The sequence below is a fragment of the Electrophorus electricus genome, chromosome 6 (genome assembly GCF_013358815.1).
Source record: "Electrophorus electricus isolate fEleEle1 chromosome 6, fEleEle1.pri, whole genome shotgun sequence".
Taxonomy (NCBI): domain Eukaryota; kingdom Metazoa; phylum Chordata; class Actinopteri; order Gymnotiformes; family Gymnotidae; genus Electrophorus; species Electrophorus electricus.
In genome coordinates, this window is record NC_049540.1 from 23,744,672 (window position 1) to 23,885,638 (window position 140,967).

General features: G+C 39.1%; 15 protein-coding genes and 1 long non-coding RNA gene across 28 annotated transcripts in view; 6 read left to right on the forward strand and 10 right to left on the reverse strand.

Annotated features, from left to right (window-relative positions):
• Positions 1–3,262: 3,262 nt before the first annotated feature.
• Positions 3,263–4,219, forward strand: LOC118241547 (putative olfactory receptor 52P1). Its single transcript, XM_035527132.1, has one exon. The coding sequence runs from the start codon at positions 3,263–3,265 to the stop codon at positions 4,217–4,219; it is 957 nt and encodes a 318-aa protein (XP_035383025.1).
• Positions 4,220–11,915: 7,696 nt separating this feature from the next.
• On the forward strand, positions 11,916–14,473 carry cbr1l (carbonyl reductase 1-like). The gene is given in 6 exon segments (XM_035527154.1): positions 11,916–12,302; positions 12,304–12,527; positions 13,078–13,147; positions 13,149–13,293; positions 13,379–13,486; positions 13,598–14,473. Coding segments are annotated over 6 exon segments (819 nt in total). The 5' UTR covers positions 11,916–12,258; the 3' UTR covers positions 13,826–14,473.
• Positions 14,275–20,515, reverse strand: tgfb1b (transforming growth factor, beta 1b). Of its 2 annotated transcripts, none has more exons than XM_027004328.2 (7): positions 19,121–20,515; positions 16,296–16,556; positions 16,068–16,145; positions 15,868–15,979; positions 15,495–15,645; positions 15,272–15,382; positions 14,275–15,098 (listed from the first exon to the last, which is right to left on the reverse strand). In XM_027004328.2, exons 1-7 carry the CDS (start codon positions 19,467–19,469, stop codon positions 15,051–15,053), a joined length of 1,110 nt encoding a protein of 369 aa, XP_026860129.1. In that variant the 5' UTR covers positions 19,470–20,515; the 3' UTR covers positions 14,275–15,050. The 2 variants fall into 2 exon arrangements, with proteins under 2 accessions (XP_026860129.1, XP_026860122.1); XM_027004321.2 differs by having other exon boundaries at positions 15,838–15,979.
• A 756-nt stretch (positions 20,516–21,271) lies between these two features.
• Positions 21,272–23,481, reverse strand: b9d2 (B9 domain containing 2). The gene is made up of 4 exons (XM_027004353.2): positions 23,339–23,481; positions 22,341–22,443; positions 22,076–22,201; positions 21,272–21,989 (listed from the first exon to the last, which is right to left on the reverse strand). Exons 2-4 carry the CDS (start codon positions 22,426–22,428, stop codon positions 21,676–21,678), a joined length of 528 nt encoding a protein of 175 aa, XP_026860154.1. The 5' UTR covers positions 22,429–22,443; positions 23,339–23,481; the 3' UTR covers positions 21,272–21,675.
• A 7,049-nt stretch (positions 23,482–30,530) lies between these two features.
• On the forward strand, positions 30,531–33,566 carry diablob (diablo, IAP-binding mitochondrial protein b). 2 transcript variants are annotated; one of them, XM_027003727.2, is made up of 7 exons: positions 30,531–30,614; positions 31,094–31,178; positions 31,537–31,666; positions 31,802–31,921; positions 32,155–32,265; positions 32,386–32,482; positions 32,673–33,566. In XM_027003727.2, the coding sequence occupies exons 2-7, from the start codon at positions 31,141–31,143 to the stop codon at positions 32,870–32,872; spliced, it is 696 nt and encodes a 231-aa protein (XP_026859528.2). In that variant the 5' UTR covers positions 30,531–30,614; positions 31,094–31,140; the 3' UTR covers positions 32,873–33,566. The 2 variants fall into 2 exon arrangements, with proteins under 2 accessions (XP_026859528.2, XP_026859537.2); XM_027003736.2 differs by having other exon boundaries at positions 30,533–30,614; positions 31,097–31,178.
• Positions 33,567–38,663: 5,097 nt separating this feature from the next.
• Positions 38,664–66,025, forward strand: nectin3b (nectin cell adhesion molecule 3b). The gene is made up of 6 exons (XM_027004226.2): positions 38,664–38,826; positions 55,988–56,335; positions 58,133–58,432; positions 59,080–59,197; positions 59,617–59,768; positions 63,210–66,025. The coding sequence occupies exons 1-6, from the start codon at positions 38,733–38,735 to the stop codon at positions 63,932–63,934; spliced, it is 1,737 nt and encodes a 578-aa protein (XP_026860027.1). The 5' UTR covers positions 38,664–38,732; the 3' UTR covers positions 63,935–66,025.
• A 16,152-nt stretch (positions 66,026–82,177) lies between these two features.
• Positions 82,178–84,552, forward strand: LOC113574127. The gene is made up of 2 exons (XR_003410287.2): positions 82,178–82,316; positions 83,127–84,552. It is a non-coding gene; the product is annotated as an uncharacterized LOC113574127 (long non-coding RNA).
• A 1,240-nt stretch (positions 84,553–85,792) lies between these two features.
• rtn2b (reticulon 2b) lies at positions 85,793–89,007 on the reverse strand. Its single transcript, XM_027004819.2, has 7 exons — positions 88,936–89,007; positions 87,729–87,936; positions 87,193–87,331; positions 86,795–86,864; positions 86,564–86,610; positions 86,418–86,476; positions 85,793–86,251 (listed from the first exon to the last, which is right to left on the reverse strand). The coding sequence occupies exons 1-7, from the start codon at positions 88,946–88,948 to the stop codon at positions 86,173–86,175; spliced, it is 615 nt and encodes a 204-aa protein (XP_026860620.2). The 5' UTR covers positions 88,949–89,007; the 3' UTR covers positions 85,793–86,172.
• A 1,084-nt stretch (positions 89,008–90,091) lies between these two features.
• ppm1nb (protein phosphatase, Mg2+/Mn2+ dependent, 1Nb (putative)) lies at positions 90,092–95,306 on the forward strand. The gene is made up of 6 exons (XM_027004805.2): positions 90,092–90,856; positions 91,340–91,911; positions 93,149–93,266; positions 93,491–93,605; positions 94,285–94,348; positions 94,527–95,306. The coding sequence occupies exons 1-6, from the start codon at positions 90,445–90,447 to the stop codon at positions 94,551–94,553; spliced, it is 1,308 nt and encodes a 435-aa protein (XP_026860606.2). The 5' UTR covers positions 90,092–90,444; the 3' UTR covers positions 94,554–95,306.
• A 2,212-nt stretch (positions 95,307–97,518) lies between these two features.
• LOC113574838 (potassium channel subfamily K member 13) lies at positions 97,519–99,635 on the reverse strand. Its single transcript, XM_027006023.2, has 2 exons — positions 99,290–99,635; positions 97,519–98,522 (listed from the first exon to the last, which is right to left on the reverse strand). The coding sequence occupies exons 1-2, from the start codon at positions 99,633–99,635 to the stop codon at positions 97,519–97,521; spliced, it is 1,350 nt and encodes a 449-aa protein (XP_026861824.2).
• Positions 99,636–102,147: 2,512 nt separating this feature from the next.
• LOC113573493 lies at positions 102,148–105,209 on the reverse strand. 2 transcript variants are annotated; one of them, XR_003410214.2, is made up of 5 exons: positions 105,046–105,209; positions 103,513–104,643; positions 103,252–103,319; positions 102,811–102,942; positions 102,148–102,534 (listed from the first exon to the last, which is right to left on the reverse strand). XR_003410214.2 is itself a non-coding variant. In XM_027003793.2 (4 exons), exons 2-4 carry the CDS (start codon positions 103,312–103,314, stop codon positions 102,394–102,396), a joined length of 336 nt encoding a protein of 111 aa, XP_026859594.2. In that variant the 5' UTR covers positions 103,315–103,319; positions 103,513–103,545; the 3' UTR covers positions 102,148–102,393. The 2 variants fall into 2 exon arrangements, 1 of the variants encoding a protein (XP_026859594.2); XM_027003793.2 differs by lacking the exon at positions 105,046–105,209 and having other exon boundaries at positions 103,513–103,545.
• A 561-nt stretch (positions 105,210–105,770) lies between these two features.
• Positions 105,771–111,554, reverse strand: qpctlb (glutaminyl-peptide cyclotransferase-like b). 3 transcript variants are annotated; one of them, XM_035526839.1, is made up of 8 exons: positions 111,330–111,554; positions 110,738–110,908; positions 110,343–110,489; positions 109,889–110,176; positions 108,982–109,143; positions 108,345–108,444; positions 107,934–108,050; positions 105,771–107,786 (listed from the first exon to the last, which is right to left on the reverse strand). In XM_035526839.1, exons 2-8 carry the CDS (start codon positions 110,816–110,818, stop codon positions 107,641–107,643), a joined length of 1,041 nt encoding a protein of 346 aa, XP_035382732.1. In that variant the 5' UTR covers positions 110,819–110,908; positions 111,330–111,554; the 3' UTR covers positions 105,771–107,640. The 3 variants fall into 3 exon arrangements, with proteins under 3 accessions (XP_035382732.1, XP_026859741.1, XP_026859749.1); XM_027003940.2 differs by having other exon boundaries at positions 110,662–110,908; XM_027003948.2 differs by lacking the exon at positions 110,738–110,908.
• A 5,439-nt stretch (positions 111,555–116,993) lies between these two features.
• LOC113574403 lies at positions 116,994–121,810 on the reverse strand. Of its 4 annotated transcripts, none has more exons than XM_027005326.2 (11): positions 121,708–121,810; positions 121,340–121,389; positions 121,124–121,194; positions 120,612–120,931; positions 119,532–120,104; positions 118,761–118,941; positions 118,464–118,617; positions 118,172–118,312; positions 117,951–118,083; positions 117,691–117,790; positions 116,994–117,568 (listed from the first exon to the last, which is right to left on the reverse strand). In XM_027005326.2, exons 2-11 carry the CDS (start codon positions 121,383–121,385, stop codon positions 117,422–117,424), a joined length of 1,866 nt encoding a protein of 621 aa, XP_026861127.2. In that variant the 5' UTR covers positions 121,386–121,389; positions 121,708–121,810; the 3' UTR covers positions 116,994–117,421. The 4 variants fall into 4 exon arrangements, with proteins under 4 accessions (XP_026861127.2, XP_026861118.2, XP_026861109.2 ...); XM_027005317.2 differs by having other exon boundaries at positions 119,532–120,101; positions 121,340–121,404; positions 121,708–121,809; XM_027005308.2 differs by having other exon boundaries at positions 121,340–121,404; positions 121,708–121,808.
• A 3,296-nt stretch (positions 121,811–125,106) lies between these two features.
• itpkca (inositol-trisphosphate 3-kinase Ca) lies at positions 125,107–130,693 on the reverse strand. Of its 2 annotated transcripts, none has more exons than XM_027006561.2 (7): positions 129,898–130,693; positions 127,852–127,951; positions 127,342–127,555; positions 126,782–126,986; positions 126,473–126,574; positions 126,311–126,382; positions 125,107–126,205 (listed from the first exon to the last, which is right to left on the reverse strand). In XM_027006561.2, exons 1-7 carry the CDS (start codon positions 130,357–130,359, stop codon positions 125,999–126,001), a joined length of 1,362 nt encoding a protein of 453 aa, XP_026862362.1. In that variant the 5' UTR covers positions 130,360–130,693; the 3' UTR covers positions 125,107–125,998. The 2 variants fall into 2 exon arrangements, with proteins under 2 accessions (XP_026862362.1, XP_026862370.1); XM_027006569.2 differs by lacking the exon at positions 129,898–130,693 and adding an exon at positions 128,073–128,823.
• Positions 130,694–132,288: 1,595 nt separating this feature from the next.
• Positions 132,289–140,028, reverse strand: ccdc61 (coiled-coil domain containing 61). The gene is made up of 12 exons (XM_027006786.2): positions 138,866–140,028; positions 138,705–138,787; positions 138,404–138,564; positions 138,146–138,295; positions 137,759–137,960; positions 137,551–137,633; positions 137,252–137,475; positions 135,798–135,876; positions 134,325–134,531; positions 133,933–133,966; positions 133,690–133,750; positions 132,289–133,575 (listed from the first exon to the last, which is right to left on the reverse strand). Exons 1-12 carry the CDS (start codon positions 139,011–139,013, stop codon positions 133,481–133,483), a joined length of 1,527 nt encoding a protein of 508 aa, XP_026862587.2. The 5' UTR covers positions 139,014–140,028; the 3' UTR covers positions 132,289–133,480.
• A 221-nt stretch (positions 140,029–140,249) lies between these two features.
• The window catches only part of lifrb (LIF receptor subunit alpha b), an 8,892-nt gene continuing 8,174 nt past the window's right edge, over positions 140,250–140,967 (reverse strand). For all 4 annotated transcript variants that reach the window (XM_027005936.2, XM_027005921.2, XM_027005915.2 and 1 more), the window contains exon 18: positions 140,250–140,952. In XM_027005936.2, coding sequence (XP_026861737.2) covers positions 140,524–140,952 — 429 coding nt within the window. In that variant the 3' untranslated portion in view covers positions 140,250–140,523. The remainder of the gene's footprint in view (positions 140,953–140,967) is intronic.

The following is a 140,967-nucleotide window of genomic DNA, read 5'->3' on the forward strand; positions in this document are numbered from 1 at the left end:
ATGGATTTGACTGTGGTCATATAGCTGACCAGCTTTCTTAGCAAATGTATTACTTCTTACAGTATCCTGCTTGGTGTAAAACTGATCTTCTACTTATGTCATGGCCATGTGCACTGTGCGGTTCACAATAACGTTCACATATTCCTGTCATGTAAGAAACTCTTGGGGTACCTGGACATATAATCTCCAAAACCATAGTTTCCAGCTATGCACCTCAGAATGAAACTATATCCAGTCACAGTTTCCATTGCTTTAATCTCAATTGTACTATGCCCTTGAGGTTCTTGAAAGTTAATTCAAGGGTCTTGTAGTCAATTACAACCTTAAAGTGTAAGTCATATTGTAACGCGGAAGGGGTGTTGAACGAGGGAGAACACACGTGCGAAGTGCCGACGCCTTGCATGTTACGTGAAACGGAACTAACGAGGGAAACCATAACGATCGTGACAAATAGAATAAAGAAACACTTCGTTTTAATAAACAAACAAACATTGAACAAAATCAAAGACAGACAGCAACACCGGGTAAACATTAACGGGAAAGGCAGCGCAGACGGCAAACACAGAGGGAGAGTACAAATGAGATCCAAACAAATAAAATAGGAGCAGGAAGCTAGGTGCAACACAGGTTCTTATCACAAACACAATGAAAGAAAGAAACACACTCTTACCAACACATAGCGAGACTAAGACCGACGAGAACTAACCAAACAACCAAGAGAGACATATTATCAAACACATATCAACAAAGGCGGGAGGGGGAGGGGGACAATAACCGACAAACAAGATACGTAGGAACGGGGTTTTTATCAGACTATAATCAGGGTTAAATTAGAAACAGCTGGAGACAAAGGAGAGGAGACAGGGAACCATAGAGAATGACGAAAACCCGGAAGATACTAGGTTGCCTGGGAAACGGGGAATGCTCCGGTCTGTAGACGTGACATGTATAGATACAGTTTAAAATGCTCCAATCCAATGAGAGCCCAGCTTGCATAGGCAACAATGTGCTGACCTTTCTCTCCACATTAATAATATTGACAGAGAATTGCCCGTGGCCCTACATGGCTGGTATCAACAAAGAGTGCATGTTCAGATGAAAGTATGTATGATTGTGTGTTGGGTTTTCAGTTTATCCATGGAGGCTTGATGCTCTGGTCCCTAAGACCACATCTTGCAACAGTTGGGCTACATTCTAGCAACTCATGGACATAATCCTCCAGTCTCTGTGTACAAATCTACTGTTTGTCTACTGCACACATAGATGACATCACTGTGTTTAGCAGTGATTGCCAGTGACATATGCAGCACTTGAGGGTTGTCTTTGAGTCCTTGAGATGAGTTGGGTTCACTGATAACCTAAAGAAGTGTACCATTGGCTGGGTTGAGTTATGGGAGCTTATCCCTGAAAAGAGCTTAACTCGGAAAAGCTGAAAAGCATCCTACATATTGCTGGAAAACAAAACAAGAACGTGAAGACCCCATTGGCACTGTTTCCTATTCTTTCTTACACTGATTATCAAACACAGCATTGTGTGCTGTACCTGCTTCCTGTGTCCTTTCTCTATTCTCTAATCCAGTGACTATTTTTAATACTGAGTATTACATACTACATTCCATAAACAATTTTTCTCCAGTTGTATTGTCCATTACTCCATTAATATGATGTAAGGATCGCAGTGCATTTGGAAATCTCATCACCAAGTTTGACTGGCCTGGCTACATTCCATCATGCGCACATGAGTCATCTGCTATCTTGTGGACTGAGTGTGAGTAGCTTGACTTTCTGAATTTTTCTACTACTACCAAGAAGCAGAAGATTTTTGTAGATATTACACTGAGCAAGAGTCAGCTTTGAATATCATACAGATTTTGTTCATTGTTCCTTCTCATAGTTTCAGCCTTTAATTTTATCCATCTCTTTAACTTCATCTTCAACTTCAACTATCTATCTATAATTGTCAAAAGCAGTAGCTGATAAAAAACATTTTGTGTCTTGCCTGTAGAAGTTAAATACTTATAAAAGACATCAATGACTGAGGAATGCCACTCTAGCTTTCAGCAATGGTACATTAAAAAGTCATTTTTCTGCTTTGACACTGGTAGATGAATCTGACATGTCAGCCCAAATAATACACTGCTTTAGATCACATAAAAGTAACTGAGAAAGTAGTCTGTGTACTGTCTTTGATATAACATATGGACAGCCTATTGGTGTGCAAATTATTATGTGCATAGCGCCATCTGCTGCCCTTTTCCCACACTATTGCAGAATCTCTCTCTCTCTCTCTCTCTCTCTCTCTCTCTCTCTCTCTCTCTCTCTCTCTCGCTCTCTCTCGCTCTCTCGCTTTTTCTTTCGGCAACAGGTGGCAGCAAAGACACATTAAGATGTCTAGAGTGGATATTTGTTCTGCAAAACCTATAATACATGCAAATAATTTTATAATTCACTAAAAGTATTATGATTTTCAGTTTGATTACAACATTCACAGGGTTCTAATATTTAATTAATGACACATTTTGTATTCATTCAGATGAGTAAATCTTGATTGTCCATTTAAAGCACAGTTTGTTTGCAGCATCAGATGTATGATTCCATAAAAGCTGAAATTTTGAACACAGTAAATAAGTCTATGGGCAAAGCTTAAATAAAAAGACCAAACATATAAGCATCATACAGTAAAACAGGATAAGAACTGTGTTCTGACATGTGCTGAATGCTTCATTACAAGGAATGTTGGTAGATCTAAGTAAGATCTAACTAATAGATCTAACTAAGCCACAGGAGGGCATTCAGGTACTCCAATTAGTAGAACACAACTTTAACTGTCCATTGCCAAACGGATTGCATTTGGGGAGTTGAAAAACTCATTTAAGAGGACTTTGCTGCAGGCCATTGTGATGACACACTGACAAAGACAAACATGCATCCTTAGCACAGTTTATTGTTACTACTGTTTCACCTCTTCACCCAATTCTACTTTTATCATATTATACAATAAGACATCAAAAATTAATCTTCCATGCTATTGACATTAGTAGATTAGTTATCTTTCTAGTGAAAAGGCAACTGGAAGTCTACAGCTGTTTCCTCAAATGCAAAGCACTTTCTTGTGGAGATATTTAATTGTAAGTATATTAGTGGATCATATATTATATAAGTATGAATGAATTAAATTAATTTTAAATAGACAGCAAGTAATTTTGGTGTATTTTTCATGTTTTTCAGGTTGTTTTTCTATCTACACATCTTCTGGATCACAATGGAATTTGGACCATCAAAAAATTTTACTCATGATGAATTCTATTTGATAGGATTTACCTCACTAAAGGAGTACAGGCGACTGCTTTTCCTCCCATTTTGCCTAATGTTCATCTTTGCTGTCAGTACTAACATTGCCCTTGTGTTGATCATTGCAAAACAAAGGACACTTCATTCTCCGATGTATGTGCTGATATGTTTCATAGCTTGTGTGGATATATGTGTTCCATGCTTTGTTGCCCCACGAATGTTATTTAGTTTTGCATCAGGGATCAATGTTTGGCCTAGAATATTATGCCTCATTCAGATGTTTTTTGTTCATTATGCCTGTAGTTTTCAGTCCACCATCTTGTTTGGGATGGCTGTAGATCGTTACTTTGCTATCTGCATGCCACTACGATACAATAATGTAATGAGTTTCAATAATTGTATGATTATTACAGGTGTTATTATAGTGCGCAACACAATAATTATAACAGCAATGATTGCACTAGTTGGAACACTTCAATTCTGTTCTTCCAATGTTCTCTATCATATTCACTGTGAGCATCAGCTAGTGGTCACTTTAGCCATCCCCTGTGAAGACACTACAAAGAACTACATAGCTGGCTTGATCAGCTTTTGTGTGCCCACTATTGATTGTGTTGGAATTGCATTGTCTTATATAATTATATTTTTTGTCATTTCACAGTCTGCAGCAGGAGAATCCCGCAGCAAAGCAATTTCAACTTGTATAACACATTTAATAGTCATCTGCATTACTTACTTCACCTCTATGGTTGCCTTCCTCGCCTACAGAGTGCAATCTGGCCTTACTCCAGACCAGCGTGTCCTAATCAGTCTACTGTATCTACTTGTCCCAGGCATCTGTAACCCAGTAATCTATGGCATCAGGACTAAAGAAATAAGGGACCAGCTTATTAAGATTCTTAACATGAATAAAGTTAATGCTTTTTGAGCACTGTAACAGAGTAATATCAATATATTAATGCATTAAAGTATAATGTTTATTATAAAGTAACTATTAACCAAGACACGGGACTCAGTAAACATGTTAATGATAAGTAATCTAGGCAATTAACCTCAAGATTCTAACATTGGTCTCATAATAAGGAACTGCTGCATGGGACACAAAATGTATGTCAGAAATTTGCTGTACTTATCACCAACATTTGGATGAAGCCTGAAATTCAGTCATAATGTAACCATAAGAAGGTATTTTCTAACTGTACAAAGTTATTAATGAGATGTGTGCTTTACATTAGGATTGATTTTTATAGGTTAAGCATTTATGCATAACATTTTATTTTATTTTAATTATAAATTAATTCTTAAAATCACAGAATCAATTCATTTTGCAGTCAGAGGTGATTGTATGTTACCATTAATGCTCAAAATGGCTTTTATTAAAGGGCTTTAGTGAATTAATAGCTTTATTTAGAACCAGATAAAAAATAAAGTGTCCTTTTGTGAATCTAGAAATAATAAGTTGTACTGATAATTTATGGTTTACAGAAGGTAAATTTTGAATATATATATATATATATATATATATATAATATTATATTATATTATATTTTATTGTGTAGATTTAACTTTTTTCTGCATATCAGTACTCAAGCTGGGTGCAGCACAGCAGTGCTGGGCACCCCATGGTAGGGACATGCCCATTCATGCACACACCACACCTGCCATGGTCCCAATCAGTTAGTTATTGCACACACCTGTTCCTTGTTTGCCCTCTTCTGTTCTCCCTGTTATTTAAGCCCACAGGTACCTTTTGTCAGTGCTGCGCATTGCCAGTTGTCCTGAACCTTTAGCCATTGTGTTTACCTTCTCTCATGCCCCTTTGAGTCCTGCATTAATCTATATGTTGAGCTATTACTGCTTCATCATCAGCTTGATCTTTTTTGAATTTGCTCAAGTAGTTATGGAGAATAAATATTTTCTTGACTTCCACTCGCCTCTTGCTCCCTACTTGCCACCAATATCACACAGTTCCATGAACAACAGTGCATATCTTCCTTCTGGTGGTTCATATCTACCTTCTGGTAGTATCAAGTTTCTGATCACTTGCAAGCCAAAAACATAAAAAGTTATAGTGATACCATTCAGAAATTAAACATCATGCACTGTCATTTTAAATTCATGAAAATAGTTCAGTATTGGCAATATTTTACAGAACATTTCCTGACCCTTTTCTGTTATAGAAATATTATACTTTGAAGCCTAATTTAATTTAAAAACCTTTTATAAACTTAAACATCTTGCAGCTGACATCAAAACAAATATTTGTAATGTGTATTGACTGTTCACCTTTTAAGTTACTAGTGTTACACTAAGAAACATTCTTACAATTGCAAAAAAGACAATGTCATGTAAACTGTTAAATGGTCACATTCACGTTGAATTCTCTGCAAAATACCTGGTTATGTCTATATTATGCACATGAAATTGATTTAGACACAGATGTGTATATGTACGTGTATTCTTTCAGTTTTTGGAACAAGATCCAGTTAATAGTTGGTAGTCCATGCTGAATCTTAGCTCTACTGTATAAGACTTGACTCTTGATCAAACTAGATCATTAAATGAAGAAACCAAACTGATGTGATACAATGCACTGCGAAAACAGGATCCCTAAAGGGATTATCCCTAGAGATTAAAACTGAAAACACATTTATTACTTAGACTAAAACTAATTAAAGTGTTTCAGTGAACAATGAACAAATTTAATTGCGTCCTCAAGGTAACTAAAAGATGCAGTAAGTGAACTTTCTGTAACAGTAGTTTTCCCAGAGGGTAGGTAAATGTACACTGAAGTGTTCTACCTTTTAATGACCCATTATCATAATTTGACTTCACGTGTATGATGATTACAATGTAAGAATAAAAAAATCATGATTCTATTCATCAAGCATCTATCCGTATGCTAAAAAGAAAATGTCACAATGGCCAGAGTCTAGTTAGAGATTTAAAGATACCATAGAATGTAAAGCTGTGTTTACCTTTGCATAGCTTTATAAGAAAAGTTTGGTACAAGGAACTGACAAACCATGAAGCTGAAACTCCACTGTCACCTCCTTCTAATGTAAATCCAGCACAATCTAAATAGAGCAATTCCAAAAATCCTAGACTGTTATATAACAGTGTCAATACAGTGTAAGTACTGACAATAATGACATGTAAATAATGACAACAGAGTAATGGGCATTGTTGATGTTCATATTTAATAAGATCTTGGATAACTTGGCTTGCTTGGTTACACTTTATATGAATGCCATGTCTATAACATTCTATGAACACATTCGTAACACATTGTAATTTATATAAACATGGCTATAAATATTTATAAACATTATACGTTTATAAATATTTATAAACTTATTATATATATTTATATTTATAAATGTATTATAAACATGGCTATAAATATTGATAAAAATTCATAACACCTTATAGCCATGCATATTGTGCATTATGAGTGATCATAATGCATTATAATCTGTGTTTATAATGTTATATACCATCAATACCAAAGAAACTCTGTCCCAGTTTGCATGTGGTATTATGACTAACAAACTTGCTCAATTTTAACACACACTGTGCAGCCTATGATTATTTTTTAACCAATCATTAATTATACTTATATGGAATGTTATAACAGTTTATAGCTTATAGTCATTTATAACGTATAACAAAATGTCTTTGTGGGTTACAAGTAAAGTGACAGAATTTCAGCATGGCAATAGATTATAGATAGAAATGTATTAAATCCACAGCATTTCCAGTGTTCTGAAGTAAAACACGTACTAAAAAGAGAGCATGGAGGCTGGAAGGTAACTTAAATACAAATACCTTCGACAAGTATACAGCATTTATTAAACAGAAAGTCACTTTTAGGTGATGACAATGCTCATAATTAACAAACACACCATACTTTTTTTTTTTACTCCTTGGGATGTTAGTCTTTTCTATGTAACATAAAATACATTCCCATTTCTGTGGCAAAACCTGAAGCATTCAAATGAGGTAAGAAAAAGAAAGCTCTCAATGTTTTGAGATATTAGAAATAGGCAGTTGCTCACCACTGGCTTTCAATTTATTTAATTTCTTCCTAATTCTCACTGGTCACTGCACTGTGACATCTATCAGCTAATGAGGAGAGTTTTTCTGTTTTATCATTACACTGTCCAGTAGCTCTGTATGTATCAGGTGCTGCTAAACTGAGCCCCTTTTATTGATTTTATTTATTTTCCCTGGTTGAAGGCATCTAGAGATGCCTCGTACATTTTTATGATGCTTCTGGAGTTTTTTACTGTAAATAATAATAATAATTTAAGCACACATCCTTTAAAATTTTTATTTTTTTTCTAACACCTTAGATGTTTGTGCAATGTCATTTTCTGAAATAGTTCCAAAAAGTAGCAAATCAACATTTTAATACAATATGTGATTTGACAGCAACAGAAATGTAGCAGGTATGCAAATACAAGAAGACATCTAAACAGACAATCAGTATTGCACAGTGATTTGCAGCCCAGGTACATTTACATTATTTTTAGGTGACACGTTTATGCAAAGCAGCATACAACTATGACAGTACAACTTGAGCAATTGAGGGTTAAGGGCCTTGCTCAGGGGACTAAGAGTGGTAACCTGGCAGTGGTGGGGCTTATATTAGCAATCTTCTGATTACTAGTCAAGTACATTAGCCACTGAACTATTACTGCCCTGCCTAGCCTGCACTTTTTATAGTTCACAGTGGGTCATACCGTGTTACAGAACACGGTATGTCTGTGAGATGAGCTTGGATGCAGTCTGAGCAAAGTTTTGGTGATGTATTTTTACAGAAACAATTTGGACTGTTTTGGACACTAATTTCTTGTTTGTGCAGCTCCAGATCTAAAGAAGCTACATTTAGACTCCAAACATGTCTTGGCTGACCAATTACGGAAAATTGTGTAAATGTGATTTGACAAGCCATTCTTATAAAACCTCACAATGATAAGTAGTACAATGCAAACTAACTGTATAAGTAGTTTACAGTATGTTGAAAATTATTTATGTCAAAGAAGATTTCTAATTAATGTAGTGTGTGCAAGCTTGATAAATCTGTAAAATATAGTCAGGTTGAATTCGTCTGGACTCTGGCCTGGAGTGTCTGTGATCTGGAGACATACTCAGAATTGTTCTTCTCTTCTAGCTACTCTTTGTTTTCTTGCAATCTTCCAGCGATGAGTCTGACGAGCTGAACTGACTAACAAAGAAGGAACCAGCTTCAGTGTCTGACAGTGTTTTCAGGTTACTTATGATCTCGGTGGACTCCCCTGCAACAAAACAGACAGCTGTAAGAAGACAGACTGGTAAGCAGGGTTACATACACTGACAAGCCACTTTCAAATACCTTATTCATTTACCTTATATCTATACTCACTGTTCATTTTATCAGGTGGAGTTTTTAAACACCTCTATGTCACTGTTAGGCTGAGAATATTCTACCAACCAAAAAATATCCAACCAGCAGCATTTGTGAGCAATATTATAATCTAAGTAACTGATAAATCCAACTTGACCAGCTCCCATAAATAAAATATACATTTTGCTTAGTCATGCTGGTTATGTTACCATGCCAAAATGTCCAGCTTTTGCCACTGATTTTGACAGCATAGATCATATTTAAATAGATCATTTTAATCAACAGGGTTACCAATTTGGAGATGGGGATTTTGGGCCCCATGAAATAGTATCATATTAAGCCCAGCCATTTTAGGGCCCCGTCAGTCACAGGCCCTTAGAATAATCCTAACATTTCTCCCACCATACAGCGCCCCTGCTAATCATGCAGTTTTGACAGTGGTGAAAAGCTGTTCAAGACCTCCTGCCAACCATAATGCAACATGTGAGAAGAGGCTCGCAAATCATCACAGCAGACCCTGACAGATGTAGAATTTCAGCATCACACTGTATACCACAAAAGGCATTTTGTTGATCATAATACCTGAGCCTACACACAACACTTGGAATGTGCCTGGTGGAATTAGGGAGGCATTGTGGAGACCGTACCATAAAACTTGAAAGAACATTTGAAGGTGAATGGGTCGGAGTACTGGCTGGGAAGCCACCATCGTCTTAACATAATAGGCCGGCTGTTGCATAATATATGGAAATATGCACTTTATAATTGCTGAGATTGGGATTTAGGTTACCTCTCAGTCTCCACCCTTAGTAAGTAGATGGACGTTTTAGTACTAGTTTTCTAGTAGACTGTTTATTTATCATTCCAAACTGTTAATCTTAGTAGTAAAATTCTTACAATGGCTTATTAATATTGTGAAAATGAAATATTTGTTTAAATAAACTTAATTTTACTTTACTTTAAAACATGACTCAAATTGGGTTAAAATATCACATTTCTTTCTGTGATAATTTATTTCCATGATGAAATTCTGTCACTTGGAACTGACAAAGACATGTTATAATACAGTATAAATGACTATAAGCTACTATAACATTCCAGATAAGTATAATTCATGAGTGATTAAAAAGTAATCATAGTATGGCTCAGTGGGTGTTTAAAGGAAGCAGGTTTGTTAGTATATTACGCATTAAGCAAGATGGGACAGTTTCTTTGATATTGGTGGTATAACATATGAACACAGATTATAATGCATTATGATAACATTTCATAATGCACAATAAACATGGCTATAAGGTTTTATGTATTGTTATAACTATTTATAGCCATGTTTATAATGCCATGGTATTCATAGAAAGTGTCACCGAGTGCTCTTACCGTTATTGTACTCGGAGAAAGGTTAGTTCAGCTGAGTTGCCATTGTGTCAGCAGGGAACAACTGCAGGGTGGAAAATTTGTAGGAATAGGCTCTTGAAAGCTCCGTGAAATAAAACCGTTCTGTCAAAATTAAAGCCAGCACAGGAAACCTGTAAATGCTTGTACAACAAAGAAAGAAAGAAAGAAAGGAAATTAAATCAAATTAAGAGACACTGTGAATTTTAAGCAAGACAACATATTTTAATGTGCTATTTTACCAGTACCGACTAGCTACTTAATTAAAGGTAAACCCTGCATTTTTGTTTTTTTGCTTATAGAACAAATTAATCAATCTAATGATAAATAGGCAGCAGTTATGAGTTGACGATATAATACATTAATAAATAACATATAAAAAGTATGAACTTTGGAAAAATTGAGCCTTTAGTCAAACTAGTCCTTTGGGACATGAGGTTTTGCAGTGCAATGTTATTATCTACACATTTTTTAAATTAAAAATAGAAATGGCTTAAAGATTGTTTGTTTGTTTGTTTGTTTTGCAGAGACACTGAGACATCATTATAGCCAACAGGTATCAAAAAGAAGGTGTATAGCCTGGTGTATATAACTTTAAATAAAATGCCATTTTACAGTCAAATATAGGTATTTGGTGAGCAAACCCAAGGGTAACAGTGGCAAGAAAAAAGTCCCTGTAGTCCATAAAGACAGGAAGAAACCTGGACTCACTGGGCAGCCTTTTTGCATGACCTGAAAATATAACATCAACACAAAAATATTTTTGAATGTATTGCCCTCCATACTCATACTATATTTAAAAATATTAAAATACATTTATATATATATAATCCTATACAGATTTTGCATCTTTTTGCAAAATCTTCCTAAATTAATGCATCGGTATTTAAAAATAGCATTTCACACTGAAACCAGCCTAACCTCACCACTTTCATTGTAAGGTTTGGGTGCCAAACCTTACCTGAGCTTTCATTGTAAGGTTTGGGTGCCAAACCTTACCTGAGCTTTCATTGAAAGGTTTGGGTGCCAAACATAGCAAAACGCTCTCAGTGACATTTTGTGATATCTCATGCTCTGACAAAATAAATACATAAAATTCATTACCCTATTGAAACATGGCATAAAGACTTATTTGAATCCACATTTATAGATAGTATAGATATAGTATAGATATTTGAATTCACTACAATAGCAATTACAATTTTTATCCTTTTTTTTCCTGACTAAATAAGTTATGGCTAATAAAGTGCTCCTTAAAACATTTGTAGTAAACCTTACTCTCTGGTCAGCTAACTGAAGTTTTCTGATGGCTGAGAGGGTAATGTTAATAAAATGAAGTCTCTTGTAATTCTTTATATTATATATATATATATATATATATATATATATATATATATATATATATATATATGGAGAGAGAGAGGGAAAGTGGATCTAGACTTACTAGTTATATATTCCAATGACAATCTACAGTACTGAAACAGACTAAAGCAATGTCACACAACATACAGCTGTAACGGCCCGAGTGCCGCAGGGCGAGGAGCAGGACACACAGGCTCTCTTGATGTATACAGACATTTATTATACATACACGAAGGACGAACATATTGGCACTCACAGAAAACCAGGTAGGTGAACATGGACAACAGGTTACAAACATAACACGCGATACTACTGTGACAACAACAGACAACATACAATATAAAAATGAAATAAGTGGCCTACCCGAAACACCCTGTCTAATAAAACTCCCCTAAGGAACCTGACTAGAAAAACAATAAATAAATACAAGTACAAATACAATAAATACCCCCCACCCCCACCCACCCCAAAAAAGGCCCATTACAAAATTTGACTCTTTGCAGTATGACATCATCCAATAATCACATATTATAACTATTTTAATCATTCATAGACCCAATATAACCAGTATTATAAATATTATAACTATTCATAGTCTCAGCAGACAGACCTGAGCTAGGCAGTTGAGACTCATGAAATCATGAAGACCTGGTTTATATGTGTTAAGAGCAGGAAAACAACTGGAATGTTCAGTGGCAAAGGTTGAGAGGTAGGTGGCCGGGAATAATACGGATCCAAACTTAGAATTTGATTCGACCTTTGAATCACTATTGATTCGCCAAGTGTCTCAATGCTGTTCTTGAGCGGTGGTAAACAGGACAAAAATGTTGAAAAGGGTTTCTGTAGTCACAGGGGCCAATAATGGCATAGGGCTTGTGCCAAGCAGGCTACAACAGAGATGTTTTTTCTTACTGACCGGAATGAAAAACTGGGGAAGCGGTAGAACGCCTGAATTCCAAGGGTTTTGATAATGTAGTTTTTCATCTACTCAATATATGTGACCAAAACTGTTGTTTGGAGCTACGAAGGTTTTTGGAGAAAAACTATAGAGGTCTGGATGTTCTCGTCAACAACGCAGGAATCGCCTTTAAAGGTTAAGGTTGCTTGTTAGCATACTGAATCAACCCATATACCTAAATTAACGCCTTGTAAAGAAAAGTAAATGTAAGTTATATGGAGAGGGGACGTGCACAAATATTTTAAGGGTCTGTTGTTCTAATATGATAGGGCGAAAAACAAATCTATTATTATTTCCTCCAGAGGGCAGCTCAACCAAATATGGCAAATGGGCTGTAGCTTGGGCAACTTTAACTCAGCCTTATATAGAGGTAAAAGTTAAGAGAGAATGACACAACATGCTTATTTACAGGATTTAGCTGAAACTGTATAAAAAGCAACTTACAATCATGGCTGAGTATAACTTGAGGGTTAAGGGCCTTGCTCAAGGGCCCAACAGTGGTAATTTGGCAAAAGTGGGGCTGGCAACCTTCCAACTATAAGCCAATTACCTTAACCACCAAGCTACCACTGCTGAGGTTAATAATAGTTTAATTCAAGTTACTGTGAAATAGGCAACTATTGTCGATCATTTATTTTGCATGCACATTTTATCAGCTGTAAACTGTCGTTTCTGTGTCTCATAGTGAATGCAACAGAGCCATTTGGAGAGCAGGCTGAAGTTACCATGCACACAAATTTTGGGGGAACACTGTGGGTGTCATGCACTCTTCCCCCTGCTGCAGCCCAGTGCTCGAGTAGTCAATGTGTCCAGCTTTGTCAGCAAGCGATCGCTTGATAAATGTAGTCCTGAGCTACAAAGTATGATTTAAGTATACAATTTACATACAAAATTGCCTACTGCCTTCAGTGACTGTGACTTATTTTATGGTCTGATGTGGTGATTGTGTCTCATCTATATATACTCTGTGGTTTCATAGCACAGAGCTCTCAGAGGAGGAGCTGTGCATGCTGATGGCAGAGTTTGTTTCTGCTGCATAGAGAGGAGTGCACGAAGCCCAGGGCTGGGCAAACACTGCTTATGGAACCGGTAAGGTTCAAAGATTTTTTATTATCGCTAGTAATAAGATGTCTCCTGCTCAGATATTACCATTCTACACCAGAACAGTGTAAACAGTGCCTAAACTATTGCAATGATTCCTTTAGATTGGTGTGACAGTGCTGAATGAAACCAAAGCTGGTGATGGCATCCTCCTCAATGCCTGCTGTCCAGGCTGGGTCAGAATGGATATGGCTGGCCCCAATGCCACCAAGAGCCCAGAGGAAGGGGCTGAAACTCCTGTTTACCTGGCTCTGTTGCCAGACAGAGCCAAGGAGCCACATGGACAGTTGGTTTGAGATAAAACTGCAGGAATGGTAAATAAATATGGATGAACAATTCATAAGATCTTGTGTTCTACCCAGAAAATTAAGTAAATAAAGTATAATTTGTTAAAGGAATCCTAAACTTGCATGGGATAAAGTGAATAATCCCAATTATCCAACTAAATTTTAGCTCTGGAGAAGGCTGAGGTATAATTAAGTCCTTTCCATTTTTTTATTCTGGTCATATCATTCAACAGCATCCTCTACCACCCTGTGAGTCTATAATCACCACTGAACATGTTGACAGGATATTTTGTTTCCTGAACACCTGGGACAGATGTAGAGATGGGGATGACAAATATAACAATGTATATTTACACTTTTCTATGTGAGAATAAGCAAAAAAGCATCGTATTTACATCTCATATTCAGAAACTTTGAACACTAAAACAAGGCTGGATAAGGATATGGATGGCAGTAAATGTAATAAAATATGATGAAAATAACCCATTGTAGGATGTTGTTTTAACATTTTAATTATATTCCAAATTTAGACTGCATGTGGTATAGTTTTTAGAAGAAAAGCTTTAGTCAAATGCAAACTTAGAACCATCTGTCTGTGTAACTATGTATTGGCGTTGGGGGATGTACAATATGCATTGCAATGCTCTGTTTACATGCAACAAAGTTAAAAAAAAAAAAAAAAAAAAAAAAAAATAGCCCACTGTATTCTTAAAGATAGAGCTGTCAAGAGTAATAATCTTCAGACCAAACATGTATGGAAAAAAGGATTACCATATCTATAAGTACTAAGGGATGCTTTGGTTTTTGCAGTTTTGTGTTAGAACATTTTACGACACTTTTCAATCACAGTTTTGAGAAAATAAAATAACATTTTAATCTAATTTCTACCATTAATATCTGTTATTGGGTCCAGGATCATAAATTCATGTCCATATAAATGATCCTGTTATTGAGCATATACAGAAAGTCCAACATTCAGAGAAATTTCCACAAATTAAAAGTATTAAATTATACATAAAGGCCCCAGGTTTAAGAATCAATGGTCTACATGGCCACAATTTACCTGTGACAGTAAGAAGGAAATAAAACTTTCACAAATTTAAAAATCACAGACTAAAATCATAGGCCTCCAAAAATGACTCTTTTGAACTTAAATTTTGTTGTCCATCCATTTATGCCCAACTGCTGTACCTACAGTTTGTCTGCCTTCTTACTATGGTGTCGGGGCCTCCCAACTCAGCACTTAGAAGCTGAACACCATGCAGTCTCTTCAGCTACATTTGCAGGCTTTCACAATCATATTTGACAGTTGTTCCACCTGTGGAAATCAGTTTGTGTTTCAGACAAAATTAGGTTTGCATTTCATTCAGTGTAGTCCAAGTGTCAATGAAAATAAATACCTGCTACATTGATTTACATTGCGTTAGCCTAATTACACAACTACAATGAAGAGCCCACCATAGCAGTGTAGGATATTATTGTGACACTGACCTTATGTTGCCTCCCGACATAGTAAAGGATAGGCAATGGATCCAGGACCAGGGGCACGCAGCAAGGCTGGGCCGATGCACCAGGATTGTGATGTTTATACAGGGCCAGTACCTATTAGAATAATATAAACTTATTCCGTCAAACAACATCAAACATGGCTTACGCAATAGAACTGGGGAGTGGGTTAACCATTTGTATTTATCTGTCTGGTTGGTTGTTTTACCTGTGAGTACTTATTTTCTGAATTCCAGAAATAGGCGCAAGAGCCACTACAGTAGTTTGCATAATAGCCAGAAGGTTCATGTATCCATTTCCAGCCCAAGTCCTTACGGAAGTCTATATAAAGTTTTCTAACACAACAATTTTCTGGCTGCCTAGATAAAACAAAACAATGTTACTTGTGAGACAAAATGAGTCCTCTAAAATGCAAAGAGCATATTTTACAAAAGCAATATTAGAAGAGCCTATCTGGCACAAAGCATGAAAAATAACATTTTGATTCTTTGGTTTTATTTTGATATGAAATAAAAGCTTCAGTGTTTATTATAGAAAAAAAAGGCCTCAACTCAGAACAAAATTTATCTGTCACAGCTTGCCGTTTCCTTCGTGAACCATGCAAACTGTGATGTGGAAGTGACATCACCAGAATGTGTGGCTTTATCATCCCGGCCTGTAGGGCTGCTATATCACCTCTAGGAGTGGGCAGGCCTGCATGTCAGTTAGCACTGGTTACTGGAATAGTATTATAAATATGGGACTTAATGGCATTATTTTAAAATGGATATATATTACAAACCTGATATTTTGAATTGAAACCCTTTGTTAGGCTCCCCACAACCACAGTGCGGCTTCACCTGGAATGCTAGTTCCTTTTCTGTGGCAGACAAAACACCAATATTTTCTCAATTTAATCAAGTAACAATTTATGCTTCATTAGACTCTTGTCATTGTAGCCTTTTTTTAAATAAAATTTTGACATTTGAAACTTGCTGACACTGTTGCTTTAAAAGTTAAATAAACTTACCAGGTTTCTGCAGCCAGTCTTTTAGAGTGTGTGTTACATCAAAGGATATCCACTTGCCATTTAACTCATTGGTGATGAAATGTGAATTCAAGTAGCGAGCATTGTCCCCAGCACCCTGATACAGCTCTAACCTTTGATCTGTACCAGGAGCTATTGTAGTTTCCCTGATGAGCAGACGGAGTTCAGCTTGAGAGATATGATTTTTGCCCAAGATGTTGTTCATTTCAGTGATGTTGAACAACATCACTGGGTTACTGTCGGCTGAAAAAGAGAGCAAAACCAAAAGTAGTGCTTCAAATAATGTACTACAGAGCAGCAAATCTCAGACAATGCTAATGAAAAGATTTTTAGTAATAAAGTACTCTTCAAACCAAAGCCATTTTTTTAGCCTACCAAATTTAAAACTGAATATACCATATAGGCCTTCCATTTTCATAGTTTGGGGATATAACCTTACATCCAAACTTTAATCAGTACTCCTTGTTTATGAAACATAATAGCTAAAAGCATAGAAAGCACAAGCCAAGCCGAGATGAATGAAACATATGAGCTTCAGGTTTAGACATGGCATGGTATTATTTTATTGTCTTACATGTTCTTAGTGGCATGGTCTGATAATTTTTTAGGATTTATTATGACGTTCATCTTTCTTTTTACCTGTGTTTGTTAACTCGAGTGCTAGCATATACCAAACACTGCTTCATTAAGTTTTCCGATTGTTTCTTAATTTGAATAGAGCGTATGAAGAAGAGAAGCAAAGGCTGAGGGAAGATTTCAGTACATGTAGGCAGAGTGGAGAGACAGATCTACTAGGGAACTATCTACATCTAAGTTTGTTGTATTTAATTACAGGTCTTGGTTTATATTTCATACTCACTGCTGTGCTGGCTAGAGAGAAAAAGACACAAAAGCATTCATAGCGATGGCACTTTTTGATCCTTCGATGCTGACACTTCCTATCATTGTGAAGAAGAATTCACCAAGTGTTGGATTGTTCAACCACTACCAGCGAACGGGAGCTGTTTTTAGACCATTGCAAGATAGATTCATTTTACCTAAATGACCAAGTGTTGTTGCAATGGTAAAAAAAGATAGGTGTGAGAGAGTGTGTAGGTGGAAAATAAATGTGGAAACCATAGATGGAAAAAGCTGGTCTTTTCATTTTAAGGATGATTCCAAGTTCTCTTGGTTTAAGTGTTAAAAAGAGAAGAAACAAAGAAATATGATATTTAGTGCCAGTTGAGATGTACATTTTTAAATATTAGGATATATAAACAAGAATTATATCATCTTAAGAGAAGTTACAGATTGGTTAGAAATAGGCCAAAGGTGATATGTGAGGTTTAACGTTTAGCAGCATGCCTAGTGCTCACTGTCTTTGCCAGTGTGAGCCAAAATTATCCCTATATCTGACAGTAATTACACATTGGCCAGCCCTCTGAGAAAATTATCCAGCTCATACCATACTGTACCACCGCAGAGCAATGCATTAATTCACCCCCTTCAAATAGTAGGGTTTCTGTGACTCTACAGTATTGCTGTGTGTTAATGCAAGGGCACACATTTTGAGAGGCTCACCATGAAGACATGTAATAACAGGAGAGGCAAAAGAGGACATGAAAGCAGAGGCAGTTATAGGAAGAGGTGGGTGAAAACATGCAAGCATGCAATGCTAACACTGTCAGTGGTTTTCCAGGAGTTGTCAATTCAGAAAACCAACACCAAAATAACCCTATGCATGCCAATCTAACAGTCTAAATTACATACATCCTAAAAAACCTTCTAAACCCACTAAGTCTTAGGTCAGGGCACTAATTTAACTTGATTTATGATATGAGTACTTGTCATTTTCACAGTGATGCTTTAGTATTTGGGCAATTTAAATTAGAGATAGTAAAAGGTACAGAAAACATTTATTTGTTCTGAAGTAGAGAAACTCTAGTAAAAGTTATTCTAATGAAAGTAAAAGACACCATGAGTTCTGCACATACAAAACTTATTGTACATTGTACTGCATATACATCTATGCTTAAAGAGCAATTTAAAAACATTTAAAAGCAATATCACAGAAAATAAAAGCAAACAAATGGTATAATTTAGCAGCAATGTTAAATGTTGATCCTCAGACCAGCTATGATATAATTTATTGTCAGTACAACAATGCCTTTTACACCCCCCCCCCCCCCCCCCCCCCCCCAAATATCAGGGTTAATAAACCACATTAAACAAGTTTATTAATATTGAAAGCAATTATCTGTTCGTGGAATGATGTTTTTGTTCTTCTGGCTGTTCTCTTCCAAAATTATTTTGGTCAAAAAGGGCCTCAAAAAGCAGAAGTTATTGAGTAGAGGCCTCTGATAGTAACTTAAATTCAAATTTGTATAGAATATAAAGTTTTATCTCTGTTGTTTCATAATGTTTGTAGCAGCTATAAATAAAGAACGTATGCCCTTTAGACACTGCATGGCTGTAGGAAATAGAAATGAGGTGAGAGATGTGTGATAAAAGATAAGGAGCTCGAGTTGCCCAGACAACTCTTAATGCAGGATCTGTGTCACATGTCACCACCCCCTAAGCATCCTTTCCTTCCTGTTTGTGGTCTGCCAAACAGCAAACCCACTCATCAAGCCTTAGGCTTTTCTATTGTTCATAGCATTCATCACTTATTTGTCATACAACTACAGATATCTCGCTAAGATTTTGAGAGAATTATTGATTTTTGAGGTTGGATAGTTTCAAATGTGTTGTCTTGTTGGAATATACTTGTATATTTCATATAGGCTTGTGGTAATAGTGATGTAGCCGTGCAACTGGAATATACTCACTATGGTTCTTCTGGGTCATGATAAACTTGTGAACCTCTTTGGCGTAGTATGACTCCTCTGCATCTGGAGAAACCATGTCATCACTTATCTTCTTCAGCTCCTCAGTCAGCTCCACTGTGCTATTGTAGACAGACAGCACGTCCACTGGCACCGCAGTCCCTTTTCCTTTCCCAACCTCCTCAGGCTCCTTATCCAACCGCAGTTTACTGAGGATCTGTCCTCGGATGGCCTCAATGCGCTTTTGCTTCATCAGCTCGAGGTTCATGGGTTTGCAGGTTGACAGGGCTCCGCTGAAGCATGCACATCCCATTAGGCACAGCAGTGCCAGCAACAAACGTTGTGCCTTCATGGCCCACAATGGTGTTGCAGCAGAATGTGTTAAGCCCTAAAGAAAGCTCAAGACGTTTAAGAACGTCAAGAGTGAAAATGCTTTACGGTAGTCTTTAAAACATATGCACACTTAACGTTGGTTTCACTTCAGTATTCCAACAATAATTTCCATCGGCCAGTGGTGCCTTGCCTTGAATTGCAAACTCCAGTCAAAATCAAAGTTATTACACCACCAAGAAAATGCTGCCCATATCGGTCTTTCTGCCAGGCAGCTTTGTTGGATCTAACAAACAGTACTCCCAAATGAAGTCTCAGGGATCCAGCATACTGCCTCCCAGTAAACTAGAGACAACCTCAGAATAATCCTTCCTGTTTCCACACATTATTTAGAGTATACAAAGCACACTTTAATGGTTCCTTGCATCTTATGATTACAAAAAATAAATAAAAAATACATTATTGAACATGATAGCTAATTGGAATCCTTCTTTTTAGTGCTGCCTCCTTACTTCAAAAGTATCATTCACTTGGAAATTCTAGGTATAAAAGTAGAAAAGGAAGCAGCACAGCTTAGAAAAATGACACAACACTTCCTTTTTGGCAAAGCAATTTCCCCATTAACATTAACCCCTTGTGCAACAAATAATGTTGTCTAGTTTGCTGGACAAAGTAGCAACCTTTTTGTGCATACAAGACTCACACTGAATTAGGAATTTTTCAATTAACTGATTTCAGAAAGAACAGCATTCAGAAAAGCTAATCATAGAACCATAATACAGAGTTCGAAGAATTTAAGAACCAAACATAGCCTTATTTTACATACACATAATACCACAGCACAGACTACAAAAGTTATTGTAGACTATTTCATTACAATAAAAACATTAAATATGTTAACTTATCTGTAAATTTGGCTTCCAAAAAACTGTGGTCTATAGATGATAGTCCCCATGGGAGTTACATCTATCTTAATTTCACAATGAGCACAGTATATTCTCTCAAGAAAGCAGAGACTTTCCAGATTGAATTAGTGGAGGCACCTAAACAACTGCAGCTACACACTCACCAGCATAAATCCACTTCTTAGATGAACTCTTTCCGCCCCTCCTTACCCTTCTCGGTTTTTTTTTCTCTCTCATCAGCCATTGGTTCAAAAACAGAGGAAATTAGATGTAAACAGGATATGATAACAATCCACCACAATATGTTTCTAACCAACATCTAAAATTGTTAGTGAAACAATAGTTTCAAAATATTGCCTCCATTTTTAAAATGAATCACTGGAAACAGTAAGAAAACTGATGAAGCAAACGTTCCTCTGTAAACTGTGAATTTTAAGGACAGTGCTCAGCTGAGTGTCAAACACAAACTTCTATTGCTTTACGTAATCTAACACCTACCTTCAGTCAGACACTGTCCACTCTTTATCTCTCATGTACTTCTCATGCTTGCCAAAGCTTGCTGAAAACATAAAAATTTGTAAGAGCATAATATTCCACACAGGACAACTCAGAAACCACAACTGTTTTTCAGCTTTCTTTTGCCCTGTTGTAACAGTGAGATTTTCCATAGAGGAAATAAGAATATTAACATAACTGCAACAGATATAAATTGTGACTTTTCTCTCATCATAAAAACAGTGAAATAACCATGAAATAAACAATTCCAGTTAACCAGAAAAAAATGCATATTTGACTTTTTTTACACTGTTAAAACATTTCAATTCTGTAAACTGACTGATCTGAACTACTATCTTTGAGTGGCCCTTTAACAATTATTAACTTATCTTTTCTGGGGAAAAAAAAAACAGTACACAAAAAATTATAAGCAATTTCAACATTTAATAATGTGAAAGCACCAAAGAAAATAATTTTTAAAACCATGTATAAAATCAGTACAAAATTTTGGAAAGATTGGATCATATTAATCAAAACATTGAAAGGAAAATGTCCATGGGCAATGGGCTGCAATGGTGATGCAGAACTTATCATTGTATCCCTGGAAACAAATTCCACCCAAGACTCTTTTTTTTTTTTACTGTCCCCAGAACTGTGGTTTGGCTATCTTACAAACCTAAAGAAAGATGCCCTATCTTTGGAGAAACCACAAATGCACTGCATATGAAACCCCAGTATTATTCTACTAAAAATATATTTCACATCAAGTATCACTAACTATTCTTCCACTCCTCCATTTTATATACGCTTATTAGTGATGCTTTACAATCAGCTCTCTACACCATATCTGTCAAAATGCCGCAGAATGATACAGAGGTCCATTTCTACTGTGCCCATGGCAACAGTGTGCAGTCTGTATCTGTCTGCTCCACTGTAAATGACATCAGGAGAACGCAGTTGAGGGCCTCCACCAACAAAAATCTGGGCTAGCTGTTCCTGCCAGGTCCCAAGTGGCCTCCATGTCACACACTGCAGATGGTGTTGTCCAGGGCTGGAGGGTACATGGCAATACCCATAACCATACAGCTGACATCTCCCATAAGAGTCTTGATGCCAAACTTGGAGATGAAGCTTTGGCCAACCTAGAAAAGATATATAGGCAGATGGCACAAATGCTTCCTTCCAATGTAACACTCAATTGTATAAAATTGGGACATTACAGCTATACCTTGAAGACCCTTAGTAGTATAATGCAAGTCAATTGGATGACTCCAGTATGCCATGTCACCAAACTGGGGCATGTCCACCTGTGTCTGTCCCTCCCTGAGACCGGAGAGCAGCCTCCATGCTCCTCCTGATATGAACAGAGTGTAAGGATTGTCCACAGATCAAAAAAAGAAAAGATAACTCAACCAGATGAATATTACAAAGCAACAAAAAGAAAAACCTTGTAGGCCAAAATGATGATGAGTAATGAATGTGAGATTAGGCACCTGCATGAACGCCCCACTTGCAGAACAGGCTGCTCTGAGGAAAACCACTGGCCCCAGTTATCTGTCCAATTATATGCACCTCTGCCATAAGATGTGTTTTGATCTGCAAAATTAACAAAGTTGGAGAATTAGAAATATAACTGAAAAGAGATGTCAGATTTCTAATTTTCCACTCTTCTAGTAATAGTACATAGCTTTTTATGCCCATGGTGTAACTGTTGTATTAACATATTGTAGAATATTTAGCCCTTAAAGCCGAGAAAGTGAGTACCAGTGTTCTGTTATGAGTCATATACTCTTGGACATATGGCACGTACTATGTCTAAAGAATGGGAGCCTTAAACCATGTTTCCAGATGCCAAAACTTAAAACTGGCTGCATCCATTCCATATCTAATATTTCCGTGCGTTTGCCAGTTTCTATCATGATCAGTTTATCAGTAAATAATTAAGGATTAAATGAACTAAACGTAAATGAACGAAACATCGCTCTGATAATATGTACTTCAAAACATTCTAAACTACGTAAATTAAATACATCAAAAAGTAGTGCAATGTGCACATATCACTGAAAAGATATATCGGAGGACGGTATATTTGTTGCCTTGGTTATATGGAATACTGAAGCGCGCACGTAACTTATCTCTTAATTCTATGGCAGTTTTTAAATTGGAGTGGGAATTAAACTAGCTAGAGATTCACTCCTTGTTGAAAACAATCGCTAAAAAATTACGACTGTTTAAACCGTATCGCTCGCTAGCTATTCAACTAGCTGGAATAGCTACTCTTAAGATAAGACATTTAGCCAGTTTTTAAAGCTTTTTGCTAACGTAGCTAACGTTAGATATTGAATATTACAAAACAATAAAAAATAAAAATAGTAGATTCGATAGCTAACACGAGCTGACTAGTTACCTAGGTAGCTAATTCTCAGATTGTAATTTCAATGAGTTACGGCATTATCAGAACCACCGTAAGAAAATTACAATGCACACATACCGGAGTCTGCTCATAAGGCGGCGATGTGTTAATGGTGAAACTATGATTTTTCAAATCAGGCGTCTACACTTGCGATTTAACCTACAAGTTCTCTGTACTCTTGTTTACACCTTTGATACTCCAGTTACTCATTTCCTTAGCAACGCTTCTCTCGCTCTATGATACTGAGGCTAATATTACGGTCATCTAGCTCATTGGTACCACCTAGTGCCAACTCACCAATCATAACCAGATTGCCCTTGATTTATGATTAACATATGATTTACTTCTGCTATAAAGGTTGAGGGTGACGGCCATAAGTCTTTAAAAATAAAGTTCATGTTAAAAATAAGTTCATGTTAAATTGTGTGGGAGCAATATTGACCCACTGCTAGTGAAGCAAAACCAGAGGTTCATATAACAATTACATTTACAGCATTTAGCAGACATTCTTGTCTACAGTGACTGACAATAGTGTTTAGTTGTCTCCATGGAATAAATCCATTTGCTAGTATACAAGGCCTGAATCTAAGGATACCAATAAGCTAGAACCATGTTAGAGGGAATACACATGAGGAAAGTACATAGAATAGTAAATATATGGAGAAAACAAGAGAATGCTTGCTGATCATTTTGTTGAACACCCTCAGACCATCAGAATTCAGGATTTGTAGTTTATAATGGCAAAACATTTTAATGTTAATGGATACTACATTAATGACATATCTTTTTGCACTATCAGTTGTTATTATGACAGCAATAAAGTTAGGAAGCTCAAAGAAAAATAACTGATATACTCGCTTGACACCTTACAACCCCATGTTGTATGAATGTTTTGATTTACAAATCTACTTTTTCCAATATATACCTTCTAGAACTTCAGAAGCACATTCCTTGCGCAGATGAAGAAGGAGACCTCTATCCGAACAAAAATCTCTTTTTGACTATCTATACATCTTTTACTAATGTACACTACAGTTACTCACATAGAAACATCTATGGATTCTCTCTCTCTCTCTCTCTCTCTCTCTCTCTCTCTCTGTATATATATATATATATATATATATATATATATATATATATATATATATATACATATAAATATATATATATATATACACACACACACACACACACACACACACACACACACACACACACACACACACACACACATATACACCCACAAACACACACACACACAATCTCACAATGAAGTATATGCAGATGCAGAAGATGTGGGAACTATGGGTGTTTCAAAATACAACATCTAGACTAACACTGAAACACTGAAACAGCTTAGTGTTCCAAAATCTGCAAGTGGCAACCAAAGCTGCTGACCTCATATTGAAGATCACAGCTAAGCTGGGCACCAGTCATAGCAGACTACCAAACCAAGTAGAGAGCTGTTGGAGGATGTGAATGTAGCACTACAAATGATCACTACTGTGACCATCACTGAGACCAACCAGCTGATATATGCCACAGCGTTCAACAAGCTCTCCATACCTGGGACCTTGGAGACTGCCAAGCAAAGATTAACAGCTCTGGTTGCCCACCTGAAGAGGTACACAAGAGAAATATAAGCCACGAGGATATACAGGATGTTCTCTCACAATCCACTCAAAGTATACTCTAAGTGGCAGGGTAACAGCATGGGAACAGAGCCACCAAAGCTGGAGACCGAATAATACTGGAAAAGCATATAGAAGAAGGAAGTATCACACAACAACAATGTCCAGTGGTTATTGAACCTGAGAGCAGACCACAACCTCCCTGAACAGGATCCAGTAACCATCATGCTAGCAAGATGCTAGACATCCAAGAAAGGGTGCTAGACATCTCAAGTATGAAGAGCTGGACAGCTCTAGACCCTGATATGGTCCATGCCTACTGGCTGAAGAAGTTAACTGTACTCCATGAGCACCTGGCAGCACAAATGAACCAGCTGCTAATGGATGGAACTCACCCTGAATGGTTAACTGAAGTCCAGCCAGTCATGATCCTGAAGGACCCCCCCCCCAAAAGGGGCAACTACCGGCCGATAACCTGCCTCTGCACAATATGGAAGTTTCAGTCAGGCATCATTGTGGTTAGGAGGCGTAGGCACATGGCTCATTACATGAGTGGGGCCCAAAGAGGCCCAGAGTTGCCAAGCACCAGCTACTAGTCACTTGAGATGGTAAGACCAGATAGACCAACCTGTGCACTGCCTGGATTGACTACGAGAGAGCCTGTGATTCAATGCCCCACACATGTACCCTGAAATGAGTCTGTATAACATGAACAGGACTCTGAGGGCCTTCATAAAGAAGTCAGTGGGGCTGTAGAAGACAGCCCTAGAGGACAATAGCACAAGTCACAATCAAACACTGAATTTAACAAAGAGATGCCTTGTCCCTGCTGCTGTTCTGAATAGGCCTGAACCCCCTAAGTGAGATCATTACTAAGACAGGCTACAAATACCAGCTACAGAATGGAACATTGAGTCACTAATCCATTTTACCAGGACATACAGTAACAACACTGGAATGTCATTTGGACTGGATAGGTATGGTCAGATGGTCACAAGGAAAGGTAGCCAGAACTGAGGGGATCATATGGAAGGTAACATAACAGATGTTGAGGACAGCTACAAGTACCTTGGAATCCCAGAGGCAAATGGGAATCATGAAGAGGCCACAAGAAAAGCAGCTACAGCCAAATACCCACAAAGCGTGAGGCAAGTCCTGAGAAGTCAGCTGAATGGGAAGAACAAGGTCTGGGCTTTCAACACCTATGCTATACCAGTCATCAGATACCCCACTGCCGTAATAAGATGTCCAAAGGAGGAGACAGAAGCCACTTACATCAAGACAAGGAATCTCTTCGCAATGCATGGAGGATTTCATCCCAAATCCAGCACTCTGAGATTACACTAAATGGAAGAAGGGGGCAGAAGAGCAACAGAGCCATTATCCAGAATGAAACAACCAAGATCCAGGAGTACACCAGGAAGATAGCCCCAAGCAATGAAATGCATAGTGAGTACCTCAGACAGCAGAAATCCAAGGAGGATGGGAATGAGGCGGAACATGAACCATCATGGGAGGATAAACCCCTGCACAGTACGTACTACTGGCAAATACTAGAAGTCGCTGATATGGAAAAATCTTTCCAATGGCTGGAGAAGGCTGGATTGAAAGACAGTATGGAGGCACTAATCATGGCAGCACAGGAATAAGCCCTGAATATAAGACCAATAGAGGCTGGGATCTACCACACCAGGAAGAACCCCACATACTGGCTCTAATAATATATATAGCATCAGTTTTGAGCAGTTTTTAAATAAATTTTTTTAACATTTATTTTTAACATATTCTACTTGTGTTTTAGTTTGTAGTAAATTTTATGCTTCTTTTATGAGCTACTTTTTCTTATGTGTTTCCATACAGTGTATTGTCCATATCTTGCTCTTGTACATTTCCTTGTAACTTTACGTCCTCTTGATGCTGTTGTCTTGACCACATCACTCCTTTAAAAAAGGAATTAAATAAGGAACATTCTCTAAAAGTAGAACCAAATCTTCTGATACATCTTTCAGTTCTATTATTTTATGGCTGAGTGGATGTAAAGACTGCCAACATTCTAGACAACATTACTTTTGACACTTACATTGGTGACCTGCCAAATGCAGGAAGCAGTTGGCTGTTAAAGTTATTTAATTGAAAGCATAAAAGTAATTTCTGCCTCACTTCTTTCAAACAAATCAATCTCTTCTCAGCTGCCAGCAGGTATGAGTACATACTCTCGTGTGTAGGTATCACATACAATATCAAATACTACTTTAGAGCCATGCACTCTGGCCAAGTCTATAGACGAATAAGATTTATGGAACACAGTTGATGTGTGATGAGCAGGGACTCAGAGGGAGAGGATGTTATTATGACAACCAATAAAGTGAACATTTTAATTTCAATCACATCTTTGGTAAATACTGAATTTGTCACTTTGGATGAATCACTGATTTTTATTAGTAAAGTAAAACAGCCTTTACTGTTTACACAGAATAATTTGTAGTTTATAACAATCCTGCATGACATACAAGTTAACAGTATCTTAGCAGTGCAGTAACACAATTTTTTCCCCATGCTCAAACAACCTTCAGACAGGTCTGTTTGTCTAAGTACGCCATTTCCTTTGTGTAAGCCTCTCCATGAACATATTTATACAGAGTACACAAAGCTACATAGTACAGATCTCCCCAAATTGTTAAATCACAACACCACCTTGTGCTAGTGGATCCTGAATGTCATGAACAAAGCTTATTCCCACTGCAGTGCAAAAAGTACCGGCCGAACACTGGCGTGCAGGCCATAGATGAGTGACTGAGGCAGTGTAGCAGGATAAGAATCACCAAGAAGTTAAGGAATGGCAGCTGCATGTAGACGGGCAGGGGCAGGCTGCCAAACAGGAACTTCAGATGCACATAGAGGAAGGACATGAGAAAAAGTCCCAGCTGGAGCATGTGTAGCAACATAGTGCACAGCACCTTCTGGACCGACAAGTGGTCAGCAGAGGCCGCCAGCGCCTGCCACAGAATAGCCACGTAAGTTGAGAACAATATGGCCGCCACTGTGACAGAGAGCAATATGTTGAGGGCTAGACCTTTGCCCTGCTGCCAGGGTTCCACCGGCAGCTGCTCCATGGTGCAAATTGTAGGAGACAAGTAGAAGGATGGCTCTGCAAGGAGGAAGAGAGTAAGGACATCGTTTAACACACTGATCACGCCCAGAGCCCATATCATCACCACAACCGCACGAGTGCGCAAGGGTGTGGACTAATCACCGCAAAGGGAAGCAGATGGCTGTGTATCTCTCCAGGGACATGACGGCCAGGTTGAGTTGTGGGCTGATGAAGGTGGTGGCAGCCAGCAGCACAATGAAGGTACAGGCAGCCCTCACTACCACCAGGCAGAACACACTGAGCACATAGAGGACCAGGTTAATGACCAGGTAAATGGAGTCATTGAGAAACATGAGCAAAGAGGATGTATCGGCTGTCTTACAGAAGGTGAACTTGGTCCTAAGCATGAACAGTATCATGCTGTTGATGTAAATGAAGAGAGCATAGGTAGACAGCACAAGAAACATCTAAAAGATTCTCTCCTTTGTGATGGCCAGTTTGATAGATTGCTTCTCCACCACAGTCAAAGGTCCAGACCTCTAGTCCATTACAAGTCATGTAAAAAGAGAGCAAAAATTCCTTTTAATTAAATAGAAACAGAATAAAGATTCCAGAAAATTAATTACAAATCAAATTAATGCTGGGTATAGCCTCAGTCAATGAAAATCCTACAACTGCATTATACAGCAGATTGTACATGACAGCAATGTACAATATGGATTAATCACACAAATAAAAAGATAGAATAAAACATTTTAAAATAGTCATTGTGCATTTAAAGTTATTCTTTAAGTATTAAGTTGGCCACCAGTCATTACTTTATACCATTATCAGTCATTACCTGGAAAATTAGGAAATCTTTCTCTGGTCAATAAAAGCCTCCTTTTATTGCATCGCCTTCTCAAGTCACTTGAGTCTTGAGACTTTAACCGCTATAAATGTTTACATTTATCAACGCTGTTCCTTGAGTCTTGGAAATTCTAACAAGTTCAAATTTAGTTTGTTAACAATGAGCTAATATAAATTATTTAATATGTAATTAATTAAATATAGTAGTTTTGTATTTCCTTCTTTAAAGTAGAAATGGACATTCTAAATTCTGTATGCTGATATCTTTTTCACTCCTAAGTGTGTTCCTTTCTTAATTATTCCTCAATTTATTCTGAGAGAATATTTGATTTATGGAGTCATACCCATACTGAGTTACAAAACAGAGCCTATACTGAAATTGTAGAGAGATACAGTAAGTATTAATATATTATATATATAGTGCAGACCTGTAAGACAGTAGTTACAGTTAGATATAAGTTATTGAAGTTATGAAGTTATTCTGAATTTATTTTTAATAATCAAAAGCTTAAACATATTTTTAATGATTTCATGTTCCTATGCAAGTCTATCATTTCATGCAAATCAACAGACCTGACTGGTATGACTGTTACAGTATTATGGACGCTGATGGTCTTAATTTGATTCAGGTCACACAGAAAGTGTTTTTGAACTGCCTAAACAATGTGGGTACAATGAGTTGAAAATGGCTTTGTCTTCTATCACATAGTGCATGATGAAATACAAGAGGGAATATTTTTCAGACTGTTTCATTAACTTTGTTTTCTGTTGTTTAACAAAGAGAAGATCTTTTTTGTGACCCATAATCCCTAAGGTAGAATTAAAAAGCAAGCCCATGAGAATTTCCCCTCCTTCCTTGAAATCACTAATCACATTAATTATTTAGGCTTGCCTGTTAGTTTTTGTTTTGTTTTGGTTTGGGTTTTTTTGCCATTGTTATTGGCTTTGTTGTTTTAATCCAGTCATAAAAATTTGCTAATTTGCCAATCAGTACATAATAATTTGCCTAATACGGGCAGTTGCTGAGAGTAAAGGATTGGGTATACTTTGTTTCGGTACTAGGCTAGGATTCTTATTTTCAAGCAATTGTAATTTAAAAGCAGTACTTTTACAGTACTTTATTGACTGTAATTTTAATAATTTACACACACATAAATCATTTCCATTTTCAAACGTTTCTATACATTGAAATACATTCTTCATATTGAAAGCATAATGGACTCCACAGAATCTTAAAGGCCATCCTACAGTTGGCTGTAGTTTGATGGTGAGAAACTGACAGATACGTGTCCATATATACTGGAGAATTCCCTTTAAACCTTTTCTCACCTTGCAGCCCACCTTGCTAAGACTGCGTTTCTGTGGTAGCAGGCTGTAGCAGGCTCTTGGGGGCGATGTAGAGCTAGTGTGTCCCTGCGCACTATGATGAATTACAGTTGTTTTGGTGAAATAATTTCTGCATTTTCTATCTTTCCCCTAGCACTCCGCATATGTGAAATCATGACACCCTCCTCTTATGCTGCGTTGTATCTGGCTATGTTCGAAAGAGCCAACTACATACTGTATACTGCATACTGTACTCAGTATATACTTTACAGTATATAGTGTACTGGTCCACCTATTGTATCTAGTATGCGATAAATGCAAATCATACTAAAGTACTAAAGGTTTGAAGGTTCCACCCACTTGTGAAAGATTTCTCGCCACCGTTGCCTGCCAGGATGTAGTACACCACAAAGACACCTCTGGCCGTGTACTGGAATATTTGGCAGAAGTAGTACAGGTATGTTTCGCGTAGTGCAAAAAATTATTTTGGTCGCATACGGCATACTGATTTGGGACCCAATGCCAGTACTATGTAGTACGCTATCTCGAACAGAACCCGGAACACCTGCGCTATCAGGATCACGCCCCACAGCGCATCTCTGAATATACTGCAAGGCTACTTATCTTAAACTTGTTATTATCTTTCTTATTTTTTGCCATGGCATTCTCAAATTATTGTGGTGACAAAATACAGCGTACATCTGAGAAACCTGAATTATTTAGTAACAAGCTGTATCTATACACAACATGCAGACAGATGCCCACCTTAGATAAAAGTCTGTCTGGAATATTTATTTATTTAGATTACAGGCTTTTTAACCAATTAGTGCGATCGGGTCTAAAGTAACGTTTAATAATGTTTGCAGCAACGAGCTCTAAGGCTGAATAGTCTTCCTAAAATAAACGTTTCCCTATTGGATATTTCTTTATCTGAAGAAGGGCTGAGGTCATACTTCCGGGTTGTCCTAGTTTATCGAACCAATATGGCGCTGTGCAGGAGAAAGGCAATATCCTTGGCTTGGTACGTATCGTATTCATTTGCAAGAGTTAGAAGCTAGCTAGTATGTTGTAGACATTGCACTTTATAAAGTCCCCATATGTAAAACTAGTACAAGCCTCGGAAGTGTGGCTTACTATTAACTTGAAATCTGTATCTTGTACTCCCGTAAACTCTGTTGGACCTTTTATTGGCTATTGTCCATTCTATAATTGTCTTAATTGTTTTAATCCAAGTAATTACGATTTACTTATCACAGTAGTGTTCTTTATCAGTGGTTCTGTATTAAACCATGTCAGTTGAAGCTGTGAACTTTGCTTTTGTATTTATCTTATCTAAGTAACGTACGAACTAGAAATAAAATGTTTTATTCCGTTGACAGCTACGCAGCACGCTTAGTGAATACCACCGCCAGAACGCACAATAAACTTGTAAGGCTGCCGTCATTAATCAGGAAGAACTGGATTTCCTTAAGTGTCTGTGGTGGCCTATGTGCAATTCCTGTCGTGCAGGTTTGATTAACATGAATTTCAGTCTTGATAATAGCCGTCCGCCATTATAATGGGTTTTGTTGCTTGTGGTAGTTGAATGTGTATTTTAAAGAAGATATATCTGAGTTTCATTTTCCCTTATCTTTTCATGAACAGGACAAAGTGTCCCATGAAGTTTTAATCCGTAGAGCATCATCTCTGGTGGCTGACAGTGCCAACACTTACCTGTCTCAAACCGCTTTTGCACTAGTGGACTCTCTCACTCAGTATACCAAGGTGTGTACTCCTTTGCCAACACACTCGTATTACTATGAATTATAAAAATTTGTTTTCAATGGACATTTTCATTAGTGTTCTGAATGAGGCTAAATCACTTTTTGCCTGTAGTCATTGTCTTTCTTTTATGTTTATTCTGTTACCTAAAGGTAATGGCAACAATATATTTTTATCTTTTATCAATATTTTTAAATATTTTATCATGATTTACCTTTGTGTGTACTTTCCCTCAGGCAATACACACACTCATAACTCTTCACAAGCGCTATGTGGAGAATATCAACAAACTAAATCCTGCTGAAGAAGATGAAATATGGCAGGTTATAGTTCGCCAGCGCCAAGAGGTAACGACTCCCAATATTTAGCAGTAGTTCAAGACAATACAACTGGTGCCAATTAGTATTTTAAATCAACTATGCCTAATGCTTCCATTTAATCTGAATTAAAGTTTCTGATTTGACTAGCTCATTGACCGAAGGGAAGACTGCAAACAGTTTGAAACAATCTGGATGATTGCAAGCAATCTATCACAGGTGGCTGCAGAAGCAGCTTTTAATGCAGGTAAGATGTTTATCATGCAATCTATTTCTGTGTTACTGGCTTCTAAAATGTATTTCTGATATGGTGATAGACTGAATATGCTGAAAATATCCAAAGTATTCACAGTATTGTGATGCAAGGAGACTTGTAAAAAAGTTGCACATATTTTGGATTTTCCATGTGACAGCATATCTGCATGCATTTACTTTAGGAGCAGACCAAGCTTCAGTCACAACCCAGACTAACCTACAGATGGCACAGTCCCATGTAAAACAGGCTCAGCAGTGCTCACTTGAGGCAGAGTGGGAGCTGAAAAACAGCAAAGCTGAGGACAGCAAGAGGCTCCAGAGTGTTCTCCCTAAAGCAATGGGAGAAGAGGAAATTCCAGAGGCATATCTGAGAGAGGACTAGTGAAGAGTTCATAAAGACTTATGCAGGACTACACCTCCACTGTTTCAGTACTAAGAGTTGCTTGTCTGGCTAGAAAAAAAAAAAAATCAAATATATAATTATTTTTATTCATTCATTTATTTATTTATCTCCCTCCCCCCCATTGTATTTTTAAGTGGTATATTTACAATCAGCCACAAAAGCAAGAAAGTTCAAGTTAGACATGTTGGTAAATGTAAAAAGCATTATCACACTTTTATGTACACTTTTTTGGGTGCGGAGGGGGGAGGGCAGTTAGAGGGGTGAGGGTAATTTCAGTAATGTCATGTAGTTTAGATCCCTTAATTATTGAGAGTCCACACTGAGTCCTTCTTATAATGTTTAACTGATCCTTCACTCCTGCTTACACATCATACATATGTCTGAATTATGTAGACCTGTTTGCTGTGGATAAATCTTGTGATTATGTACATATAAAGGAAAATACAATGTTACTTAATATAAACTAAAATCACTTTAAAACTATAGTTGGTACATTTTAGCATGGTGTGTGTGTGAGATGGACATTGGTTACAAAAATTTACTGATTATAGCTTAAATGAAAATTGTAATTGTTTGAGTTTCTCCTAACACATTTTTTTTTCTATTGACCTGTTGTGTGAGTTCTATGCTTACTGCGAAGCTTAATGGGACTTGCAGTAAAAGATTAATATAATACCTAGTTTTTTTCTGTTCTTACACATTCTCATAAAAGGCTTGCTAATGAGTAAATTAAATATGAACAAACACTGCAGTGCAGATCAGAAGTGGGATTGTGATCTTAAGAGATTTTAATATATTTTCATTCAGCACCACCTGCTGGTCTGACTCCCATAAGAGTAGGATTTCATTCAGAGATGTGTTTTTACTGAACATAGTGTAGATCACTTCTGCATAACATGTTATTAAAGTATACACAGTAGAACAGGATACCACTGCAGACTGCCACACAGGTGTGGGCTAGGATACAGCCAGGTAGCCCAAACCTAGACAGGAGCAACTGAGGGTAAAGGGCCTTGCTCGGGTGCAAAAGCAGTACCATGGCAGCATTATAGCTCAAGCCAGCAACCTCACAATCAGAAGACAAGCACCTTAAATACTGAGCTACCACTGCCCTCTGTTATTAAAACCTCATCCTCTTACGCTGGTTGCATACCATAACTAAACAGGTACAATTTTATTTACAGAAATGATGCTACACTGTCATATGTATGACTATGAAAGTCTTGTATATAATCATTACTACCTGTCATGTCACTTAATATATGGTCATTAATTTGAGGACTGCTCCAGCCAGGGCAATTTGGAGATTTCTTTTCAGTCCAACTCATTCATTTTACAGTTACATTTATGGCATTTGGCAGACACTTACAAAAATGCTTTGTCATTTACTCATGAAATTATCATTCTTTACTTGTTTTTGTCATGATGTTCACATTTATCTGTCCACATGCTATTTCTCATTTTCTTTTCCTTTTTTAAGGTTGCATCACTTTTTCAATAAGTCTTCATGTTATCAGTCCATTCATCATGCCAAAAAAGATGGGCCAGAGTTTTCACTTGTCACATTCCCCAGTGTATTCTACCCACACCCTGCAACAAGGCGTCTTGGCAAAAGTAGTAGTAGTACAAGAGTACAAGAGCCCAATAAAATAAGCCAGTAGCAGACCAAATAAAGTAATTTTTCCTGCATATTTAGCATCAAAATGAACTGAGCATGCAGTAAGTAAAGGACACATTCATGCACCACTGGCATTCAATAGCTCTCAGTTCTCATTGGTGAAGGACATATGGGTTAATGGTAGTATGATAAACCAAACACTGTACACCAGTGGGGGAAGCATTTTATTGCTTTTTGCTATTTTGCCACCAGGTGGTGTGGCAGGTTAAATGTTAACACAATGCCTCCCATATTCCAATTAATAAGTCTTAGTAAGGCTGAGGAATAGCGTGTAAGCATATGTTACTGTTTCTTCATGAATTGGTATTGTTTATTTGTTTTGATAATTTCACTAACACAAAAGATGTGGAACTGTGTATGTGAAGCTAATATTAAAAATAATAATAATACAAGTAGAAAAAGGAGAACAAAAGAAAAACAAGTGTTACGAATATGCTTAACTTCTAAGTGATAGAAAATAAGTCTTAATTGAATGTAATATTGAATTGCATTCTGAGATATTTTAATGTGTTGGGGCAATGAATTGATCTCAAACTTTCAGGACAGGCCTGGGGTCATAACTAAAAGCATAAATACCTTAGTCACAGTGAACGGTGCTTCTAAGTCTTCTAAGTCCGATTGTAAGGACATGGAAAATAGCTTGCTGAATAGATCATAACAAGTGTTATCACAGTTTATATACGCAGATATGTTCACCACGTTATTATATGTCTTGTGTAACATGTTCTCTGAATGGTTTCTTAAGCTGTCACTACATCTGATATTGACCATGCAATATCAAGCATAAAGCAGAAGCAAAAATATACTATCATGCACATGCTAGCAATGGTGTGCTTGGTAAAGCAGATCCATAGGGCTGAGAATACTAGCAAACTAAGAATGTCATACATAATCACATTTTTTACAATCTAGATTTATACTTTTTTGAGAACTTGATCATTTTAACAAGACTTCAGTATATTTAGTTGTTTAGAGTGAATAAAAAACAATGATCAACATATGTAATATTTCTGAATATAATGTTTTACCATGCCAAAACAAACAAACAAATAAAACATTCACTTTCAGTAGTTTTAATCTATCTGAACTAGATCACTCTCTTCTCTGTGCAGCTTCCCTTTTTATAAGCATTATTCACTGGCATGCTATGTAATGGCATACAGTAACACTGTAGAGCATTTGCTACAGTGACCTTTGCTACAGTGACCTTCTCTGTTCTATCAATGTAACTGAGTTCAAATGAAAAATCTTGGAGCAGCTGTCTACTTTAATGATTCCTGCTATGCAGTGATGGTGTTGTCACAGAACACTGACACCAAAAACTTCCTCTTTTAATGGTTTATTGGGAAGGTCTCATGCAACATTCCTGTAGCAGGTAACACCCTTACTGATATTCTTGAAAAAGTATAAGAAAAAGAAAAAAGGGAAAATGGAGAAAATAACCATGCTGTAAAAAATATAGAATGCTGCAGTAGAGAAATTCTGTAGAGAACTTTGATTCTGAACAGTAAGTGCTATAGAACTGCAACTGACATTTTAGAGCAATTACACTTCAATTGGCCAAGGTTGTGTTCTTAAAAGAGTTTGTGGCGAATGATGTGGAGTAGATGAATGGTATAGGCACTTATGCTTAGACTTTTAGACATCTGTGACATGACCTTCATTAGTGCAAAGCCCTTTGGGGTTGAATCAGTCCAGAAAGAGCCATCTTGCTAATAAAGAGTCACACCCACTCTATAATATGCATTTATCCATTTAAATACAAAGAAACCTTAAAAAATAAATAATATATTTTTGATCTTTGGTTTTACTTAATTTATGTCAAATTAAGGTTCTGTATCATAATGTTATGTCAGTCATTCCAGTGAGTCAGTGCTTCTTGGATATTTTAATGATGTGGTAAAATATGTGACCTTGTAAATCTATTATGAGAATGTGCCTAGGTTTTTCCATGTTCTCCTTTTTTCTGCTATACTTTTCCCTTTTCATTTCTAATACTAGGTACTAGAAGGAGGAAGATGGCATTAATATTAAATAAACTCTAAATACACACTTGGGGAAAAGATGTGAGTGAACAAATAAACAGATGAGAAGTAAGTATATATTATATACATGGAGTACATATGGGAAGCTGTCTTACTTTATGATTGATATTCTATAAAAGACCTATACAAAAGGCTAAACATAGCTTCTTTGATAAAAAAAAATGTCAAACCAATGTCTTCAACAAGAAAAATCATTCAGAATTAGTGGCAATTGGAGCAGAATTAATTATTGGTTAAGATTATTGCTTATTGGAGCTGAGTAAATGGTTATTGGAGCAGAATTCAACTAGGTATAACAGAGATAAGAGAAAACACAAAACATACAATGGCAAAACTGTATTATTTTTTGCAAGGATAGACCCTGTTGAATGGATCTATCTCCTCTCTATTGAAGAGGATTTGTCCGATCCATTTAGGTTGCTGACAGAAACATCCTCACTGAAAGAGGACCATGCTCACTGAAAGAGGACCAGTGCTCCATGCTTTGGGGTGTCTTGGGAGTCTTGTATTGTTTTAAAAAGCTATTTTGGTAGAGGATCCTTCAGTGAGATGACAATGCTGGTGATGTGTTGCAGGTCTAAGAAATGATCTGGCCTAGGTAATAAAGGACAATCTTGCATACTGACACTTTGTCCCTAAGAACTGCTCTGTGGCTAAGCTGTGACTCATATATTTTTTAAAGCTCATGAATATGTGAACTGTGATATTGTCACAGCTGTCAGCACTATGAATCTCCACACTGCACTAATATTGCCACACTTTTCAAGGTAATGTGTGGTATAACACCAGTATTACCCAACTTTAAATCATGGAAAAGCAGAGACCTGTGCAAAGATGATTTCCTCTAATTTTGACCTTGAAATGCAGATAGACAAGTCAGAAAGAGGCTGATTCCTGAATTTTAAAATATTTTAATGGACACAAAAGAAAATGCTGATCTGGTTTATTTTGGAACGGCTTTTGTTCATCTCCAACATTTGCCAGGATTAGACTAATTTGTGCACACCCCAATCAGACTTCTGCTAAGCGATGTGGGTGGGGGAAGGCTGAAGTGTTTTGGGGGTGAGTGAGGCACAGCTTGGACAGCGGGTGGATTCACAAGAGGGGGGCTCTGGGAGAATTAATATAGGGGTATGGGGAATTATGTCTGATTCCTGCTGAAAATTAACAGCCATTCTTGGAACTGGCTCTAAACCAATAATAGCACAGTCCATTCAATCATGCAAAAAGACAATTTGATACAAAACTGAAACTGGACAAGCTGAGCAGTTATTGTTACATTGCAATTGTTTGCTTATTTTAGCTATTTTCTTTAATTTAGTCATTTTTAAATCCATTGAGTTATTGGAAACCAACAAAAAACAACTATTCCAGGTGCCCATTTGAACTTGAATCAAACCAAAGAAGCAAAAGAGAACCATCCTCCCTTCCTCTCTATGAGAATGCTGTTAAGTGATTTCTCAAAGACCCCTGTCCATGGAGGTCTGAGACGCAATATAATACACCATTAAAGTACTGCGTTGACTGGGTAGCCTAAATTAAGACGAATATTAAGAAGATTATTTTGGGTCAACTTGGACTGAAATGTGAACATGCTGTAAACATCTTGTACCTTTCTCTAAAATGTTGTTTACATTTCTGTTTTATGAATCTGGTGTTACAAATGAAGTAAAATCTAATGATGCTAACTGGACTTAACAAATAGCATTTTAAGGAGCAATATACCAGACATTAAAGGAATTTCTTACATTTGTCCTGAAGGATAAATAGAAAACTCCTCATTCAACTCATGAAGGGTAGCTGATTAGTTCACTCAGCTGGACTGTTGAATGTTATAGGCCTGCATGTGCGTAACAAAGGCTATTCTTAATGGCTTGCAGTCTATAAAGCATATCACTTGAACAATAAAAGTTAACAGACCGGATACATAGCTACATGGGTTATGTACTGCAAACGCGGCTATTGTCGACGTAAAACGGCAGCTATATCAGCTGAGCCCGTCCACCCCTGTTTTAGGAGGTACTGTGGTACAGTCCGGTCGCTGCCTTGTCCCTATGGAGTTGTTGCTGAGGAGGTTTCAGAGTTTCGAAGAGATCGAGAGAACACGGGCGGTGATATGGCTTTAAGAATGACTGCCTATTATCTCAGGAATAACCCTCTTCAGCCGCAGCTAAATGTTACAGCTCTTTTTATTTTGTGCATCGCAACCGGTAGGTTTTTTCGATTTTTCGATGTTCTCTTTATTAACCTAGATTGTATGACAACTGAAGAGTTGTCCGACAAACTGCATGACAAAGTAACTAGGATAACTTAGTTAAGTTAGCAATAAATAGCTTTGCTAGGTTAGCTAGCTGGCTGACCTAGCTAACGCTGTTGTCCTTAACTCCATTCCATGAGGATCAACTGGATTGCAGATTTGTTTTCCCTGTACCAGTTCACCTCATTCAACCCAAGACTGGTTGGCTAAGTTAAATCAGGCGTGTCAGACTACGAAGAATACAAAAGTATGTAGTACTGCACTAGGTTAGTTCTCTTGAGTCCCTTTGACTGCTTTTGTGAAACACTGAAGGGTGATGCTGTCCAAGCTCGTGGACAACTCCAGCTTTTTTCCGTTATGTGTAACGTAGAAAAAGTTTACAAAATCAATATACTCCAACCATTATTGTATATGGGCAAAGTCCGTTTTCACAAAATCGTATAAGTCAGACAGAAACGTCTAACTATCCGCTGGATTCAGGTTAGTCTATCTATCAACTAACTATTGCTAGGTTAGCTACCTAGCTACATGTATGTAACGAGTATGCGCTGGAATCCTGTACGTTGATTATGTGGACCGCAGCTAGGTTACCATGGAAACGTTCCGGGATAAACTAGTGCAAGTAACGCTAGCTATCTGCTTAACTGCATATAACGCTAAATCTCAGATGATTGCACAGTTGAAATTCAACTGTTAGAAAATCCCTACTAATTTTGAAGTAGTCATTGTTTTCCGATTTCACCCATGGCCGTTCGACACTTTTTCCAGCCAAAATGTTGGCAAAGGTAATTTTAAAACGTACGATCTTTTCGACTTGTGTAGCTTGGTTTAGCTAACCTAGGTTAGCTAACCTAGCTAGCTAACCCGTCGTGTGAGTTTTGTAGCGTTAGCTAACTGACTTGCAAAAATGTAGTTAATCACCAAATGTGACCGAGCAAAGTTCGGCCACTCTCCCTCATAGTATTCGAGTCTGCCATAGTCTATTTAGCTATCCAAGGCAACTTAAGAGGAAGCCATAATTTGTCATTAATATTAATAATTCAACCAGTCCGTTGTACCTTTTTAAATAGTCAGAAGTGGCCCTTTATTTTTACAACACAAAAATGACCGTGCCGATTCGGTGTTTGTAGTGTGCTGGAAATGTATCTTCATGATGTGGAAGCTGGTATGTGACTGTGTCCAGGAATAATACTCAAAAGTTCAACCTGTTTCATCGCCTAGAGTGATTTTATACGCGGTTGGAACTCCACCTGTCACGACTCCAGTTGCTTTCCTTGGTGACGTGCGAAACAAAGCCTTAGCTGGATTGTGTGTCAGGCTCAGCTGTAGGGTTTGTGTAAACACAGGACCACCGTTTGACTTGCAGAATGCAGGCACTAGTCGTATCCAAAGTGAGCAGTTCGTCCTCTTCCCGAGAGTGTGGGTAGCAGCTTCTTGTCCCCGTGCCCGATCGATTTTGGTCAAACTGAATTCTACCATTGTCAAACCATCTATATCCTGGCAGCGGGAGGTTTAATGCGACTGAAAAGGGAAACGATGTCGCCTGTGTGTACACCATGCTGTTAAAATGCTGATAATTGTGTAAGTAAGCATTTGGCTAATGAAGGAATATTGGCAAGTCATAACCGTCTTCTTACTTAAAAATGAAAAGCACTTACAAGTGTTTGGTGGTGCTGTTATGGTTTGTATGCAGGAGCAGTAATCACCGTTTTGTGGTGTCACTGGTCTTTAAACTTATTTTTGCTTTCACAGCTTTTGAGCCTGTGTACCTATTTTTGTTATATTGGTAAAATGTGTACTGTCAGTTCTAAGGGAATTAAAGGTCACACAATTCAACTCCCTGTTGGGGTGACCCAGTGCCCAGTGGAGTTGGCCTCTGGGGCTCCCTCCAGCAGGCACTTCATGCATGCATATATGGTGATTAGCTGCTTTGCTGTGACTGATGGCAGCAAGGGAATGAGCACTGGAAGGAGCAAAAAACAACAGTTAAAATACCATGTAGGAGACGGGGATTTGTCCTGGTATTCCACTCTGTCCATTCCTCCAGCCTTCTCTCTCGCTTGCTCTCTTTGTCTGTTCTCCATGCTCTTTGCTAAGTCTCATTTCCAATGCTATGATGAATTCAGACATTTTTGTGTATCAAAATTACTTTGTCTTTTATTTTAAAAACTTGAATTTGAATTAATGAATTTGTTCATTGTTTCTTTGGAAGGTTTTACGGGGTTTGGTTATTTATTTATTTTGGTAATACTAAATGGTCATGAACTGTTGCCTTATGACTGACCTTGACTGCACTTCTGTCACATGGTAGTCATGTGTCATAAAATCAAAATGTGCTTGTCAGGTTGACATTCGGAAAATGCATATTGGACGTTACTTGTATACACTTGTAGAACTTATGTAACCTTAAAGGTTCTCTCTTCAATTTGCATGAACTTGTTAACTGGTAAGTGTATGTTTGCAGAGTTGTCTTCTTGGTTTCCTTTTTCAGAGTCTTCAGTTCCTTCTTTCACTCATTCTCATCTGTCTTCTTCTTTCCTTCTTGGATCAATGAAAGCATTAAAAGGTTAGATAGGAACTGAGACATTAGTGGTGTTGGCTAACTTGATCCTTTCAGCACTCTCTTTGCTTCTCCATGGCTTAAATCACTGCAGCTTGGCCTTCAGCACTTTCTTGGAGTTCCAGTATGTTAGTGATGGTGTCATTAGTGAATTGTATGGTCTTGTTTTAGAAGGCAATATGGATTTAATAAGCATTAGATCTTCCTTGGTACAAACTAATACTTATTGGATAGCTATCATAGCATCTGCCAGCAATTGAACACTCATTCATCCATTTACTAAATAGATGCTAGATGAGAGGAAATGGTGTTTCACTATTTATGGATAAAAGAGCTTAAGCTTTGCATGCTGGAAGAAAGTTTAGTTGGCTGATTTTGCATGAGGAATGGTTTGTGGATGTTGTGTTCATCAGTTGTTGGTTCAAAGATGTTTCCACTCCATAGCGCTGGGGCATGCCACTTGGAGAAAGGTTGAATAATGAATGACCTCTTTATATAGACCCTTTCATCTGGGGGTGGGGTGAGAGCTTACAAGAGGTGGGGTGCTCTTTAGCAGACTGAGAGTTCACCTTTTCTATCAACCCTGACTCAATCACCATTTCACATTTTTATGTACTAGTTCTATAGAATCTTGCTGCACTGTATCCTAATCCTGGCTTCAGCTTACAACTAAAGAGTAAGCTAATTGGATATCAGTGCTAGATTCATGTACAATCAAAAATTAGTATCATATTTAACTGTATCTTTGGGTTATAGATTCTTAGAGTTGTGGAAAAAGTCATACTAAGTTGTCTGAGCTATGACCAGAAATTTTAGTTGAGTGCAAATCCTTCGTTAGCTTTGTGGGTAACTTAACCTTTTTGCAGTCGTTCCCCCAAACACTTTAACCTCTTGGTTGCAGTCTTTCTTGGTCTTCTAAGAAACAACAACCACAAAAAAACTTGCTCCTTTGCTGTGCCCTCTTTTCCCCACAGGCACAAAAACATGTTTAGCTTCAGTTTTCTATTTAGAAATGTACCACTGTAAACAGACAGTGAACACAATGGCTTTCAGTCTGTTCTTGTCTCTCAAAATTGCCTTAGGTGCTCTGGGAACAAAAATCTCTGACTCCAGACAAATGAACATTTCAACTTTGTCTGTCCACTACCACAGAGTTGAAAAGGAATACGCCTGCTGTGTTGAAGCTAGTTCCACAACAATTGTTTAACTCTGCACACATACCCCTTTGTGAATAACCAAAATGTTTCTCTGAACTGAATGTTTGCCTGGATCAAAAGAGAATTCAACATTGTAAAAGCTTAATTTAAAATATAATTGCAGGATCAAGAGCGTGCCTGGTAAGGCATGCGTGTTGGTTCTTCAGAGCTTTGTGACCCTTTCCTCTTCTCTTTTGTGCTGGTGTGACATTCTTTTAAATATGTTTTTGCTGTGTGTAATTATGGAGGCACTGCAAAATATGTTTGCAAATTGTCACAATATTGGCCTTTGCCATACTGATATTGCAGAAGTCTACAATATAGAAATAAGCCCTCTAACAAATAATGGAGACAAAGGCCAGTGATCACTATTCTGCTGTAGGATTCATCTTTACATCAACAGTCTTTTGTGATCACACCCCATCCCACATGCCAACTTTAGGGCCAATATGGACAGGGTCTTTCCTAAAGATATCAGACCTTTGATGTGACATGGTTACAAATTAACAACTTCTTTATTTTCAGCAAAGTTATTTATATTTATTGGATCACATGCTCAACAAAACACGCACAGAACACTCATATAGGATGTCTAAGATTACAGTGGATGTGAAGAGAACACACACTCTCAAAACGCCAGCAACTCTGATTAACCTTTATAACCAAAATGCTGAGCCAGCAGTCTTTGTCACCAAAAACACAAGCCAAGCATCTCACAACTAAACAGCTGTCTTTCTGTTGGTCAGAGATGGGTCATGGAGCCTCTCAGGGTTTCTTGATGCCCTTGTGTTGCCTTTTATACGTTTTGCCTTGTTCCTGATCTCCCCTTTCAGTGGGCTGTGGCTGTTAGTGGTTTTGTCCAATATCCCATCCTTTTATTCTTTTGTTGGTTACATATTTCTGTGTATTCTTACAAGCTTCTCTGCATAGTCTTAATGAAAAGTTCAGGAGTGACTGAAAAGCTGGAAAAATGAGTGAGGGCGAAAGAATGAGAGGGTGATGTGGTTGCGAAGCCGAGTTGTCTTTGCATGATGTAATGCCACTGAAGGCAAGACACAGTCATGTATGGATCTAATACTCTCATAGTGCTGTATATGAACTGTTATGAGTCTGTTTCCTTGGCTAGGTACTATTTGTTGCCATGGTGTTCTACTGCTATTTGGCAAGGTCCATTCAGCGCCCGGCCTTATGTTCAACAGCATTCTGTCCCAATTACCTTTCTCTTCTGTGTGATTGCATAGGACTCTGTCACTCTAGTGTCCCTTTCCATACACTTTTGTCATGCTTTTTTTAGTATGATGCACACTGTCCCAGTTCTCTGAGTATTTGCTGCACTGTGTGGCTGTTTCAGAGCCTGCTCCGGGACAGCTGAAAGACCCGTGCTCCATCCAAAAGGTTGGAGTGCTCAGAGAGCTATTTGTTTGTGGCACATTGTCAATTTCCACTCTCACTTTGTGCTTGCCTGCAGCTCTGAAAGTTTTTAATGAGGTGTCTAACTTTTTGTGTGATGTCCTGCAGTATAAAAAGTTTGCATTTCTACTTCTACTTATGTAATTATGTATGTAATCTTGATGTCTGTGTTTAATTGAATTAATTTTGATTTGCCTCCTTGCAGGCTTAGCCTTATAATATAATATAGGGAGGTTACCATTGTCATTATGATAAATGTACCACTACATGTTGTACTCTTATTTGAGAATTCAGCATGTTAGTCAAGTCAAAAGTAAAATTTATTTATATAGCACTTTTTATAACAGATGTTGTTACAAAGCAGCTTTACAAATGTCAGAGTCCAAGCCCCCAGTGAACAAGCCAAGGGCGACAGTGGCAAGGAAAAACTCCCTCGAGCATGCGGAAGAACCTCGAGAGGAACCAAGACGCAAAGGGGGGGTCCATCCTCCTCTGGTCGACAACAGACACCACATTGAGTAGCCATATCAGCTGAGACGAGTTGAGGCTCAGTAACATCATGATATCAGGGGTAGGTGTACCTCGGCAAAAAGAGAGAATACATTAGATTATTAGCAAGTCCAGCTACGAGGATGTGTGAATTAAAAAACTATAATGTGCAACGATGGACTCCGGCAGACCTAGCTATGGCTGGATAGCTAAGAGGATTGAGCCAGAATGAACCACAGACATGAGGGCAACCTGGTACATCAGCACTCTATCGCTCTTAGTCAACAAACCTGAGTGACAACAAAGAGATGAAGTGACAGCATTATAACATCTCGGTTTACCATAACTCTCAATGCCCTTTTACCTAAGATGGGAAGTAGTTAAAATGCCTGACTGTACAGAGGTTTTCAGCCTAGCCTTAAATATTGAGACAGTGGCTGAGTCTCAAACATTTACAGGAAGGTTATTCCATAGTGTGGGAGCTTTACAGGAAAAGGCTCTGCCCTCTGTGGTATATTTTCTTATTCTTGGTACTAGTAAAGAGCCTACACCTTTTGTTCTAAGCAGACGTGGTGGGTCGTAATGCACAGAGTTCTCTAAGGTACTTTGGGGCAAGACCATTCAGTGCTTTGTAGGTCATTAGAAGTATTTTATAATCAATACAAAATTTTACTGTGAGCCAATATGGTAGCTATGATGGGAGTGATGTGATCAAATTTTCTAATTCTAGTAAGAACTCTTGTCTGCTGCATGTTGAACTAGCTGGAGCTTGTTTAGGCACTTAGTGGTATAACCAGATAGTAAGGCATTATAGTAGTCCAATCTTGAAGTGACTTTAGTGCATCAATGCTGACCACTAGCAAGGCCTCTTCATATGTTAAAATGCAAGCACCTGGCTCTAACAATCGTTGGAATGTTTCCTCACACACACACACATACGAAATGTCTTAGGTGTGAAGTGTGTGAATTTCTTTACTTTGTAGAGTAGCCTAAGGCCCTGTACTTTATCTGAGTGCCTAACCCATTTCCCTACTGGCCTCTGCATGGGCTAAGTGTATTCTTTTTGACATCATTTATTTGAAAATTCATTTGTTTTGGAAGTCTAGTCAGCAGCCATCTCGGCTTTAGATGATTCACCTGAAATTCCTTTATAGTGCACATATGCTTGATCATTTGCTTAAATAAAAATGAAAAGTATGACCAGGTTCATGGTCCCCTCTTGCCCTGGCTGGAATGCCTTTAGCTGAACTAAGTGTGTGTACACTGGCTGTTCTTTTTAGTGTGCTCCCATGATGGAACACTTGCTGTTTTTCTCAGTATATCTTTCCAGAATGCACATGTTCAGAAATGGGGTTCTGGCTCTATGCTTAAAGAGGAGCAGGGCTTTATTGGTGTCCTTTTAATTCAAATGCAGTGGAACATTTTTCAGTGGCTGTTATTATTATGGAGGATGGCATGCCTTTCTAGGCAGATGTCTCTGCCAGTCTCCATTTTAGACAACCTTGGTGCAAGATGGCAGATATGGCTTCATGACATAATGTTGTAGACAAATGGGAAAATTAGTTTTGCAGTTTAACAGTGAATGAGGATGTGAAGAGGTCTGCCTTGTGACTTGGATTCACCCTGAGTTGGTCAAAGTGCAATCTGTGGCCAGGGTCAATGTCTCTTTGGATTGAATTACTGATTCATTCATAGTCAAGTTGTACATAGTTCTCTCCTTTAAGACCCTAATGTGTGGCAATTAAGCAGCCTTTATTCTCTTAAGATGGAAGCTAGTATACCTCCCAGATATATAGGCTATTAGAACTACCATAGCTAAACCAACAGCCAAAATAAATATAAAACATAGTTATTGTTACTATCGCATCATTTTTGCTGCACATTTCTAACTCTCACTGAAATGGCTGAGCAAAATAAACTGGTAGCCTATGTTTCATTAGGTTTCAAGCTATAATAACTTTATTGCCATATCAGTCAGTGCTTGAATTTGAGTAAAGGTCAATCCAGGTCTTGGTTCCTCCAAGATGAGTGCAATAATCATATCATATAATATTCATATACTATTCATTCAATGTTCTAGTAAAATTAACTAAAAATAAATATGTTTAAGATTGTGAAGTAAAGTTTATTAATCTGACAGTGAAAGGATAAGTGATTATATGAACCAAGATGTCCTGCATAAGATTAAGCAGGGCATCCCACACTTGGGGCTTTGCAAAAATTAAAGCTTTTGTGACCGTTTTGCCCATTCAAAAGTGCAAAACTTTTCAGCATTTTTACGAAGTCATTTTTTAAGAATGTTTGTTTAAAATGTTATGTCTAACATTTTTGAAGCAGCCAAACGGAAGGATTAATCAATGAAGAAATTTCAGCAAAAATTGATCTCTCAAAATCTTAATTATCTTTTCTGAAGAGACTACAAGTTTAGTAGGCTGTGAATCCGTTCACTGACCACTTACAAACATACTGGTGTAAAATACTCTGATAATGTGAGTATAATCTGCTGAGTGTTGATTAAATGTTTTGTTTGCTTGGTATATTTTTTTTTATGTGTATAGTGGCTTGAAGTAACCTTTTGTGTGGTATTGTAAAAGCTATGTACTTTTGCTTATTTTTTAATTAAAAAATATTGCTTTATACTAAAATTGAAAATTAGTTGTAGGAGATCTCCTCTAAGATCTTCTATTAATGATTGGTTCGTCAGTCCCTTTATTGGTCAGTATGACCTATTTGCAGGTTATACTGTGGATTAAATTTTAGCTTTAGCTGAATACCCTTGTATGGCCCTCACATTGCGAATTGGGAACCACTGATGCTTCATATTGGCCATTCTTTTCTTCTTTTGCTCCCTGTGTCTCTGAGGAAAAATGTGAACACTCTTAGTCCCATAACCCACACAGTGTGGCTGCTTCTTTTCAATCTTTAATTAGTCAGTGCCCCTAGAGCCGCTAAATTGGGACTTATAAAAGCAGGTCTTTTTGGCATTGCTACAAGTATGTGTTTACATGCTGTCTGAGTTCTGCCTCTCACTATTTTAAAATGACAGCACACTACCCACTTGCTTATTTTTTTGTTTGTATATATAAACACCATTGTCTGCAGTGCCTTTGTTAATGTGATGCTTGACTGCTCTTCTCTTTGTAATCATAAATGAAGAAATGAGTTGCTGTTTTGCCCATAACTGTTTGAAGAAGGTCTTCATCAGTTGAGATGGAGGTAACGCTGTAACGGATACTCTTCCATCGGCCCACCCCAGTTCTTATTGCTTCATATTTGAGATCATCAGACTTAGCCTTGTCTCTCTCTCTCTCTGTCTGCTGGGAGATATTCTTGTGTGGTCAAACTTGAAGCTTCTCTAAACTATTTAAAAAAAAAACAAATTTCCACTGCTCTGCACAGCCAGAGCACTGCAATGTATGACAAAGCTGAATGTGTATCTGTACCCACCCATCACTGGCTTTGTCTTTAAAGGGGATTTTGGGAAGATATGCTGGGCAGATTTACTGGCCCAAAAGCAATCCCCCAAACTCCCATAGGTTCATGCCTCTGCTTATACAAGAAGGCTTTTGGGAGCTATGCTTCACCTACCACAGTGGGAAATTTGTAGCCATCTCCCACACTTAACCAAGCACTAAGCATTCCATAATGTTCAGTTTCTGATTCAGGGCATTTGTTAATGGACAGGTATTAAGATCGGTAGATTCAAAATGACATCAGTGGGTCTATATAGAAACATTAAGTCAGGAACTTTGTAACGTGAAGTCCAGTAATGCAAAATAAATTACAGTTGTTTTTTTTATGGTGTGCTATGACTATTTCGTGACGTAGCAGATGATTTGTGGGTGTTTTGATGAATAATTTCTTTGACAAGATCAAAAAAAAATAGTAAAGACTGACTTGTATTATTTATGATGCATCTAGGGCTCTCAAGTGTGCCATACTATAATATAGTAAATTAAGTTATATCAAAACCACAGTATGTGGCAGTATATTTTGCTCATATTGTGTTGATCTAATCTGGATCTTCCTCCACATATAATTAGAGATGGCACCAATCTGATACCACATATCGGAATTGGGCCGATATCAGCAAAAAAATGCTGGATTGGATATCGGGAGAAAAAAAAACTTTCTGCAGACGCAGAAGTGAAGTCAACAAAAAACTACTCATTCATAGTTTTGAAGAATAAGGCTTTTTGGAAACACTTGCAAGACTGGCCTTCTTAAAGTTGTAAATCGCTAAGATTAATTTTTATTGTGAAACGCACCCCAGATCAGTCTCGATATCGGGCAACATTCAAATGCAGGATATCAGTATCAGATCAGTACAGAAAAATTGGTTTCTACCTAAAATACATCCTTGACCTTTGCTGCACCAGTTGGAGATGCAGAAGGAATAGTTTGGCAGTCACTCTTCTCCTTCTTTCTGCTTGTGCATTCCAACCACACCTTTCTGTTTTGTCTAAAGAACTTTTTTTTTCAGCTTTCTTTAAAAAAAAAAATTTATAAGAACAATTCTAGTGAACGTTTGTGAAGTTAGAAGGGGTTGTCTGGACTTGGGGAAGCAATTGGGACTTTCCCATAAGAAAGGAAGTTTTCTCTTGATAGAGGCACACACTGATGCTCTGTTTCATAAATCATACTGTAGTTGTTGCTGGCTGAAAAATGTGGGGCAAGCACAGGGCGCAGCTTTAATTTGGGGTGGGTGATGGCGTTCTTAACAGTGGTTTGAAATGGAGAGTGCTTTCTGTGCACTATAATGTTATCATGGGGGAAGAGGGTTGTTTTCAGGGAGTGGTAATCGTTTTCAGCAACTGAGTAATGAGCACTGAGCCTGCCCCTAATCCCCACCCTTCTTTGTCTATCAGGAACAATTCTCTAGAATCTTTGTTCAGTTTGTTGTTTCATCAAAGACATGTCAATAGAAATTGTAGGGAAAAAAAAAAGTTAATAACATTCAAAAAAGTTATCTTGCAGCGTACTTTTTCTCTCTCTCATCCTCATGACCTCCCCACACCCTGTGTAAGGTCTTGTGAACCCAACCTTTTTTCTTATTCCCTTTCTCTTATTCCCTCATGTTTATCCCAGTGTTACAGGGAATGACATTAACCCTAGTTAGAATGATGGGAAAAGAAAACCCAAAGAAAATGAAAACACTGGATTGTTCCACAAAAGGGAGGGGGTAGGAGGGGTGAGGAGTAGGGAATGATTATGGATCTTACTCAGGGAATGAGAAATGGCTTTTTATCTGTTTAGTTCATTCAAATGTGGTGGGTTGTGAATTACAGATCTGTTAGGTTGAGTTAGTAGAAATTGAGACTGCTAATTCATATTTTGAACTTGCTTTAGTCACTGTGCAATTGCACTTTTTATGTGTTTAAGGTTCATCAGTTCGACATCACCTCAAATGTTTGTTCAGATTTTCTCTGAATTCTGCATAACATTGGTGTTCTTATATCATAGTACTTAGTTTATCAGTAATGCTCATAATCAGAAAAGATATTTTGAGGTCATATCCACCAGTCTATATTCTCTCAGAGGTTCCAGTAGCACTCTACAGTAGTGTTCTGTGACGTCACACTTATTAACTACTATAATCTGTGTTCTGGCACATGCTTCTCTGGCTTTTACATTAAAGAGTCCACATTAAAGACTATTTTTTCCCCACATAGGGTCTCTGTGCTATAAATGGCTTAGTTGCTATAAAAGGGGTTTCTTACACGTGCTTTTGTAGCTGCTCCAGAGGTCCCCCTTCCAAAACACATGCGTGTGCATGAACACACATCCCCCTTCTCTCTCTGTGTGTGTCTGTCAGCCATGGGTAGGATCTGGCAGTTTGTTGCCTGTGCTGTGGTCTAGACTGGAGCTAGCAAGTAGCTTTCTGGCTTTCTGATGGAACCTCATGAGTCATTCTCCCCAACCGCCATCTCTGTGTGAGAGCATTAGCTCTGCTGCTGCCCTAAGAGCACCGCTCGGACCTCAGCAGAGCTGTTACAACAGGCGCACACACACGTGTGCACACATACACACACATACATACATACATACATACATACATACATACATACATACATGAACTTGTTCACCTTCTCCCCAGGCTCATTCACCTAACCTCTCCCCTGCGATACTGTTGTTGTTTTTGGTCTGTTGTCAGGTGTCAGCCCTGAGTCTTTTAACTGGCTAACTACTCTTTCAACTTCTACACACTTGACCTAACAGCTTTGTTGTTAATTTCAGTGTGGTGCCCAATAATCAGAACAGAAAATTAAAAAAAACATACCGCCATTTCTCATTTCCACCATCAAATATAGAACCATCTCCTATTATTTGCTTGCGCCTGAATTCAGCAGGCTTTAAAGTGCCTGTAAATCGTTTGTTTTGTCTGTTTCTGACTAACACTGGCTTATAAAATAAACACATCTATTTCATCTGCCTCTAACATGGTTACAGCCATTTCTGGTGTGTTTGGGTGTTGGACTCAGGCAAGGCTGTTGAGGAGAGTTTGGGGAGATGTGGAATGAGATACTTTTTAAGGTCCACTGTACGTTCCTGCGAGGAGACTCAGCAGCTGAAGGTTAACCCTCTACATGTATGTGTAACCCGAGGCCAGTGTGGCTGATGCTACATACATTAATGTTATAACCTCCCACCTCTGTGCTTGAACACTTTATATGCAAACGCCCCTGATATTGCTCACGCAAACACTCCCACAGTTGTTCACTGTGCTGCATATCTTCCACTTCTAGTATTCCCACAAATCTCCAACCTACACAACCCAATAATCAATTAGCCTTTTGACCCAACACCCCTCCACCACCTTCACAGCCTTGTCAAGAGGTAGGCAGCTCTAAGCTCTTAGATGACCCTTTATATCTCATCCGTCTCACCCACTCTGTGCACTCTGTTAACGCACACAGACACCGGCAAGCCTCCCTCATGGCTCCTGTGGGTGTGTGTGACGGCCACAGATGGAGCTGGGTTACGGTCTGCTCTTTCTCTCGGCCCTGTCCAGAACACCTGTCTTCATTCTCAACTGCCCCCCACCAAGCCCTTCAGCCTGCTCTCCTGAAGTCCTTGCGTCTGTTACTTTATCAGCAGCTAGTCTATACACGCAGGCCAGTGCCATATTTTAAAAGCAGCCCCTGCGTCCAGGTTGTAAAATCAGACTGAACTATTTTGGTTTGGTTTGGTTTTTTTCTATTTGTCTGTTTTTTGATTGTGATAGTTTTGAAGGGGGAAAAAAAGTGGGTCAGTGACAAGTCATGCAGAGAAACTGCTTGTGTACCTATAGATTATCTAAGAGCATTTGCCAACAGGCCACAAATTTGTTACTGAGAGGTTTTTTTGTTTGTTGTTTGTGTGTCTGTGCACACGTGTGCGGGGTAACAATATATTAAGATCCAAGGTGACTCTTGTCCACAATGGTGAAGATATTGAAACAAACAAAGACAGACAGAGCTTCAACCTTTTATCCTCATGCCTGTGTCCATATCTCTCACTTGCACTGTTCAGTTGTGGAATGGTGGCAAAATTAATGCAGAAGCTGCTGAATTACAGTGAAGATAATGACTCCGCCTTCATCCGCCACCAGCACCTAATCCAATGGGTTTTTAACCCCTGTTCAGTCACACATATGCGTCTGGCACACACTGAGTGAGGTTGGTGTATGTAAGGACAGCTCAGGAAATCAGAATGGAGAGTAGGTGCTGGGTCTTTGCTGGGAAGATCATGTCCTTGCTGCCAGGATGGCTGACTCCTTGTGCTCTTCTAACCGTTCTTTATTGAATTATTTGAACATGCATGTGTGCACACTTGTACAACACTGTTTTCAAGTTTGTGTGGTCTGGTTGTCATATAGCCACTATATGGCCTCAATGTGCCAAGTTGTATTTGTGTATTTGTCTATGTATATTTGATTGTAATGACCTCTTATTAAAATTATATAGGCTCATTTTAGATGTATAGCCAACTTTTAATTGAATTCTCTAACTGGTTCATGTATTGACATTATGCATCTAATTGACACATTTTTGAGATTCTGTTAATAATTAGCGAGCATACAGTGAATCACAATGTAGAATGCTAATCCTCATCATTATGTATTTTTAGCCACATCCTCCCAAAATTAAAAGCAAAGGATGAACAAATTCTCCAGGGTGTTGGTTATTATTATAACAGGGTAACAATTCCAAGACCACCCTTCTCCAGAATTCTTTGTTCTTCGCTGGCTTCTTTTGTAATCAGGAAAGGCCAGTTTGAATGATGCTTTCTCTGCCACTTTGACAATGCAGATAGTCCATACCATGTCTATACCAAGCTGCCAGCTATATCTTAGGACTACAAGTCCCTTGGTGTGAGGTGGCAGTGTGGTTTGGAGTGGGATCAGACAGATGCTTTGGTTGGGTGGGGATGGGGAGGCCCAGCATGGGCCTGTCAGCAAAGGGCTGTGTGGGAAGTTGTTGTTGTTGTTGTTGTTGTTGTTGTTGTTGTTGTTGTTGGACCTCCAAATAGTGTTATGAGAATTTTATCAAAGTCTTGCAAATCACTTGCAAGATGGTTGTGCAAATGATATAAGTGATGTAAAGAAACCTACAAATATTTTCTCCATTAATAAAGATGAATTATGACAACTATTATAATTGATGTCGTTTCAATGTATTATTATCCTTTTGTTCATAACCAGCATTAAAAAAACAACAACTTTAGGTCGTTCTGATGACTCAGTAGCTAGCTAACATTACATCATTTATTGCTGTTTTGTGCAGTGAGCTTGCTGAACTTTACCACTCCTCTAATATCAGTGCAGTTTGGCAGGGTTGCCTACAGAGCACCTGTAGTAGCCTGGTAATGAAGCAGTGGTCCTTTTTTTTATTTGGTGACCAATTGATATGGTAAATTGAAGTTATGAATGACAACTGCAGACAATGGCATGAAGATACCTATAGTCCACATAATATATTGCATATAATATATACCTATAATCCACACAAGAAAGATCACAACTGCTGAGAACAGCATATTGGAAATGTCTGGCAAAAACACACTGAGTTTGGTTACTATGTAAAAACAAAACAACTATTCAAAGGTGTCCCATTTCGTAGGGGCAGATTTCAATCACTACCTCATGTACCTCAGTTCCAAGGGGAAGGATGATGCTTCAAAACAAGGGCTATGGCTGAAAATAAGTGGAATTGGGCCTTTGGTCTAGTCTTAGAGTAGACTGGCAACCCGGGGGTTCAGGGATGTGCCCATGCCCATGTTTGGTCCTCCTTTTATGCTTTGTTTATTTGCTGCTGGGCCTCTTTCTCTCCCCCCGCCCCCCACCGTGCCTTCTGTGATGTCATCTTTGTACAATGCTCAGGTCTCACTCCAAATGAGAACGTCTCTGCGTTTACTCCTGTCATGGCTTTCATGTCATTCTGTTTTCGTGTCATGTCCTGGCTCCATTCCTTTCCCATCTCTGTTCAGATCAGGGACGGTGAGGGTCAGCCGCGGTGGCGAGAGTGATCTGCCGGAATGTTTGGAGGCTGTTGCTAAGCAATGTGTCGGGATCTAATTTACAATTACGTCTTCCTACCGGCAGCTTGTTGCAATTAGTGCTGTCGTTTCGGGGTTTTTTTGTTGGGGGGGAGGGAGGTGCACAGCCTGCTTTTTATCATTATTTTATTAGTCTTGCATCGTTCCAGCTAGCCTGTTGTGCTTAAGAGGTTTACCAGTACATTTCCTTTTCTGATTTTTACACAACTCCTGTTAAATTTATGTCTTCTTTCTCATTCTATTCTCATCAGTCTGCACGCCTTCTTTCCAATGTCTCCCTTCCTCAGCTGCTGGGGGTAGTGCTGATTGTCATGATGTGGATAGTCTTACAGTAGATGGAGATTGAATCCAGAAACTTTAAAGTGCTACACTGACTGGACCACAACACAATGGATCCATGAAATGGCTGGTTTTAATTCCCCAATTCAGGTCAGCCACTGGCCACCTATTTAAAATCACTTTATTTAAAGAAAATGTATACAGGCTCTTTGGCTGTGAGTTTAGGTGAAACCCAGAGATCAAACCCAGTTACCCTGAACTCCAGGCATACCAATATGGCTTCTGAACAGTGTAGTAGAGTGACCTGTGCAAATAGGTCAGTAAACAATAGATCCAATAGACAGTGTAGCAGCAGGTCTTTTTTTTTTTTTCCTTTTTCTCTAATAAAGACCAACTGCAACAATAGTCCACATAGAGTAGTACACAAATCTTCAGACAGCCGAGAGGTTGCTGTGCATGTGTGTGTTTTGTGTTTGACTGGAACCTCCTGCAAATGACTGATAAATAAAAGATGTGGGAATGCATAGCAGACTTAAACACTGCTCCAAATTCCATCCCTCTCCCCACAGAGCGTATTCACTCCCCCCTCGCCACCACATGAAGGGAATGACTGTGCGTGAGGAAGAGTGAGGGTGTGTGCGAGAGGTCGCATGTGTATGCGTGCGCGTATGTAGAGGTTTCGTCTGGCGCAAGCACAGCTGTCTGAGTGTAATAGGACACACAGGTTGTCCTCGTGTGGCCTTTGTTGTTTCCTTGGTATGTTGCATTTGTCTGTCTTCCTCTCCAAACGTCCTGTCTCATTCCTTCTCTTCGTTCTTTCTTTTCTTGTCGTCTCTCACGCAGACCCTCTTGCAGGCATAATTAAACTTTTGTTCAGCAAATGGAAAGAGGAAAAAGTGATGTAGAGGGAACTGGTGGTGGAAGGTAACAGATGGAGAGGAAGTGAGTGATTACAGGAGGAGAGGGAAACGAGGAGAGAAGGGAAAGGAGGGATGGGGAGAACAGGCAGAGGTCTGTGGTAAATTCCCCTGTTAATATTTTTTTCTCTAGCTGTACTTCCCTTCCACTGTGACACAGCACACTCTCTGTGGCTGTATTGTTGCTTGGCACACACCCCTAGCATTTTTGCCCTCTTTACATTCTTTTGCTTTATTGTTCCTGCCCCATCTTCTGCTATTTTAGAAAAGCCTGTGCATGAGAGCCTTTCAGCAAGCTTTAGGTAAGAACTAATTTTAGGTCCTGTCCGAACTCTCGTGTAGCAGAGAAGTCTCGTGTAGCACTGGTTTTATTTTTTGCTTTTAGTGTTCAACGATTCACAAGTGGATTTGTTGGAGTGCTTTCCATGAAGAGTGCGGGGTTGCAGTGTAGGGGCGACAGGAAGAGGGTGTGCCACCCCCCAAAAGATGGAGGCTCAGCATAGTAGACCTTTTAGTGAGGCGGATGAGTCAGTGGTGACAGACTTGACATCCAGTTGCTTATAGCTCAGTTGTGTGTTGGAGCAGGGTAACTGGAATGGTGAGCAAATTTAGGGAAGTTGGGGAGTCACTATAGGTTGCCTTTCAGAGATGTGACCTCAAGCTGCCCTGATTCATGAATAACACACCCTCCACCTCCCCACCTCACTCTCCCACTCTCTCCCTCAGGTGTGTGCGGCAGCCAGGTGGCAGTCCCTCCAAAGGTGAGCGCAGTGCTGGGGAGGAACGTGACCCTAAGCTGCCGGATTCAGGTGGATTCAAGCTTGAGCCTGACACAGAGCTCGTGGGAGAGACGCTTGCCATCCGGCTGGGTCACGCTGGCTGTCTACAACCCCATGTTTGGTATCTCCATCGCACCTGAGTATGAGCGGCGTCTTTCCTTCCTCTCGCCCTCCGCCAGCAATGCCACCATCATGCTGGGGGATGTGGGCTTCACAGATGCCGGCACTTACACCTGCAAGGTGGCTACATTCCCCCTGGGCAACACACAGGCTTCCACCACCGTCAGTGTGCTGGGTGAGCGTGTGCCGCCATCTGTCCACACCCTTTCCAGCTCTGCTCGGGCTTATTGGCCCAGGCAAGAAGAGTTGTGTGTGTGTGTGTGTGTGTGTGTGTGTGTGTGTGTGTGTGTGTGTGTGTGTGTGTGTGTGTGTGTGTGTGTGTGTGTGTGTGTGTGTGTGTGTGTGTGTGTGTATGTACGTACGTACGTACGTACTTAAGTGGCATGAAGTTTTTGCACATGTATCCCCAACAGACAGAGAATAGGATGTGTGGAGCCTGCACTCAGATCACAGCTCGCATATGTAGAGCTGCTGTGTTTATGGTGTGTGTGCATATGCGCATGCGTGTGTCGATTGTAGAGACAGAGAGGGTTGGGACTGGGGTTTGGGGAGATGGACAAAAGCTTCCAGCGAACACTGACGTCATCCCCTCTCCTGTATCGCATCTGCTCTGCTGAATCCTTTAGCGAAATGTGCACATCGCAGCTGTATGGAGGGATGAGCGTTTGCATGAGGGAGAGGGAGAAAGAGTGCCTTGAGTTAACTTGATTAATAATGCATTATAATGTTGTGGAGGTGCATAGGAGAGCTACAAAAGAGCATATGAGCAATAAAGATGAGAAAAGTGAGAGCAAAAAGATCCAGACATTAATCGTCACATATGATTTCACAGCTAAGGCTCACAAATTGATCCTGAGAATTAAAGAGCGAAAGACTAAAGGGAAGGGTGCAAGAGAATAGAACTGGTGGTGAATAGAGAATGAGTATAATGAGGGAGGGGGGAACCCACTCGAGAGCTATAATTAGAGCAGGAGGAATGTTTGGGGGGGATAGGTACGTGGGCAAAAGAGGGGGAAAGATGCCCCTCTATTTTTAGGGTTACTCTGCGAGTTGGGTTCAAGGGTGTTGGTGTGATGGTCATGTGGCGTTGCTTAAAGTAAAACAGCGACTATGCAATGCCAACAAATGCACATATGCTCCCTGTACACACAGGTTTTGTGTACATTACAGACCACAGTCACAAGCATATGACATTTCACACATCTATATACACACAAACACATACACATTCAGTGTGTCTAGAAAGGTAACAAGAAGAGCTCAGCTGCAACTTCTGCTCTCATGAAGGTCATACAGGAATGGAAAGATTCCACAGTGGGGGACGTGCAGGTGGGAAAAAAACATTAAGCCTAGTATATGAGGAAAGGTGGATTGTAGTTACTGTGGCGGGAGGAATGGATGTGCTCTCTGTCCCTGACGTTTGGGTCGGCACAAACACTGCAGGATTTAGTGCCCTCTCCCACCTCTGTTAGGCCTTTCCAGTGGACAAACTGAGCACACATGTTTTCCACATCTCTGGTAAAGTGCTCAGTAGGACTGATGAGAAATGTAACTTGCTTTCAGCCGGTAGTGACCACGACTGTTTTTCTGTCTGATAACCACTCTGCTGTTGTTTTTTTTGTTTGTTTGGTTTTTTTTGTTTTTGTTTTTTTGTTTTGTTTTTTGTTTTGGTTATTTTTTTAAGCCCCCCACTCCTGTTCTTCTCTAACAGAATTTTACTCTCCCACTCCAGCTTATCAGTTGGCTACTGACAGTGACTGAGAGGGTTTCACAGAACTGTGATAGTTTCTTCATTTGTGCTGCACTCTAATTCTGAGGCATCTTCTTTTGTTCAGTTAATCACCTCAGTTCTCTCTCCTCTTTTATCTCCCAGTGCACTGTTTCTATGGAACCATACCATTTCAGGTGTGTAGTTTATTTTTCTGTAATCTTGATCTGCTTTAGAGTCCTTTATTTTTCCTATCTCCTTTAGTGGAGCCCAAGGTCTTTGTTTCTGCTGGTTCTGCTGCTCTCATGGATGGGGGGAACATCACCACAGTTGCCATCTGCATTGCCGAGCGGGCACGCCCGCCAGCCGAGGTATTCTGGGAGACGGACCTGTATGGGTCGTCAGAGGCCCACATGATGGACGAGGCCAACGGCACCACCACCACACAGGTGCACTACACCTGGCAGCCCAGCCGACATGCCCAGGGACGCATGCTCACCTGCGTGGTGAAGCACCCTACACTCCAGAGGGACTTCAGGATTCCTTATGTCATCAATGTGCAGTGTGAGTATATGTCTAAATATGTAGACGTATGTAGACACATTATGGCATGTTTGATAGATACAGAAAACGTTTGCTTCAGTCCCTCTAACAAAAAAAGCACCAGCCTAAAGCCTGCAAGTTCTCAAAAGGGTTCAGTGCAGTGAAAATATTGATATATCAAAGGAATGATCCTACTTGTTTTTCCATTTGCATCAAGACCCATGCTGAGGAGTACTTTGCAAAGTGGTAAAGTGTTTTTGTGTGTTTGAGGGTAGTGCACTGTATGAACTGTCTGAAATATAGATGCATGTCAGAAGAAGCACAGGAAATAGGTAGTGTAGGGAGCCATGTGAGGGTCAGGTCATCTCAGACAGGAGACACTCCTGTTCTCACTCTTGTTCTTTCTCCCTCTTGCTTTTCCACCTCACCCTGTTGTTTTTTGTTTTGTTTTGTTTTTTTTTGCTCTTTATCTTTCTAACCCAAAATGACAGTTGAGCTCTTCCTCTTGCACTGGCACTACAAATTTGTCTGCAGCACCACCAGCCCCCCTCTCAACTGCCATTACACTCGCACTGTTCAGGGCTTTTTCAGGGCTGTCTTGCCTTCCTGTACCTGCATTGAATGAACCTTTTGTGTGTGTGATTGTGTGTGCGTGCGTGCGTCCACAGTTGCCCCAGACATTCTGGTGCTGGGCTCTGATGGGGACTGGTATGTAGGGCGTGAGAATGTCCAGCTGAGGTGCAGAGCCAAGTCTAACCCTCCAGCCCGCCACTTCAGATGGATCAGGTGTGTAGACCAAGCCAGCTGACACACTATCAGCTCATCCTGCAAGCATTCTGGAAGAGGTGCAGTTGAATGGTGGCTGCCAGGCCTAGCTCCAGCTAGATCACTGGGATCACTGGAAGAGCAGACATTCTCTCCATCTCCATATATTCGTCTGATTTGCAGTTTTATCTGCATGATGTTCACCTTTGCTTCTTGTCCCTAAGGTCGCTCCACAGCCCTTAGCATTTATGCCAATCAAAGTGGTTTCCATTATCACAGTATTCTGGCTGTTAATTATATTTTATAGCAGTATTTGAATCATACTGCTATTTTTATGTAAAAAGGCTATCTAGTTTGTAGGCAGTCATCTTGTTACATTTCCCAGTAAGCAACATTGACATTATGGAAGTGACCTCAGTGTGTGGGGGTGTGCGTGTTAGGCTGGACAGAGACATGCCAGAGGGAGTGGAGGTGTTGAATAACTCCCTGGTGTTCCTGAGGCCACTCCAGCGGAATGACTCTGGAGTCTACAGGTGTGAGGTGGGCAATGACGTCGGCCTGCGCAGTCGTGATATGACCATCCGCGTCCAAGGTGAGTTTGAACTGATGGCTAACTGCTTTCTATCCATGTACCTCTGTATCCCATGATGCATTGCAGTTGGATCAAAGTGCATGCTCATGCACATACAGGTATTGGTTAGCATGTGAATATAAAAAGATGCATACTTTTATATGTATGTAAAAGCACTTGAGGGCACACATACAAACAGAATATTCACTGAGCTGCTGCATGTTGGGTGTGCCTCTATGAATTCCATCTGAACCTGGGACCCCTGATGCAGGGGTGTGTGTGATTGTCATGCTCATTTGCTACCATTAGGCTTCCAGATGTTCATGAGAGGAAAATGCTCTCCACTGCCCCCAGACTCAGCTTGTACACCCACGCTACTACATAATGCCTTGCTGAGCCCACCAGGACTCTGACCACCTCGCTGGGTCTGAGATTACTGTCTGAGGAGAGACAGCATGTTTCAGGTTGGCATTACCTAGATGCCACTGGATTCACTACACCCTCACCGAGAGGTTGTTTTTAATTATCATTTGGTATTCTGTTCTATTGAGTCATGTACCAGTTTCGACGCAATACCAAATGGGCAGAGTCTGGTGTGCTGTTGATTATGATCATTTACATCTGCATTTGAGCCATAGCTATTTGACTGCAATGGAAGCTAGTCAGTAGGTCTGTTAATAGTGTCATTTGGATCAACTTAAACTAAGCTCAGTTAAAAATGACCCTCCCCCGGTCCATCTTCGGTGATGTCCCGTTCTCCATTCAGCCCTATTGTTCAAAGCTGATAATGATGAATAGCATTGTGAAATTAGGCACCGTGACAGAGCTGCAGAACGTCTCTCTCTCTCTCTCTCTACTGCACATACTGTATGCTCTGCTAGTCCACTGGATGAATGAAGGGGGTGGTGAGGACTGTGTGCAGAGAAATAAACGTTGGCTAAGAAATGATGTCCTAGATTCATGAAACATTCACTAGCTCATTTCATCTGTTGTTCATTATTTATTTCGATATTTGTGCACTCCACTTGTGAGAAATTTGACATTGACGTGTGAGGATCTTCCACAGTTTGTGCATGAGACTGCACATCCACTTGTTTGATGTCAGACTTGCGCATGCTCTACTGTTCTTGATGCCTTCTCATGAGTGTGTTGCCACTGGTCTGAATCATGAGAACCAGAATTCTGCTAGAATATCTGCATGTTTGAGTTTATGAAGAGGAGTTGTGTCTGGCTGTCTGTCTCTGTCCATCTCTGTCTGTGCACCTATAATACACCTTGTAGAGCAGTTAGTGCAAGGTGTTAGCAACACCATGGGTTCGATTTCCAGGGAGCACACATACTGTCATTCTAATAAAGATGTAATTTGCTCTGGATAAGAGCGTCTGCCAATGTCTGTCTGTCTGTCTGCATCTGTTTTGTGTGTGTGTGTGTGTGTGTGTGTGTGTGTGTGTGTGCACATATGTGCGAGCGTGTGTATACGTGAGTGCGTGTCCGCATGAGTGTGCATGCGCGCGTGTGTGTTCGCGTGTGTACGCATGTGTGTGTACATATGTGCGAGCGTGTGTGTACATATGTGTGAGTGTGAGCACGTGTGTGAGTGCTTGTGTACGCGTGTGAGTGCGTATGTACGTGCGTGGGGGGGGTGTGTGTGTGTGTGTTGCCGCACGTATTCGATCGCATGCCTGTTTCACTACTCTTTGATCCGTATGCATAAATGGGTCAGGACCCCTCCCACCACTGCCTTTCAGGTCACTATTCCTCACTATTCGTCTCTCACTCACTCACCCACCCACAAACAAATTACACCTTAGTCAGGTCATTCCATGCAGTCTGTGGAGGGGGAGGGGAAGCATCAGGCATGCATAGAGAGCATCTCATATCTCATGGACACTCAGGATAAAGTGTGTGTGTGTGTGTGTGTGTGTGTGTGTGTGTGTGTGTGTGTGCGTGTGTGGTATACAAGTGTGTGAGAGAGAGAGAGACGGACAAATTGAGAGAGATGTATTCTGACCTTCAGCAGCTTCTGCCGTCCTCACTTTTCCAACCTCTAACTCTGAGACATGCTGAGACTGGATGGCTCTACTGTGTATTGATCAGGACAAATCATTTTCTAAGTTCGCAGACCTGAACTGAATACATTAAAATAAATTGTCATTATCTGTGTCCTTGTGCTTTAAGCAGAGATAATCTGCATTTTTACTGCCAGTTTAATAGCTTTAATAACAAGGTTGCACATCCTAGAGGAATAAAATCGCTCTCTATAGACTTTTTGGAAAGACAAATGGTTGAATTTAGGTGGGAGGATATCATTTTCATCCAGTCCATTTTAGTTAGTTTTTAACTCCCTTCCATTCACACATGCAAAAACACTCTCACACTTTCCTACTGTTGCATTGTGAGCTTTGTCCTTGCCTTTTTGAATACAGTGTAAAGAAATGCATAAAACTTGTTACATTCTACTTCAGAATGGAGAACACCTTGTACATGCCTTGTACATGGAGGACAAGCAGATTAACAGCCTTCCATTCTTAGTCATTCCTAATAGTGGTCTAAAATCAGTCTGCTGCCACCAGATCATATGTATGAACACACCCAAACAGCATGCAAATAGCTCTTGTTGATATAGAAACAACATACTCTGTAATGTGACCCGAGCGTCCAGCCCTCTACTAGTGGGGCAGTGGCTTGCAAAGTGGAGATGCATGCCCCACTCTGAAATGTCACCACCATCCATCTAACCCATTGAATTGGCATGGTAATGGTGTTTGAGTGTCTTCTAGCTTAGCTGGCCAGTGATTCAGTAATCACCCTGCCTGGTAGAATCTCCCTTCTCTCAGTAGTCCATACTCTTCCATTGCTCCATTCCTTCCAACAAACCCACTTGGTTCGTCCTTGTCTGTAGTTTATTCATCTGTACTCCCTCTCTCAGCTCCCACAGTGTTCCACACAAGGTGTCACTGTTGCAGAAAACACTCACATTGTTGCTCATGTTAATGCTGTAATGTGTGGTGTTGGCGAAAGAAAAAAGCATGTACAACCTCATGATTCCCCTGGTCATAAAGCTGAAGAGGAGGAGCGTCCACTCAAAACCTTTTCTCACCCCCATTTTTAAATGTTGTTGTCACTGTCCTTTGCTCTGGACAGCAGTTTGAGGTTTTGCTGTTTTCACTGTTCAGCTGAAGTGTCAAAAGAACCACACGATCCTTTGTACAGTTAGCATGAGTTTAGAACTTGCTATGCTTTTCTAAAGCATTTCCTTCTCCTTTGTGGCAAAACCTGGAACTGTTTTGTTCGTGACCGTAGAAATTATATTGGCTAATTTTCATGTAGTTTCATCCCAGTAGATAATAGCTTGATAATAGAAATAATTTCTTATTATAAAATGGTAATAACATCTGGATTTAGTTGGCATTGACATTCTCTGCTTTTCTTTCTGTCCATACCTCCCCCTTCTCCCATTAGATCCTCCTTCCACCACCACTATGCCTCCCACAACCCCTGTGCTCCTTTTAAATGCCGGCATATCTGTCACTGCACCTGGTAATAAGCAGCGGGCTCTCTTCACCTCTCCAACCCTGGCACCGCTGTATGAGAGCAACCTAGGCACCATCGTGGGTGGGGCAGTGGGCGGAGCTCTCTTCCTGTTGTTGCTGCTGGTACTTGGCGGGGTTTACTATCAGCGGCAGCGGCGGACCTTCCGTGGGGACTATTACACCAAGCAGTACCTGGGCCCGTCGGACATGCAGAAAACTCCACAGCCCCATGAGCTGCAGCAGGTCTACAGCAATGATGACACCTCCAGCCCTGACACCAAGCTTAAATCCAGCCATGATGGCAATGGCACCATCTACCCTGACAAAGATCGGGAAGAGTGGGGTGACTTTGATCGGGAGCGATCCCCTAATGGTCGTAGTAGAGTACTGCGAGAAGGGAACATCCATCATAGCCACCATAACCATCACAATCACCACCAGAGATACCACCCTAACCCTCATCCTATCCACCCACAGAGCTTCCACCCAGCACAGCCCAACCACAGGAGCTCAGCCCAGCCAGAGCCCTGCAGGTACTCTTCTCCTCAAGTGGTAGGCAATGGCTCCCCCTACCTGCCGGAGGACTGCTATGACAATGACTATGTCTCTCACACAGACGGCTCCGTGATCTCTCGCAGGGAGTGGTATGTCTAAACGGACTGAGAAAGCAGGAAAAGACTGCTTACACTAGTAGAAGGAAAAACTGCAAAAGAACACAAGGGTAGAAGTAGACTAGGTCACTAAAGAAAAATACTTAGAAAAATACTGTTGCACCTTTTTCCCTGTAGTTGGCACCCTCTGTTATTTGAGTTATCATTTGGCATTGTCTGTTGTTTTGTTGGTTGATGTATAGGATTTTTGGGGACCAAGTGTATAACAATTTACTTTTTCAATCTGTTATGAAGAATACAGTCTATATAAAAAGGGGTGTTCTATGTTTAGTAGTCAGAACATTTGACTTATATCAATAAGGATTTAAGTTAAAATTTCTGTGTAGCTAAATATCCTCCTTCATTTACAGTGAAGCAAATATCAATCTGTAATTCTCGGTTTGCAAAAGAGAAAAAATAGTATTTGGACAGATGATTGTTTCAAATGGCACCAGTGTGATGGACGAGTTTCCATCAGCTGCATGAACTTTTCAGCAATCTCATCATTCTAATGGAAACAAAAATTAGCTCCTGTCAACAGCCTGCCGGTTTCCACGGCAACATTTGATTCTCTTCCCCAGGCATTCAGCGTAGCAAGCTGGAGGGGCGGGGCTAGACAGGGAGGAAGGGCTGGAGTGCTGAGTGCACTGAAGCACAAGAGATACAGAAACGGAGAATAACTGCAGCACAGGGGCAGGTTTATCCAGGTTTATGCATATGTGTTCCATCTCTTGAGTGTTTTGATGTATATGAATGGCAAAAATGATCACCATTGCTGTCAGTGTCATTCTGCCCAGTGTTAATGCTTAGATTGTTCATAATCAACTAACAGCTGTTGACGTAACTGTTCAGTATACCTTAGTTCTTGTGAAATCAGGTTTTGTGCCTTTGTGGGCATTTGTGTTTCTTTTTGTATGTGTGCGTGCATGCGTGCGTGAGTGTGCGTGTGTATAAGTAAATACAGTCAGTTGGTGTTAACCTCCACAGTATATTTGATGGATCAGCTGTTTGTTCAGCAGTGCAATAGTGTTCTAAATCTGCCTTCAGGCCTGAATTCAGATTTCACACATTTTCACATGCAAATGCAGTGGGTGATTACAGGCTAGTAAAATCACATTTTATTTTGTGTTTGCTTTATTTGTGCTTGGCTGACGGTGTCAAATGAAGAGTAATAATTATTAGTTAGTTGTACTATGACTGTATCTAGGTCAGGGAAATTATAGCAGTGCCTTATTTTGAAGGTGCAGTTTTTTATATTGGCTTTGTTGATGATGTTTCATCCGTTTAACATACGAGTATCATTTTTGGAAGAAATGAGTGAGTAATTGGGTAGTGAATAAAAAGGCCAGTTCAGGTGCATTGGGAAGCATCCTGTACTGTTCTCCTGTTCTTCCAAAGGCAACCCCTTTGCCACTTTAGAGGGCCTTGGTCTTTTTAGTGCCATTTCTTGTATGATTTTTTTTTTTTAATGAATAGTCAGACAATAGCATATTTTGCTCACATAAGATGACATTTGTGACACTTGAGTTGCAATGCACAAGAAAAAAACATTTTGGTAGATAGGTAAAAATATCTATGAAGTGTGTGTGTGTGTGTGTGTGTGTGTGTGTGTGTGTGTGTGTGTAAATGCCATTGGCTTGGGTTGCACAAGTGAACAGAAGAATAAGAGTAAGAGCTGAAGAATTAGGTGTGTGTGTGTGTGTGTGTGTGTGTGTGTGTGTGTGTGTGTGTTGCTGTTTGGAAAGCCGTTTTTGTCCATTTTGTTTTTTCCTGTATAAAAACTAAAGACTGCCAATGAAGCATACTGGAGCACACCTAGCGCTTCACTGTGTAATAAGGTGTCCAGACCTGTTCAGCTTTCTCACATTCTACTTCACTTTCCTCCTTTTTGTTTCTTTTTCTTTCTTTTTCTTTTTCTTTTTTTTTTTTTTTTTTTGTACGGAGGAGCTACTGTAAAAAATATAATTAAATAAATGTACATGTGAAAGTGCAAGAAAAGGTACTGAAAGGAGATGTAAGAAACTGAACATTTATTTTGTAAAATCAACTTTTGGAATAGGATTTGTTTTCAAATAAAGCACCTTTTTTTCTGTGACGTCTCAGTGTATTTAATTGATTTGACTTTGCATTCTTCTATGACTAGCAAAGAGTTGCAGGATGTGTGTGAGCATGCCCAAGTGTGTAGGCTAATTGAGCTACCATTTTTTACCTTTTGTTTTGACCTCCTTCCCTGAAGGGAGAGGATCCCTTCACTCTAAATATTCACTCTGATATTCACTCTAATATCTTTGCGTCATGACACAGGTGTCCTTTACCCATCTCGAGTATATATTATGCTAAAGACTAGTTACTGTATCTGACTTTAAGCTAAACAACTTGTCGGCATCGCCTACCAGAGCGCTACAACCGAGGGATGTTTTGGATGTGCTGGAGTCTATTTGTCATGTTATTCATTCCAGGGGAGGTGTAAGGAGGTTTGAGGCAGGGGAGATTAAGTAGATGTTGATCTTCCAGAGTCCTCACTGATTTATTGCTGTATAAAAGATGTAGTGTTGTCGAGTTTCTCTTCCGATTAAAAAAAAAAAAAAACAACAACTTTTCTTTGGCTTGTTAACATTCCCACATCACAGTAGAGCAGATTGTGATCTCACCACTACATTTGAATGGAATTTCCTTTAGTTACAGTCTCTATCCTCCCTCTACCCTCCTCCTTGCTCTGATTGGGAAAATTGGCTTTGTAGAATGGGTTTGTGCAGCACTGAGGAGCCACCTCCAAACCCCACCCAGCCCTCCACCCCCTCTGGGCCATTGACACTGTCCCCATGGCAACAAACTCCTCTGTGGCTCCTGATCAAGTGTTGCTTCCCTTGTGGAATACCTGCACTTCCCTGCTCTCTCTCCATCAGAGAAGAACAAGCAGGGAAATGAAAGATGGGCATTGGAGAGAATGGGGACAATTCAGGGGGTTAAAGAGAAAGGGAAGACAGGGAATTGGAAGCCCTGAGAGCAGGAGACTGGGGGAGGGTGGGCACAGAGAGGACAAGAGTAAAAGGATTGTTTTTGGGGGGGCAGCACAATGAAACCCTGAGTTTGTGGAGGTGAAATGGGCCATCATGAAGTCCTTGCATAAAAGATGGTCACTTTACAGTGGGGGGAGGTGTCATTGTGACTGTTTAAAATGTTTGACAGGCATTATGGTGATGGTTGGATTTTTTAACAGTCATTGGCGCTCTGCCCTTTAAACATTTGTAAGACATTTTTTCCACTAACATTTTTTAGTGCTTATGTAATCTTTTCCCCATTGAAGGCTGTTTTGTCAAACATTTTTAGGATCATTCAGAACTTGATAGTGACTCCATTTTGTTATATTGGCCTACTGAATTTGAATGTGTGATGGGATATTCACTAATACAGCCATGTATTAAGTTGGCAGTATTTGTAGATGACCAGAATCAGCCAAATGTAATGGTTAAATGTATTCTACCAGCTAGCCTCTAGAGAACATTCTTGGTGTAAATAGGAGCACCCAGGTTAAACACTCCAATATGCCTCTCTCTGCACTTCTTTGTGCTCTGGAGAACTGAAATAATTATTCCAATCTAGATGTTCTCGTGGGCCAATGCTCATCAACCCACAGGAGAAATTTGTTTGTGTTCTGGCAAGCATACAAATTACAATAAAATGTGTTTGTGAGATCTTTTGCATTTGTATTTTGACTCATTACTAAGTGTTTTACATTTCTTTATAGGGCAGTGTTGTAGTTCAGTATACAACTATAATGGCCCACTGAGTTTGCCATGCAGATCAACTGAATGAGGAAAGATCACATTGTTCACTGCTTAGTAGGCTTCTTGAAGATACTTGAGTTAAAAATGTTTAAGTAGGCAGATAGACTCCAAAACAAATCTTCTTTAATTAGCCAAATGACCCAATTTCCCATTTTATAGAAATTCCACTTGGTATTATGAGAATTTAAACAGTTTGGTCTTGCACTGGCTTGGTGATGATTCACTAATGTCAGTAGATGTGTTATGTGTGGCAGAGCAATTATCCCACACTTCTGCTAGAAGATAGCAAGTTGATATTTCCCACATTCTGTAAATCTTGTACCAAACAGTAGGCAGCGTGGGCTGTTCTCAGTCTGCATGGCTAATAGTCAGTTATGCATAATTCTGTATAATTTACCCAGTAATCTAACATGTAGTGATGGGTAGATTCTTCAGTGAAAGCGGTGTGGAGATTACATGCAGATTACGTCTATGATTGTACTGCTTCTCAAACATGTCCATATGTTCATCTTAAGAACGATGAACATGGAAGACAAATGGCAGATCTCTTACTTTTAACCTATCCTTCCCTTCATTTACTACTGAGCACCACAAAAATATTCCTTTCACTTAAGCACATTAGTTTGCCTTTCACCCAGTCTAATAACCTGTTCACTAAGTTACACTTAATTTTCATTCTTGTTTTTGTCTCAAGCCCTACAATTTCATTTGTCCCATAAAGGAATGCCTGCACTGTGTTCTAAGGGCACTAAAATGAGTTTCACAGTAATTAAGAGTCAGTCATGAAAAAACAGGAGCAACCCAATCTGATCCAAGTGAGAGAACCCCTGCAATCACTCCAATATGGCTATCAAATTGCAGCCAGCAAGCCCCATGTAACATTTACGAGAAAGCATTATTGCCTTACTCCTGCAACCAACTCTGTTAGCTGATACTGATCTTCATGTATCTACCTGCAGAGTTAGAATGGTTTTATGGATCTGTGTTCAATGTCCATTGGGGAACAGTTTGAGCCCCAGATCAGGTAATATAAAAGTGACATAATATCCCTGTAATCACACCTGAAAAGGCATGCTGTCAGATCTCTTCTTATGTCACTACTCCTGAGTGAATTTGTCTAATCCACTGTTTCTATAAACTCATCTTTCTTCACATTGGCTTTCTCTACTGATATTAAATCTGGCTGGTAAACAACTTAAGTGTTGAATGCTGCCTCTTCAAAGAAGGGTTCACTTCTGGGTTCAGTTGTTAAAGCTTAAGCTTTACGACATGCTACTATAATGGAATAAGAGCCTCTAAGGTCCCCTGAGATCTGGTCAATAATCCTTATTTTAGCCAAAAATACTTTAAGAGCAGATAACAACGCACAAAGTGTTTTCTTCAACTAGAAAATGGAAGTAGTCTATCACAATATATTTATGTAATTGACTCCCTGAGGACTGAATTGGCAAAAGAAGGCATTAGACAAAATTGCATTGATTTTTTTGGTTCATTATGATGTCCTTGACTCTAAGCATATCAATCTGCAAAACATACATAAAAATAAAATAATGAGACATGCTATCTTTTATTTAATCATTAAAAAAAAAAAAGTCACAATTGTAGTAATGGTATTTAAATTAAAGAACATATGAAAACTTTAATCATTTCACTGTAAAGCACTTTGAAATTTAACTCCAAATCAAAATTATATTAATAAAGATTACCTTCACTTGGCATTTACAAGAAAGTTAGTTTTCTGCACAAGACAAATTTGAAAGATTTGTCTCCAGAAGTACATGTATAATTTTACAATGATTTCTCTCATCATATATTCAACAGTGTATAGCTGGTGTCTGGTGGCCATTACCCTCTTGCAAGAACTGAACTGTAAAGAGATCTGGTGACTCAGTATGGCTAGGCCATCTGTGGTAGAAGGCAGCCAAACGACAGAACGATGGCTTACCCCTGCCCCCTCCATGTTCTGGCACCAGCCTGCCCTATTGTTCCTTCATACCAAAGAATGTGAAATTCTGAAGTTAAACCTATTTTAAACCATCTTCATTCTGGAGACAAATGAAAATGCACTGGTCTTGAACAGCTTGTGCTAATATGAAAAAAGGAGAGTTAAAGAAAACTGCACCATTAACTTATCATACTTTTTTTTAAAAATCAGTTAATATGGGATTTCAAAAAGATCTTCTGTATCTTCTGCTGGATGTGTATTACACCCATAACTGAATTTCTCCCTCTTAAATCTATACATTTTTCAACTATTTGACTAAACCTCTGATCTTCCTCATTTGTCATTTTCCTGTCTCTTACACTCAAAAAATGGATGTGTTCATTTTTAATTTGTGATGCCCAAAATTGGTTTAATGCTTTAATAAAATCTCTAGTAACCCATTTCTAGTCATCTAAATCTTTTGGGGACACAAGTTTATGTTAAGCAGTCTTGTCTGTGGAGGGTTACCACTTACAGATCAACACTGCCTGGCCCAAGTTTAATCTGCATATATAAAAGAAATCCTTTAAGTGCTTTCTGTACTTGCCATGCCCTGCTGAACCATTGGATAGCCCTCCCTCTAAGTTTATTTTTTTTAGAGTCCACATATCAGTGCCCTCTCTTAGACCTTTAGCTTTACTCCAGTGCTCCAAGGCTTGCTTCCTTCCCTGAGACCTTCTCCCTCTCAGCCTTGACTGTTCTGCTATACTTACTCCTTTTACTTCATCCCACATACTTGCTTCCTCTGACTGTTCTTCTACCTCCCTGCTATTCAAACTATCAAACTCCCCCCAGAGCAGGAGGTGTGTCCTGCAGGGTGAACATTTGCATATTCTATCGATCATTACTGATGATCACCTGAACACCATGTTCTGCTCACTAATGAAATCAGGCCAGAGCCAATGGTAATGGGCTTCCAGTAATTACTTGGCACTTTGCCGTAACACAGATGTTTATTTTTCATGTAAAGTTTTGAGCTAACACATTTTCATATGCATTTTTGTTATTAATATTTTTGTGCATAAGCTTTAATTAAAGTTGAATTAATGAATTGTCATGTTTAAGGTTGCAGTAGAAAGTCAAATGTATAGCACTGGAGCATTCCGTACCTTCTCTGTGCCTTCCATAACTCTTGTCAGCTTCCAGGCTACATAAACAGCCATGGTCTATTATAATGGTCAGATGCTGTGTGTTTAAACTATTTAATGTTGGATAATGCAGTGCAATTTTACCACCCCTCTGGCCAGGGAAACTGTTGATCAGCCAAAGGCCAGTTCTCTTTGAGTTTAATTAATCTTAATTAAGGGATGCTAATCCCATCTCAGAGAAACCTGTTGTGGGGATAACGAGTCTGTGATCTAACGAACCCCATGGTTTCTGGCTAACCTACTCCATCACGTTGCACAAGCGTGTAAACGTGCCAGAGGGGGAGAGGGAGGAAAAGGGAGCTTGAGGAAAGAGTTCAATAAAGCAGAAGAGGGGACAGAACAGCAGGCTTTAAAGGCAGGCAGCATGGGGCCCTAATTACAGACGCAACCTCCTCCTGCCAAAGAGCAGCATAACTCTCTTCCACCTGATGGCCCATGGGAACATGCGCACATGCTCAAGTAGCTTCCTGGCCTTTTGATGAGCACATGCATCACCAGCACCAAACATGTTTTATATGCACCAGTAATGCAGTAAGTGCAACAATATACTGTTGCACTGATGTTTATTTGGATGATTTGCATGACAGTGGTTATAAATATTTTTGCAAGGCTGTGCTTAGCATGTACTGCTCAGTTATGAGCAGTTTTCTTTCAATAATGTTACTTGACACGTGTCAGTCATAGAATGCTATTCCACACTGAACAGTTTCTTCTATGTATTGTACAGAAGCTGATGGATAGCATTGCTAAAATGTGTTGGATGTTTTAAATCTACTAGTGGTTATATGTATGTGGGATGCACTCAGGCTCTGTTCTTAATGACTTCTGTGTATGGTGTGTTCATCTGTAAAGGACATGTTCCCCAGGTGTATTGTGCATCTGTTGTCCCCTGATATGTTTTTCCTCCCTGCAGAAATGTCACAGAAGCAGATGACCTCTTCTATGGCTGTAGTTGGAGCCATTATTGGTGCTGTGCTGGCACTTTTCCTGATCACCATCTTCACCATTGTCCTCCTCACTGCCCGCAAGGCTCCGCCTGCTACATACGCAGACAAAATGTAAGTGTCCATTTGTATCCATCAGTGCAGTTGTCCCTCAGTATATAGGCTGCTGCATGTGCTGTGTCCAGATCATTTTTACAGAACTGAAATGTAGAAATACAGGTGAAAAAAGAATGTGTCCAAATCTGAAGAGCACTTCCTGCTTTTATGTGCTTTTATGTTGCTATGTGGCTGTTTGTATATCATAACGTCATAGTGTGTGTGTGTGTGTTGGGCCATTGGTATGAATCATCTGGCAGTGTACTCTCAGCAGTGCAGTTTGGGGCAGGTAGTCACACATGGTATATGGGCACTTTCCTGCTGAATGTGTGAAATGGTTATTTTTCCTTAGTCAAATACTGAGTGACCATTGAACCCTGACAGGTTTACTATTACTGCAATTATCAGCTGGACTTTCAGAAGGGTGGATATAGCATTTGACCAGAAACAATGTGTTCAGTATGTTTGACAGCACTTATATTTTAGTCAAAGTTAAGTCTGCTTTATCATCATCTCCATTCCATACATGTGCAAATCAGATCTTTAAATTACAGGTTTCCACAGTTTAAGTTGAGAGGTTAAATGGGCAATGATTAAAATAATGAACACACAATGCTGAGGGCAAAAGGCAATAAATAGATTAAACTGAATTTAATACTAAGATGAACATTTGAAGAGTTCAAATACTGGGCCAAATGCCAAGATATTAAACACTTACTATGGAAACGTAGTTATTAGATTGCAATAGAGACAATGCTTGCTGAAAACAAAGTATATTAATAAAGACAACTCAAAAAAGCCACAGTGCAAAGGGTGATGTATTAATTGTGAGTTCAGGAGAACTGGAAAAAAGACACCCTCATTCTTTACAGGTAGGGGCTCACTACTGACATTTTTGGGATAATAACCCTGTATGGGGGTAGATCAGGTGACTGTCTGCACTCAGCACAGTCCATCAGGATATCGTTAAGTACATTACGCTTCACTTCAGCTCAACCTGCTTCACCTTTTGCCCTGTCAGAATGAGGCCCTTCACGCTACAGCACCGCTCTGTGGCTTAATCTTTGATTAGCTACACTACATTTTATTTGGTCAATAACCACTGAGATTAGAAAGCCATGCAAGGGTATAAAGGGTGAGCTGCATTTTTCTTACATAAGATAGATTCTGTTCATTCATTCATCATCAAAGGCAACTATATCAAAGATGCAAACTATACAAAGAAAGATTTCCTTTCTTTTTAAGTGCAGAAGCTGACAATTGCAATTGCAGCACTTTGTAAGGTCAAGTTTTGTTTGTCTTGCTGGGGGCCTTGAAGACTTTTAATTTGTTTTCACAAGTCTCACATGCAGAGATGTCCCTCTTTCCTGTCACAGCATCACAAAGCTTTAGACCACATTTATTCTGAGCACAGACGCATCTCACTGACATGTCACATGTCTCAATACGTATGTGTACAGCATACAGTTTCTAATTTCAGTTCTGTCCATTTCAATGCAGTTTCTGCTTTGCAGAAATAAAAATGAACAGCTCTTATTCCTATGCAGAGCTAAACCGGTGTGTGTGTGTGTGTGTGTGTGTGTGTGTGTGTGTGTGTGTGTGTGTGTATATATAGTTAAACAGAACTGAAAACTACAGCAGGATGATGTCTAATGCAGTTCACAAGAGGACAGGGTAGCCTAACATGTTACTGTTCTCTCAGAAATAAGAATGCCAGGAAATACAGCAGGGGATTATAGCTCTATTCCAAGCATGCAGGGTTCACTCATGGGATGCAGAATACAGCCACAGTGTATAAGCTGTGACCCTTTTCTCAAGCACTTCCCATTTTCTCCTTCAGTTCAAAGAAGATGCTACAGAATGCTACTTTCAATCTCTTATCTGAACTCCTGAAATAGCATCAGCACTACATCTTAAAAACATCTGAAACCTGCTCTGAAATCTGCAACTTTGTTCAGAGAAAAAACAAAGAGTCCTGAATAGCAGAGTCCTTGTGCAATGTCTTACCATATAAGCAAACAAGCATTTTCCAAAAGTTTCCAATGCTGCTTCTCCCCAGTATTCTGTGCTTGACTGCCTGTGGTGATCTTATCTCTGGTGGCTTTGCACTGATCCTAGTTCAGCCTCAACCTGCTTAGACTTGGGTTGGCCACGGGTATAAGCTGCATGCAGTTCAGTGTGATGGATGGCTTGCGCTGGACTGATAGATGAAGCTGCCACAGCAGGGAGTCCATCTGGGAGATAAGCCACAGCAGGATCCAGATGTACTAGGCTGGCATATACCTGGGAGAGGAAAATGCCCACCCATCTCTCAGTGGATATGGACAACTCTGTGTGTCTCAAGAAGTATGAGAAATATTTGCACATGAAGCCTACGGGATTGTTATAATAGATGTCTACAGAAACAATCTACAGTACTCCCTGAACGTAGCCCTAGGAGCTAAGTGGGCTATCCAGGTAAAATAAATTAATTAAAGAATTAGGCTGCAGGGAGATCTAGTTAAACCCGAAGCTAATCTCACAGTTGCTCCTCAGTTATCAGCAACAGCTTTTGGATTTCTCATGGTATCACTCCTTAACAGCAATGCTGAATCAGTGATCAGTATTATATCTCCCATTGACCAAGACTTCATACTTCACTTTGGAAAACCCAACACATTGTCTCTCAAGGTCTCAGTGAAGAGAAATTACATTTCAGTGACAATTGCAAAAGCAGGCAATGTTCCAGTCTGGCTGAAGAAAATTTTAAACTGACCTTTAACTATACATGAGTGCATGTGTGTATGTGCATAGACTGACACAGGAAGGAAGGGAGGGAGGGAATGAGGGAGGGTGCTTACTCTACTTCTTTGATGTTGAACCAAAACACTTGCCCATCGCGCTCTCTCTGTCTATGAACATCCAGGTTGATCCATGGAAAAGTTGCAGGCCTGTCTACTCCTCTTCCTGTTCACCCAACAAATAGTCACCATTTCCTCCCTGAACCCCATGGATCACACCTATTACTAAGGCCTCTATCTCTTCCATAACTTTTCATGGGGAATTCATGAGTCCCTCTAGAGTTAATGAATTGTAAAGAGCCTGTTAACTGTTCCATCTCCACTTTATTTAGTTCTCATATAAAGAGTTCAGGGGACACATTAGACAAAGATAATAGCCCATTAAAAATCAATTATAGTCAAAGAGGGACATTATAATGGATTGATTTAGTGCCCACTGCACAGGGAAAAATGACACACACAACATCCCAAGTGAAAAATGCAGTAGGTAGGATAGAAGCACAGTCCATCAAGAAGCCACTGAGCACAGGTCAAGGGGGGGGGGGGGGGGTCACGAGCTTCAAACCAATGTGAGAAATGGCTCTGCCTTTTAGGTGCTTTTTGTTTTTCTCCCTTTGTCTTTCCAGCAAACTTAGATCTGTCATTGAGGTAGTTCTTCATTTGTCCAGCCATACCCAGGCTGTTTGTCATTCAGTGAGCACTCTGAAAACTGCAGCATTGCACACACACCTTGGTATCTCAGTTGAGAAGCCCCCCCCCCGTTAAGCATCCTAAGTATTCAAGGTCGTGACAGCGTGACCCTATAGAAACGTCTAAAGGCCTGATGCTCCTGAAGAAAAGCTTGGGAGAGCTTAGACCAGCAGAGCTTGATCCTTTAAGACCCCACTCCCACACCAAGTCCTGTTTACGCCAGATCATTAATGCACAGCATCTGAGAATTTGAGACAGAAATAGGAAGTGAAGAGGTAGTGAGAGACAGAAAGAGGATAGGAGATTGACATACAGAAGTACTGAGTGGGAGTGATGACAGAAAGAAGCACTGAGAACTGAATGAAGTGGAAAAAGTTTGGAATGATTTCAGGGTGACGAGATGTGATGTGGTGTAGTGTTCGGGTGCTGAGGTCTGAGGGAGTGAACTAAATTGGCATCCTGAGCCCAAATGCATGTAAAGAAATTTGAGAATTTGTAGTTTAGTTTGATATAACAGGACATATTCAGTAGGTTAACAGAACTGATGAGTCAATATTAGGAAATGTGCTCTTAGAAAATGTGTGAGAGCTACAGTGGGGGCAGTGGGGGCAGTGTAAGGCGTTGGCTTTTAGATGGGTCTGAAGATTATCTTCAGAAACAGGACAAGCAAAAAACACCCCACTCATAAGTGCTCTATGCCCTAAACTTAATGAACCACAGGTCAGTCTGGCTTGCAAAGTCATCTGGACCCAAAATACCCCCCTCCCCCTTCTTTGCAGATTTTTCACCATGGCACTGCTGATTTGGTTAGACACCTATCTAGCATGAGCAAGTATGTTTCAGGGTGACTGTGGGGGCTTGGAGACACAACCTGAGGGCCTTCTGAAAAAGCTGCCAGAGAGGCCAGTGGGAACACTACCCTGCTTCCTCTGCCTGTGTTGCCTTGAGAACTTGGGAGAGGGATGATATCACTATATGAGTGGTGGCAGACTGGGGTGACTTTGTGTGCAGGAAGTTCTGCCTTAAAAATGTGATTGCTTTGTGTTTGAATTGCCTGATCGCCAGTGTTGATAGAAAAGTGGAATTGTTTCAGCTCTACAGTGAGAAATGAAACGGGGTGTGCCCACCCTTTTCCTACAGCTAATCAAGAAACCTGTCACTGCTTCAGATAAATGTTTTCATTGTCTAATGAAAACAACGTGAGGGCCTAAAAATCTGCATGTTCATCTCATGTCATGGGGAATTTCCACAAACTACATCATCCTGCAGACCTGTTGCATTTTATTGTTTTTCCACCTCTGTAGGATTGATTTGCCTCCAACACATAAGGCAGCCTCTGCCTACAGTGATGGGGCCCCGTGCACCCCCCTGGGCTCCCAGGCCCCTCATGTAGCCTCGCTCTTGCAGGTGAGTTTGCCTACATGCAAGCTCTTCTCTGCAGCTACCTCCTGGTCTTACTGCTGGAGTGCATTGCTTAATGACAGTGGCAGATGACAGATTTGTTTGTACTTAATAATGATCCATTTGTTTTCCCCTTTAGTTCTTCTCTGCTTTGCTTTGCTTCATGTTATTCTCTTTGTAGACTACTTTACTCCTTATCTGTCTATTTCAATCCTCCCCCTCCCTCCAGGACTCTTGCATTTTATCTCTCTCCTTCCAATCATATTAAACAGTAAATTTCAATGTTTTTTTAGGGCTAGCACCCAATAGAGCAACTTTGGTTTTGGACTCTTTCTCTCACAAATACATTTGTAGACAGACAGAAGCCATTTCTGACTATAAGTGATTCAAATTCTAAGAACAAGGGACATTTTCTGCAAGGATGGCTTTGACAGAGTTTGTGATTTATCTATGTGTTTTTCTGTTTTAAGTTTATTTTGAGAGCTATTGCGTGCATATATTTTATTTTTTGTTAAATTACTAATTGGCTGATGATACATTTGTGGTAAAGAGGCTTGTAATGACAGAGCAAGCCTATTGTATAGTCTTGTATGCCCTGCTTTGTCTTTAGTTGCATCTTGTTTCTGTGCTGCAGGCCCACAGAATGGAGAAGTGCTTTGGGTTGGTAGAGGGTGATGGGATTAGCAGGCTGAATTGCAGGGAGCTCCAGAGCCGCACTCACCAACCTCTGTCCTATCAGGAGTGGATCTGCCATCAAAATGGGGCCGACCGCGTTTACATCAATCGCAGAGAGCATTACGTCTGATTGGAGTTTATTCCCACTGTATTCACAATGCTTCCCCCAAGGTAAAGCAATCCACTGGTGTGCCCATGTGTCACAGTATTAACAGTAATACAAACTGAAAATCCAGACTCCTCAGATATCCTATAGACAGCTCTAGCACAACATCGACAACAGTGTACAATAGAGAATGTTAAACTGTACAGAAGCACCGTCACACTGCCTCAGACTCAAATTGGATGGGGACAAACAGGACTGCAGGTCCTATTACACCCCCCCCACCCCACCCCCCCATGTTCACCAGTTTTCCAGATTCAATGGCCAGATAAAGAAATAATTAGTGAGACTCCTTTTTAAAATTTCAAAGCATTCAGCTCAGAAATATAAAATAGCAAATCATAACCCAGATCTGCCAGTGGTACACTAGAGAACATCAGGTGTAGATTTAATTAGAGACACTGTCTCAGCAAAATGTCATTTTGATGCATTTAACCTGTGCTACCAACTAGGGCTGCATTCATTATTCTGGAGGACTGCAGTGTACTTGCAATGTCTTGAGTTTGGTGCTTTTTAATTATATGATTTTCAAGCATCCCATCCTGCAGATTGTACAGTTCAGTATCTGACTTGCATTTGACAGGCACTCATATCCAGACCAAATTACATTTTTCAGTCAGAGGTAAAAAGTGATGGGATTCTTGCCCAACAACTCTTATTTGTATATCATAAGGCACTTGCCCAGACAAGGATTGAACTGCAGTCCCTGACAGGAGAGGTAGCATTGTTGCACAGTACACTATACAAACCATGCTTGTTTCAATTGTGCAGATTAGATATTATATAATATGCCTTAACCTCTTTGCATTGTATGTCTTGAACAGCAAATAAAGACAAAAGCATATCATGTACTTCAGATGTTTGTATATTTTCATTCTTAAACTGTATAGATATTATGTGTACCATGTAAATATTGTACCATGCAAAAAAAATAAGTATTTGTTTTTCTCTTCATTTTTGCTCTTTGCCTTCCAACTGTCAGTATTCTGTAAATACTTCTTGTGGGGGGTGTGAAGTGCCTGGTAAAATTTTTTTTATTTTTTTTTTTTTTTACTAGATTTGAAAGAAACTAAAAATGTTTATTCTCTTTTGAAACTGTCTTTTTCTTTTACCTTTTTACTTTTACTTTTAAAGTAAAAGTTAGTTGTAGTAAAATCCTATAACCAAAGCAATATTGCATTACAGCTTATAAATAAACAAACCAACCATGTGAGCACTGTGTCAGAGGCCACAGGGTTCATTAAGGCCTTGCTTTGTTACATTATTGTGCCTGTATCTGTATTTGGGGCTTGACTTTTTCCCATGTGGGGGAAATGATCCCCAGAGAATGGTTATGTATGAGGACTAATCACTATAGCTCAGACTGGGTCCTAATGAGCCAGATGTTTGGGACTCAAATTCACACAGTTTCAGGCCTTAACAACCTTGACAAATGTAATGTAGAAGTGGACTTGTGCAACTGAGTGGTGATCAAGATTGCTGGTTGCTTTTCTCTTTTCAACCCTCAAAATGCTGTGTGGAAACATGCTGTGTGCAAAGGAGAGAGTAAAGTGGGGAGAGAGGAGTTTGCTTACTGAGTTTATGATGAAGCTCATTTAGAGGAGACCTCTCTCTGGAAGAGATGTACTTTGAAATTGAAACAAACAGGGTACCTGCTGGGCATCTAGATGCCTGAGGTATGAAACAGCAGGATGTTAATGAGGCTGTGGAGACTGCTGCACACTATACTGACCCCACTGTTAATGGCAAAATCAGCTACTATGCTCCAAACACAAATGAGGGCATTGTTTGTTTCACTTGGCCACTGGTGAGCCACTTCACTGAAATGCATTTAGTGCTGGTATATAAAAATGTGTCAGTCCCACTAACACCAAGCTCAGCTCATCCAAGAGTATCCCACCAAGACCCATAAACATGTGTGTGCTCACCCTGACTCTCTTGCTAAAATTTTCAGTTGTGTTCAAGTTGTTATTATAGCCATCTCATCACTTTATTCTAACTATATTGCAGCTTGAGTGCAGTTCTACCACTAACAGGGCTATTTCAGGGCATTTTGTGAGGCTGGGATTCTTATGGTATCTCATTGCTTACTATATTCGAGTTGGACTCATTGTGGATTTGACATTTCACCACATTAAAAAGCCATGATGGGGGACTGAGGTGCTTGTTTCAATATATTTGATGTCATGTATTTGTTTTGGATGGATGAAGGTTCTCGATTTCCAGCAAGGCTTTCTTTTTGCAAGACTCCAGACACTGTGGAACAATGCATAAATATTTTTGCAATAATATCTTTGGAGAATAAAGCCTGAGAGAGCAGTATATGATGAAGTAGACACGCAGCTACTCTCACTTTTCCTATAGGCCAGAAATGTCTGTTTTGGTCAACAAAAGAATATTTCACCCTCAGCTATGCAGAGCTCTTTCAGGCCATGGAGAAAGTCTTGTTTTATGTTACCATCTCTTAAGAACCAATAGAAAAATATTGTGGAAAAATATTTTAGGGAATTGTAAAAAGTAATTTGTAAACACCAATTAATGTAACCTACTCCCTCATTAGTGTGTAGTTGGACTGCATTAACTGGTGCCTCTTAATTCAACAAAGAATATCCAAATATCTCACCCTATGGCAATTATGATCTGGCTCTTAACCTCTCATTTTACCTCGTAATGATGTCCTATCCCTAAAGATTTCTCATTCTCTCCCTGTCTTTCTCAATCCCCCCCCCCCCCCTCTTTACCTTTCTCTCCCCTGCACCTTCCTCTGGAATCTTTTCCATGTGGGCCTCACTGGGGTCCCAGCTGGTGGCAGCCATGTTGGACACCTGCCATCCTCTGCTCCCATTAAGCTGTTTATTGGGTTGGTCCCAAACAAGCAACCAGGACAGATTTACAGCCCCAACAAGGGCAGGAGTTCAGGGTTCTGGAGGGGCCAGAGGGGGGATGGGCAGGGCTGTGATGGGGCGAACAATCAGCACAGACCAGCAGTTGAATTTACTGCCCTGATGAGGAGGGCACAGTGACAGCCTTGTCCTTTCCTCCACCTCTCTTCTCCCCTATGAAGGATAGGTGAGGTAATTCCCTCAGAGGTCCGCCTGTGGAAAGAGCCCGTTGCTGAGTGGAGAGCAACAAAGTCTGGGACTTCTAGGGTGAGGTATGTTTCAGTTTAGCAAGTCATTCACTCTGTGTTAGTGTCTACTCAGGTGATGTCATCCAGTCACGTAGCCAACAGTGTCTGCTAAACCTTTCAGTTTCTTAGGTGTGTTAATTAATTATATATTAATTAATTATACATTTACATTAATGGCATTTTTCAGATGCTCTTATCTAGAGCGAATTACAAAAGTCCTGTCATCTACTGAAAGAATGCCAATACAAATAAATTAGAATACCATTGAACTAAAATACTGTTAGATATAGCAATCCAGGTAAAGAAGGTATACCTTTAGGGATAAGGCTTCCTATTCCCAAATGAAGTGTGAGAGGATAGATTCAACATAATTGAGATTCAGTAGTTCACAGCTGAACTACGGCCTTTATTCGACTGAAATAAAGTGAATGTCTCAACATGCAAAGTAATATTAAATGATTTCTATTGAAATCTCAGATAGAGATAGATATATAGATGCAGACTTGTTTATTTAGGTATTGATTCATGACAAGATACGTGAGACAAGGCATCATAATATCCCATAAATTAGGTCAGTGAAAGGGCTCCAGACCTTCACATAATATTTTTGCTATCCTGATGAAGCATCATATATGAAAATAGCAAAGGTTTTTCAGCAAAACTGTAAAATAGCAAAGATCTGTCAGCAAAAACATATATGATTGCAGTTACAGCTCTAATAAATTATCAGATTGCAATTTGGCCATAAGAATGAAATTAGTAGGTGTAAATAGCAGCAGCACTATTGCTTCTACATACAGATATATAAGCATATATCAACTCCCATATGTACAATGTCAATATGAGAATATATGAGTGAATGGCTGCTGGTTTAAATCAAGGAGATATACACTCTTTAAAAATAACTGCAAATTTATAAAATGGTATTTCTCCCTTCCAGATACCCATGCAGAGTAATGTAGATTTTGAAATTAGACCCCCTCCCCCACTATACTGTTTTGTCCATCTTTTCATCTTTTGTTCCTAAGCATAATTCTCATTTATTCCACTGTGGATGATGAGAGTTTTTTTTTCAGGAGCACAAAAATAGCATCCATTATTCTTTGTTAGTGGATGTCTAGACAACTCAGCCTCTGAAATGCAAACTGTTAAAAATGCATCTGGTATGGTTTGAGTTATGGTTTGCGTAAGAGAGAGAGTGAGCGTGAGAGTGAGTGTGTGTCATGGTTTACTAAAGTCAGAGAATCAAGGTGTCCTAATGTTATAGTGCAGGGGTCAAAATATCTATGTCACTGTGTGTGTGTGGCAATTAAGATATCTCTGAGACTGACCCTGTTTATGGCCATGGGACTTTCCTGTATGAAATCATCTGACTTGCCCACAAATCACATGCTCCGCCCACAAATCACCTGACACACCCTCAAATCTCCTTCAGTAAGTTTCTCCTTCTTAGACTCAAGGGTCATAGAAACTTTCACTGTTTGTCCTAATTATGTCATTATGATGGTGAAGAATTAGTGACTGCTGTTAACACCTAGAATGGAAATCAAGATTTGTGAAATTTGTGAGCTATAGATCACTTGTAAGGTAAGGTAACTACTGTGTTCTTTAGCTCTGTGGCAGGAATACATTTGAGTGTTCGTTCAATACCTTATATTTGGACACATAAAACTGGAGTCATTGAACCACAGGATCAATAATCATTTGTAGCAATACAAGCATACATTACACAATCAATAATGAAAAACCACTGTTATTCCCATTTCGATTTCAAATTCATACAATTTGCAAATATATAAAATTTTTGCATTTCTCAGAATGCCAGTCTATGTGGTACACACATCACACAGAATCCTTATAATATCAATTTTGATCAAAGGTGGGGCTTCAGCTTGCCATGACCACAGTATGATGTATTCTTGCTTTGGAAGCACTTTTACAGTTAGTGTGTATCTGGCAGATCACCTCCCTGACTGCCAGTGAAAAAATCACACACCCAAGTGTAGTGAGATAGCACTCCTTGTGCTTGTGTGCTAAATTTACTGTTGACCTTGTTCAATTAATGTATATTACAAGGAATTGATTTACTAAACTACAGTTAGCACAACTGGCTTTGTACGTGTACACAGATATAAGTTCTTCATTCTGCATGTGCATATAGATGGTATGCACCATCATATACAGGATTATTTGTATTATGTGTGATGAACTATAAGCAATGGGGTAATCGTGTTTGAGAGCATGTTCACACATGCGTGTGGGTGTCAGCGCAAACACACGTGTGCATGTTTGTGTGTGTGTATGCGTGCCTACGCATATGTTCACATTTAGATGTAAGAATGCATGCCAGGATTTTGAGGGAGTAAGCACCATTTTGTTTGTTTCTCATTACTTCAGCCCACTAGGGATGGTTCTGTTCAAGACAAGATGTGGATCTCATTCCTGCTGACCTCCTCCCCATAGTATTTCCTCCTTTTGGCTCTCCTAACCAACCACAACCCCCAGAAGTGCTGGCAAGATGATCTGAGAGGATGTTCACATGGCTAAAATGACACATGATTTTACTTGCGCTTTCAGAGAAGTTATTCTTATTGAAGATTCTTTGATGGTTGCACAAAAATTGTTTACAAGACACTGATGTATGGAATGGATGTAATGAATGCGATACACATACAAAGTGGATATTTAATCTAGGAAGACTTCCTAAAGATGCCATGTCATCTTTACATTTAGTCTGGGAACACTTTCTCTAAAAAATGTCATCTTCAGAGCATATCTTTTCTCATTTTCTTTTTAAGTCTATTTTTTGTGAAAGTGTGCCAGGAGTCTTGTCATAAATGTAGTCCTCAGAGGCCGCTCCACTGTCGACAAGGGCAATTTAGCTCACTGTGGAGCTGTTCAGCCAGACCCGGGGCAATTTAGCCTGGACAACGTCCAGTCAGACAGTGCCTGACCAGAATCCTGCATCAGCCTTCTCACCTTTTCACACATTAAATCAATGGAAATTAAAAGACACTCTTAGAGTTGCACAACTTAAAAGGCACACTTAAAATTGCAATGAAAAAGTTTAGACTGAGGGATAATCAAGGGCAGTGAACAAAATTTGTCAAAGCATATTAAGATGTTGAAACTTTAAGCATCTTTTAAAAATTCAGAGAAAGTAATGAAACAAAATCTTCTTTGAAGCTTTATAGTTTGTGTCAATGGGGTAATGAACTGGGAGCTAGAAAAAAAACAAACAAACTCCAGTCCACTTTGAAACTGGTGTCACCACAGGAATGATGTAATGGTTCTCTGTGCAGCCTTTGACGTCAATAAATATAGCAAGCTGACAGTAGACATTAGCACATAAGTATGGGAAAAATAGTCACAATCTGCAATGCTACATCATATTAGACATATACTCATGTTGTCCAATTTTGTGATACAAGCAATGATTTTCATTGAAATTGTAACTGATTTTGGAATGTTTTCTTTTTGAAATGCTAAATATGATTGCTGAATATTTCTTGTAAATTATTAAGTATCCTTAACAACTGTCGGTTTACCACAAAACATGGATGCTAATGGCATGCAAATGAAACCCACACAACACAATTAGTGTTAGCTGGGTCAAGCTGGGAAGCAGAAATAGGGATACATCTGCATGACATAATGTAAAAATATATCTTCAACTGGCTTTGCAAAAATTATTGAGTTATCCACATATTTTCTTATTATGTTTGTAATCTGTCATTCTTAGACGCTGTTTTAGCTGTAGTCCTTGGTTTGATCAAACCGGGTGTGGAGACAAACTTTGCAGTTATGAAAATGACTGCTTATACATTGTCTGTCCTTTTCTTTTAAAGGATGTCCCTGTTGATCACAGAAATGTTTACTCTACAAAGCATTCATCCTGTATTAAGAAAAATTCCCATGGATTACATTTGTTTTAACTACAAATTGTCAGTAGACAGACATGAGAAAAATTGTATGTGTGCGCCCTCTAGTGGAGAAAATTGCATAGGTACTGTGGAGGATCATCACACCTAATCATATCAACTTGATTACTGAAATAGCATTGACCAACTTTGATTTAACTATATATAATTTCCCAAAGAAAGTAACATTCTGTTAATACTCAGAAGTTCAAAATTCTTAAGTTATGACATTAATGTCAAGTACAGGTAACATTCTAAATGGACCTTCATATTTCACATTGGCTTTTGTGTTTAACATATACACTCACTGTCCATTTTATTAGGTACATCTTGCTAGTACAGGGTTGGACCCAATTTTGGCTTAAGAACTGCCTTAGTTCATCATGGCATAGATTCCACAAGGTGCTGGAAATATTCCTGAGAGATTTTGGTCCATATTGACATGACAGCATCTCAAAGATGCTGCAGATTTGTCAGCTGCACATCCATAATGCAAAACGTCCATTCCACCACCTCCCAAAGGTGCTCTGTTTGACTGAGATCTGGTGACTGTATAGGCCATTCAAGTACAGTGAACTCACTGTCATGTTCAAGAAACCAGTTTGAGATTATTTGAGCTATGTGACATGGCACGGTATCCTACTGGAAATAGACATCAGAGAATGGGTATACTGGTCACAAAGGGATGGACATGGTCAGCAACAGTACTCAGGTAGGCTGTGACATTTAAGTGATGTTAAGTTGGTATTAAGTGACCTAAAACGTGTCAAGAAAACATTCCCCAAACCATTACTCCCCCACCACCATCAGCCAGTTATTGTTGCATATCTATTAGCTCAAGCCAGTATGGTCATTCTTTTCTGACCTCTGTCATCAACAAATTAATTTGCCAAAGAAGTGCTGCTCACTGGATATTTTCTCTTTTTCGCATTCTCTGTAAACCCTAGTTTGTATGTGAAAATCTCAGTAGATCAGCAGTTTCTGAACCAGTCCATCTAGCACCAACAACCATGCCACTTTCAAAGTCACTTAAATCACCTTTCTTCCCCATTATGATGCTCAGTTTGAACTTCATTAGTTTGTCTTGATCATGTTTACATGCTTAAAAGAGTTTTTATGTAATATCACACAATAACATGTCAGTGCCAGATGAAAAAGATTGTTTAATTAAATAATCAATAAATCAAAGTTAAATCGTAGGTGAAATAGTAAATCTACCAAAACTCCTGTTTATATTACTGCATTTTTTGTTTGTTTGTTTGTTTATTTGTTTGCCAGAAACTGATTCAGTTCTAGAGACCAGCTGCTGAAATTTAGGAATAAAATGAAACAAATTTCTATTACCTCAAGAAAGCAAAAGCCCATTACCTTGAACGATCCCCCAATTTCCCATCCCTTGCTACATCCACCCTGACAGGGCCCTGAATGCACTGTAAGAATTTGGACATAATAAGACTGTATTTCTCTTCTTCTCCTTCTTCTTCTTCTTCTTCTTCTTCCCATGCCTTGTTCTTTCATCCTTCTCACTTAGATTTGAGTTTTGGTTTTGGTCCAGAGGCTGGACGCGGTGCAGGTTTGGCCAACATCACCACAATCTCAATTCTGGAGAGCAAAGAGAATATAAAAGTCTACCATGGGACTATTATTCTGCCAAAAGAGAACTAATGAGGATAAATGATTTACGCTATTGTTTCAAGAACAAAATAGGCTAACATGGAATTTTGTTCAATTGCTATTTTCTGCAGCATTTAAAATGTCAAGGGCTTACAACTCTTTGGTTTTATCCACCAGCGATTTGACAGCTTTGATAAACTTGTCAATCCGCTCCTGTCATAAAGAATGATAGTTAGGTCAGAAATAGCTTGAGCCCACAAATTATTAATAATCTAAGCTCCTTGAAGCCTTACATCTTACCCTTTGAAGTTTGTATGCCAGAGGCAGAGAAAAAGCACAAATCACACCTGTTATGAAGGGAAAGAAAATAAAGTGTGTATGTACTATGTATGCATAATGTACTAAATCTACCACAAGTTTCCCATTGTATAAGATAGAACAGTGAAATACTTGTCCAGCATGAATGCAGTAAGACAACCTGGAAGGTTTACAAAATGGTTGGCTAGAAGATATGCAATAGATGACTCTTACCAGTAATCATAAGAGTCAGACCATTGGTTTGGACCCCCACATAGGTCAACAGGTACAGCAGCACAGTAAACTATAAAAACAAAACATGCTCTACTTCGAGCATACTTTTTATCCATCTAGTTGTATCATATACATGCCACTTAAATTACAGTCCGATAAATGTGTATTATATTCTTACAGTTTCATAAGTAAAGTATACTTTTTCCCAGATGTGGAGGTGTTTAAATATTCCTTCTTACAGCAGTAATGCCTTTGGGAATTGAAGCAGATGTCATTGTTTCATATCTGGTCTAATTATGTAAACGGTGAGTTTTCTGTGTTTCAGAAGTGGGTCACCTGCTGCAGTGAAATATGCATAAGCTAAAAAATATTTTGAACACATGAACTCATGTTCACACCTTCAGGGAGTCCACAATGCTGTCAATGAAGAAGAGTCTTTTTAGCTCTGTGATGAGAGTTGCAATCAGGAGAACAATCTTCTCCACCACACGGATTGTGTCTTCATCTGTCAGAGAGCTGTCCTCATCCAAATATGACCTTTTACATAATACAGTACAGGAATAGATTGTGTGAACTGACCAGGACCTCAGTTTCATCTGGCCAACCACATTTCTTTTACAGCACACTACAAGCTAAAATCTTTGACTTGCCATTCTTTGTGTATGAATAAACAACAGATCTCAACTAATTCAAAATTAATGTATGTTTATCTGATGCATTTATCTAAAGTGACTTACAATTATGACTGAGTATAACCTGAGCAATTGAGGGTTAAGGGCCTTGCTCAGGGGCCCAACAGTAGCAACTTGGTAGTTGTGGGGCTAGAACCAGCAGCCTTCTGATTACAAGTAAAGTACCTTAACCACCAAGCTACCACTGGCCTCTGTGTGTAAGAAGTATGGCAGGTCAGTGTGGTTGAAGTCCTTCTACTTACTGGAAGGGATGTTCTGCATCACAGAAGCGGACCAACTCCATGGCTTTGTAGAATAGACGCAATGGGAGTGTAAAGGCCATGAGGCCCAGGCCCAGGTTGGACAACAAAGTGATCACACTGAGCTGGAAGAAACAAGCCAAACCCACCACCAGCCCAGTAAAGACCAGGCCTGTTTTCCGCACTTCACGCCAGTACAACAGGTCCACCACTGTGGAGAGGGGGAAGGGGGGATTGCAGGGTGAAGAAAGGAACAGAACTCTGCTAAACCTGAGGTCAGATTGGACCAGGATGCAAGGTGAACCCTCAGTCATTTTCTGTGGGCCTTTTTAGTATCTGTCTATGTGCAGTTTGTCATAATCTGTATATTTTGAGAAAGGTCACATTTCTGTACTTTTTGATCCACTTTGGAAATTCCTGACTGCTATTTTAACTGTTAAAAGATAAAGCAACCATAGGCATCAAAAAAAGATAAAGAAAAAAATCTCCTGATTTCTTTCAAGCACATTTGCATTTGAATATTCACATGAACAAGCCACTATAAAAACAATAAACAATACTATGTACCCTATATGTAACATTTACATAAATGAGACTTTTGTCGCATACAACAAAACTATTACAAAAGATTAGGGTCCTTGTCATTCATGAGCTTAGATAAACAGACACGATAGAGAAGCTCCTTGACTCATGTCGTCAGATCCAAGCAGCTGTTGTTTTCTGATTATATAGTGAACAGAAATGTAAAGCATGGGATAGCTGATAAACCAAAACCCTTTGGAAGCTCTTATCTACAACAGAACATTCTTTAGCAAGACCCCTGGTCTTGGTTCAGCCTAACATGGAAGATGGAATCACTCCCAAGAGTCATTTGGCAGCAGGGCTGAACCAAGTCAAAGCAATGGTTTCACTTCATCCACGCACACATGTGCCTCAAAAAGCAGCCCTATATATCCTAGAGTCCAGCACAGGTCCAGCACTAGAGATAATCCATCCATTAGATCCATTCAGATTGTAAGAAAGTCCGATGTCATGATCTGACCAGTCAGCAGTATCACAGCAGCTCCACTACACGATACATAAACACTAGCGGAAGCCCATTCACATGCTCTTACCATTATTATTGCCACTGTACTGTGCCTGGTTCTCTGCCTAGCTAGCCAATCTAAAGAGAGCTCGGTTTCAGCGTGGCTGGGGTTGTGTGCCTCACCTTTGCTGGCCATTTCTGCTGCTTCCACGCCAAACCCCCTCTCCTCCCTACACTCCTCCAGCCCGATGGGCTTTTTTTGGCCACCTCAGCGCCGTCAGCAGTAAGGGGCCAGTCTGACCTATTTTTATATCCCTAACTACTTGGACAACCCATCTTCACAGACACGCACAGACACACAAGCACAGCCTGCCTTGCCCACACCTCTCTCCTTCCCAGTCTCTCAGAGTGATAGGAACCTGAGACATCAGCATGTGTCAGCGTGTAGACAGGTGCTGAACCTCTATAGAGAGGGCCTGTCTTATATTGCAGTAATATTCCCTAATCAATGCTTAAGTAGGGCCAGGACGATTCTTGAAAAGTTGGCAAAAGCCAAAATGTCAGCTATTAATACTTCAGGAACATTAAAATGCATCTAGTTCTTTTCAACTTTGGCTTCCTTAGATGGTTCACATTCATCTGTACGTATATGGAATATATATATATATATATATATATATATATATATATATATATATATATATATTATATGGAAATAAAGCATTACACATTTATTGATGTACAAGTAATTAAAATAAATCAACAAAGGGAATGATAAAATTAATGGCAGTAACATGTTCAACTCTGTATTGCTCTGTAATGAAATATGAAGTGTGATTCAAAGAATCTTGAAGAGGGCTAATATTTACCATCAGGGTACATCCTTCCCGCTGTTTTTGCTAACATCAGTGAATATACAGTATAGTGATACTCTAAATTATAAGAAACAGTCAGTGTTTATTAATAAATGTATTTATTTACATAATGGTATAATCTGTCTAAATGAAAACCTTTTAGATACACTCCATGAATTACAGTAATGCATACTTTTCATCTACATTTATCTCTTTTACAAAATTGTGACATGTTACTGGTCTGTAATGACGGATTCTTGGTTATCCAAAGTCATCAATGTTCACAATAATGGAGAGAGTTCAAAAGGACGAGCAACGTGAAACAGAGAATATGAGAGAATGAAAGAGAGGGAGAGAGAAAGAGAGAGAATGAGTCTGTGTGAAGGATTGTGCATGCGTATGTAAAACAAGAAGGAAGGAGGAGTATGCTGAGAGGAGACTGGAGCACGGAAATAGCTCAGCCAATCAGAAGGATGACAGGAAAATAACAGGCTCAGAGAGACAGCTGGAAGAGAAGGAGTAGCACTGAGACACAGAGCAGGAAGAAAACAGCACTAGAGCCATTCAGACACCACAGGGAAGAATGCAGATATCTTAGACTTCCAAAAACCCACCCAGCAATGGGTAGATTAAGTAATTTGATTTTTGATTTTTTGCTGATGCTCAGACGACTAAGATCAGCCCCTGAGGCCATCATGCTCTGAAGGCCCTTGGCAGCAGGGCTGCACACAGCCAAGGAAAAAGCCAGGCAAACAGCAGCATTTAGTGCGGGAGCTGAGGCTAGGCCACACAGTCGGAGAACGCGGCTTCAGACGAGGGAGTAGAGATAAAAGACAGCATGCGAACCTCTAGGAAGGGGAGTGTGGAAATGCCTGCTTTTGTTCGGCAGCTGGTGAAAGAGACAGAGAAGCGGGTCACCTCCTTTTTCAAAGGCGGACGCGGGGGAGGCGCAAGTGAACTGGCCGAGGGGGAGGAGGTGGGCGAGGAGGAGGGGGTCATACCCAGCCCATACCTGGAGCGGCCCGTGCTGGACAAGTACACGGAGGAGGGTAGCTCCTCCTGGGGCCTGACTTACGCCCTGGCCAGCATGCAGGGCTGGAGGGCCCACATGGAGGACTTCCACAACTGCTTTCCACAGCTGGGCGGAGAGCTGGCCCACTGGGGTTTCTTTGCCGTGTACGATGGCCATGCTGGCAGCACAGTGGCCCAGCAATGCTCGCGGAACCTATTGGATCACATACTGGGCACAGGTGGGTCAGGAGCTCTTTTGTGGCCATGCAGCTCTCCATGTTCCTTCTGCAGGTCGCTCATTTCTATTTATTTGCATGAGAAAATGGAAAACATCTGACCTAAAATTTTTGATGACTTTTGCACACCGAAGAACATAAAATATAGTTACAGTAGAGCAGATATACCTAAGAGGGAAATTTTTCTGGTAACCTGCAAGGATAAGGAGCTTTCTAAAATCCCTGAGCATGTTTGGCACACCAGCACTAGAATCTAATCTACTCTTCTGATTGTTCTCCTAACCTAAATAATTTGCTGTACTGCAGATTTCTAATGTTTGTCCTGCATCCATAATAATTATTCATACATTAATATATATTTATTATCTGCTGTCTGAACATAATGTAAACAAGGCATATTTTGATTAAGAAGTGACATTTTATTGCAGTACTCTGGGGCATACATAGGACACCAGTTACAGCCCTTATGTGAGTCGTCTCTTCTAGGTAAGGTCCGGGCAGAGGAGGACATGGAGCAGGTCACTGAGGGTATACGGGAGGGCTTCTTCCTCATGGACAAACACCTGCATGCCATGGCCTGTCGCGAGGGCTGGGAGCGTGGTGGTACCACTGTGGTCTCCACGCTCATCACCCCGCGCCACATCTACTTTGCCAACTGTGGTGACTCGCGGGCCATCCTGTGCCGGGCAGGTGGTGTGGCCTTCTCCACCGAGGACCACAAGCCTTTCAGCCCTGGTGAGAGGGAGCGAATCGAGGGCGCCGGTGGCTCTGTGACCCTGCAGCGTGTCAATGGCTCGCTGGCCGTCTCCCGGGCTCTGGGCGACTTTAGCTACAAGGCGGCTGAGTGGCGGCCTGCCTCTGAGCAGATGGTCTCACCTGAGCCAGAGATCTCGGCCGTGGGGCGCTCCCCAGTCGATGAGTTCATCGTACTGGCCTGCGATGGTGTGTGGGACACTGTCAGCAATGACGAGTTGTGTGCATTCGTGCGAAACCGACTGCAAGTGTGCACGGACCTCCGAGATGTATGTTCGCAGGTCATCGAACTCTGCCTCTATAAGGTAAGACCACAGCTACTTTGCATGTGGCATCGCAGACTGTTGAAAGGCTGTTACTCAACAAAAAACTCTTAGCCATTTAAATCTGTATTAAAGACTTGTTAATGATGTCTCTCTCTAAATAATGTATGACTCCCACAAGGCTTCTGTTTCACACTCAAGGACTGGCACACACTGGCACTTGTGGGATATTGCTAATGGATGCATTTAGAAACCTCGAGATCCACCAGCAACACCATGGTTCATTGTTTGTTGGCAAGACTGTATTTAGAACATGACAGGTTTCTGAAGACACTCATGCACAAACACTGACACACATACATTCACACATGCTCCTTCTCAACTACTGGGCACCAGACTTTGTCTATGATGTCTTAGGATGGTTTCAGCTGGGAAGTTATGCAAGAGAAGGCTAACAGCCTGCCTATAAGATGCTATAGGAGAGAGATGTACATTGACCTGAAAATATCACTGTCTATCCTCATTTCTAATCTCATTTTGTCATATCACTGCCACAGGTTTAAACAATACAGCATTCAACCACTAAGCTGCATATGGGGAGCTAATTTTAGCCCCAGGATGAGGAGATTAGGACATTTAACTTAGTATAGTGTCAGGCCACATGGACAGCAGTAAATCTCATCATCTTGGCGCAACACCTACATGTGAGTCACAGTCTAAGAAAATATTACACAGGTGGTAACCTACAAGCATCCTTCTTGCCAAGTGACAGGATACAACTATTACAACACTGTCTGCAGTGTTCAAAAATAACACTGCTTATGACGCAACTATAATATAACTAAGCTGTTGTCCATAAGATGACAACTCTTGCAATGGGTTGTCTTGGTGACATACTATATATATATATATATATATATATATATATATATATATATATATATATATATATATATATATATATATATATATATATATATATATATATATATATATACTAATACTAAGAAATACTAATTCCACAAAACACATTCCTTGGCTTTTTCACCCCATGTATCAAACAATTGTGGAGTCAGTCTATGTCCAAGTTGCTAGTCATATGTATGTGTAATAGGAATTCTGACATTATTACCACTGAGACATGAACAGCTTAATAAATAACACCACATCATTCATAGGTCAAATCAGACTGAGGTACAGGCACACACTAAGGAAGGGTAAAATGCCTTGCACTTCTGTCACTATGTGATGTTATCCCACCTCTTTTGTTTCTTCACAGGGAAGCCTTGACAATATCAGCATTATTCTAGTGTGCTTCCCTGGTGCCCCCCAGCTGTCACATGAGGCACTGCACCACGAAGCAGAATTAGAGGACTTGTTGGAGTCTAAAGTTGCTGGTGTGTAATAAAGTACTTATAATCATATTCAGGCGCTTTCTTTGCTCAGATTGTATTCCCTAATTCTGGCTCTTTTTTACCTGGATATCTGCTATCAATGTCAAATAGAATCCGAAACAAAAATAGATTTCTGATAATTATGTTGCTGACATTTAAACACATATTTTATTGTAGTATTGCTTCATTCCTGAAAACTGACTCTTGCATGAATACTTCCTGGACAGAAATATTTGAGGAACTGAGTGGGAGAGGAGATGAGCCTGATCTCTTGTCAGTCCTTACTGTGCTGGCATCAACAGTGATACCTGGACTACCACCAGGGGGCGGGCTTCAAAGCAAGTAAGTCAGCTTCCCACCCCTATGTATTGTGCCGGCATCTAAATCGTTGCATAAGGTATGGAGCTGAAGGATGTATAAATGTGCCTTACAAAATTTAAGCAGAGAGAGAGACAGAAAGAAAGAAAGAAAGAAAGAAAGAAAGAAAGAAAGAAAGAAAGAAAGAAAGAAAGAAAGAAAGAAAGAAAGAAAGAGGGAGACTCCAAATGTAATTTGAGAAATACATGAGAAAACATGGAGCAGGAACACTTCTGAGAGATGTCCAACTCCCCCATGAATACAGCAGCTTTTCGAGGTCGTGAGTCCCTCTTCTCAATAAAACAGCATGCTCCCAAACATTACCCCAACATCACAGTGCACAACAGAACAAAAGGAATTTGCTTCATGTTTTCAAACATCTCTGCATATGCATTTATTATTTTAAAGGCACTAGAGCCTGTAGCAAAAGACCAGGATGGAAATTTGGAAATTTGTATGCATTCAACTTTATGCATGTAGATCCAGCTACTTGCAGAGTAAGTTCACTGCTTAATGCAGCTTGCCTGGGAACAAAGATAAAGCTTAATAAAGCTCAATGAATCAAACAAGCAAACACTGAAAACAGAACATATAATAACACATTGATATGTTTGATATTATTTGTTAGATACCTAGCCTATCTGTAACACTTTGCATTCTGCAGACGAAACTGCATCATTTCATCTTACTATCAGCAAAAGGAAGCCCGGAAAGCTAGGTTATCCCAGGTAACCTTCTCTCTCTGTCTTTCAAATTCCAAAATATTTCTAAGATATTTTATATATTATCATATAACACTCATTGAACATGTTATAGCAAAAAATATTGGTTAAGCAAGACTGAACACCCAGTGTTTTCTTGTCTCTGGTCATATAAATCAATCATAATATTATTATTATTTTTCAGGAACTTGGTTCTCCAGATTCTACATAGAATTAATCGTCTAAACTTTTATTAGAAATGGATTCACGTTGAGATGCTGTGTCATTTTCAGATGGAGAGATATCTTTCTATTAACATCAACATGCCAGCATGAGTAAGCATTGTCTGGCAGCTGCCAACATACTCAAATGTTACTTTAAGAATGCCTAGAGAAGCAATGCTCTGCAATTTCTCGAGATTAAAAAAAAAACACTGTATAATGACTAGCTACATTTCCTTCAATACTTTAGGTTCTGATATATTGCTCATTTTTCCTGGCTAAATCAATTTCATATGTATACACTCAGGTAATGTGTAAAAACTTTTAATGAGCCCTTGAAAGCTCTTGAGTTTTAGAAACATAATGCAGTTAGACTTTTCTAACAATTAATTTCCCAAACCTAAATGAGAAGAAAGCCAAAATGATTTTTCCAATCTTTTCCATTTGTGTAAGCAAGCACTTTGAGGTTTCTGATCATACAGACCTATAACAAGGACAAATATTAGGATTGTTCGAGTTCTTCAACTGTCCTTTTCTGTAATCTATTATTTGCATGATCTGTATTGTGCTGCCTTACCAACTTCTTTAAAATTAGATTAACAGTGTTAACATTTATGAAGGATGTATATTCAGTGAATTGATTCATTATTGTATAATGTTATGTGAAATGATCTTTGTGCATATTTTACACATCTTATTTACTGATACCATTTGTGTTTATTTAAAGGTTTAAGATTCAGTAATAAATAAACTTACTTACATAAGTGTGTGCAGCAACTGAGTCAAATGCAGAACATCCAACCGTAAAAACTAAATTTTAAGACTTGTTTGTGTAATGTCTACAAGTGAAGTGGATTAGAAGAATTAGTCATGTAGTGTGCTATATAAACAGTTGGCCTCAAGGGAGCAGCAGAGTGTAATTCCTCAGATTACACTCCCGAACAATGAGCTGGTAACGTCATCCTGTTACAGCTCAAAGGTGATAGCACGGTTCATACAGTACAACCGTAATTTCTCGAGATAATTGCCACTCTGTAAGGTCATTTTGTCATACGCTAGAGGTGCGAGAAAGTCCACATGAATGGGTGTGAACGGAGTTAAAGTAGTTTCTCCAGTTCACCAACCAATCGGCACCATGGACATGCAGTTCTATGATCAGCACTCAGTATCAGAAATGCTAGTGTGTTTTACTGGCCAGTCCAGTTTAAGGTAGAAAAAGAAAATAGAACGGTGAGTTTTCTTTGCTATTTTTAGTTTAATACATCTATTTTCCAAAATTAAATGAAGATCCTGGCCAAGCGTTGAGAAACTGATTCTCCGCCCCCCAACTATCCCAACCCCCAATGACTCCCCCACGTAATTAATTGCCCATCTTCACGATGTCATGTTTATTTTCTGATCATTACTAAGAGGTTTTATCTCGACAGTGTTGTTATTTACTTATTAAAAGGAAATGATTGCCAGGTTCGATTATTGGTATTATTGGTATTTTATATAACCCCTGCAAGACCAGCTTCCATTTGGGATCCTCATAAATTAATAAAGAAATAATAATTAAAAAAAAAAAAACTACCAATAAATAAAACACACTAGGAAGTATGGATAGGCTTTGCAAGCTAGTGTGTAGCATACTAGATAATACAGTCGGGGGAGGGGTCTCCTAAAATGTTAACGCATAAATATAAAATGCAACATGAAATATGTCCTTGTAAGCAACTGCTTTGGGTAAGATGCTCACTAGCTGCTTAGTAGCACTACACTGGGCAGAGAACCGGGACCTCGACCCTTCTGTAAGTATGACGTTAGAGGAGATAGGGTGTCAACGTCAACCGTTGGAGCTAACCAAATCTAAGGAATCTGTGAGCGTTCACAATCTAGTAATGAAATATGCAAAATAACAGTGCTAATTGCTTATAGTTGAGTTTTTTTGTGTGGCTTTAGCAGAGTCCTTTTTGCAAGTAAATGGTATGCTTAGTCTAGCCATTAAGTAACATACTGGAAATCAAAATAAGGACTCAGCAAAAGTGTAAGGCATCTAGTTATTTACATAATATCTACAATATATTCATGTTTATACCATCTATCTACTGATACAGTACATACATATCTTTATTTATATTTTGTTTAATAGCCATCACATGTGAATATAGAGCTCTTTGGTCCATACATGTTTCCATCATCTTAGCAGAATAAAAGTAATTCACTATCATCCCCAGTCATTGTGGTTAGAAATTCACTGCGGTTAAGAACTACATCCAAAAAAAATTGTATTCACTTCAGTCAAATTGTTTTTAGGTGAACACTATTGCTGACAGCTTCCGTTAAATTATTTCGTATAAAGAGTCATTAAATGACTCAATACTTGGCATTTTTTTCATGTGTGGTGCTTTCACTGAGAGCACCAGGGCAGCGGCTAGCCAGCTCTTGTAAATCAGACTGTTTTCCTGAAGAGTACCTGAAGGAGCTCTCTTGAGGCCCAGACTGATTGCTCACCACATAAGCCAATCACTTCAGCTTTTCAAAGTGACTCTCATATGAGCTGATACAATTGAAAAGCCTCAGTCTGTTACATTTCCTCTCAGAGCAGATGTGAAACTTGGACTCTGGTCTCCTCTACAGAGGACAGCCATTCAAGCATAACTCAGAACCATGCTCATTTAACACTGCCTGCCTCAATCTGATTCTATGAATTAACTACTTCAGTTTGGCAATGTTTAGGAGATATAGCCCAATTAGTTGCATTCTTTAGATATATTCTTGATTACAAATCCCAAAATGTTTACATTTAGTGGTCAAACCATACAATCAGACTACATCTCTATACATTAATGTCCAGGTTTAAATAGAGATTTCTTTCCTTTCTGCTTCCTTTCTGCTGCCAATCAGATGTGGCAACTTATTTAAATTTTCAAGGCCCCAAAACAATTTTAGCCATTTGTAAACTCAAAGGTCTTGGTGTACTTTTTAATTAATAAACTACCTGTCAACACTGGTCTCTTGTAGGCGGTTATTCATGATCGCAAAGGCTCCCACTCCCCCAGAGAAGCCATTCTGGCGAACATGGCTCTGTCTTGGGTTTCCATGAGCAGTCTCAGAGAGCTGTTTCTGCAGAATTGCCAGAGACACCTTGTTGGCCATAAAGTCATTGACAGAGATCATTTCTCCAGACAGTCTGCGCCCTGTCAGATAACCTCCATCTGGCCCCGGGCCAGCCTCAGTCTCACTATCACACACTGTTTCCACTGAAGCATTCTTAAAACGCTGCTTCCTTGCTGCCTCGGCAGCTGGGGCTGGGTGCACCGTGTTGCGCTTCGGTGCCCTCTGGCGTGGCCATCCAGCTGGGGGAAACATGCCAGGCCTCTGGCCAGGCAGGCAGGGGCAGCAGCAGGTGGGGCCCTGTCTCCTATAGATGCGGCCACGGCAGGGACACTGCACCTGGCCACAGTCCAGCCTGGCCAGGATCCAGTTCAGCGTCTGCTTGATGATGATGGAGATAACATTGAAGAGCGAATAGATGCAGCAGACACCCATGAGGATGAAGAGGCAGTTGCCCAAGCGGTAGACCTCCATGGCCTCATAACGTGCACGCTGGCTGCTCACCAGGTCCCCAAAGCCAATGGTGCTGAAGGCCACAAAACAGAAGTAGAGCGAGTCGAAGTAATCCCAGTCCTCCATGTACGAGTAAAGGGCCGAGGCGCAGCAGGCGATCAGCAGTGCAGCCACACCCAGAATCAGCATCACATAATAGACGGACGGCTTCCACCCCTCCAAGCTGTCGTCCTCACTGTGTGCCTCTTCACCAGCCCCGCCCACACGCCGCAGCTGTCGCTCGTGGCACCAGCGCATAATGTATGCCAGCATGGTGATGATGCGCTCCAGGAAGAGGTTGAAGAAGAGGATGGTTGCAGCACAGCCAATGAGGCCATAGAAAATCAAAAACATTTTGCCACCAATTGTGGCAGGTGTGGTCATGCCAAAACCTATAGAGAAGTGATGGATAGGAAAATCTGTTTTTTATTTCAACAGCATGTTTAGTTGAGAAGTAGCATTAAGAGCAGGAGGCATGCAAGGTGGCAAAGAACAGAAATTAAACCCATATGACAACTAGAACCAACCTAAACCTACCCTAACCACCCATTAAAACCTATTTATTTATTAGAAATACCTTGAATGTGTATACTCAGAGATTCTGATGCCACATATAATTTGTGTTAGCAATCCTGCAGCTTTAGTAATGGTCACCTTGGATGATTATTTTTAAAGGGTTTTTCTGACCACAGGGCAGTGGCAACTGTGGGATTTATTGACTTAACTACTTTCAACCCAGCAATGACACTGACACAGGTAAAAATTCTCACAGTACTCTTATACCTGATACCCTCACCAGTACAACACAAAGAATCATGTCAGTGTTAATGCCATGTGTCAGAAACTGAGAAGTGATTAGTGTGGTAGAAGGTAGCTAACAAATTTTGTATGGTAACAGAGGTGCTACAGTCTGCAATTGGTCATCTATAATACAGGTAGCTACATAATAAAATGGCCAGTGAATACAGAGGTGAGATAGGTTTTGTGTATGATGAGTGTATTTATCTACCTTAGAACACATTAGGCCTTAAGGAACACAGTAATTTACTTAAAAACTAAAACAGAAAAAAAAATTGAAAGAAAGGAATAGTAAAACTAAAAGTTCTTGGTGCAAAACTCATAGAACAAAGAGGATGAACCCCAAAATTCCAAAACTCACCTATTGTGGAAACAACTGTTCCAACAAAGTAGAAAGCACCAGAGAAGTCCCAGCGGGGCCTTAGCGCATCCACCCGAATGCCAGTGACAAAGGCCTCCTCGTAGTGCCTCAGTAGACCCTCCAGGCTTTCCACACTCAACCCATGCTGCCGGGTGAAGTTGGCCAGCCGCTCTTCCCAGCAGTGGTGTGCCCGCAGCTCGGAGGGGTGCTCCAGGGCAGAGAACACCAGTGCCCCACATAACAGGTAGAGCAGAATGAATGCAGCCAGCAAGCCAAAGCGAGCATTGTCCTCGTTCAGGTGCAGCGGGAAGCAACAGCTGGTGCTGACGTCCAGTCTACGAGGCATGGCTTACACACCAGCAGGAAGTGACATGGACGAACAAATTCACAGCCACAAAGAGCACACACATAAACACTCACACATGCAACACCATGAAAAGCTCACCTACAAGCAAGAAGCTTACATGCATGCAATTATAGATGACTTAAGATACACTGGACAGAGCTATTTTGCCAAATAAGAGATGACTCAGGAAGTCTGTCCACTAATGCATTCTGCATTTTAACAACTCCAAAATGTTTTATTCATATTACTTTCTTTTAGCACAAGGATAACAGAATGTTAAAAATAATAAGGATGTAAAAAATATGAGAAAGTGTGGAGATTAGAGCTTTAGGATATGCTGTTCTGTGAAGTAGGTAACAGGCCAGTTCCAGATTGCACTTTCCCCATGGTAGTGTCCAAGTTTGAAGCATTACACATAATGAGTCGGTAATGATAAAATGGTCTTGATGAATGATCCACCTCATGCTCACGCATTCCTAAGAAAAATAATTTTAAAAAACATTGTTGAAAGTACACACACACACACACACATATATATATATATATATATATATATATATATATATATATATATATATATATATATATATATATATATATATATATCGTGGTGTGTGTGTGTGTGTGTGTGTGTGTGAGAGAGAGAGAGAGAGAGAGAGAGAGAGAGAGAGAGAGAGAGAGAGAGAGAGAGAGAGAGAGAGAGAGAGAGAGAATGTGGTCGTTGCTTTCAAATGCTTTTTAATGATGCTAGATGGTCAGACCTCTTAAGTATTTTGGTATTCTAGTAATTAGGGTAATAACGTACGATGTACTTATTCGATAATACAAATGTTCATATTAGTTTGAATAGTTATAGATTATAATAATCAAAAATGTATTAGAAGTGAATAACTTTTAGTTGTCCATTCAATTAGTCACAGGTAGTTTTGCTGGAACCCGAGAAAACTTTCCGTGGTATGTCAGCGTTTTGTTTATTAAAGAGAGAAAACGTAACCTACCTAGAGGATCTGTTTTAACGTCCGACGATGACTTATCGCAGTAAATGTCGTCCTATTGATTATGGTCTGTGCTATCGGTGGGTTTAATCCATCAGTTTTCTTTTAAAATCTTTCCTGTCCGATATCGGCCTTCTTGAATTGTGATAGCTCTGTACCTTCCCAGTAATCGACTAAAGTGGAGGACACCACAAGTGCAGTCGCAAGCACAAGCCAGAGGGAGAGACATTAACACGGAGGATGGGTGGCAACTGTGTGACTGATTGCTGCAATTTGCAAACATTTTAGGAATGCATCCAGCCTTTTAACGTATAATATTTTTTCTGTCTTGTGTCTTTCTGCCTTTTTTTGTTTGTTTGTTTGTTTGTTCTAGAAACGAGGAAATGTATTAATTCGGTTCTATCAGTGGATAGTACTTGAACATAAACGTTATTTACAATTTCGTACTATACACTTTGTACTTTTTTGGGTTGTTTTCAATCCAGCTGACATGTAGGAAATCGATACTGACGAAGTCAATACGAAATCTCAGAAATACAAAGGAAATTAAGAAATGTCACATTTGGTATATTTAACCACTAGCTGTTAATTGTATTTTGGCTAATTTGAAACTATCTGTGTCATGGAAGGCCGAACTTAAAAGTCATCTACGTAGTTCTGATGTATTTCGCTTTACAAAATCTGCTGACAAATTTTTTTTTTAACCAAAATCCAACTAGAGACTAAAAACTGTTGCATGATTTTATCTTAATTGCCATTATATACATGGGCAGGAGGGTACAAGATCAGGCTTTGTTCTAATTCTTGGTTCCTGACATAAAACCATTGCTTTGTTTGATGTTTCCTGGCTGAAATACACCCAAACATATAGCAGTAGAGTGCTGTTCTTCCTCTATTGTGCTCAGATTGTAGACCAGATGAGACTGCACTGCTTTGTTCTCTCTGACCAGTCACACATTTCCTTTCATCTTTGGGGGCAGCTCACAAGACAGTGTCCCCCAATCATTAGAGTACTGGCTATTGCATGTAAGTGCCCAGGTGCATTCGAGATGCTATATCAAAAGAGTATCATGTCTTGTGCTATATGAACTTATTTTTCCCTATTTCTCAGAGTTAACATGCTCTATAATCCATTAGTACAACTGTTATGCTGCATATGTATTTCTAAATGTACTGTCACTAATCAATGGCTTGAATACAGCAAGCAATGCTGTCTTTAAAGTCATCAAGGGGTCTGAGATGTGAATCTGCATAATGGAATTCATTGCAGGTGCTGTTTAATGAACACAATGATGAACCAAAGCTTATGATAATCTCCTGCATCTTCTTCTCTCTTGTTCTCTTCCTAGTCTTCCTATGTTTTTCTCCCCTTTTTATTTAAGACTTGTGTGTACACAAATTCTATAAACACTAAACAGTGCATTACTCTTTGTAAAGAATCAAAGTCTAATAAAAATGAAGTAATTTTGGATAAGGGCCAATAAGTACATATAAGTAAATTTCAAGTGCAAACAACATTAAAAGGACTCAAAAACTGTTTATTCCACTCAACAATTTATCTAACTAAACCAATGTTCAAAGTGTAATTTAAAAACAAGGTGATGGACATTGACATACAATACAAAAACAATTCGAAATTACATTATATATTAAAGAAATACATAAGCACATATAATGATTAAAAAAAGCCAAAAAGAAAAGGAGATGTTAGATGGAAAAACTAGAAACGGGTCAGCATTTAAGGTCCTAGCTGAAAGTAACTTTCAGAGGAGAGTGGTATGGTCTAAGGCCTGCACTCTGGAGGCAAACAGATGCACATTCTTCTCAACTTCTGCGTTCAGCTCCTGCTGAGAGGCCCTAGGATTTCTTCTCACAAAGTCAGCCACATTTTGAATGCATTCTTTCTGTGGACATACATCAATAAAGGTAATCTTTATGTGCATGAATTAATGGGCACAATTAATGTCAAATACTCTGACAAAAGGTGAACACTGCGGTAGTGTGCTCTTATCATGGACAAATGAGCAAACATTTATAATCAACTATTTGTATTTAGCTAAAGCTATTGCCTCTACAGCTTGAGATCTTCAGGAGCTATTGCTTAGCATTAATAACAACATAATAGTAATAAGTATTAATAATAACTACAATATTTATAGTAGTATTCAATAATGCCTTACCCTATAAGCATCCACTTTTCCTTGCCCGGATAGTCTATTGAGTACTTCTCGTGCCACTTGTATGCCAGTAACAGCAGTCAGGAATTCTTTGCACGCTACACTGTCAGTCGTAAGCCAGCCAAGTAGAGCCAACTGCAATTTACAAATACATTTACAGCTAAAGACCTAAAATTACAGCGTTTTATGCAACTAATGTATAGCAACAGCAATATTTGGTAATGTTTATGCTTTCGTTGAGAATGCACATTACCAATTAGGATGCGATCTAAAAGTTTAGTAGGACCCTGTATGACATTGTTAATATTAGCAGGCTGAAAAACTTTCTTTATCTTTTCTCATATGTGTGGAAAATATCAGTGATTCCTTGTGTAACAGACTTAACAGCGTTACGACTAACTTTGCAAGCTAGCATCTAGCTAGCGGTAATATTTGTCGACTAACCTGCTGCATTAATTGAGCATCCGACATCTCACTGCTCGAGTTTTCCCTCCTCAGATCCGCCATATTTTCTGTTTGGAATAAAAAAATAAGTGTGTGTATGAAAAAAAAAATATATATATATATATATATATATATATATATATATATAAACAACTAAAGCACACATTACATATTCTTGTCTTATCTTACTATGACAGTAAAATAATTAAATTATCGTATTTTGTTTTCAAGACAGCCATAACACCATAACCGTGCACTTACCCAAACCTTTTCACTTCCTGTTTACATACGCTGCCTTTCCGCTTGCTTGAGTTAAATAAGATAGCTTGTAAATATTAGTGCCCCCTAGTGGTTATGCCAAATCGGTGCTTTTGAATACATGCTTTACTTCACATTTGACCATATTTATTTGATTTAAAATAAAACACCCACCATCGTCAGCGAACACCATTCAATGCCAAAATGAAGGAATTAACATTGATAAATCATTTATGCATGCATTCTAATTTAGTTTGCCAGTTGTTGGTAGTGAAGAAGCAAAAGAAGAAAAAAACAACTAAAGCATATTAATACAATATCCAACTACATATATTAATACAAAAACTGTTCGACACATCTAACAGACATCAGATGTGATCTTGGGTGAACTTTCCCTTTAACCTTCACCACACACACACAAACATATATATGTATATATAAATTCCCTAGTCATCCTCCTCCTTCAAGCTCAGGACCTCTATCAGAGGCCTGGGAGCTTGATATCTTAGCTAACAAAAAATTAGTAAACAGCAAACAAACAATCAGTTAATCCTTTATTCAGCCCCCTTGTCGTGGGATTCAGAATTTTCCAGTGATAATCGCATGCACTATTGCATAGTTTCCTTTGCATGAATTCTGTATGTAAATACGAGTGCAGTAGCCTTATACCTGGCAGTAGAATACGCCAGTGGCAAAAAGTCTACAGACAAGTTTAAATATTTATTATTTCTTTTATTTTAAACTGTTTACTGGTATCTATCCATCATTCATTTTAATACCTGCCATATACACACAAGTTCTCTGCACTACTAGAATACAGTTTGTCCGTTTGCTTCCCAATTCAAGAAAAATTTTAACGTTGAGGGGCAACAATCAGCGGTCCTCTTTAGGCTTGCAAAAGAATCCCAGTTGTTTCGTATTTACATCTTTTAATTGTTCCAGTTGTCTTTGGGCACGCCGATAAACATATTCTATATACATGACATCTGTCTTTTTTATGGCAGCGTTTGAGCGGAATTCCTCACGTATCCTCGGTAGAAAACCCGGCTTATCTCGCCCAGCGCGTAGGAACTGACGGTACAGTGATAACACCTGTTTCTGCAATGTGCTGTGACGCACCATGGCGACGATAACCTACAGAAAGGAAGGTTAACTTAAGTGGCAGGGTACGGTGCTAACTAACTAGCTAGCTAGCTAGCTAAATAAATAAACCCACAAGCGCTAGCCTCTCTGACTTCTCATTGTTGATTCATTTAGCTAAAAGGTTTACCTAGATATGAAGCTCTATTCATCTAACTAGCGTTTAAAATATGCTTGACGACCCGACATTTTAACAGCAAATGGATGCAGAAAACGTGCAATTATTTATCAAATAACCCTAACTGCTAATTAATAGTGCTCAAATTTTCAAACTCAATTCTTTGTATAGGTAGCTAAACGTTATCTAGCTAGCTACTTAGCTTACACTAGCTTTATATGCTACGGCTTATTTAGCTAGCCAGGCTCAGGTAAGTAAAGTAGCTTTATATACTTTACCGTTGTCAGTGAGATGTTGATATTTATTTAGAACGTCACTGGCGATAAGGGCAAGATTTAATGTACAGTAACATTTTTGCTATACCTTCCAAACATACGAGATCTACCACCTTTCAACCTAACCTTATTTGTTTTACTCGGCATGAACTATAGTTTTCCTTACTCAACACCGTCCTCTAGTGATTGACTGAACACATTCCGTCCTAGTGTTGTGTAACCTTGTGCAACCCAAGAGTTTTCGTCACCAGCACTGGAACAGCACAGCCTTGCACGTTTTTAGGCTTTGTCTGTTTTAGCAGAGTTAATCCAGCAAACATTCCATTAGTTGTATCAGCTTTGTAACATCAGGGAAAACTTGAAAGTAATTTTCTATTATATAAGGGCAGTGGTAGCTCAGTGGTTCAGGTAATTGATTTGTAATAGGTATGTTGCTGATTCAAGCCCACCGTTGTCACTGTTGGGCCCCTGAGCAAGGCCCTTAACCCTTAATTGCTCAAGTTGTACTCAGTCATAATTGTAAGTCACTTCAGATAAAAGCACAAGCTAAATGTAATATTTTATACTTTTTTATAATTGCTGCACCTGCAAAAATACAACTCATAGATATCGCTAAATATTGTACAAGTTTAACATGTGGAATAGCTGGTAAGATTGGTGACAAGAACATGTGCAAAGCACATTGACCTACCATACCTCCAAAATATTAAAAAAGACAAAGGCAAAACTAAGACATTTTCTTTTATTTTAAAAATAATTTACAGCATTCTATGCAAACTGTAGTCTATACTTTATATTGCATAGCCTACGACTTTGAGATAATCAGCAGATAGTGGCCTACAGAAATGTGACATTGCAGCACAATGGAGGTACTGGAATTTCTCTGATAATATTTACTCTATTTCAAAACAAAAGGCCAATGAAAATGGAAAGCAACAGTATTTTATGCAATTATTGTTATAGGTTTAGGCAGGTTATTGTATATTATTTAACTACATTTTATCATGTGCATTCAGTACTCACCAACAGTATTGAGTTAAAAGACTTTACTGAGTGTTGTCTATGTTGCATGCCCTACATTTTGATTATTATTGCACTCTAATATCCATTACTCCCCTCCAAATGTTTCTTTGATGTTGGCCTACATCATAGTTCCAACATCTGCCTTGGCATAGCTGTTTAACAACATTACCTTTCACACAAATTCACCAACTAGCACAATGCCCTGTTCACAGCAAAATTCAGTAATAAAGGCACCCAATATATAGAGTGGCCATTTTAATAACCCCTAAAAGGAGAACATCACACCACCAAAAGGAGGACAATCAGGGGACAGGAATATGCCACTACACCTCACAAAATTAAAACCATAACCTGTCTTATTTAGATAACAGAATTAACCAATTTCATCTAGAAATGAATGCTTTAATCACCAAACTTGGTATCAGTTTTTAAGTCTGGCAAAGTGCACAGAAGGCAGGATATTCATCTTTCCTACTATTTAAAAGGAAAGGACATACTGACCACTGAGAATTTAAGTAATTTTTCTTTTTGGTGTTTCAGACCATTGCAATTCCTATCTTACTAGCATTTGGAGTGTTGTCTTTTTGCGGTTAGCCATTAAGTGAGGTACAAGGTGATCTGTTAAACCAGTGATGTGGACAATTGTATACTAGTACTGAAAGATACATGTTGAGCTTATAATGTAGAATGGATGTTCCAAAGGAAAATTACAAATTTTCATGCCTAAAACAAGCACTGGTTGACCTATCGTATAATCCATTGGGAGAGCTAAGAGAAGATAAACTCATGCACAATAACCTGACCAAGTTTTAAAGAAAATATTCCAGGTACAATTTTGTACCAAATGTATTCCAGGTACCAAGTTCTTCAATTTGTCTGTATGGAGCAAGGGCCTACAATTTGTAGCTCATGCCATGTGAAATAGTAGCTTACTGAGCATTTTTTCTTTAAATTCACTATATTCATTGACTCTAGCTTTGCACACATCTCGTATGTCTATATAATATAATGTAATACACAAAATGGCATTAGCTAATTACATGCTTGCCATTTAAAGCCAAATGAACATTAAGACAATGCAAATCAGAGGTATCTATAAAATGTATGGCTAACATATTGAATAGGTTTCCTGATCATTTTCAAACACAAAGAGTCAGTATTGATTTGTAATGTATTATGTCTAACAACTTGAAACAATGGTGAACCGCATTTCAATGACCAATGAAATAGCAGGCCATAAGCTGGAAAGCTGGATCAAATGCTACCAGACATACAGGAAAAATAATATTGAGGCATTTTAGGATGAACCAGTAAGCCACTATCTCACCAACATTATTAAACATTATTCAAGGGTACTAGTAGATGCGCATTGACTGAAATCCAGATGATTAATTATTAATGATTATTATTTGGGATATGACTGATTGATTAGTTCTTGATTGTTGCTGGAAAAGTTTCAACCTGGAAAAGCAGCTCACACATTATCTCATACATTATAGATCCTTGTTTTATGACAACTTGTACTGGATGTTATGATGGCAGAGGTATAGTCTTAATGAGGGATATAACATTCTCCTACAGTCCAAGATATTCTGCTAAAAAGACCACCAGAACTTTGGTGAGATTTTCCACAGTATCACTGTGAACCTTGTCTGCAGTGTCCTCCACTGAATGCAAATAGGAAGGGAAGGGTGTAGCAATGATGTGTAGCACTGGAACTCCTACATTTAGCAATAGACAGCCAAAGAGAATGGGAGACGAAGAGAAATATTTAGCTCTTTGGAAAAATAAGACAAAGTCCTTGGGCAAAAGGTTTAATGGTTTAAGATTAAGTTGTCTAAACTTAATTCAGTCAGCTCATTTCTTACCCCTCTGAAGGAAAGGTGTATGGTCATCTTCTACTGGAGCCATGATTATGTCCTTCTTGAAGTAGGTCTGCTCAGTGGAGTAGGAAGAGAGGAGGCCCAGGTTATGGAGTCTCTTTTCTTGAAGACAGGCCCATCCAGAGAGGAACAGAGTATTCTCAGAATAAAATGCTAAATGATCATTTATTTAATAATTAAAATTATTGTAACTAACTGAATACAGCAACAGTAGCATATTCAAAAAGCTAAAATATGACCCCGCTTTACACCTCTTTACAAAGAGACTTATTACAGATCAAATTAATTCAAGAAATGGTCATACCATTATTCATTCTGAATGTGAAGAACAAATTGAATAAATTAAGATGCTAATAAATTTAAATCTCCCCAGTTAGATTTAGACTGATGCATTACCTGCAGATATAAGACGTTCAAACCAACGAGCTGTATTCTCAAAATGGTTAACAAATGTAGGACTTGGGGCACCAATCAGATCCAATAGAACAAAGAGATCCTGGCAATCCCAATAACAACATGATAAGAGGACATTATTACATAAAGTTGATCAAAACTACACAAGACAAAGGAAAATTCATATATATTCATATATATATAGTTTACATGTAGCACATGTAAAGGTTGCATTGCAGGCTATAGTACTGAAGAACAAATTGGTCTATCCTCTCTGAACTTTAGAACCATATTGAATGAATACTATGATTTAAACATAAATTGGTTTCAACTCCTAGAACTTCAGAAACAGTTTGCTTGCACAGCTGATGAAGGACATCTTTCAAAAACACACACATACACACACATATACAAATATTATATATATATATATATATATATATATATATATATATATAGATAGATAGATAGATATATATAGATAGATAGATATATATATAGATAGATAGATAGATATATATAGATATATATATACAAATATATATTTGTACATATATGTGTGTGTGTGTGTGTGTGTGTGTGTGTGTGTGTGTGTGTGTGTGTGTGTGTGTGTATGCACCACACACACAAGCACTCTTACAATGGCATGCAGCAGTGTAGTATGTTCAGAGGCTGGAGGATGTGGAACTTGGGACATGTAGTCAGCGAGATGGCGGGAACCATACAACGAGTCAGTGGGGGACCTCTCCTCAAATGCTTCTTCACCATCAAAGAAGACTAACTGTAGTGTCACTTGAGCACTCTTTATAAAGGCGAGAGACAAACCAAAGCTGTGACTTTTTCTGTAAATGTATAAACCAAACACAGAGTTTGTTAGCTGACAATAAACTGTTTGCTTTTGTTTGTTAGCTTTTATCCTATCTATCTAATCAGTGAAGCATTCTACTTTTCAGATCATTATCACCTTATAGGTTACCTTCATAACTGGTGTAAAGTAAAATGCTCAAAGTTTTATGCCATTAAAGGGCAAAGTTTGAAATTGTGGATTTGCAAAGAAATTACATTGGTACAATGCAGAAGCACTTGTCTTCATTACAGATTAAGTAACAGTGCCAGTAACAGTAACACTAGAGCACTGTGGCTAGCTGGCTATTCATAGTTCTGACAGAGATGTACTTTTAGGGCTCAGAAGCACCTATTTACCCTCAAAAAGCAACCTGTGAAGTACTGAGGATAATATATAAAGCATGCAGATTTTCTGTCTTAAGTTCTAATGTGATATACTTCCTTAGAAATTCCAGGTAAGTAGTAACTATCATCATTGACAGTTCAAGGTACACATTGCCATACATCTTCATTGGATTCAGAAGATTGTAGACTCATCTACAATCTGTATTTACACACACCTCTATACAGAAAAATAACCAGCATTGAATTAACACCTACAGTGCACCTACACTGTTTATATGTGTGCAGCAGAATACAAAAAAAATAAAACACTGCATAAGTGAATTCAGCACAGGGAGGGATGCTGTGTATTAACTCACCTGCTGTTTAAGCTTTTTCAGATGTATGTCTAGTGCAGTGACGAGCTCCAGCATCATAGCACAAGAAACTGCTGAGTCAGTAGCCCCCAAAAAGACCTGCTTCTGGTCAAGGGGACCTATTATCTTTGTGTCATAGTGACAAGCCAACAGCAGTCGGCGTGGAGCCATGGGGTCTAACACTGCCAGGATGTTAGAGAAGTTAATTGGACCACGAGGGGTTTCAGAGTTAAAGGAATCAATCTCCACTGACCATCCCGCAGAGAGAGAGTCCAAGAGTGAGGAAATATGCTGTATTGTAATGCAGATGAGGAGGGAAATAAATAATTAAAGGAATAATTTAGAAAATGTTTTTTAAAAAATTAAATAAAATTTTAATTATTTTAAAAAATGATTTCATGCAAAAGAATTCACTTGCTTAAAGTGCTACAGTCAACTAATCCCTTTGATACCTTACCCTTTGAACAGCAAGGCTACCACGGGAACCCGGATTTCGCTCTATAAGTAATGGCTTGAGATGGGCATACCATAGTCTACCCCAGTTCACCTGAGAGACCAGTCGTTTCACTTGGGCTGCAGTAGGCTTACTTGGCCTGTGAGTCAGCTGAGGAAAATTGTTAAATTGCACAGGAGACAAGCACATGTTTTATGTACACATAAGTAATAGGTAGTAATTTGGTATCATGCCATACGATGTGTGCAGCCGTATTACCTTTATTATCTTATTATCTACCATTTAGTCAACAACTAAAGACAGACATATGCATGACACCCACCTTATCGTTGTTAAGATCTGGAACCCTGACTGAAATATTTTCTTGTCTATTTGTTTCATTGGCAGATAACACTAACCCCAGAGTCAGAGCCATTCCCAGCAGTATGCACAAGCACAGCAGAAACATTCGCACTCGGCACATTCGCCGCTGGTGGCATGGGCCATGAAAGCAGCTCAATTTAAACGCAGCAGTCTTATACCTTATGCTACTCATCTCAAACTGCAAGGAGTACAGCAAGTAGTGGAATCTGCGAGCATTAGGAAAAGAGATAAACAATCATGTAAAATAGCTTAATATGTGGGGCGTGATTTACACCGCCAAGTTTAAACAAACTCCACGGCACAAACGTTAACGTCCAATTAGCAGTAGTGCTATACATTAAAATGAATCTCTCTGCCTTCCTCTTTGAATTTTCGGATTACTGTGGAAAAACTGCTACGTTAAACAAAAATCTACAATAATGTAGCACTTAACGTCGGAGCCTCGGAATTAACTTCATTAACATATATGTTAATTTGACAGAGAGACTACACATTAATAAACGTAGCAGTAAATGCGCAGGACATAGCAAAAATACTCCTTTTCATTCGCAGTCTCTGAATTCGTTCCTGTATAAGCATAGCTATAAAAAAATCAATACGCTGTGTATTAACACCAGCTGCAGTTACCTGCATTCTCCCTCAAGTGACACGCAGTGATCAGCCAGCTTGCGCAAATGGACAGCGATCAGTGCTGAATCTTGATACAGTCGCTCGGTGAGAGCAGTACAATCGTCACGGTCAGTCAAGATGACTGTTCATTGAACTGTTTTTTAATTAGCAGTTCTGTCCGACGTGTCAGCGTTCCTAGTCCCTACAGGCAAGAGGTAGTCTGGCACACCACACCATTGCAGCTCTTCGGAGACGGTATGACTGAAAGTCCTGTACGGTTTAAAGACCCAGGGAACATTTTTTTTTTATTATTCAAATGTTTGTATGATACTAAACTAGAGCGCTGTATTAAGCATTAAAGCATGAAGCATTCATCAGATTCTATATAATAAACCTAAAATGGTACGGTTTAGAGGCAAGAGCTACCCCCATGGGGTCACAGTTTGTATTATATACAGTAAGTGCCCAGCAGAGCACACAAAAGTTCTCCATGTGAACAATATTAAATATCGTGTCAAGTTAAATTGGAAGACGTTACAGCCGTATAACGCTTTAATTAAGAAACGCGCAGCCTGTGCAGTTAAGCAACATTTACAATGTTACCTGTGCCCATTGGAAACTAAAATACATTTAAGCTTAGAAATCTAACGCAGAGATTTTCATTAGCCAATCAGCTCCACGGCAAAAAATGATTGGCTATTTGGCGATATTCAGCCAATGGCAGCTGAATGAGCAATGCTGCCCTGTTACTGTCTTGATAATCTATCAAAGGCGGTTTTGAGTAAATAAAGTATTTTAAGTAATAAAGGACAGGTATGTCAATTACTAAGAAATAATAATATGAAAAAATTTGAGAAGCACTTTTAATAACGATTAAAAACACTTCGCTACATAACCAAATGTTAGGAGCAGTCAGTTGACTTAGCTAACTAGCTAACCTAATCTAGGGTTGGCTATCTTGATTTTCAGTCCACACAGTGCACAGCTAACTAGCTAGCTAACTAGGTTACATAGCTAGTACACTGATGTAGTCATTTAAGTCTAAATGTCCAGTACTGGTTGTCGAGACTAAAAAATAAATTCTTGGCTAACTAGCTGGCTGGTTAACACTTTGTCTTTACTGCAGGTTACACCTCACCTTGATGCTTCATCCCTCGCCAAAGCAATGGCCCCAGCTACCGTGAAAATGAAAGACAAGACTCGGAAGAAGAGGTGATTAATTACAACAGTCAGTTGTAATGAAGTAACGAACAATTTAGTAATTTACCCTGGATGAGTGACTTTTAAGGACTATAGTATTATGACTGATAAAGATTTTGAATCATTGTAGAGATTGCTATGACTGGAACACAACCTGGAACAACAGCCTGAAAGAGATAGGTTGTTTGCTACCCATTTCTGAGACAGCCAGTGGCCGAGGTCTTAGTAAGGTAACAGCGCTTTGCTGAGATACCCCTGTTATCCGTAGTTATGCAGTGTAAAATCGTCATTGTTGGCCATATTTCTTTCCCAACAGAAGGAGACACTTATCCACATGCTGCAATACTTTGATTTTCTTCAGAGTCATATACAGAGTTTACAGAGTAGCCTCCCTTCTCACTGCCTCCCAGAAGTCAATGAGAGAGGTGCAGTTAATTTCTGTGATGTTCATTATGTAAAACTCATCCTTTTCAAATTTGGAAGGTAATGTATGTAAGTTGATGTATGTATTCATCCAGTTTTTGTGTGTTTGAATGAGAGAAGAATCTGACTCAGAGAGTGAAGACATGCACGAGCCGGAGCCTAGCACACCCCCACACTTACTGAAAGCAAAGCGCAAGTACAGTTGTTCCCGCTCACGCAAGAAAACCACACTGAATCCAGGTCAAGCCTTGCAACTGAACAGACATACTGTACAAAGAAAAGTACAGTAAACTGTGTGGCGTACATTAGCATAGAAAGAGATGCACCTGTGTTGTTTTTCTGCTAACTTTTTAATGTAAATTTTTGTAGAACCATTTGATGACAAAAATTTGAGCCTTCATGAAAAAGATCCTGATAGAAATGTCAGTAAAGAGGCAGAGTATCCAGCTATATGTGGGACTGAACAAAGCACGTGGCAGGTTGATGTTGACACCTCAGTGCCAAGTTCTTCTGATTCCAACTACAGTCTTAATGCACTATTGCCAACCATGTCCTCTTCTGGAACAGGTAAAGGAGTTTATAAGTTTCGTCTTAATTTGCTGATGTGTGGTTAAATGGTATCACGTATGTACCATACATTATATTTAGGTCCATGGCTTAATTTTGCTGGCTAAAAAAAACCACAATTTGCTCCTGAACCTATAGTGGATTAATTTTTTTAAATGTTTTGTTTTTTATAACCCTGACAGATAAGATTGAAATTTCTTACACCAAACCTGTATTGAGTTTGCAAATAGCAATATAATATCAGAAGGATTTTAGATTTTATTTTTGTCAACCTCAGTCACAAAAAAAGTTATAGTTGAATCCCTATTCTAGTCTATAAAATAGTGCTGTCTCTGCTGCCAGTGCACTAAAAAGCAGAAGTAGATGATTGTATGTAAGGATTATTTTAGTGAACAATTTTAAAGTGTATTTTTAATTTCTATTTTTTTATGCTTATTATGGGCACCATGATGGACACTCACTTTTTGGTCTTGTGGTTGGGTTCAAGGCTATGTATGGTTGCTACCTTCAGTTGTTCCTATATGCACACAATAAATGTGGATGTAAAATTTGAAGTTTAATTTATGAATATCTGGTTTCTGTCAGGTTAACAATTACAGCACTATGTAAGCATCCTACACAAGGATGCACCAATTTTAAAAGAACAAAACAGTCCAATTAAAACAATTTATATCGTTTTTTTTCTGTGTTGTATTCTTGTAGCATATAGTATCTGTAGTCAGGAAGCATGGATTCATTAACTTTATTATTCAAACAAATATCCCCAAATATAATTAGAAAGTATTGTTATATTGATTTTTATCTATACTGCTTAGCACTGTGCATAGTCAGGTAGAGTACAGGAAGTGCTTTTATTAGATAGAGCAAGTGGTAGAATAAGACATCTGTGAGACATGTGCTTACATGTCTGTAAGCAGGAAGCACTGTGGATCAGGAATCACCTTGTCTTGGAAGCCACTGCTCTGTTTGTGATGATAGGACAGGAAGTGAGGATGGAAGTCCAGGAAGAAAAGACCTTGACACTCCACCTTCAGGGTTGGTACCCATTTATATGTGAATGAGTTAAACATTTACAAGACAAATAATGAAAGGAAATTGAATTTAGAAGTAGAAGATTTGCAGCATAAAGAAAAAAAAAATTGCAATAAATTTGCAATCCTCCCTCCAGTAAATTAGAAATCTGAGCAGATGGTTAGAGGTGACCACACCAGCATTTCAAGTGAGAGTGCCACAATATTACATTTCCCTGTCTTCTTGTTGGTGGTAAAACCTGCTAGCCAAATAACAGTATTACTGAAGCAACCTCAATATGTACGTGGGCCTGTGTTTTTGTCTTTATTATGTCCCCAGGTCCTTTCTTCTGAAAGACCATATGCTTGGAGTCCTTTCACCTTTGGCAACAAAGAGGATGCCTACTAGTCCTACACTCCCACAGACACCTGTTCTGCCATTTTTCCCACTGCTGGGAGCTGGGGAGAGCCTACATCTCAGTCCCTCTCTGCTCACATCACCAGCTCGTGGCCTTAGTCACCCACTATTGCCTGAGGGACAAGAGGAGCTGCAGAGTAAGACGTCTTAACTGTGCATTCCACGCCAGCTGCCCAGGCTGTCTTTGTCTATATATAAAATATATATACAATTGGCAGAAAATGAATATCCAGGGAATTAGAGGAATAGTAGAAAATACTGCTTCAAAGTCTTATCTATTATCTAAATGGCTTACACAGAGAAATTATAAATAAGACTGTCATCTTTATTGCTTTTAATTTTTTTCCTATTACAGCATTATTTGAAGATGTTTGGGTGACTCCTAAACCTGTTGTTCTTAAAGAATGCAGCTTGTCATGCCATTCTCCAGGTGACTGGGTGAGTAAATTTAAATGATATGAGTGCACTATCTGGTCAAAATGTGCATACTATCAGTGTAGGTTTGCTGCATTCAATTAAGAATGGCTAACTAAAAAACTTTAAATTGCCACTATAAATATAAAATATAATGTAAATCATAAAATATTAGAGCCTAATGGTACAATAAGCAAATGGGTGGATTATATATCTGAAGTATAATAGTACACACAGATAGACAATTGATTTTTACAATTAACAGTTACTATATGGATATATAAATAATGTTGACAACTAAACTTACCATTCTGGCACATCTGCCAGTAGCCATTGTTGAGGATCAGATATGTAGGGCTGTATCTCCCCAATGATATCTCTAACCCTGCAAAATGTGGCTTGTCTTTTATCCTTTACACGAATTTACCAGGGAGAGTGGGTGGGCAGATATGTTTCCAGTCAACATATTCATAGAATCTGAATTTGATAAGTATAAATGTGTAGGCTTGCTACATTCGCTAATGACCTTTGTTGAGAAACCACCACATCACGCTATTCATTTAAAGTTGAAAAATGATTTTAAAAAAAAACATTTATTTGGACTTAAATCACCGAATGCTTGTTTTTATGCCAGCACTATCTCCATGTGACTTGTGTCTTTTCTTAGAGTGAAGAAGAGGATAGAGGTTCAGATGATGTAACCTGGACGCCGAAGAAGCATATTCGTATGAAGAAAACAAACAAAGTTTACCACAAGAGAATCTCCAGAAAGGGCCAGGCAGTAACAAACCCTGGCATGAAGAAGAAATGTGTGAATGGTTTTATCATGTTTTGTCGCATGAACAGGAGATTGTATCTTAGGTGAGTCTAGATCTTCTTTACTGCCTATAATGTAGTCTCCTTTAGTGCGTCTTGGAGGATTTAGGAGATTTGTAAGACAATAATGGATGGAAACACAAACATATCCCTGACCTCTGATCAGAACTCATCCTGGCATGCCGTCTACTGTGGTTACTAAAGAGCTGGCCAACTTGTGGCACATCATGCCTAAGCAAGAGAGACATGTGTATTGGTAGGCCTGCAAAATTCCTCTATTAGCAATATGTTTTGATAAGAGTTCACAGACTCCCTTTTGTCCTAACCATATTCTTTCTTTATTTTAGTCTAAAGGCCCGTCACTTCAGTCGTCAGCAAAACCGCAATGTGCGCAGTGAAGTCCAGGATGCAGAAGGGGAAGAGGAGGACTGTGTACCAAGCCCGCTGCACATGTTATTAGCACACAGAGATATGTGCTTTCCTCCCAGTGGAAAGCCCTGAGCAAGTGCTCCTGCAGTGGGTCTGTACTACACCCTTTCACCTTCTAAGTGTATACTGTAATCACAGGAAGGAAGTACGTTTTTTGAGTCTTCTCCTTTGGCATACACCAAAATCTAGTCATTCAAAGGCAGTGTCATACTGCTGAGTCTTAAAATACCTTCAAAGACATTGATAAATAGTTAAATATACTAGCATTATTTACCATAACAGTAACTGAGTGCAGATGTCCACCAAAAAATTAAGATTCCAGTTATTTACTTGTTAAATTTGCCATTTACTACATTAATTTGAAATAATTCATTTATTCACTGGGTGCAGTCTACTTTCAAATGATTTTGAAAGAGAAGCAGGTACTCAAAGGGTCTGTATTTTTATTCCATAAAGTACTAAGATTATCAGTGGTAATAAATACTGTTCTTGTTAACAATTTATTATTTTGTGGCAGTTGTGTTGTTGTGTTGTTTTTTTGTAATATAACAATTATTTTCATCAAAGGAAATGCACTTAATATTTGCTAATAATAGGAACATATACTCAGGTTTGTTTATTGCCTATTTAGAGTACCTTTATTTTTATTAATACTGTATGTTACTTATACTACAAACTCACTCTGGTTGCAGGTCATGCCAAAGCTTTAATGCACCTCCCAGTAGAATATCTTTTGAGTTATAACTTTTGTGAAATTTAAACACTTTGCACATCGTGTTGCTACCTTTTTAAACTTGATTAAAGTACAAGAAATTCAGATTTTGATGTGTTTTTCACACATTGTTCTGTTTACTGTCATTAAACATTTGGTAGATTTTTTGTAGCTGTGCATTAGCAGACAGAGACTCTTCTTTCAGGTGCTGGTTGCTCATGCGAAGTTTGAGTACCTCTGCCATCAAAGCCACTTTGTTCTTCTTTTCCTGAGTCAGACAGAGGACAAACACATGGCAATGACGTGTATGTCTGTCCTCAGGCAGAGTACACACAGAACACCTGCACTATGAGGTTGTATTTGGCATTCATAACTGCAAAATAAGCTTACCTTTACAAGATCACTGCTTAGCTTTCTCAGTGTCATTTCCAGGTGAGACAGCGGGTCAGGAAATTCAACAAAATTGTCTTCAAAACATCCTAAAAGAAGTCTATATGACAAATTAACTTATAAGTGTTCACATGATGATCTAAACCACTGGTGTAAAAGCAGTAGAGGGCTTTAGATATCTTAATGATTAGGCTTAAGATTTAGGCAATTTAATGGCATTATTTATCAATTGATTACTTCTCAGAAAAATATCTACTCACTCTGTGTCTCCACTGACAGGCAGGCTATCATCTGGAATGTTCTGGCAGCTGTAAGATGGGCTGCATGTTACAGGACTTAGGCCTGAATGCATGGTGTGTGGCTCTACATATAGGAGGTTAGCCTCCCTCTGCACTGTGAACATAAATATGCCACTCAGAATGAATAATTAATTCAAAACATGTAACTACAATCAGGAAAAACAGATTTTCCCCATTCTTACTCTCATAGACCTCAGCAGCCTTAACCAAATGGTTCCTATCAAGGCCATGGGCTGTATTTAGTACAGGCAGGAGTCCATGATCAAACTGAAGATCCATGTCCCATACCTCAGACTCAACGAGCCCTGATATTGATTGGCACACTAAAAAACATAACATAAAACAAAAAACATCAGTCCCCATTTTATTTTTTTAAATCATGTAATAGGACATAGAATCAAGGGAGTGGTCTGACAAGAGTACTGAACAAGAGCATTTAATTTGTTAGACTATTTCTTAGTTGATAAATCTTACCTCTGGGACCAGACTGCAGATAGAGGTTGCTGGGCCTGCACAGAGGTTGTTTGCTGAGGACATGGCTGGCTAACATTAAAGGGCTTGGAGAAGCTGAATCATGCTTTTGGAGCTGACTAGGACTGCCAGGTGTCTTTGTTTGCTGAAGAGAGGTCTTTTAGAAAACACATAAAATATGTCGCTTAGTACAAGCATTATCAGCAAAACAAAATACCAACAATTTCACTTTGGAGAATCATTGGCCTGAACTGCCCTAATTCCTTTGAGCCTCAAGTTTGTAAAAATAAAACTACTCACCGGGTCATCCTGAGAGTTGTCAGTTGTGTCATCCATGACAATTAGTTTTTTCAAGTCCTCCACTATTGTGCTTCTGTGAATAGGTTGTGGAGAGCAAGATGGCCGAAGTGAGGCAACCACTCGGGGCTGACCAAACACATTCTTTGAGGTTATGTCCACCTGACTGCAGAATAACAAAGTCCTTAACACAGAAATAACTCTTATGTCAGATTATTATGTAATGGTAAATTTTAAATTATACATGCAATCCATGCAGGTTTTTTTTCTGGTCTAATAAACCTGACTCAATTAGTATTGGGCTTGAGGAATCAAATGTATTAAAGTAGGAGCAAAACAATTGCAGCACATGTACTTAGACATACAAAAACATTACACAACAGAGACTCCAGTCCTCTGAGGCAGTCACCACAAACATTTAACATGTAAATACTGTACACACACATTAGATAATGTAGAACTGTACCAATGTTATTTTACATCTAGCATACTGATAATGCTGGTGTTATAATTTAGTAATTTATTTAAAAAAAATTGTTTTCGTTGCTTTGTTTGTTCTCATATTTTTTCCTTTTGCTGTTGTTTAGCCTATCTGTTGGATTGCTCATGAACAATATATAATTACAAATAATGTCTTGATGGTTCTCCAAAGAGGTGGGTGGTGGCAGCCAAAAAAAAAAAAAAAAAACTTAACAAAAAATAAAATCATCAGTTTCATCTTATTTGCTGTCAAGTCACATTTTTACTATGTAGGTTAACTTTTAGGATACACACCTCTTATTTCTTTTGCTAGATGAATTGTTTCTAACATCACTGGAGTGTTTTCTGACTTTTGAATGAAACATCTCCTTGTCCATGTCCAGGTTTCTGTTTCCATGAGTGATGCTGCCATGTGATTGGCTGGATTGAAGGTAGTCAGAACTATCCAGAGAGTTTGGAATACAGTTGCACGGGCTGCACTTGTTGTTACTTGAAGACTGTAAATATCTGTTAGGCTGGTCTAGTGACGGCTGGATTTTTGGAAGATCCTGGTCACATTTTTGCATGCTAGAGAGACTTCGGATATTTTGTCTTTGTGTTAGCTGATCTTTGTTGGACTGAGGTGGGCAAAAATGATTCCAGACATATTCCATCCTCCTAGAAACTGGTGTACTTGGTAAATTCAGTGAAGACTGGTGTGGGCTGGAAAAACACTGATTCTGGATGTCCTTTATGCACTGAAATTGCCTGCTGTGCTGCTGCTGGCCGAGTTGTTTCAGTTCTGTTGTTTCTGAAATTACCGCTTTCATCAAGCAAGGCTTTTCTACCAATGTTGTCTTGATTCTTTGTGGTTTGCAACATAGTCTGCTACCAAAATAAACACACAAAGACCACAGACTAAGTACCAAAACATTCATGAACATAAAAACAGAGCTGAAGCACACACTGTAGAGGCACAAATATTGTAGGTCCATAATCAGTATTAAAATGTACTTGATTCAAAAGGAAGTTCTCATAAAAACATATTTTCTTTCATAGGTTGTGAACTACCTATATAGCCTTGATTCCTTGTATACCAACAGCTTTCTCTACAATGTCTGTACAAAATAACAGTACATCACATGACTGCTGAGGTTCTTGTTTGAATCCTGGGTATGGGAGTGACAGAAATGAAAAAACAGAATTGTCACACCTTCCCATAACTGCCCCATTCTCCACCCAAGGAATTTTTGCAATACAGAACTATTCTGCATGGAGCAGGATAGCAGGGGACCTCTGGGACAATGATGTGTATATTGGGTTATTAATTTAACTATACAACAAAACAGCAATATTCTTGAGCAAGACATAACTATCATGTCTATTGTATCTCACCTTTGTTTCAGAACAGCTATCTTGGAGTTGGACAGAGGCAAAGTGTGAGTAATGTTTTCAGTTGGGGAACACACTTTCAAAGGCTTGGCTGAGAACAAAGAAGGCTCACAGTGTTTGGATCGAGGGATCTTGGGACTGTAGAAGCCTGGCTGTGCCAGTGGGGGTGGGCTAGAAGACTGAGCGATACATCCATATTTTCCACTGTGGCTAGAGCACTGATCCTGTAGCTCTCTGTACTTAGATTTATGGTCTTTGGTATATGGAGAGAATGCGCTTGATTCTGTGGCACTGTGAAAATATCCAGAATGCAGAAAATGGGTCTGGAAGACAAATAAGGTAACAATATATGCAATTAAATGTACTCCTGTAGTTTACCTGGTTCAGTTCCCATGGTATTGTCATCTGGATAAATGTGTAAATTCTCTGGATAAGCATTTCTTCCAAATTCTATAAATATTGGGTACCATTTAGAGTATCAAGGATGATTCAGAAAATTAAAAAAGCAAACTCACTCTTGGCAGGCTGTGGGACTCAGGCTGATGATGCTGACTCTCTGTTTCTACCTCTTTCTCATAATTAAGCACTGCACAAGGGGTTATCAAAGTATGCTACATTAGCTGCACTGAGCGCTGACACAGAGCAAGCAAATCAGTGCAAAGCCCTGCCTCTGTATTAATGTTTTAAGATACAAGGCTCTAAAATGCAATAAAATGAAAAATGCAGTGTACCTGCATTGTCATTTTCACTTGCGGTATTTAGTCTGGTGAACTCCATATCCCTACAGAGTTTCATACTAATCAGTTGTGCACATAATGTACCAAAGAGAGAATAACCATACATAATAAGAACAAGAGAATAACAATTCAGAGAAAGGTTAGGAGTACAATATGAACTCATAGAATTAGAATGCTAGAACTGTGAAAAAGTTTCTGGCTTTACTTTAACAAGGTATTGGTTTGTGTGAGAGAGTTACAGCTAACTAACACTGTTATCCTTATTCACTTTTACATATTTGTACACAAATTAAAATAAATAACACCAAAGATTCATTAAAGGATCCACAAGCCCAAGCTGATCAAAATAATGTAACACTTACACATATTTCTCTATAGTGATTTCATTTTAGAGCTCTGTTGGTTCTTCAGAGGATGGTCAAGAGAAATATGGTGGTACAGAGTGACCAAATTCAACTGAGGCATGCAAACAAGTCCACACAAAACAAAGCTGTGTGAGCCCACAAGTCAAGACTTGGAACAGAAGCATGGATTGTTTTGTTCAGATGTGTTTGCCTGTCATCAATAGTGCGTTTGTCTGCACCAGGCAATGTTGCAGTGTTGTACTATAATATCCTATGTATAGTCACTGTGCATTTACCTGAGTAAAGGGAAAATGATATGCATCTAATATCACCCATCTTAGAAAGGTTCTCATGTTCTCAACCTTCACGAAAATACTTACTACTAGATGGAGGTCCAAGTTGAAATCACTGAAACAAACATGGAGCACCTTGCATTTGTGACTGTCCAGCACGGCCTGCACTGATCTCTCCTTTTGTGTTTTCTCCAACAAAAGCAGAAAAGTTGTACTATATTATACCACTTGTCCTGCATTAGTAGTATACATGTGCTTCTGCAGGCAGACTAGAGAAGTCTCTTTGTATTATAACTATCTTAAGTATATTTTGAATGTATTGCACATATTCTGATTCTTATCTTCTCTCTTCTATTTGGTTGTGGATAATACCACAGATGTTATTTATCCTTGTCTCTTTAAGAGACAGAAACAAAGATGACCTGAAGACATACTCTAGACAAAGAGGACTGTGGGTCTGTTGGTTAGAGATTTTTCTAACAGTGTTGTCTTATTTAATGAAACCCATACATAGATAATTTACTATATATCATATTCCTTTCATTCAGCATAAACTCAGCTGAGTCTGATCTGACTCCTGGAACGACACTGAAGCCCCGTGCAAAGGGACACTTTGTTTATGCTTCAGTGACAGAATGACAGACAAGCTCCATTTACCATTGGTGTAATTAGAACATAAAGAGCTTCATGCACACCAACAAGAGTACCCTCAGATTAAATAACAAATTCACACCACCCTTCTCTGCATCACTACAAACTGGCTTTCTCCAGTTAGTGATTAAGTGCTTTTACTCTCTTGGCTTTTGTCCTTCATGCACATTGATAAGTTTCTTTGATTAGAATTTTAATATCATGTGGTTGAGAAGAGTTTATCTTGAAAAGCTTGAAATATCTTTATGATCGAAAATCAGTTCTTAACTCTCACCGCATAATAACTGTAAACAGGAGTTTATCATCTGATACTCTGATACTACTCCAGAGCATAAATTAAGTTGACTGGCTGTTTAAACTCCAGGAAGCTGAGATATATCATTGAGAAAACACAAGAAAATTATTTTCAAGATAAACTGTCACAAGCTATGAAACAAATGCCATATCCATAAATAACAATCTTGTTAAAAAAAAATTCAATGGACATTAAGTTTGTACATAATCATCCCAAATGAAGATGGGTTGAGAGCTTTAAAACATTTTCTTGATGCAAAACCTGAGAATTATCTTTCCAGATAATCTTTCCAGATAGCCTTTTAAGACTGTCGGAACTTGTGTTAACTCTGAGCTGCTTCACCTTTGATTCCAAATAAGAGGAGTTAATATGGGTAATAAATGGGACCATCCTATGCAAACCTCTTTATTGGATTTGTTGAGAAACCTTTTTTGAGCATTATACAATTTCTGAGATACAGTGATTCAATTTTTGGTATTGCTACATGAACATTAGAAGACCTCCAGCTGTTCATTTCTTCATTCTTCAAGTTCCACCCAGCTCTTGAATATAAATGGAGTATAGCACATCCTGGCAAAAAGATAGCATTTTTGGATGTTTCAGTGAAGTTTGCTAATTCTTGTTTAAATACCACCATCTATTACAAACCTACAGACTCTCATTCCTATTGCAGTACAATTCTTCACATCCCAAGGCCTGTAAAAACTCCATCCCTTATTCACAGCTACTTACAAATGCATTTGCAATGAGAATGAAGACTTCCACCAGAAAAGCATGGGAATATGTGAATATCTTCAAAACTGTGGCGTTCTTGAGGAAGTCGTAGATTATGCTTTTACTTGTGTTTAACCTGTTCAGAGAGTGGACACACTGACGTATAAACAATCTGCTGTTAACACTACAAGAATTCCCTTGGTGCTTACTTATCTTCCTACAAATAAAAGTGGCTCATATTATTCTTAAACACTTCAGAATCCTCCAGGATGATACAGATACCACATCCCTTTTTAAGGATCCTACACTAATCTCCTACAGACTAAAAGCATCAAAGACATGCTCGTCAAGAGTGAGATAAATGACCATTCAAATAATGGCTGTGGTACTGTAGCCTGCAACCACTCTAGATGTGCTACATGTAAATACATTAACACAGAGGCTAAAATAACTGGCACAAAAGGATCAATTGTCATCACCTATTCCTCCACATGCATCACTGCAGGAGTTGTATACTGTATTACCTGTAAAATAAAACGATATGTTTTTGGTCTAGATTTCACTTGCCGCAAACCAGTTTCTACATAGAAACAGTACAAATTTCTTGTTATATCGTTCAATCTACGCCTGTAATCAAAACAGAAAATAGCTAGCCTAGGCTATATTTTACCAATTAATTAATCCAAATCTCAAAAGGTCTGAAGTTTCTTTTTTCTTTTTTTACTGTTCATTAGTTAAACTTTTCGAATGAAAACTCAGAGTATAAACGCATATTCCATGCGCTTTAGATTAAACGCATGGAAAGCGCAGTAACCGTTACTAAATTGTTAAGAGAGATTGTCGTTTCGGAAGTAGGCTAAAGGTCATCACACTTCCCAGTGTCACTGCAGGAATATTTGCTGAAGGGAAGCGGCTGTAATTTCGCATTCTTAGCGCACCTCTTCTGGTGTAAAACGGATTTAACGTGATTCACAATCAGGGCAACAGTAAAAGAACACACTGCTTTCTTTACGATTACCCAATATTGTGTTGGGTTATCCTGGATGGTCAATGTTTACAACTCATCCCGCAGGCCAAAGATACGGCAGGTTGAAAGTTATACTCCAACTGATATTGATTCAGACTCTTTGTTTAGCTTGTCTACATTCAAAACTGTTATTACAGGTCAAGTACTAAGCAGACAGATCACAGAGAGAATTATACAATTCTTTTTGCTACAACTATTTTAATATTTTTACTAATTTTGTGCTGTTTTTTGTGTTCTGTCTCAAGATTAAAAAGCTGAACGAAGACCAAACATGAAAATAAGTACTGATTCAATTTCAAATGCAAGGTTGAACAAAAATGTCTAAGCAATGGAAATCATAACTCTAAATACTGCCTAATCTTAAGATCATTAACTACAGTAGAATTCTTTACAATTCTAAAGTGTTTGTAGTGTCTAGTCATTTATACATCCCATTGTTAAAGCCAGACATTTATTGTGTTATAAACACCATAAAATCATACAAGACTGATTCTCAGTAGTCTAGGAACAGTAACCAAAAATGTCCAAATGCATCTTGATAATGACCATAACTACAGGGGAAAAAAGGGTACATGTAAAAATTTCTGAACAATGCAGTTTACATTAGCATATCAGTATGAGGTGATGTTAGTTCCATTTATGACAGAAAACTGCAAGGATGCTTCTTCCCCCCAATGCTATGCATTTCTCTGGTCCACCTTGACGTATCCACAAACCCTGACTGCATGCAAAAATCATCCATTTTAGGAATATGAAGCACAGTACAAGTCAACATGCAAAAGGCAAGCTTAACATTAACAGTTTAAACAAAAGGTATACAGAACAACAAACATTCAGAAAAGTCCATCTGAATAGCATCATCAAGAAAGTGGTATGACCCGTTTTCAAAACTGCATAAAACAGAAACTGCATAAACATGAGGTTCATTAAAGTGATTAGTGATGGAAGAGTAAATATATTCTACAACTTCTTTAAATCACAGCAAAATGAATTCACATTGGTCACATAATTAAACTAATATGCAGGGATAAAGCATTCTAGCCATTACCACTGATTGTAGAATGTTGGTCCAGATTTTAACTGATATTCATTTAAATAAGTAAAAGTATTTGAAACTACAGTCCTTTTTTTTTTTTTTTTTTTTTTAAACAATCTGGCAAACAAAACATATGACTTTCATATACAGGTTAGTGGTTCAACAAGTAGTAGTTTACTTGCCATCCCATTAAAGAATATTTAAACTGAAAGGGGAAATCAAATAACAATGTATTTACATTGTGAAACAGTAAATATACAGGCATTCCATCAAATATGTAAATTTGTGATTTCTCAGTGCCTGGACAGCATGTAGGTCAAAATGTCAATAAAATTGTCCAGGCCCCAAAGGTAGCCATCTTCTCTGTTGCCCTCCACCCAGGGGCTGCGGTGGTCCAGAGTAAGAGGCGATGGCATGGGGGCGGTCTTCCCAAAGTCAATCATCCATACTCCGGCTCTGCCCTTGTGATCATGTACAAACAGCAAGGAGCTTCCCACCACCTTCAGCAAAGACAAGACACTACTTAGTAAGTGCTGCATCGTGAAAATTAAATTATAACCAGCATTCTTGAATATCCATTCACAACAGGGCATGATGCTTCTCACCTCATGAGTTTTAAAGAAGTCCGATTTCTCAAGCTCGCATCTCAGCTCCTTTAACCGCTTCTGGTAACTTGTCTGCAAAGACAGCAAATACATCATACATTCAACTTGCTCTCAATTTGAATTTTACCAATACAAAACCAACAGGGACAAAATCTGACATACGAGGATTGAGATATTGCTGTCAACAAAGTCTTCTAGTGCTTGCATTACTTCATCCTTATGCTTAGTCTTTTTAAAGTTGGTGTTACAGGAGCCATCTGATTTCTGAACAGAGACATGAAGGTGTATCACATTAGTGAACTTTAAACACATCACTGGAAACAGAAAACAATGTTTAAAAGAAACACAAAAGTAGCAATGTCTTACCATAGATCATGCTCAGTGTACTAAATATTATATGCCTGATAAGTGGCTATTGAGCACTACTGAACATGACAAACTACACTCTGATATCATTAATCAGCATCTCACCTTTATGCCCTCTATACGAAAACCCAGCGTAGCAGTGGAGCTAAGGGTCTCTCTCCACTGCATGTATCTCGTTTTAAGTACTGCTTGTTGGGCTCTTTCTTCTGGCGTTGGAGCCTCTGGGTCCACTGCCACCATTTTTTCATACATATCTGCACGTGGCTGAGGATGCTTGCATGCTTTCTTCAGTTCCTCCTCCAGGTAAGTGCTAATAGGACGTTAGGCACTCAACATCAGTACAAGGGGATATGTTTGATATGCACATTTTGATCTGGCTTTTGTTAGCACTAGGCTTCAGTGCGGGATACCTCTGAGGTCCACCATGCATTTTGTAATATCATAGTAATTAACACAATATAATATAGAATACACACAGAACAACATATAAATTAAAAACAAAGTATAGAGGGCCAGTGTAACTATTTATATAAAATAAAATAACTATTTTCAAGCCATCACTGTGTCAAATGCCACTGAAATTATGCTCACTGGACTTAAAAATGATACTCTATATTAAGAGCACCAAGATGGTCAATGTCATATTTCTTATATCAAGTTCTCACCGGCTTCCCATTTTGCAGTCCATGATGCAAGGGGATTCAAAGTAGGTGAGCAGGTTATCCATGAGGTTGTAGTCCTGCCCATCTCTCTGCGTCACTCCATGATAGCCTGGTACAAAGGGCTGCAGTACATCCTCCATAAGCTTCTGCAGACACTGCTGCTCACAGGCACAGTATTTCTTCAGCAATTTACCATCATTGCCTGTTTGAAAGTTACCTACAAAGTCAATATTGTATATAGCAGAAATAATAATGAAGGCAAATCAACAATAAGATAACATTCCATGCTGGGAACACCATCAGAATAATAACCATGCATACAGACAAGATTTATGCTCAACTGCACAAAGCTGAAAGGAATTTTTCTGACATTTTAGAAAAATTTTAGTAACTTGCAAGCTGCATACAACCAAAACATTCACAGGGCTAGTTAGGAAGCTCAGTACAAAGGTGAAAAAGTAAATAGTATAAAAGTACAAAAGTAAATACAAAGCATCTCAGAAACACACAAACCTGCATGGCCAACGACTTGAACCCAAGGAGACTGCTTTTTCAAAGGCACCACAACCGGTGACCAGTTCACCATGTTTCTATTCTTCTTCCACACATCAATCTTTTAGAAAAAGAAAGACAATAATAGCACTGAAGAACAAGACTACCTAAACTGCTGTACAATATTCGTAAATAGTTGAACTAAGCTTCTTGAAAGGCATATATTGAGGCTACATATTCACCCTTTCGCAACATGGTAACAAGCATGAAACCCTTGCACATAGCTTCTTTAAAACTATGCCTATGATCATTCAACCTTCACGTGGTCACCAATCTATAAAACTGTCTCTTCCTAAATGTTGCTTTTTCTTACACCTGCCTTTGACTTCAGACTCACAAAGCAGATTATTTCTGCTATTTTAACCATATAGTTTTTCCATAAGGCCAATCATTTACAACAATGCTGAACTAGCTAAAGTTATCAAGCAATATGGAGAGCCAGTGATTGCTCACTAATGTTACACAATAACTCATGAAACATTTACAGACAAGACTTGTTTTGCTACCAACACAGGCAGCAACCATATGGTAACGGTCCACTTACACACAGTAAGAAACAGTTCTATTCAATGTGCTTTCCTAAACCCAAAATGTTTATATCTGGTTTATTGAACACTGAAGTAGCAGGAAAATGTAATAGCTAGAAAGGTTTAATCCATTCCTCTTCACATGCATTTTACAGTAGTAGTGCTGTTAATGTTTTGATATCCTAGAGTTCATGATGATACATGCAAGACCCTAGCATTTGATCCTTAAAATGGACAGAACATTGAGCACTTCAGATTATTTATCAACAGCTACCTATCTTTATAGTCAGGTCTCTATACACCACTAAAAATAATACTCAGGTCCTCAACTCCCTCAAAAAAGTGTCTTTACCAAGAACTGCTCTTGTGTAAATACATCTCCTTGCAATACACAATACTGGCAAATAAAAAACATGTACTCAGATTCCAGAAGTTTGATATATTCCCCCCCCCCCATCTCCTCTAAACCACATATACTCTCTTGGGTAGTAGAAAACTAGTCAGACTAGAATGATATTCTCCAGAGCAAAAAAAGATGCCAGAGGGAGAGGCCCATCGTACATAGCTAGCACGGTTGACCTTATAAGCACAGTTTCTGCACTGCCCTCATTTTAGTACATAATATATGGCTCACAATTTACATGTATAACTGACTTACTCACTGATATACAAAACTCTTCCAATAAAGACTATCTGAAACACTCTGCCTGGCATGTAGTGATATAAGTAACTGTGGTTTTTGTTATTGTCCTCAAGGCACTTCCCCTCATTATCAAGTATCATCACCTTTAGTATCTGATTCCATCTTGTTTCATTGTTTGCCCTTGTTTCTAACTAAACACATTCTCAAAAAGGCATACAGCCTAAAACAATAATGCTGCAATATGCTCTTTAAAAATAGAACTTTTACTTAGAGAAATCTATATTTTCAACTCTTAAAGTCAAAGATTTATTGCGCTATTGCTAAAGCTTTGTCTGTCAACGTTCTAGCTCACTCAATGCAAAATTTAATCTAAAAAATCCTAATCTTCACATAAACCTCCAAATATGTCAGTGAAGGTTTAACTTAATCTTGAGTTAAATATGTGCAGTCCAATAATATGAAAAAAATGGACTGAAAACTTTATCCAAACATATAACCTAATGTCACTAAGAGCTATGTTACGCTCTCAGCAAATAATAGCCTAGTATGTGGTTTTACTTTTACAGAACTTTGACATCTAATAGTATCATAAAAGCCTATGTTGTTTAAACAATGTTACATGCTCAGCTTCCTTTATTATCCAGTAAAACTATTATTATTATTATTTAGTACTACTACTACTACTACTACTACTACTAGTAGTAGTAGTAGTAGTGTAGCAACATTCTTAGGTGGGAATCCAAAACCATGGATCCAGGCTGTGCTGCAAGTTTAATGCAAAGACGTTCACGGGCAAAGCAGTAAATGTAAGTAAACTACTTAATGTTTGATACTCACACTGTTATGGTCGCCTGAGCAGAGACTGCAGTTTAGTGTCCCCGTTTGTTTACCTTCATTATTTCCACTACATTCCTCCTCATATTCCTCAAAAGACGACGTTGGAGAGAGGCCGGCAGAAGATGAATTTGAGAGCTTTCGGAGTCCGAGAGACGAAGCTGGGGAGCTTCCAAACCCGCTGTCGGAACAGACCGACTCCTCGTCGGGGTTAGAACCAGAGGCAAGTCTAAAGCTACTAAAAGCGTTCTTCTGATAATTCTGGTGGATACATGGTTCAGATGTTACAACTAGCTCAGGAAGAGCCATCGCACCGCTGTGTAGAGGGGAACATAGACCTTGTGTATGAATAACATTACACTTTACGTCCCCTACTGGTTCCTCCTGGTGTCCAGGCCGGTACAGGTTATGCAGCATGTCTCCCACATCCAGACAGGGAGCTGTGGGACCAGGTGTTTTTGTCATCGCAACTGCTTATTTAAACTCACCAAGAACAATGTAAACTTCGAGTTCTAATTTAATTGGCCCAGAAAGACACACTGCTCGGTGGCTAGATAGCTAGCGTTAGCACACACGCACATCACTTCTAAGGCCCTTTTGTGTGACTAGCTAAATAGCTGACGTACTATGTTATTCAGTTCTCTTATTCATGCACAGGTAATGTGTCGATCATTTTTAGAAAGATGTGGGTAGCTAAACGTTCTATAGTTTTTTCGATCACATATTTCCCCTCCAAAGAAATGCAGCGCCCAGACGAATAGCTTAGTTGCACGCTTGTAGCTGGCAGTGACTGCGTGGTGGTGGGAAACGCAGTTGTCTGGACTGATCTGGTTGGTTAAACCTAAGGACAGTATTTGGCACCGCCCTCTTAATTTACCCGTTTTAAAGTGACAGCACTGCTCACGCAGTAAATATGCATTATCTACACGACGAAGTATTCTTTATATATATATATATATATATATATATATATATATATATATATATATATATATATATATATATATATATATTCCAACTTTAATATCGCCAATACTGGGATCTGTTCGAGTCACTTGGAAGCAACTCACTGCATTTAGTTATGTAAACGCGGACAAGACGACCTGCTAAAATTCAAACCGAGCATCAGAGTGGGGAAGGTGATTTAAGTGACTTCGAACATGGAATTGTTATTGGGGATAGGCTGGTCTAAGAATTTCAGAAACTGCTAATCTACTGGGATTTTCACTCACAAACAGCTCTAGTGTTTACAGAGAATTGCCAGATAAAAGAGGAAATATTCAGTGAGCAGCAGTTCTCTGCAAAAAAGCACCACCTACCAACCGTGGTCCACCAGGATTCCAAGACCTGACAGATCAACCTAAGCACTGGTTGGATCAACGACCAGAAAACATAAGACTCAGCACAGAAGCAGCTTGCACACCCTAGATCCACCAGTGTAGCTGACAGGCTACTTGGACTAAACCCGAATGCCTAGCCCAGTGTAACGTATAATTCTGCATAATTTAAATTCTTCAACTTTTGAGTTGGTTTTTAGTGCCCAGGCCACCATAAAGGGTGGTATATACCAAGGAGATATACTGCTGTACGGCAAGACAAAAAGGAACCCACTGACCCACCTGGCCAGGATCGACAGCAAGGACATAGGAATGTCATTCAGTATGGAGAAGTGTGGTTGGCTGATGGTAAAAAGAGGAAAAGTGGTCTGGACAGAAGTAATTGAACTTTCACAAGGCCATATAACAGACATGAAGGACAGCAACAAATACTTAGGGATTCTCCAATCACACAGGAACCATGATGCCCTCATGGATTCTGTTTCTGACAGTTTGGTCAGAAACATGTACTTTAGTAGGCTGCTGGGGGTCATCTTGGCCATGCTACTCTTGCATCTCCTTGCAAAGGAGCAGATACCAATTCTGCTTCTGGGCTAATGCTCTTCTACAGCCTTGTCTGTCTTGAGGCTGCGCTGGGAGGATGTGCCTTCCTGGAGGAGCTGGACTACCTGTACAAGCTAAATGGGCAGCAAGTATCACAAAGATACAACTGTAGAGAAGAATGAGTCAGGAAGGATAGAGAGACAGTATTTGTCTATGGCCAGCACCTGCAAAACCATTCCCTTTTGGTGGATTGTTTTGCTGTCACATCTCCAGTGCACCTGTTGTCACTTTCTTTTATACCAAAGCAGGTGAAAAAAGCAAAGCAAGTTGCCCATATTTCCTAACTGGACAGAATGATATGCCAGAAGTTTAATTGACTTGGGTGTTATACTGTGATTACGTGTTTTGAGCAGTATATATACATAGACAGGTGCAATTCAAAAACTAGAATATTGTGAAAAATTCATTTTTGCTCATAATTCTCACACACACACACACACACACACAATAAAACTGTTTTGCAACCTTGATGTTTTTAAAGCATCAACATCACAGCAATTTCTCCTTTATACCTATGCCAATATCATCTATTGAATATTAACTTTTAAAACGCAGGGCACCATGCTTCATAATACCAGAGTACAAAAATCATGTAAGCATGCTATTTAAACATGCCAGTATGCCATGAATTTAGTGTCTTTTGTGTGCATGTTGGTAGGAGGAGGGGATAGCAGCTGTTCTGCCAGATGGATAGGTCACAATAACTCAATGCTGTTCATTAAGAAATTTAGGCCAGCTGTGGTTTCCTACTGCAAGACACAAAATACCTAGAAATCCCTCATCTAATGAAAGCACTCATCTAGCTCAAAATATATCAATCACATCTGCCTTGACACTGTACAAGAGTGCCTGCAAACACAGAAACTTCCTCTAAAGGTGAAAATTTCATCAATATAAACTGGGCAGGAAAACAAATCAATGAAGATGATGTGGAAAGTTACTGGACTGTATGTTTCATCTCACTGCATACATAGAAACCACTGTGGCACAAGTGCTCAGGAGCAAGCCAGCAATAGATGGCTAAATACTAATGCCTTAAAACCTCTTTAAGACATTCAAACCATAGCTGCCACAAATAAAAATATGTATACAAGCAAGACCACATGTGATATATATGCAAGTCTCATGTCATGTTCCCAAGTGAGTCTTAAAAGCAACTGAACAAATAAACCCCCGACACAAAGTATATAACAGCAAGTGATGGCACCATAATAGTGCATAATTGTAGAAAAATGGTTAAATAAATGGAAGACATATTTAAAAGGAAGGAAAAATTCATATAAAAATAATTTTCAAACACAAGACCCATTTGTAAGAGTGATTAAAACTGAGTTACAATATATATAAAAATCTGTCTAAAAGTAACTGACTGTCACATACACACAGCATATAAACATCAGTCTCTCAGGTCTAGGATACTCTTGGGTCCTTCAAAAATGATGTCTGTCACATTGCAAAGTCCATGTTCTACAAATTAGGAAGGGCCTAACATTTATAGCATGAAACAGTATGTCTCTTGAGGTTTTAGCATTTGTGAGCAGTGAGCACCCACTGAAACAGTGGAAGGAAAAACAAATAATTGTGCTGATATGTATCAGTACAAGTATATGCAATAACACCAAATGTTTGCTGTTCATTTGGCAACATTAGTGTCCTGTATCCAGATCCTTCATGTACTCTTGCAGGGCCTGGAGACGAGCATCAATTTCTGACAGATCAGCTCCAGTGTCCATGGAGTTCTCTGGCAGAGGGAAAGAAGAAAACAAAACAAAACAAAACAAAAAAAACAAACCATGCTTCAATACAGCATAATAGTATCGGGTACTTTCTGCACAACTATTGCTAGTCTACCTACCTCTCATTCTTTGTGTTGGAGTGCTACACATTGGCTTTTTGTTAAAGTGTTTCCCTCTTGTCTGTGAAGGAAAATATTTCCTATTTTGACAATGAAGTACAATAATCTGAACTGCAACAATCTGCAATCTTTAGAAATTATATTTCTGTGGGTGTTTTTTTTGACTATGAAAACTACTTTTAGATGGGATCAATATTTTACATTGGAATCATAGGAACTCCTTAAAACAGCACAGCAACTCACCATTTTTGGACCATTATAAGATATTTTTCTGCTTCTGTAAAAATAAATACATAAGTAAATACATTTTAAAAAGACATGACCTAAAACCCAAGAACCATGCTTTGAATTTACAACAAAGACAATAACTGATGGAGTCTCTTAATCCCTGATGAGTTACAGGACTGTAGAATCCAAGTTGGACACAGGGTGAAAGTAACTTTTTAGTTTCTCATACAGCGCATTGCCTGAGTCCCGGATGTTTTGCCACTTGCACAAGCACTCTTGGTAATGTAATGAAAAACGTCGAATGTAGATAACTTGATTGATGATATCTGTTCTATCAAATAATTTTCAATCTTGGATTATACAGCAGTTCATAGTTATTGGATGCTGTCTAGAGTATAGTGACTCACCTGCTGTTCAGGGGCTTAGCAAGCTCTTCAAACTCAGCCAACGAGCTTTCAGAAGAGTGGTGACTCCTTCTGCTCTCCACAGATACACTCCTACCCCGGCCTACACTTCCCGCTCTAGTAAGATGAGTAATAGGCACTCGGGACCGTGACCGCCCTCGTTCATTCATAGCTGGTGATGCCAGCATGTCCCTCCTGACTTTCCGTTGGCTAATGAAGAAATTGATTTTTGTGTTATTTTATATGTCATGTCAACATGTGTCATTAATGCATTGTCCATTTGTATTAAAATGCCTTGCCACTGGAAACAACAAATCCTTAATTCTGATGGTCCAAAAGTGTTCAACAAACCAATATTGGTTTCTCCAATATAAAACTGATTACATTTCTTACAAGTAATACAGTAGACAACTCCCACAGTGATGCATGAGGAGGAATGGGTGATGACAACTGATCCTTTTGTGCCTGCTATTTTAGTGGCTGTGTTAAATTTACATGTAGCACAGAGTACTTGCATGCTACAGTACCACAGCCATTATTTGAATAATCATCTATCTCATTCTTGACAGGCATGTCTTTGGTGTTTTTGTCTCATCTGTAGGACATTACAGACAATATCATATTGTCTGTAATAATACTAGGACATATTAATCACCTACAGTCGGTCGAGACAAAAACATCAAAGACATGCAGGCTGTGCAATCATGCCCCTTAGACAATCCCGCACATAACAGCTGGATGCAAGATGCTAGCAGGAAGAGCGTACATGGAATGCCATAACCAAGTGGCTGGCATAGTATACAGCAACAATTGTGTCGAGTACAGGCTGGAAGTTCCAAGGCCAATGTTGGATATACCCCCAAAGGTGGTGGACCATGCTAAGACCCAGTGGGACTTCCAGATACAGACAGAGAAAATGGTAATACTGGACATAGTATTGGTGGACAAACAGCAGAAGGGGGCTGTAGTGATCCCAGGCGATAGCAACACCAGGAACAAAGAAGCTTGAGAAAAACCAAGGGCTGGGAGAAGAGCTGAAAAAGATGTGGAAGGTGAAAGCAATAGTGGTTCCAGTAGTAATTAGAGCACAAAGGGCTGTGACCCCCAAACAAGGAGAATGGCTCCAGCAGAGTCCAGGAACAACATCTGAGATTTCCATCCAGAAGAGTGCAGTCCTGGGAACAGCTAAGATACTATGCAGGACCCTCAAACACCAAGGCCTCTGGTAGAGGACCCAAACTTGAAGGATAAAGATCACCCGGATGAGGGTAAGTGGGGAATCTTTTTATATTTTTATATATATATATCATACAATACATGTATTCACACGCACACATACACACACACCTCATAGTGATATATAAGACTAATGGCTGGTTGAATGGTCATTTGATGACACTAAATGAAAACAACTAACAGCTTCAAACAAAGCTTACAGCACATACATAAACAAGTTCAAAGAAAATATATTCTTACTTCTTAAGTTCTGCCTCTTTTTGGCGCCGTTGTCTCTCTTGAATATATGCTGTTGGGTCAAACCGTGGTCCTTGAGAACCTAATGAAAGATAACATGCAAGAGTTCAAATCTGAGACAACTGCCCTTCTTTACTGATTTTATAGCTGACCTTTGTTCACATAATCACAAGATGCTTAAAACAATTAGATGAACAAAAATCATTAAGGTTATTAGTAACTCCAATGTATGCATTTCTGTCCATTTAAAGTACTTGTGCATTCCAGAGTATGTGAGCGGAACAACGGAAAACACTGCTCCTCACGCAAAGCATTCTGCCATCACTCCACTCCAACTTTTCTTATTCCTGCTCCTTGTTCCATGCACTCAGCAGTCCCTCCACTCCAACTATTCCACTGTCTCCATTTCCCACTCCTTCCTCCCCGTTCAAGCCAAAAAAAAAAAAAGCTTTTTAATAATTCTTTTAAATATGTATTAAAAATATGAGTTCTTAGCTTAACAAAATGGAATAAACAAGACTTTTTACTGTCATTTTACTGAACTGAAGGAAAACTAGTAGCAGGCTGAAAACCTTTTTTTAAAATCTAAAATAACTGTTTAGCCTACTGTACATTGTATAGGAACATGTCCCTGTAGATGGAAAACCGTCATGTTTTCTAGACACTTATATTTTTGGATTCCATAACAAATCCTTTATGATAGCAATAGCCTCGCCGTATTTGTGTTCAATGATAGGAGTTTTAATTAGGACCTTGGTTTTTTGATCATTTTCATAGTGTGTGTGAAAGTACCTAGCGAACTCCAAGCCTGTAAAAAGGTATGGTGCAACTTCATTATGGGCCATTGTCACATGTCAGTGGTACTAGAGCAGTCTTGGAGTAAAAGAAAACACCCAACTTTAAGAAAATCTGGTCTAGCCTAGAAAGCGCAATGGAGTTTATGTTATTGAATCTCAAACAATATTTTTCAGTACTTTCTTTCACTTTCTAATGACATCCTGAAGCTTGCCACCCATAAACATCACAATTAGGCAAATACACTGGATATATGATGTTGTGACCAGGCCTATACACATTTGCTTGTTTGGGAATTTTTATTCATTTATTTTATTTAAAATTTAGAACTTAGAACTGGAAAAACTGCCCATTTTACTTTAGCAGTGGATTTGTTCATACATAATTGTCCATATCAACTTTATTCACAGATGAAGTATAATGCTTTACATCATGGCAAATTTCTTTTTCCACCACACCATCCTCATTCCAGGAAAATTCTGAGATAATCAATGCTGTAACTATCAACATAATACAACTATAAATTAAAGCACTCATTCCATCAGTTTATTTCATTTTCCATGTACTATTACCAGAACATTTTCAGTTATATTTGCAAAAAAAGATAAGGAAGAAGAAGAAAAACTGTCTAATAAATGTCTAATGAATCATGTAGAACATACCTAGTGGAGATGGTGAAGGTCTTGAAATGTAGTTCTGTGTTCCTGAGGAACCTGACCTTCTTCCTCTCTCTTCTGACCTCCTACTCCTGTCCTCCACCCTCTCTCTGGACCCTGAGCGAGCTCTCATTCCCACTCGGGTCAAACTGTGCTCTCTGGAGGTTGACCGGTGAAATTTTCCTTCACCCCTGGACCCACTCCGGCCTGACAAAACTGGAGTCATCCTTCTGCAAACATGAATTAAGAAGGTTAGCTGTAATTGAAACTATCACAGAGCAGTTGGAAAAGTGCAAACTGCTTACCCCCGGCGCAACACTGCTAACTCAGTAGTCAGACTCTTTACACGTATCCGAAGAGCTCTCTCGGAGGCCTGAAGTTCTTCTAACTGGTGAGAGATATATTAACACATCTGTGAGAAACTACCATAAAGGTTAGGAACCATACTGTTTCTCAGCAGTAAAAAGGGTAATAATTAATGGTAAGAATTGCTGAGAAACAGTTGGGACTCACCTGCTCCATAAGGTGGTGCTGCTCTTGTCCCCTCTTACTGGCTGAACGCTGGCTTTTTGCTCTCTCCCTCAGCAGCTGCTCTTCCAGGCTTCGCACTGCTTCTCTGAGTCCAAGAGTACCAGGGGTTGAGCTTGGTCCAACCAGCTGCAGCCTCTCCAAAGCCTTGGCCAGAGCATCCTTCTCCTCCCTGACCACAGCCAACCTAATGCAAGTTTAATCACAAATGGCTATTAAGAGATGATTGATCATCAGTCAAATAAACCTTCTGATCTTGTCTAAATTCTATGCCCGACTGTATTTGGGTGTCAACACTGACAAGTATTGGGTGAATAGGAAATAAAACAGCAAAACCCAGGTCTTGCTATACGGTTTAAAAAGAGAACTGACTCTACACGGAGTCTCCGAATTTCTTGATCTGCTGTGTGGTCTCCTCGTATCCCCAAAGCATTAAGTTCAGCCCTTAGAGCCCTGATCTCCCTCTGGAGGACTGCAGGATCAGGCTTACCGAGATAGGGCAGTGGAAGAGGATAGTGTATTCTAGCATAGTATATGAAGGAAGAGAGAAAATATCAGCAAAGAACAAAAAATTGTATTTGAAAAGCGTTTTTAACCATTTTCTTACGATAGCCATAAAAAATTACTAACCTATCAAATTCTACCGTGTAGATGAGGATGAGGTAGCGTTTCGCAGTGAGAGCAGCTGACTGTTGCTGGGCACGAGGCCTGCCCACTACACCTGCCTTCCTGTTTCGCAGGAGTTCCAGGTCCGAGTAGGTTAGCAGGTCCAGAGTCACTGATTCACTAGACTAATGTTTTAAAGATCTTTAGAGTTAGTAATGCAAACATACAACTGATCCACCCCAAGGAAATTCATATAAAAATCATTTTCAAACACAAAACATATTTGTGAGAGTGATCTCTGAGTTATTACATCAGTCAAACCTACCTTACTCACTGCAGACTGGAGCATGCTGCAGAATATAGGGAACTGTTTGAAATTTCCAGTTTTACGGGTAAGATCTTCAATGTCTAAAGAATAGTACCACAAATTAGGGAGTGCAGATGAATCAGATCTCAAATGTTTATTTTGGATAAATGCACACTCACAAGCATGATCAAACTCTCCTTTCCACTGGTCCGCCGTCATGACATCAGAAATTTCTACTATAAGTAATCGATCTTGCACTTCCACCTTCACAACAAATTCAGCTCCACGAAATTTTAGTTCTTCTTGTACAAATACGCCAACCTCCATGGCTTATTGGAGTAATTCCAGTAACCTGAGAAACATCGTAGTTTAAGGCTAATAACGTTTTTAGTTTTATATAGGTAAAAGTCACTAATGTAGCTTAACTCGGAGACACAAGGTTTGAACCACTAGCTACTTAAATCACTTAGCTAGCGGTTTGGTTCGCTGGCTAGCTAGCTAGCACATCTAGCTAAGATACAGATCCAAAGTAAAACAAAGCAGGTAAGTTCTGGCTTGTTCATAGGTTACAAGAGTAACGTTACGTTAAATAAGATGGCTATTGACAACCAATAAAACCAGGACAACTACCCGATTTAACCAAGTCGCTTTATTTTACTTGCACTCCTTTTAAAACCTTTGATTATATCGTTTTAGTTAGCTAGGATAACTAGCGTAAGATAGTTAGCAAATTACGATGTTTAAAGGATTTCTCGTTGCCTTCCAGCCAAGTGCTTCTTGACTAGCTTGAGATGCGAAAAGTTTGCACACTAAGCTATCTAGATAGTATTCACAAGCAGTTCGCGTTAGCTAGCTATTGAAACTAATGTTTGCTTGCTAGACAACATTGTGAGACTGCTAGACAGATCAGCAATAGGAATTAGTTTTTCTGATTTATGAGGACCAGCGAATTACGCAGCTATAGCAGTCTTGTGACCAAATAGCTAGCTATCTAATCGCTAGTGAAGTGGATAGTATTGAGTGAACACTAGCTTGCTAAGTAGTCATCTAGCACGGCGTTAACTTTGCAAAACCAAATTCGCTAGGGCTAGCTAGCACATACCCGTCAAAAATGAGGTGGTTTATCAGGAACTGTCTAAATTAAACGCTAGCTACATTTGAAGGTTGCGATTAAAACAAAAATAAGGACACCGAGACGCAGAAGCAAATAAAAGCAAACGCCACATAAGAGAGTCTAATTTAGAGATTTTAGCTAACCACCAACTTCACTGTCAGTTGCAAGAAACAATCGAAAACAGCGGCTCAACAACCGGGAATTTATAAAATCCGCCCCCAAACTGGATGTATTGATAAACGACTGGTCAAAGACTCAAGATGGGGGACTTTGATTCCCTAATCTACTTGTCAATCAAATGCAACACATTCCTCTTGGTTACACCCTCGACCGCCCTTAAATTTCGTTATCCTTGGAGAGGAGGGGCATAGTCACAAAAGGATAGTGTTGAGATGATATCTAGCCAAACAACGGCCAGTAAACAATCACACTGTTCGAATATACCATCCTTAAATGAGATTTATTTACTTTGCATATGTCATTTTGAAACACTAAAGTAAAAAGTAACGTACAATACATTAAAGCAGATTGTTCACATTTTCGCTTTTAGCGTGCACAAATACATTTATATAGATTTACATTTAAACAATATTTTACAAAAGAAAAAACAATTTATTGTCACAAAAGAAGATTTTTAGCACTCATTTACTGTAATCACCTGGAAGCTAGTCAGAAGGTAGTTGTAACTCTAAGGACTAATTAATTTTACTGTGAAGCAGACACTCAAATGACAGAATTAAATGGTAAGCTGGTGAAATGTGCTACTGACTGGGGCTGATAGCCCACAGAGTCCATATGGGCAGATCTGACCACACAGGGTTGTGTCTGGCCACTGGCATTTTGCATTTGAGGTCTGTAATCTGATACCTGAATAGCATCAGTTGGAAGAGTCATAGTCAGGCTATATGTAGGATTATCGATTGCTGGACATGGGAGCTCTATATAGGAGAGGCTGGTGATAAGTGAAGGGATGGTTTGAGACTCCAAAGCATTCCTACAGCTCTCAGGCTGTGGTAGGTCTTGGGAGTTCTGACTGATTTCATGGGCCTTCATGCCCTCTGGCATAACTTGGAGATAAGGTTCTGGTTTTGTAATCAAAAGCACCTCACTTTCTGCAGTCAACATCGTATCAAACAGAGGGCACTGGGGAATCTACAAATAAAAGAT

Coding starts and splice junctions, on each gene's coding strand:
- LOC118241547 (XM_035527132.1), top strand. CDS start 3,263: ATGGAATTTGGACCATCAAAAAATTTTACTCATGATGAATTCTATTTG.
- tgfb1b (XM_027004321.2), bottom strand. CDS start 19,469: ATGAAGGCACAACGTTTGTTGCTGGCACTGCTGTGCCTAATGGGATGT. Junction 16,557..19,120: donor CATGACCCAGAAGAACCATA/GTGAGTATATTC, acceptor TCTCTTTTTCAG/CCGACAGTAACCCAGTGATG. Junction 15,383..15,494: donor CAGAAAATAAGTACTCACAG/GTAAAACAACCA, acceptor TTATTCTAATAG/GTACTGGCCCTGTATAAACA.
- b9d2 (XM_027004353.2), bottom strand. CDS start 22,428: ATGGCAGAGGTGCATATAATTGGACAGATAACTGGGGCCAGTGGTTTT. Junction 22,202..22,340: donor CAAGTGGGGCGTTCATGCAG/GTGCCTAATCTC, acceptor TGTTCATATCAG/GAGGAGCATGGAGGCTGCTC. Junction 21,990..22,075: donor TACTACTAAGGGTCTTCAAG/GTATAGCTGTAA, acceptor TATCTTTTCTAG/GTTGGCCAAAGCTTCATCTC.
- diablob (XM_027003727.2), top strand. CDS start 31,141: ATGGCGCTGTGCAGGAGAAAGGCAATATCCTTGGCTTG. Junction 31,179..31,536: donor AAGGCAATATCCTTGGCTTG/GTACGTATCGTA, acceptor TTCCGTTGACAG/CTACGCAGCACGCTTAGTGA. Junction 31,667..31,801: donor GTGCAATTCCTGTCGTGCAG/GTTTGATTAACA, acceptor TTTCATGAACAG/GACAAAGTGTCCCATGAAGT.
- nectin3b (XM_027004226.2), top strand. CDS start 38,733: ATGGCTTTAAGAATGACTGCCTATTATCTCAGGAATAACCCTCTTCAG. Junction 38,827..55,987: donor TATTTTGTGCATCGCAACCG/GTAGGTTTTTTC, acceptor TCTCTCCCTCAG/GTGTGTGCGGCAGCCAGGTG. Junction 58,433..59,079: donor TTATGTCATCAATGTGCAGT/GTGAGTATATGT, acceptor GTGCGTCCACAG/TTGCCCCAGACATTCTGGTG.
- rtn2b (XM_027004819.2), bottom strand. Junction 87,332..87,728: donor GATGCAGAACATCCCTTCCA/GTAAGTAGAAGG, acceptor ATTATGTAAAAG/GTCATATTTGGATGAGGACA. Junction 86,611..86,794: donor TCTGACTCTTATGATTACTG/GTAAGAGTCATC, acceptor CCTTCATAACAG/GTGTGATTTGTGCTTTTTCT.
- ppm1nb (XM_027004805.2), top strand. CDS start 90,445: ATGCGAACCTCTAGGAAGGGGAGTGTGGAAATGCCTGCTTTTGTTCGG. Junction 90,857..91,339: donor GGATCACATACTGGGCACAG/GTGGGTCAGGAG, acceptor CGTCTCTTCTAG/GTAAGGTCCGGGCAGAGGAG. Junction 93,606..94,284: donor GGGGGCGGGCTTCAAAGCAA/GTAAGTCAGCTT, acceptor TGCATTCTGCAG/ACGAAACTGCATCATTTCAT.
- LOC113574838 (XM_027006023.2), bottom strand. CDS start 99,635: ATGCCTCGTAGACTGGACGTCAGCACCAGCTGTTGCTTCCCGCTGCAC. Junction 98,523..99,289: donor AACAGTTGTTTCCACAATAG/GTGAGTTTTGGA, acceptor ACTTCTCTATAG/GTTTTGGCATGACCACACCT.
- LOC113573493 (XM_027003793.2), bottom strand. CDS start 103,314: ATGGCGGATCTGAGGAGGGAAAACTCGAGCAGTGAGATGTCGGATGCT. Junction 102,943..103,251: donor ATGCTCAATTAATGCAGCAG/GTTAGTCGACAA, acceptor TGTAAATTGCAG/TTGGCTCTACTTGGCTGGCT. Junction 102,535..102,810: donor GAAAAGTGGATGCTTATAGG/GTAAGGCATTAT, acceptor GTATGTCCACAG/AAAGAATGCATTCAAAATGT.
- qpctlb (XM_027003940.2), bottom strand. CDS start 110,874: ATGAGTAGCATAAGGTATAAGACTGCTGCGTTTAAATTGAGCTGCTTT. Junction 110,177..110,342: donor GTAGCCTTGCTGTTCAAAGG/GTAAGGTATCAA, acceptor ATTACAATACAG/CATATTTCCTCACTCTTGGA. Junction 109,144..109,888: donor TGAAAAAGCTTAAACAGCAG/GTGAGTTAATAC, acceptor GCCTTTATAAAG/AGTGCTCAAGTGACACTACA.
- LOC113574403 (XM_027005308.2), bottom strand. CDS start 121,403: ATGAAACTCTGTAGGGATATGGAGTTCACCAGACTAAATACCGCAAGT. Junction 121,195..121,339: donor AAGTGAAAATGACAATGCAG/GTACACTGCATT, acceptor CCCCTTGTGCAG/TGCTTAATTATGAGAAAGAG. Junction 117,569..117,690: donor TAAGCAGTGATCTTGTAAAG/GTAAGCTTATTT, acceptor TGTCTGACTCAG/GAAAAGAAGAACAAAGTGGC.
- itpkca (XM_027006561.2), bottom strand. CDS start 130,359: ATGACAAAAACACCTGGTCCCACAGCTCCCTGTCTGGATGTGGGAGAC. Junction 127,556..127,851: donor TCAAGTCGTTGGCCATGCAG/GTTTGTGTGTTT, acceptor TTGACTTTGTAG/GTAACTTTCAAACAGGCAAT. Junction 126,206..126,310: donor ACTTCTTTAAAACTCATGAG/GTGAGAAGCATC, acceptor TCTTTGCTGAAG/GTGGTGGGAAGCTCCTTGCT.
- ccdc61 (XM_027006786.2), bottom strand. CDS start 139,013: ATGGAGGTTGGCGTATTTGTACAAGAAGAACTAAAATTTCGTGGAGCT. Junction 138,788..138,865: donor AGGAGAGTTTGATCATGCTT/GTGAGTGTGCAT, acceptor ACTATTCTTTAG/ACATTGAAGATCTTACCCGT. Junction 137,476..137,550: donor TTAGCAGTGTTGCGCCGGGG/GTAAGCAGTTTG, acceptor TCATGTTTGCAG/AAGGATGACTCCAGTTTTGT.